Here is a 120,157-nt window from a genome sequence, read left to right as displayed (position 1 = left end):
GCTCCTGGCTCCCCGCCAGAGGCACAGCTGGGATGCATCTTGCATCTGGAAAGGCAGAGGGGGCTCGCCTCTCCTTCCCTGCTGGAGGCTCTGGAGTAGACAGCCCCTTTCTCCCTCCCTTCCGCCTCCTCAAATACCGGGAATTCCGGCGCCACTGGGAGCCCAGGCCAGGCTGAGAACTTTCCTTCAGCTGGGAATGTGCAGCTGGGGGCGGAGGAGGGGAGCGCCAGCCTCAGTCCTGACCTCAGGCAGGCTGCAATGGAGGGGGCCCAGGCCCTGCCGTGTGGCCTCGTAACCATCCAATAAATGACTGAATGGAAGCCAGCAGCTAAGGTTTATTGAGCCAGGCCTCGTTCTGGCTACCTGACTCCCTGAGGGTCGCCTAGGGCCCTTGGAGCACGAGGCTGTAAGCCTTATCTGGGAGGGAAGTGGTTCCCTAAGCATGCCTGACACAGGACAGACACTTAACAGTGTGGACTCCAGCTAGGCCGTGTGGATATGAGTTCCAGCTCTGCCCCTTCCTAGCTATGTGACTGGGCAAATCCCTTCCTCTATGCCTGTTTGCTCCTCTCTAAAGTGAGAACCAGAAACCACCCTCACGTGCCTTTTAGGGACACTGGGAGGATTCAAAGGGAATGAGTTCACATATAAGGTGACTAATGCCCGTGCTATGCAGTTAGTACTCAATATTCTCTCCACCTTTTTTTTTTCCCCGTTAGCTGATTCTTAAAATTTCAGATTCCTGGGCTCCCGCCCTGGAGATTCTAATTCCATAGGCTGGAACTAGATCCAGGATCCTGGGGGCATCTGTCAGTTCAACAATGCCCCAGAGTCAGAGACTCATATACATTTGGGAAGTGAGGCTGTGCTCACTGAATCTCTACAGTGATCTTAGAAGGCAGGTACTGTTGTACAGTTTCTCAACTGGCACAGTTGAGAAAACCCAGACTGAGGTCATACACCAACTAGAAAAGTCAGCATTTGAATTCGGCTGTGACAATGTGGTGCCTCAGAATTCCAGGAAAAATAAGACAATGTGCTAAGTACAAGAGGTTTAGCGTTCAATCAATGAAGCCAGTATTACCAAAGAAACTGCTTAAATTCTGCTGCTCACCCGGCATGCCACTGCTGGGAGGGGGGCAGAATGATTCAAACATAAAAGCCTTTGTCTCTGACCTGAATTTCTTTCTTGGGGGTGGGGGCACGCTGAGGCATTGGAGAGGTCCCAAACTAGAGCGAGGGGGTGTGTAGGTGGGCACAAGAACTGGAACATTCGTGTGTTGTGGAGTGAGAAATCAGATGTGGAACAGACTTCCTAGAATTCCGAACCCAATTCACTCTGGTGTTAGTGTGGAACAGTCTCTGAAATTTCGCAGCACCAAGAACCAGAAGAACCTGAGCAAGGAGGGATGGATGGATGGCAGAGAACGTTGGGTGGTTGTGCTGACGGATTAGATGGTTGAGTGAATGAGATGTACAAATGCGTAAACAAATAATGGAGGGACAGACGGATGGAGAGGGTTGGTTGGACTAAATGGACAGGTGGGGTAATGGAGGAATGGACTGATGGATGAATGGGTATGAGAATGGAGGCAGGATGATGTATGGATGACTAGGGTAGAGAGGACTAAACCAATAGCATATGGACTGGAAAATGGGACAGGTAGCCAGGGAGATGGACAGACAGCTGATGGACAGACAGAGATGCTGAACAGAGGAGACGCTAGGACATGGGAGCTGGATAAACTGCTAAGGGAATAGACTTCTGTGTCTACCTGGAACAGAGCTGCTTAACTTGGCCTTCCTGGGTGGCATCGAGCAGTTCATAAACTCTGAAAGCAGACACCAAATTATAATGGGTGGTTGTGGGTAATTCTCGAAGTTCGAGATTACTCCTGTTTTCAGAACCACCGATTCGTGCTGTGTCAGACCTTTGCATTCATTGTCTTGCATCCCCCCCACTGCCTCCACAACGGGAAGAGATAACATAACTTCATAATATTAACAAAATATTAATGATGTCCCCTTCCCCATCCCTGCTGAGTTAATCAAGGTAAGTAAAAAGGACCATTCGCTAAAGCAGCTCCCAGGAGTTGGAAAGCTGCAGCAATTTTCACACCCGTGTTCAGTGTCTGGACTTGTGGGTGAAGTTCTGAGGGTCTGTGGCATCTGGTTGAAGTCCTTGCTTTTCCTGGCTCACATGTGGAAAGGGGCATCAGGAGCTCCCTGGGCCCTGCGAAGGCCCATAGATTCCTGGGCGGGGGCCAAGAGAGCAGGGTGGTTCAACCGGACCTGGGCCTTGGCAGGCCGTAGCCGCCCGCCACCCCCAACCTGGATGTTGACCGTGGTGGCATAGCTGAGTCTCCGGGCTGGGGGAGGTGGGGGTTGGGGCTGGGGCGGGGGTGAAGGAGCCCGTGATGCAGGGGCAGAGGAGGACCAGGGACCCCGGGAGGCCGAGGGAGCCTCTCCCCCAGGCCCTTGCCGCCGAGCCAGGCTCTGGCTGATATACGAGGCTGCCAGGTATCTTGAGAGGGCAGCTGCGTTGGGGCCCAGGAGCTGCCGGGTTGGAGGAGGGGGACTCTGGGGTGGTGTCAACTCTGAAGACTCTGACCTGAAGACAGGAGAGGCCAAGCGGCGTCCCGGTTTGGACAAAACCACAGTGGTCTGACCCGGGGTGGGTAACAGGCCCTGAACATCCTGAGAGCCTCTTTGCCCAGGCAGAAGTGTTGCAGCCAGACCATGGACATCAGGGAGGCTCTTCTGCTCCAATAAAGGTGTACGTTTTTGGACCTGGAGGTCTGTGAAGCTTTGTTCCTGAAGCAGAGATGCAGCAGACGGACCCTGGATGTCTGGGAGGCCTCCCTGCTTGGGCAAAGGTGGGAGGGCCTGGACTGGGGTGTCCGGGAGGCCTGGTCGCTGGGGCAAAGGTGTGGCAGCTGGAACATTCGGGTTCTGGGGCAAAGACAGTGGGGTGCTGGCAGGGATCCGATGGTCTAGGCAGCTTCCGGGTGCAGGCAAGGGTGAGGTGCCCAGAAGCTGAATGTCTGAGGGGTCTTGGGGCAAAGGCAGTGGAGTGCTGGCTGGGATCTGATGGCTTGGGGGGCCTCCACAGGCAGGCACAGATGAAGCACCTGGAACCAGAACATCCGGGGGGTCATGTTGCAAGGGCAGTGGAGCATTGCCTGGGATCGGATGGTCCAGGCTGTTTCCGTGCGTAAGCGAAGCGCTGACAGCTTGGTCACAAACGCCGGCTGGGAAAGGAACATCCCTGGAACCTCCTTGCTTAGTTAATGGGGCACTGGTCGGGCTCCAGCTACGTGGGGAGCCGTCTTGCTTGGGCACAGCGGCGGTGGCTAAAACCATGACGTCAGAACAGCGTCCCTGCCTGGGCAGAACTGGGCTGGCCGGAACTTGGGTGTCCATATGGCCTCTATGCTCAGGCAAAGGCGTGGTGGCCGGAAGCTGGATTCCCAGGTGGCCTTCTCGATCAGGCAGAGCTGTAGCCGGCACCTGCGCATTTGGGGGGTCTTCCTGCTGGGGCAAGGCTGTGCTGGCTGCAGCCACATCCTGTATGTTCCAGAGGCCTCCTTGCTCCGGCAGAGGGGTAGCAGCTGGAACGTGGATGCCCAGATGGTCTCGCTCAGGCAAAGTTGAAGCATTTAGACCCGGGCCACCCAGGCAGCCTCCCTGCTTAGACAGAGGTGTGGCAGCTTGAACCCGGGTGGCAGGACCAAGAGAGACAGACTCCTGGGCACAGGTCAGTGGGAAGGCCAGCTCACATACCAGCACGTGTCCAAAGGCAGGCAGGGGCCCTGTGTGCACAGAAAGAACAAGAGTCAGGCCTGAGATCAGCGAGGGCCGTCCCTGCCGACCACACACCTGCTGACTACACACCCAGACCTCACCTGGCTCAGCCTGCTCTTGAGGCAGGCAGGGGGACAGCTGGGGCTGGGCCAGAGCGCGGGGGCGGCGGCGGGGGGCGTTGGCTGACGCCCGGGTCTCGGCCCGCTGCATCTGCTGGATCCGCTCGCTGTAGAGCCGGGCTAACTCTCGCACTCGGGAAACTGCCCTCTCTGAACTCGGGGCTCCTGCCTTCCCACTTGCGCTGCCTCCTCCCAGATCCGAATCTTCCAGGATCAGCAGCGGCTCTGGGAATCCTGGCCGGGCCAGCTGCCCCTGCTCCAGTGCCTGCCAGGCGCTCCGGATTTCTGAACAAGAGCGGAATTTCAGCTCATCTGGGAATCCCTGTTCTTGGGGGACATCCTGGGGCTGGAAGTCTGGGAACGATTCCCCTTCCTCAGCCTCTTCCTGCGCTGCCCTGCCGTCTGAGGAGGGCTCTCCCAGTTTTGCGGAGCTGCCTCCCGGGAACAGTTCTCTCCTGGTGGCTAGAGCCTCATCGGGCCCATGCAGAGGTCCCTGGAGCCATGAGTCACAGGGAAGGGCGGGAGCACTGGCGAGACTAGGAATGTCCGGGACACTAGGTATGGCTGGAAGGCAGGGCATTTCGAAAACACTGGAAATGTCAGAGAGGCTCGGAAAGTGGGGAATCTTGGGAATTTCAGGGAGGCTGGGTGCGTCTGGACTTCTGGCAAGGCCGGGAACGTCGGGAGTTTCAGCCACACTGGAACTTTCGAGCCCTTCCAGGACGTGGAGTGGGGATGGCCCCCGTTCGTCCATCTCCAGCTCTTCCTCCTCCTCCTCCTCCTCTTCTGAAGAGTCCCGGACGGGCAGGGCTTGGAATGTGAGGGTTTCACTGTCGCCTGGCACCTGGGAGTCTCCAGGGAACTTGGGAATGTCGTGGGGGGATGGCTGCAGTGGGCGCTGGGGAAGAGGCCAAAGACATCAGGGCGGGCCGGCACCCCTGACTTCCGGGCTGTGGCCGCCCCAGCCAAGAGCCCCAAGCACACCATGTGATGCCCAGCTCACCCCTGGATCCCGGAGGCCTCTTTGATTCAACAGTTCCAGGATCTCTTCAGTGATGGAGGTTCCAGAGGGTTCCAGCGTGGGGGGTCCCGTATCCTCCAGGTCCTCAGGGGTTCCGGAAGCTGGAACTGGTGGCTGAGGCTCTAAGGGGGGGTAGAGCTCCCCCTCACTGCCAGCATGCTGTGAGCAAGGAGAGAGGATGGAGGGCAGGGGTTGAGGGCCCCATCCCTTTCTCCCAGACCCAGGAGTCCAGGTCACCAGACCCTGTCCTAGAGTGTTTCTTACCTTGAGTCTAGGCTTAGCTGGGGATGGAGAGATGAGAAAGAGAAAGAGTGAGATGCAGGAACAAGGTCATTCTTGACAGTTGACGAACTGCCCCTGTCATCCTGCCCCCATGCACACAGGACATCCCCTGGGAAGACAGACAGACAGACGGAGCTGGGCCTGTCTGGGCCAGGGCAGTCACTTACCGTTCTGTGGAAACATAACGTACGGGTCCTTCACTGGCTCTGGGGAAAGGACACAGTGATGTCAAGGGCCCAGCTCCCACTGCATTCTCTAGTCAACTTTTAGGGGGAGGACACTCACCAGACTGTCTGCGGCCACGGCGGGTAGCAGAGGGTCCTGGAGACGGAGCTGTGGGAGAGGGAGATTAGAAGCCCATGAGCGGCCCAGCTCCAGGCTCCTGAAGGAGGAGAAGGCTGGGGGCACAGTACCTGGGGGAGATGCAGGGGGGAAGCTCAGGGTTCTATATTTACCTGTGTTCCTTCGTCCAGGGGTGAAACTTCTAGCATCTCGAGGTCGGGGAGACCCAAGTGGGGGTGTCAGGGGCTCTGGGATAGGCTTACTTTTAGGAGCACCTATGGGGAGAAATTTGGAACCCGATCATCTACTTTTCCTTGGGAGTAACGCCTCTACTTCCACATCCTCCCAACCCAAGGCCCCAACTTACAGTGCAGGCTGTTTTCAAGGAGAACTTGTTTGGCCTGAAAGAGACAAGGGTGAGGGTTGTGTGGCAGGAGACCTGTCTCTGAACACCCCGCTCACAGTCCCGATAACGGGTGCCGTAGCGTGAGACATGTCACGTGACTGATGAGTGTTAGTCATCCCCACAACTCCATGGGGTCAGTGCTGATTCCTCCAGGTGAGGAAACGGGAGACCAGAGAGGTTGCCCTCCTTGCCCAAAGTCACAGAGCAGGGACATGGTGGAGTGGGGATTCAAACCCAGGCAGCCTAACTCTGCCATTTATCGATCAAGGTCTAAGACAGTCCCCCTGCCCTCAGGGTCTTGCGGGGCTCATGGATATGGCCGGAGCTGTACCTTGGCAGGGATGGAGGCGGGGTGGTTTTCAAAGAAGAGGCGCTGAAGACAGTGAATCCACAGCCTCTTCTCCTCTTGGTTCTTGGCCTGGGGGAGGGACAGGGGTGGTCGGGAGCCTGGTGTAAGGTCTAGAGGCTGAGGGGAGCCCTGACCGCCCAGCCCCACCTTGCACCCACCTGGAGCAGGTGCCTGTGTTTGGGAATGGTCAGATCAGACACCTTGAACCCTAGAGGGTCTCGAGGACTCTCGCTCACGCTCAGATTGCAGCACTGGATGGGGGAGGGTGGGCAAAAGGGGCAGCAAGCTCAGAGCCCTTGGACTCAGCAGTGTGCCCCTTGTAGGTAACCGGTTCCTACTTCCTAGAAAGATGTGCCCCGTAAGGTTGCACACTTGGTGGGTCCCCTTCCCCTGTTGAGCCTCCCCATCAGGCCGGGCTCTGCTCTCTCTCCCTCATCAGCCCCTCGCCTTCATCTGGATCAGATGATGTCCTCCCCTCAAGAAGATGCCTGGCTGCTGGGCAAATCCAGCCCCCCCCCACGCCCTCACCTGCATCCTGCTGGCCTCACCCCTCATTAAACCTCACCCCCCATCCTTGGACTCAAGAAAACCTGGCCCTTCTGAGCTGGATGGCCCCACCTTTGCAGACCCCACCCCTGCCCCCCCCCAAGTATATAGGTATAGGTATACACAATGAACCCTGCCCCTGACATTCTGGCCTCGCCCCCAACCCTGAACTCACAAAGATGTGGCCCTTGTAGGTGTACTCTGGGCCCCGGCGCTTGGCCACAAGCAGCATCCGTGAGAACAGAAAGAGCAGCCGCTCGCCCCCTCGAAGTCGGGGTCCGCCCCCTCCGCCACCTCGGAACGCGCCCTCTAGCACCAGCTCCCCGAAAGCACTGAGCTCCGGGCCAGTCCAGCCGCCCAGCCGCCGCTGCACTTCCTGCCGGGACCCCGCCGGGTGCGAAAGGCACAGAAGGGCACACGCACCAAGACAGGAAGTGCACACACACCAAGACGGGGGCGTGAGCCACAGGGTTGTGCAGTCCAGCCCTCCCTCGGAGGCCGCCTCTGCAGTGCTGATCACGCCCACCAGAGGCCCTCCACCCGCTGCCCCCATCCAGCAGCCCCGGCCCCCCCACCCCACCCCGGGCTCACCTGGAGGCGCGCGGCATGCTCCTGCTTGCGTTTCATGTCGTTGATGTACCAGGCGACGGCGGTCATGGACACAATGGCCTCTTCCACCATCTCGCGGCCCCCGGCGCCCGGGCCCTCTGCCCAGTGCTTGCCTAGCTCCTACCAGGCAGCCACCAGGCACCCAGGGAGGGGACAGAAACAAGAGGAAGAATGATAATGACAAGAGACAGAAAGAGAGAAATGGGAAGGTGGGGGCAGAGGTGGCGACCCAAAGAAGGACAGAGACACACACGCAGAGACAGAGTGGGATCAGCCAGCGCCAGTCCCCACTGGCCCCACCTGCTGCCCCGGCTTCTAGGGACTTGTCCTGGGGCCACCCTCCAGACGTCCCACCAGGTGGCCAACGGACAGGACTATGCCCTCCGCGAGCAGCCCCCGGGGGCCACGGCGCACCTGCAGCAGCAGATGGTACTTGAGGATGCGCTGAACGGGTTTCAGCAGGAAGCTCTGCAGGGGCAGCGAGTGGCGGAGCTGGGCCTGGCGCTCCTGCAACCACAGGGCTGCAGGCGGGGACAGCGACAGCTCCCGGAGCAGGGCTAGGGAGCTGGGGGCACAGCACAGGTCAGCTGGGGTGGGGTGGGGTGGGGGTGGGGTTTCGGGGGCTGGCGGTGGGGGCGGGACAGTCAAGGGCAGCTTAGGGAGAGGTCAGTTACTGTCACGGTCTGGCAGGGGTTGGAGCTGGATGGGTCGAGGTGGAGGGAGGCTGGCCGGCACAGCAACTCAGTGGGCAAGGCCTGGGGCCCAGCAGGGGCTCCTCACTCCTCACCCCTCACCTCGGGTAGTTCATGCAGTACAATGTGTAGATGTCAAAATCCTCACTCTGCGGGTGACACGGGAGTCAGGGAGACCCGAGGTCCCAACTTCCCAAGCTCCCCCGCCCCCTGGCCTAGCCCAGGCTTGCTCCTCCCTGACCCAGGCCCCCTCCCAGACTGCGCGCCCTCACCCCGCCTCACCCTCTGCACGAAGCACTCGGCAATGCCCCCCGCGCTGCTGTTGCCCTCCAGGTCCTCCAGGAGCTCACTGTGAGGGAGAGAGGGTGCTGAGGGACTGCCCCATCCCCGCAACCCCCTGTCGGAGGACTCCAGAAGCCTGGGGCCTTGGTGGCGACCAGGATCTCTTGAGGGGCCACCATATCCAAAGGGAGTCTTCTGACTGTGACACGGGAGATTGCAACCTGCTCAGATTTTGTCTGTGGACAGTGTCCTACTCCTCAGCTCAAAATCTTGTCAGAGTCGGCATAAGCCTAGGTGGGGGGGGGGGTGTCTTGTGATACGACCCTGGGAGAGGGGTGTCATGACTCTCAGAGCTGCGATGATCTTAAGATCCTGTTGTGATCCTGAGACCTTGTCATGCCTTCTCAGATCTATAATAATCTGCAGACCTCATGAAGACACTTGGAGGGGTCATGAGCTTTGGACCCCAGCATCCTCCTCACTGGGTCCCGGCCACCCATCTGGTTTATCTAGGACTGACCCGGTTCCCAGGCCGAGCTGGTCACACAAATGCTCACACTGGCATGATCTTCAGGCCTCACAGGAGCCCTGGATTCATCGTGACCCCAGACCTGACATAGCGCTGAGACCCATCCCGGTATTTAGACCTCATCTGGGTTCTCAGGCTCCCAGCCACCTTACCCTCCACCACTCTGGTTCCTCACTCCCCATCACGATCCCTGCCCAATGTTACTACACCCCAGGTACCAGCCTGGACAGGGCACTACGGGGCTCCAAGGTTTGGATTAGGATATAGCCCACCGCCCCTGACCCTACCGGCTGGTGCCCCTACCCATCCCTCCCGCTTCTGACCTGCTGAACTCGTAGATGTCCTCGATGTTGGCAAATAGTATGCCCACCTGCTCCGCGCTCAGCCCTAGGACCCCACCATCCAGCAGAGGGCCCAGGTAGTCCTGTGGGGATGACCGGGGTTATGGGGGTAGAGGGCTGGCCTGGGGTCCCGCTGGGCTCAGGTGCCCGCCTGCCTCACCTCCACGATGCTGCGAAGGTCCCGGACATAGGCCCGCTCGGTCTCCACAATCTCTCGCGCCACTCGCTCCAGCCTCGAGGGTTTGGCTGAACCCGGGGTCCCCACGGGTGACAGATGCAGGCGGATGGGGGGCCCTGGAAGGGGCTCTGGCCTGGACGCTGAGCAGACTGGGGTGGGCCCTGGAGCGGGGTCCCCCTCAGAGCCCACCGTGCTCAGGGATGTGGAGCTCCCAGAACCTCGGGGGGAGGCCATGGCAGCGGTTGCAGGGGCTGCTGGGGGTGTGGAGCAGGAGATCAGGGGGGCTCCCCAACTGAGTGCTCTCGGCTCTACACTCACCCAGACCAGGTCAATATCTTTCCCCCGGGCTCCCGTCTCCTCTTCCCACTGCGCCGCCCTGGTCCTGTCCAGTCCTCTCCCATCAGGGTCTTTTCTGGGCTCTGGCCTCTACTCTTCTAATCCACCTCCAGGTATCAGCCTGGGGGATCTTTATTAACTTGCCCATTTGACCTTGTCACTCCAAGTATAACCCCTTCATGTCCTCAGGACAAAGTCCAAACTCCTCAGATCCACAGGGCACTATGACACGTGGCCATTTGAGACCTTTCCATTCTGCTTTCTTCCCATAGCCACACCACTTCTCACACTCCAGTCCTATTTGACTGCTTTCAGTTATTTAAGAAAAACCAGCCCCTCTCACCTCTGCAAACACTGTTCCCTCCATATGGAATACTATTTCTTGCTTTTCTCAACTCATTCCTCCTCATCTTTCAATTCTCTTTAGATGTCCCCTCCTCCACGAAGCTGTCCACTGCCCTCCCTGACTGGGTTCCCACAGTGAGTGGATGGGGCTTTCTTCACTCCCCCCCCAACCCTGTCCCAGCCCTGACCATTCATTCTACCATGGGTATCCCCCTCTGGACTGTCAGCATCCGGGGATGGTTCCATTTGCCCCATTACATCTGGAGCTCTGTGTAGGCAGGGCTGGAACTGTCTCGGTCACCCTGTGTTGCCAGCACTGCCCAGCGCCAGCCACAGAGGCCTGCACAGTGCCTGGACTGAAGGAACGAATGTCCAGTGGACCCCACCCTCCCCTGCACGCTCACCTGTCTGGGTCTCACACACAGCTGCACAGTCACACACTTCACCTGTGGGGCCACGGCCAAGGCTAGGGCTGGGTTTGGACAGGCTCGGTCCACGGGCTCCCTCGGGCATGGCTGAGCGGCTCAGCGGCTGCTGCAGAAAGATTCCCTTCTGGCATATCAGGACCCCATCGGCCTTCCCCTCCACCCACACTCACAGATTAGGCCAGAGAATTAGGAGCCGGGTCTAAACCCCAGGAGGGACTCCCTGAGAGTAACTAATGGGGCAGACGGAGGCACAGTGATAGAAACATGGGCACAGGGGGAGATTACACAGAGAAAAAGATGGAAAGGTTGAGACAAAGAAGAGTGAAGCTGGGAGTCTGGTCTGTCTGGGGCCGGAGTCTCAGGGATCCTGGGAACGTTTGGGTTCTGGCTGGAGCCGAGGGCGAGGGGCAGGGCTGGGAAAAGCCGTGGGCGGGAGGCCGCGGGGTCCCAGGGGAGGGCGGAGGAGGCTGGGGGACCGGATGCCAGGGTCCTGCAGACGGCTCCCTCCCCCGCCCAGGGCTGCGAGTTGGGGCGCTGGCCTTGAGCCCTCGACCCACCACCCCTCCTCCAGCCAGTCCCTCCGCGATCTGCTTACTGTCCCCACCGCCGCAGCCCGGGTCCCCAGAGCCTTCCCACACCCCTCCAGACCCAAACTCCCGCCGGCGCCTCCGCTCGCCCCCCGCCGGCACGCCCCCTCATTGTTCAGCTGCTGCGGCGCCGCCCCCTCCCCCAACCCTTCGGGGCCCCTCGCCTCCCCCCTCACCTCCCAGGGAGTCTCCAGCCCCGAACCGAGGCTGCTGGATTCTTATTCGACCCTAGCACGGTCCCTGGGGAGGCGCAAAGCCGGACTCCTGGGTCTCTGAAAGTCAGGGGCGTGAACTTCGGGTTCTCAGGCTCCGGGAACCAGAATCCGGCGTCTCTCGGAGAATGGGATGCAGCGGTCCGAATTTCTTGGTCCTCTAAATGAGGGATGCTGGGAGTCCCGACTCTTGGGTCTCAGATGGGGCGCTGGGGACCCAAATTCCCGAGTCTTCTAGATAGGGCCGTGGGGCGATTTCTGAGTTCCCCTAACTCTTGGAGCAGAGATTAAATCATTTCCAGGCGGGAGCGCAGGGGAGTCCCAAATTCCTGGGTCTCCTTGAAGTGGTGGGCGTTTCAGCTCCAAACACACTGGCTGGGGTGCTCGGAGTCCGTATGCCGAGTTCGGCTATCTGGGCTCGGATATCTGGGAACCTTGGAGGTAATCACCGGTCTGGGATCCCAAGTTCTTTAAACCGGGGTACAGGAAGCTCGGCCTCCAGGATCGCGCAGGGCTGCCGTCCTGGACTCCCGGCTCTTCCAGGAGGGGGCGCTGGGCACCTGGATATCTGGGCTCCTTTAGCTTGCTCTTTGGGGTCTCTCAGGGCGCGGTGCAGAGACTCGCGACTCCGGAGTCCACCACTTTGGACCCCTCAGGCTCTAGGATGAGTACCGCGGGGCTCTTGCGGCGGAGGCGCCACATCTGTAGCGGGAGAGTCCGGTCCCAGCTGTAAGGCGGGGGGCGGTCGCCTGGGGCTTCCCCTCCCCCCAGCCGCCCGGGCTCATATCCTGTTCCCGCCCGTGGGGGGGAGGGGCTGCCTTCCGGCCGGGCAGCCGGTAAAGGGTTAAGACCCCGCCCCCTTGTCTGAATATTCATGAGGAGGCGAGTCCCGGGCAGGCTACGCCCCCACATTCCAAACGCCTCTCAGATTTTTCCCTTTTACAGCAAGGGCCTTCGGGGCGTGAGAATCCGGAACTGGTAGCGCACTTTCTCCCATTGGTCAACCAAAAGATTCGTATTTGCATATGCAGGAAAGGCGGAGTTGTCCAGCCAGGTCACGTGGCCAAGAACGACTGAAGGACCTCGCGACGCGAGGGTGCGGCCGGAGCTCCAGTGGCGCAATCGGTTAGCGCGCGGTACTTATACGACAGTGCGAGCGGAGCGATGCCGAGGTTGTGAGTTCGATCCTCACCTGGAGCATCTTTTTCTTCCTCTTATCCTCTTTTTAGAAATTTATACATCTTACAAATCAGCTAGAACATCTACAATATCACTTAAAGGAATGAGCATTTCGATCTTCGGAGTTTTCAGGCTGCAACCCCTGGAACTCTGACGACCCCTGGGAGTGTTCTGTATTGTGGGGAGGTGCCGTTTCCATCCCGGCCGCCAGAGGGTGGTATCGCCTCTTAAATGCCTGAGTATTTAATTGGGTCGGCAAATCTCAGTTTAAGACTTGTGTAGATGTGTCGGGTTCTCTGCTGACTCTATGGCATTGCCTCTTTCTCCATCTTTTCTGTCTTGGATTTTTTCCCCTCAGATATAATTGCCATATAACACCGTATTAGTCCAAGGTATACAACGTGATTCGATATATGTATAAATTGTGAAATGATTTCTGTAAGTTTAGTTAACATCAATCACATCGCGTATTTACTGTTTTTTTCTCCTGTGACTTGAGATTTTGCTCTCTTTTCCTCCTTTTTTTCTGAATTGATTTGTTTCTTTCAACAAATGTTGAACATCCACTATGTGACTGACTCCTCTTTAGGGTTTAGCCATGAGTGATACAGCAATGAATAACACAAAGTCCCTGCCCCTGAGGATTTTACATTCTAGTGGGAGAGGCGGACTTCTATAAGCATGAAAACTACATTTTATATGTTAGGTGGTGATGAATGTCATGGAAAAAGTAGAGCAAAGTAGGGAGGAAGGATGAGGGTGTGGGTTGTAATAATAGTAGTCAAACATCATCTCACTGAGGAGACATCTGAGCAGAGACCTAAAGGAGGGAAGTAAGCCATGGGGGGATACTTGGGAGAATATTCCAGGCAGCGGTAGCAGCCGGTGAAAAGGCCCTGTGGCTGAAGCAGCAGGTCAGGTATATTGGTGAGCCGCTAGAAAGCCCATGTGATTAGAGCAAGAGTGCCTTAGATAAGAGCCGGGCTATGTAAGCTGGTGAGGACTTAGGACTTTGCCTTTTATGTGATCTGACTCTGACTCAGGTGTCAGGACAGGTTCCCTGTATTTGTCTTGTTGGGGAGTGGGGAGAGACTGAGGGTAGGTCCTGAGCCAGTGAAACCAGGAAGGGGCTGTTAGGAAGGTTCAGGTGGAAGATGATGCTGGATAGGACTAGGCTGGGAGCCACAGCAGGCAGGTAGATCTATGTAGATGAGTCAGACAGAATTGCTGTTGGATGGGGTGTGGGTTTGACAAAGAGGAGTCAAGGGGACTCCCAGGTGTTTGGCACTGGTAGCTGGTGGTGGGGGTCATTTTCTCAAATGCGGTTTTTGTTTTTAGAAGGGGCAGAAAATCTGTTTTTGCTAAGGGAAGGGCCAGAGATGTGTTTCTCGTTCTTTCAGACTCTGTAAATGTCTCTGCATGGCTCGTTCTTGCTCTCTGCCTCCCCGATGTCTTTGGATCTCCGTGTTTCTTTTATTCCAACCCTTTCTCCTAAGTCTGGGGATCTGAGCCCTTTCCCCAAAATGAAGGGAGGGCAGTTTCCGGGAAGCGGCGATCAATGGTCAGGGCCTGCCAGTGGGCAGGGAGAGAGAGCCAAAGAAGAGAGGGCAAGGAGGCTCAGGAGGAAGGGAGAGGAGAAGGCAGAGGAGGGGAAGGGGCTGGAGAGGGAGAGGGAGAATACCAGCGGGACGGAGCAGAGGGGCGGAGACGAGAGGTGGAACCCAGGAGACGATGAGTGAGTTAGAGGCCAGGAGGAAAAGGGTGCAGAGGACACGAAGGTGGGGGGGGGGGAGAGGGGAGAGAAGGAGAGGAACTGAAGGAAAGAGGAGAGGAGGTGGTAAGGGACGGGGGTGGAGGCTGGAAGGGGAACACATTAAAAAGGGGAAAGGGAGAGGACTCCTGAGGGAGAGGAAGAGTTGGAGAGGGTGAGGGGAAGGACGGCGCAGGAGGGTAGGGGAGAAGGAACTGACGGTGGGGAGGGCGGGGAGAGCGGGGAGAGGAGAGGGAAGTGGGGGAGGGGAGAGGAAAGAGAAGGGGGGAAAGGGGTAGAGGGGGGCGGAGGAGGTGGCGGAAGGGGGGCGGGGCGCCGGCGCTGACGCGGGGCGGCTTCCGGGCGCGGGGTGGCCGGCTCCCCCGCCCCAGGGTGGTTCCCGCCGCGTGTTGCCTTGTATGGTCCGAGGACGCCGCGGTCCCCGGGGCCCCGCCCGACGCTGCCGCGACCCACACTCGGGCCTGGCGAGCCGGACCCCCTCCCCGGCCCCGCCTGGAGCGCGATACCCTCGAGCTTCCAAGGCCCCCAAATGCCGAACTTCTCGAGTTCCGAAGGGCCAAGACTCTGCAATTCCGAGGAAGGCCAGATTACTGCGTTTTGCGGTCTCTGCAAGTTTTCGGAGACACCAAGGGGCTAGAATTCTAAATCGCCGAGACTGCCTCTGAGATTCTGGAATCCTGAGGCTCTCAAGCTGCCTCCCCCGCGGTTCTGAAAGCCTGAGATCCCCGCCAGGCTCTCACGTCCCGGAACACCGGGCGGTGGGACCCCGGGACGCCCCGACTGTCGGGAGGCCCCCTCCCCCACCCGCTTCGCCGCCCCCGTCCGTCCTGGGCTCGCGACCCGGCACATTCCGTCCTCTCCGCTCTGCCCCGCCCTCCTCCCTCGGCCCCGTGGGGACGGAAACATGCCGTCCCCGCCCGCGCCCGGCCGCCGGCTGGGTCAAGGAGCCCGGCTGGACGGGAGGGCCTGCGCCCCCACGCCCCAGGAACTGGCTCTCCGAGTTCCTAGGGTGACCTCACCTGGGCCCCGCCCTCTCAGGTGAATGGCCGGGCCAGGTGACGTCACTTCCTGCCAGGTAAGCGCCGCGGGCGGCTCCGTCTGCGAGGGTTTGGAGGAGCTCTCGGTCGACCGCACCTATCCCGCTTCTAAAAGCCCACGCCACCTTCCCCGCTCCTCTTTACTGCTTCTAGACGGCAGAAAATCCAGGATTCCAGTTTACACACAGATTCCTTTTATTTAAAAATTCCAAAAAACACAAAAATAAACTTTTAACAATATATTACTTAATATATTATTATAGTATACTTATAACAATAATTATTCCGTCGTTTCCAATATTACAAAAGGGAGGAAGAAAAATACAAGGGAAGCAGACGACCCAATATATATAAATACTATAAAATCTATTAGAATAAATAAAGTCGTCATAAATAAAGAGCCCAATGGCTGGGTGGGGTTTGGCAATGGCTTTGGCTACTTGCTTTTGGAGGGAAATTCGAGCACCAGGATTCCCCCTCAGGGGGAGGCTCCAGTCACCACCAGACACTGGAACCTCAGGGTCTAGGAGAAATTGGAAGGGGGCAGTGGGAGCCTATTATTCACAGCATTGGGAAAGGGAGGGGTGGGTAGAGGGCTCACTGCCTTCCTCAAATCTGCTACATTTTTTTTTTTTTTAACAAGGCCCCAGAAAACACTCCTTCCCCCGACACCATGAACACCGAGCTTGCACACTGGGGACCTGCCCCAGCGTGGGGTCAGGGGAGTGGGTTAATGCACTTTGGAAGGTTGGGGGGAGGCTACTTGATTGAGTCCTCCAGTTTCCCACAGCCCCTGGGGCCCCTGTGGAACCCAGGGCAAAAGAGAAATGGCCCCCTTGAGATCCAGCTGATCTGTACTGGGTGGGCACTTGTCACTCAGAAACAGAGATGCGGTTGAAGATGGGGAGTCGCCGAGGGGCTGCAGGTAGCTGGGGTGGCCCAAAAACCCCAGCCTCAAAGACAGGTGAGTCGGATCCCCCCAGGCTGCTGCCACTGCTAGCATATTCGTCAGGATCAGATCCCAGGGAGTGTGCAGAGGGGCTCCGAGCCAGGCCACCCAAGGGCCCCCAGACGCTACTGGGGGTAGCCCTTCGGCAGGAGGGGCAACAGGTTGGGGTGGGGTCCCTTCGGCCCACTGGGGTCCCAGGGGCAGCAGAGAAGGCAGAGGGAGAAAGTGGAAGGTCCCCCGGTGGTGGTGGTGGGGAGCTGGAGGGAGAGAAGGAGCAGGAGGACAGGGAAGGGCCTGCCAGGCCTGCTGGTGGTGGTGATGTTCGGCGGCCAGAGGGCAGGCCTGAGAAGCTGATGCTCTGCCGCAGCACGTGGGGGTGGCCCGGGGCAGCCAGGTCTTCGCTGGGGTTGTGGATGAAGTGGCAGCGTGAGCCGTAGGGGCAGCGGCCCTGGAGGTAGAACTTGTGGCAGAGTTCGGTCTTGTACTTGGGGTGGCGGCTAGCCTGGCGCAGCTCACCCAGACCATGGGCAAACTGGCACTTGGCCCCATAGCGGCAGCGCCCACTCTCTGAGAAGGTCCGACATAGCTCAGTCTTGTACCGGGATGAGGTGGTGGGGGTTGCAGTAGGTGAGGTGGGTGAAGGTGACAGTTCAGAGCCTGGGCGGGGAGCCAGGGGTGCGAAGCCTGGGGGTGGCGGCACCCAGCCACAGCTTCGACCCTCCACCAGGCTGGTGGAGCGGCCAGGCAAGCGGGCACCGACCCCAGCCGGGCTGTTGTCGGATGAGCTGAGGCTCCAGAGCCCGGAGGAAGCCCAGCTTGGGCTGGACTCGGTCTCTCCGTGGTCAGATGGCAGGTCAGGGCTCAGCGACAGGAGGCTCTGTGGAACAGGGATTGGTTAAGACACCGAAAATGCTGGGTGACGCCCCACCACAGCTGCAGGGCACCTAAGAGCTTGCCAGTCCGGTTTGTGGGCTCCTGGCCTGAGCCCCACCTGCCCCCATTAAAATATGAGTGCCGGATCGCAGGGATCCCGATTTGGACGTTCTGAGTTTATTCGCGAGAGAAGCCGATCCCAGGGACCCAGACACCCCGGCTAGAACAAGAGGAGACCCCAAAGTCAGACAACACCACCGTCCTCTCAATTTTGAGCCTCTGGACCCCTCGGGGTCTGACCCCGCACATCGGGTTCTCCAGTTTCACAACTGGAGAAGGAGGCAAAGGTAACCCAAGAGTCGGGATCTCTTCGGTTTTAGGGTTCCCAGAGTTCTTCGCTGGGTCAAGCGGTGGAGAAAGAGAAGTCGGCTTCCCCTCACCCCAAGACTCCAACCCCAGAAACGCCTCCGCGCAAAACCGCGCCCTAAGCAACTACTAGGGGATAAGCCAGGTGTGGGGCCATTTCCGCCTCCAGACAGCCGTAGTCTGAAAAGAGTCCTCCAGCTTTCCATCTCCAAGGGCCACCCCACCAATGCTGGGGCGGAGACCCGAAAGTCGTGAACTCCATTTGCACCTCCCGAGACTCGCACTGGTCTGAGAAGGGAGCTTGGGACCCCGGGCCGGAGTGTGCGACTCTCCCGAGCTGCAGTTTGAGAAGGGAGCCAGAGGTCCCGGGCCGGACTTTCCGGCGCTAGAGAGCCCTAGTTTAAGAAGGGTGTCAGGCAAGCAGACCCCGGGGGTGTCGGTCGGCGGGGGCTCACCTCGTAGATGGCGGCGAGATCCATGGCGGCGCGAACGGCCGATGGGCTGAGAAGTCGGCCAAAAGTGGGAGCGCTGAAGTCAGGCTGCGGTTGGTTGGCAGAGACGGTGCTTTTATAGAGTCGATGGGAGGAGGCGGGGCCAGAGGGGCGGGTCCTGGTGGGTGGGGCCAGGAGGGGCGCTTCCCGGACGCGCGCCCCCAGCAAGGCCCGCCCGGCCCCCGGCCAAGAAGAACCCGAGCCTGGCCCGCGGGCGGCCCCGACCCGGCGGGGAGTGCCCAGGGTGTGTGTGTGTGTTGGGCGGGGGGTAGTGGTGTCGGCCCAGTCTTCAAGGCTGGAGACGGAGGCGCGGAGAATCGAACTGCGCGGTGGTGGGGGCAGGGCTCCCGGGGGAATTGACATGGGCAGAGGCCAAGAGGGCGTGCGTGGGAGAGGCGGACGGGGGCGGGGAGAGACGCCGGGAGAGAAAGAGACAAGAAATGGAGAGACCCAAAGAGAAAAACAGACACCGACATGGAGGGAGAGACACACGCAGGGAGATTTAGAGAGGGTGAGACAGGGCAGGGAGAGGAGAAGTTGGAAGGATCGCCAATCCTCCTACGCCAATTCGCGCGGGGCGTGGGGTCCCGGAATACCTGGCGAGGCAGGAAAGGAGCCTCTCGTGCTCAAGCAGATAATGGCACTTCTGATCGTTTCCTCTGGGCCAGGCACTGTCCCATGGAAGTGCTTTACATACATTAACTCAAGGACTCATTATGCCCAGTTTACACACCGGGAAACCCAGGCTCGGAGAGGCCAAGTTACTGTCCTAGTCCCTGTTAAGAAGTTTGCCTTCTGAGAAAACTCAAGATTAGAAAGGGGGAGGTCTTTTATTGTGGTAGAGGGTTGCCTTGATGGAAAGTCGTCTGGAGGTGGAAGAAATGGGTCATTCTCCCAACTGATGGTCGCATGGGTGTCTTTCAAAGGGGTGTGCCTTGAGAGAACTCTTAATTGCGGGGATTATACCCCGCGTTGGCAAGTCTGTGATTGTCAAGGGGGTGCCTTGAGTGACACTCTGTAACAGACCTGGGAAGAAAGTTTACTTTTAAGGGGATCTTGGTGAGCTGCCGCCCTGAGCGAAAACATGGGGGTAGAAATCATTGCCACGGAGTGCAGTTACAAAGGTGGAAAGTTTACTTTTGCAGGCTGCGACCGCGGGCTCGTATTGAGGGTATTGAGGTGGGAAGAGCCTGCCAGGTACACCGACTTGCCTCGTCGGACAGAGCTCGGGGGAATCCCTGGTGCGGCGCTTTCTGGGGCTGAGGGGCCTTCCCGGCCAGTCCCGTGAGCTGGGCGGCTGCGGGTGGCTTTGGCACGGTTGCAGCCTCCCGCTCGCCCGTGACTCATACGCAAGGGGCGGGGGAGGGGGGCTTCCTGGAAGCCGTGACGAGGAGGCTCGACCCGGACGCCCGGGTTCCTCTCTTGTAACCAGGGCTTTTGTCGCCTGTAAACACAGCCTGGAGGACAACGGCAAAAAGGGGAAAGGGGAGGTGCCTGGTACCCGCCTCCCGGCTGGGCTCCAAATCCCTTCGCCGCTAGTAGGGCTGAGGCGGCGGGAAAACGGGGGGGGGGGGGGGGACAACCTGGGGTCTCTGGAGTCTGGCTCGGCTCCAGCCGCGATCCTGGAGGAGTTTCGATTCCCTGGAGACAGGGAGCATTTCCCATCCCTGAGTCAGGCTGACCCCCTCCCCTCTCCTATCTGCTTAGTCATCGCCCCGAGAGCCAGGACTCTTGGGATTGGGCGACGTTCGAAGAGGCTGGAGAGGGAGCTTTGCGCCGGGGAAGGGCCAACCGTCCACTGAAACGCAGACGGGTGGGACCCAGGGCCCCGGGCCGCGGCCTCTCCTTGCTCAGATCTAGGGGTCCGGGTCTGCCAAACCACCTCTCTGCTCAGATCCAGGAGATGGGGCCTCCAGCCCCTCCTATGTCAGACCCCCAAGTCCGGGAGCCCAGCCCCCTTCTCTCTCTCTAGCCCGAGTCCGAGACCCCAGCCTCTCCCCGCCCTCCCATCTGGGAGTCTGGCTCCCATCCCCCTTCCCACCCTGGTCCAGGCCCCAGACGCCCAGCCTGGGAGGAAGTTCAGGACTGGACTCCTCCCCGCTCCTCACGTAGCCAGCGGGAAAATCCGTGGCCCCAGCGGCGGCCGGGAATCCCCTCTGGAATGACGGTGGGGAAGGGGATGGCCGGGGTCCCCCGCGGGGTGCGGTGGGGGGGGGGTAGCTCCTGGGCGGGCAGAGCGAGGAGGAAAGGGGCGGAAACCAGAGCGGCTAAAAATACGGCGAGCACTTCCGGCCTAGGGGGAGGGGAACAGAGAGCAGAGTTTCCAGAAAAACAAGCGGGGACGGGAAACGCGGGGGTGTGAGAGTCGGGGCGAGTGCGCGGGCGAGCAGGGGAGCGTGTACTCGCGGCACGTGTGCGCGCCTGGCGTGCCTGGGCGCGAGCGGGCGCGGCCGAGTGTGCAACTGCGTGGGCCAGCCGGGGGGGCGGACCGTGGCCTGCGTCGTGTGGCAGTGTGTGTGTGTACTGTAGGTGCGAACGTGTGTGCCTCGGCGTGGCTGGGTGCAGAATTGGGGGAAGTAGGTGTGGGACATGAGGGTGCGCGCCCCGTTTCCTGTGTGAGGGCTGTGGCCTTCCAGTGCCGCCTGCCACGGCTGTGTGAATAAATGTGTGAAACCACCTGCGCCTGTGGTTGACTCCACTGTTTACTTTAGCCAGCCCTGGGGGTGGGAGTGTGTACCCAACTGCAACTGCTCGAGCTGGCGTTCACAAGAACGTGGGACTTACAGACCTACGTGCACATCTGCGGAACGCGCACCACTGTGGGATCCGGAGGGACGGAGCAACTCCTTGAGAGGGTCGCGTGGCTGCCCGTGCCTTCTGGCCGGAGCCCGTGTGCACCCCGGACTTGGAAGCTGTGTGTGAGCATGTGTGACTGGAAGTAGCTGTGGCCGTGTGCACAGTCCCTGTGGCTGCGTATGTAGCCAAAAGTGTTTTGAAGTGTCTGTGTCCTTATTTGGGGTGAGGCTGAGCACACGGGAGGCCAGAATCTGGGTGAGGTTCCTCTGAGGCCCAGTCACAAGGCAGTGAAACTAGTGAACTTCGGTTCCTGACGTCTACAACGCACATGATGGGAAGGGAGGCTGGTCACTGTTCGCCCTCCATGGGCCGAACCGAGCCACACACGCACACACTTGTACCTGAGAAGCATTCTCCATCCCCAGCTAAGGCTGCTTTCGATAATGTTGAGCTGAGGGTAGGGCTGAGTCAGCCTGTGATGGGCAAAGTCTGCGATGGGGTGAAAGATAGTGGGTTAAGTGGTGATTAGAGAGTTGTTTGTATGTTCATGTGGTTGGATTGTTCCTTTAGAGTCTGTTTGTGGGACTGTCTGTCACTGGGCCGCAGAACCTGGGGACACCATGATTGTAGGACGGAGGGTTATACTGTTCTGTGCTGGGGAAGAGGGGGGCCATGTGCGCCTGTGTCCCCATGGTCTTTTGTGCCCTATGAGGCTGTGCTTCTCATGTACACATTTGCCTGGAGTGTGTGGTTGTGCATACAACTGTATAATCTGTAGGCTGTAGAATCTCCATCTGGGTCTAATAACCTAGTGAAAATCTCCACTAAGGTCCTCATGACCTGCGTTAACTTCTACCCCTGCCCCTGTGCTATGGTCCAGGCCTCCACATTGTCCCTAAGCACATCAGCACATTCCTGCCTCAGGACCTTTGCACTTGCTGCTGGTCTCCCTGGGACACTTTCTCCAAATACCCACAAGCCTACTCCGTCTCCTTCAAGTCTGCTCCAGTACCACCTTCTCAGCAAGGCCTTTGTGACCTCTGTCAAGGACTCCCCCCGCCAAGATAAATCTTACCATCTATTTAACGAATAATACATGTAACATCTATTTACAGACCCTAATAATAATGAATACCCATGGACCACTACCCAACCTAAGCTCTCAAACTTTAATGTTTGTGTGTTGTTGTTGTTTTTTAACAAAGTAACATAATTCTCCAACTCCATATCTTGCATTTGTGTTAAATTTGTTCCCATGGACTGCATCTTCAATTAGTGCCCAAGAGGTCTGCTGCCTTTCCTGGGCGCCTGCCCTACATGCCTGGCACTTCAAGAAAGGAACTACCTGGGATGTGCGCACACACACACAACACACACACACACACACACACACAGAGGAGCTGGCCATTTCCCAGGACTCCAGTGTGGGGACCTGAGCTCTGGGTCAATCACAGGTCTCCACAGTCCCAGGCTTTCCTCACAGATGTGGGGTCCAGGACGGGACGCCTCTGGGCGGCAAGATGGGAACCAGGGCACAGAAGGTGCTGGGTGGGGCAGTACCACAACCAGGCTGACTCACTCGGGCCTTTCACACCCGAACAGCTGGGCCTGCGCTGGTAGCTCCGCCTTGCACTTGCCCAGGCCTGAAAGCCATGGCTGAGCTCCCGAGCTCACTCTCAGGGAAAAGGGGAGCCTGGTGGGCCACTCCTTCCCTGAAGCCCCCTCCCCAAGGCCTGCTTCCCGGAGCTGGGGCCCAGGCGCCTGGGTTCTTCCCCAGGACTGATGATTCACCCCTGCTGGGGCCTTTTCACTTCTCCTTTGGGGCTAAAAATACAGGGACCCAGGCATCCAGCTGGGCTAGGCTTCACCACGGATTGCACAATGCCCCTCGTTCGAGCCCTGCTGACGCAGGCTCCGGGTTCGGGTGGGGGAGTGAGTTGCTCTCAGACCAGGCACGCTGAGGTCAGGGCCTAAAACCCCTTCACTTCCCCTTTCCTGGGCTGAGGACCTGGGGGCTGGGCTGACATGGGAGGTCCTAGGGATCCCTAGACTTGGCTGTGGCCCCTAGATCTGCAACTCCTTCCCCTCGCCCCAGATAAGCTAGGGGTCTGGATCCCAGAATCTGGCCCCTTTCAGAATAGAGTCCCAGCTAGGAACGGGGGGCCGAAGAGAGCAAAAGGGGACTAAGATAGAAATGGTCAGACACAGGGAGATAGGACCACAGAGGCTGAGAGACAGGGACAAAAAGAGACCAAATGAGAGACAGACAACAGACCCATGCCTTAGAAACACACAGAGAGACAGCTAGAAAAAGGAGCAAACACGGAGAGACCACCCCCCAACAGACAAAATCAGGAAGGACTGAAGGAGAGAGGCAGGTCAGGGCTCTTTGCCCAGGCCGCGTTGGGGGAGAGCCCCTGGAAGAGGTCATCAACAGGCAGTCCAAAGTGCATCCTGGGCTAGGCAGGAGAGCAGGCTGCCAGGAGAGGCCAGGCCCCGCCCTGCACGCTCCCGGATGGCCTCTGCTGCCCCCTGCCGGCTCCGGCCACAGGGCTCAGGCGGGAAGAAAAGGCAGAGACAAGGCTGCTTTGAGGGTCACTCTTCATTCCCTCCCTGTCCGCTTCCCCCCTTCCCCCCCAGGCCGCTGCCTGCCCCACTCCCAGCCCTGCCAGCTCACAGGGTGCCCCCAGGGCCTGTAGGTGGTGCAGGCGTCTTGCCCGTGACCTTGTTGGCGCAGTCCAGCAGAGCGGTGTGAATGTCCTTGGCACAGGCAATCTGGGCTTTGATGACTGCCAGGTACTGCGGGTAGGGGAGGCTGTCAGGCTGCACTGCGTCTGGTTTGGTGGCCGTGGGCACCAGAGTTGGAGAGTGCTTGGCGCTGTCGCAACTCTGGGACAGGCACTCATGTGCCAGGCGCTGTGGACAGGCAGGCAAGGTGCGGCATCAGTGTCACTCCCGGTGCTCCCCGCCCTACCCCAAGGGCAAGCCCCGGGGTAGCCTGCTTGGCCTCTGGACTCCCTGGGGCTTCGAGTCAGAGCTTGGCCCTGCCAACCACTTGCTTGGGTGACCCTGAGGCATGCAGCTGCTTCTCTCTGTTTCCTCCTTTGAAAACAAATGGGTTTGATAACTGCCTTTGCTACCTCGTCAGGCAAGGATGGTGAGAACAGCCACAGGTCCTAGCATGTCACTGAATGAATGGCAGCTGCCATTACTGGCTGGGACTGTCCTAACTCTGGCCTTGACACTGACAGTGGCTTCTCTGAGAACACCTGCTCCTGGTTTTCCTCCTCTGGCTGCTCTGTCTAGTGACTGCTTACTCTGCCCAAGCCCTAAGTGGGGCAATTCCCAGGTCCCAGCTCCTCTCGTTCTCATGCCCTCTCACGGCTTTCCCACCCACATGCACCGCTCAGTTTCCACTTCTGCAGCGACACCACCACACCTGTGTTCCCCAGTCTACCCTGAAATTCCAGAGCTCTCCTACCCTCCCCACCCAACTGTTCCTCTTCCTAGATCCCTGTCTCAGGAAGGGCACTGCCATTCCAACTAGAGCCGGGGGCCTCATCCTGGAGACGGCTCCTCCCACAGTCCAGGGCAGCCCCATGGCCTGTGCTAGAGCCTTCTGAGTAGCTTTCCCATCTGCTCTTCCCCACTTCCTCAGGACCCTGTCCTGCTGCAGCCTAGCCCACCTGAATCCTGTCATGGTTGCCTCCTTGGGCTCCCAGCCTCCACTCTTAGCTCCTCTAACCCATCCTTCACTTGGCAGCCAGAGGTATTTTCCTAAAAAAGCCAGCAGGTCCATGTTCTTCCCTGCTTAAACCCCTTCATGGCTCGCCAGCACCCTCGGGGCTATATTCAAAATTCAACAAACCCCGGGGCGCCTGGGTGGCTCGGTCGGTTAAGCGTCTGCCTTTGGCTCGGGTCATGATCCTGGGGTCCTGGGATTGAGCCCCGAGTCAGACTCCTCGCTCAACGGGGAGCTTGTTCTCTCTCTCCCTCTGCCCCCCCCCCCGCCCCTGCATGTGCATGTGTGCTCTCTCTCTCAAGTAAATAAATAAGAAATCTTAAAAAAAAAAAATTCCAACAAGCCCTAATGCCTACTACACCTCAGCTAAACTGAATTTCATGACATTCCTAAGGGGAAATTAAAGTAGAAGCTGTTCCTTCTGGTTGGAACACCTCTTTCTTTTTTTTCTTTCCTTCTTTCTCTCTCTCATCTCTCTCTCTCTTTCTTTTTTAAGATTTTATTTATTTATTTGACAGAGAGAGAGAGACAGCAAGCTAGAGAGGGAACACAAGCAAGGCGAGTGGGAGAGGAAGAAGCAGGCTCCCAGCGGAGCATGGAGCCCGATGTGGGGCTCGATCCCAGGACCCTGGGATCATGCCCTGAGCCGAAGGCAGATGCTTAATGAATGATCCATCCAGGCGCCCCTAGTTGGAACACCTTTCTACCACCACACCAGGCTTCTCAAATTCTGACTTTTCCTTCAAACCCCAGTTTAAAATGATGATGTCACTACAGGAAACATTTGCCACGTGCTTAGTACCATGTTACGATTTTTACATATATGATCTTGCTGTCTTTCCCCAAAATCCATTTCTCAAAGGAGAAACCCGAAGCTCACGGGTAGAGACTGGTGGTCCATTCAGATTCCAGAGCTTGTGCTCTTAACCACCCGCCCTCCTCGAAACTCCTGCTCCTCTTCCATTTTTGCTCCAGCCTCAGCTCAGATGCGCTCTCTACCAGTACACCTCCCTGAACCACCCTCCCCTCTCCCTGCCCCAACCTAGGCAGAGTCAGGTGCCTTCTCTGGGCTTCCACAATCCCCTGAACTTCCCTCATTTTAATCCTGGCCCCTCCCCTGGTGCCTCCCCCTTCATAGCCCTGACTTCTGTGGCCTGGGCTTTTCTGATCACAGCCCTGACCACTCTGAGCTGTCACTGTTTGGGGATGTATGTGACCCCAGTGAACTGGAAGCTTAGTGAAGGCAAGGATCAGAGCAACACTATGTCCCCAGCATCAGCTGAGGCACAAGTGTGGCCCCTAGGAGGTGCCTAGTGTGGGTTGACTGACTGAGGGTTTCTAAAGACCTGGGGACTGAAGCAGGACTGTGGTCACCCAGTGTCTAGGAGGTCCCTTACCAGGCAGAGCTCCAGCTGGTCACAGAGTGCGTAGAATTCCTCCAGACACTTGTCAAAGCGCTGTATGGGTCCATCACTGCTCTTTCTATAGCCCAGAAGAAGAAGGTCACTGAAGAATAGATTTCCAATCTCTGGGACTTCAGTGTCTACCCAACCAAATATCCATCAGGAAACCAAGTTTAGGCCCAGAAGCCCCAAGGCAGGGCATAAGGGACTGTTTTAGAAGAGGCAAAAGAGCAAGGCAGGTTGCTAAGGAGTGGGGCTCGAAAACAGAAGGAAGGGGGATAGGTGGGTGGGGATCTGGGTATGAGTTTCTAAGACCAGGGAAAGGGGACTATACTCACTGTCCGTTGTCAATATTAGTGTTCTGAATCAAGTTCTGGGCTGCAACCTTCATCAGGGTCTAGTTTAAAAAAAAATGCAGGAAATAGAAAAACAGATGGGACACTTTTGGTAGATCTACACTCTTCCTTAAGATCTATTCAATTTCCAAGCGCCTGAGAGGCTCAGTCGGTTGACCCTCTGCCTTTGGCTTGGGTCATGATCTCAGGGTCCTGGGATGGGGCCCGCGCCGCGCTCCCTGCTCGGTGGGGAGTCTGCTTTTCCCTCTGCCCTTCCCCCGTCCCCCCATGCTTGCTCGCTCTCTCTGAAATAAAGAAAATCTTAAAAAAAAAAAAATCTATTCAATTTCAAGCCCCCTCTTCACTTGGAAATCCAGAGTAGCAGCCGTATTTTCCCAAAGGCCCGGTCTCACCTAGGGTTCTCCCAGTAATCTCTCCAACAGATCTTACAGTTCTCCCTCACCCACCAATCACAGACAGAATCTCTGTACAGGCCAGTCCTTTCCTCAGGCTTTAACAACCGGAGCTTTGTTTTCCTTTAAACTCCCTCCCACTCTAGCTCCGGCCAGTCCCAGGCCCAACATACGTGCTGATCCCGCTCACACTACCAATCTGCAGAGCTTCGCTTTGGCCTCATCAAGAGGACCAAATGTCATTCTGCTTTCCTGCCTAACGCTCCTTTGCTCTCTCCCAGATTAAAGAGCCCCTCTGCCCACCCCCTTGGAGTCAGAGAACCAAACCCCGCTAGCTTCTCGCAGCTCTCGGCCAATCACCTGTAGACTCTCCTTCAACTGTGGGATGAGCATCTTATAACGCTGCACCGGATCGAAATCCTGTTGCTGTTGCTGCAAAAGCCCGCTCTGGGCAGGCCCCACCAGCTGTGCCGGTGGTTGCGGCTGCTGTTGCGGACCCGGGCCACCAGACGAACCCGGACCCGACACACCCGCAGCAGATGAAGCCCCCGCAGCCTGCTGCTGGGACGAAGCCATCTTTCTGAGCTTAGCGCGCCGGAAGTGCGCCACAAGAGCGTCTCTCCTGGTTTCTTTCTAGCGTCTACGTCTCCAAGCCCCGCTTGCTAGTTAGCTCTGCCTCCCAAACAACACAGCCAATGGGAGGAAAGAATAACCGCCTCCCGCACTTGACTCTCAAAGAAGACGTCCCGACTGAGATACCGATTCGCCAATCACAAGAGGCTTTTCCTCCCTCGCTCCGCCCTTTACCCAGCCGTTTGCCAATCCGGGTGTGGGGCTAATCCGGACTCTATTTCCCAGAAGGCCTCGTGGCCTGAGGCGACCTGTCGGGTCCTCAGCGTCTTGGCGGCAGTTGGTGGAGCCGGAGCTGCGAGTCCGTCTTTGGCGCTGCCTGCGCGTTTAGCTGAGTCTCCACTGGAACTCTTCACCAGCCCACCTCATTCCGACCCCACCTCGGCAGAGAGCGGCGCCAACCCGAGCCCTCCCTCGGATTAGGCGTCCGCCGACGTCGGTACACCCCTCCGCGTCTCCCCGCGGCTCAGCAAGGACCCAGTCCGGGCTTCCTTCGCCTTGTCGCCATGGCGCCCACCATCCAGACTCAGGCCCAGCGGGAGGATGGCCACAGGTAGGCGCCACTCCACCTGGCTGTACCGCTTTCCTCTAGGTCTATCCAGGTTTCGGCGAGGCGGGGGGTTGGGTGCGGGTGTCTTCCTACGACGTCACCAGCACCCCAAATCCGCCAGTGATGTCAAACCCTCGCCGCGAACGCCGTGACGTCACGGAGCGCTCACTTTTGACAGGCAGGGGTGGGTTCCTTTAGGGATGGGGTGTTGCCCCCACCTCCCTGCCATGGAGTTCAGGGATTGAGCTCTTGGGAGACTATCTAGAAGGGATTGTGCGTTTATTACTCCAGTCAAGCGTTTGGAGAACCCCTTTGCTAAAAGCAATTGAGCATGTAGTTCTATTAAAGCACTTGAAGACGTCCCCTCCACAAGGGATTGAGCAGTTGGATTCATTCATGAGAGCGTTTGGAGACACTTTCTCTACAAGGAGTTGAATCCTTGACATCCTTCCGTTAAAGTACTTGGAGCACTGCTCCCAAAGAGATTACCATTTGTCACCCCCTCCTTACCTATTTTAAAAACTTGGAGAAACCCCCTTTATTCTTCTGTCAATCCTGTTTTCTCCATCTTTCTGTCAATGTCTCTCTTACCTACCAGGCCCAATTCTCACCGGACTCTGCCTGAGAGGTGAGCCCCATTGGGTTTTCCCAGCAGGGGTGGGCAAGTGGGGGCTGGAAGCAGAGGTGGGGCAGCAGGGGCCGGGTTTTGAGCCACTGTATTCCCAGGTCTGGAGTGGTCTGCCGAGTGAAGTACTGCAACAGTCTCCCTGACATCCCCTTCGACCCCAAGTTCATCACCTACCCCTTTGACCAGAACAGGTGAGACTGAGGGCAAAACATCTCGCTTAGATCATGAGTTCCTTGAGGGCAAGGATTGCTTCTCTTGTTGACTTATCTCTTCTTGGGGCCTAGAACAGTACTTAATAATACGGTAGTAGGTACTCCATAAATATTTGTTGATGAATGAAACAAGCAGCGTCTAAGTCTTTTCCCACTGAAGAGCCAGTCTTCTGACTCCAACATGGGGGACACTCCCATTTTGAGTTCCTCCCTGGAAAAGGTTAGCCTCTGGGAAGCAGGAATATGAGGTGTAAAGTTGGAATCAGGAAACCATAATGGGTATGTTTCCCCATCCAGGTTCGTCCAGTACAAAGCGACTTCTTTGGAAAAACAGCACAAACATGACCTCCTCACTGAGCCAGACCTGGGGGTCACCATTGACCTCATCAACCCGGATACCTACCGCATCGACCCCAACGGTATGTGGAAAGGGAGGTAGGGCTTGCTCTAGGCCAGCAAAGGCCAGGCCCTCCCTCACAGCCCTCATAGCCCTCCTGCCCCTTGTTCTCCTCTAGTACTCCTAGATCCAGCTGATGAGAAGCTTTTGGAAGAGGAGATTCAGGCCCCCACAAGCTCCAAGAGGTGAGAGTGTGCTGAGTGGGAACTGGAGATGGGGGGGGGGGTCTATGATGGGAGGAGGGTGGTGGGTCCCAGGTGCCTAATACTCTACCCCCAGATCCCAGCAGCACGCGAAGGTGGTGCCGTGGATGAGGAAGACTGAGTACATCTCCACTGAGTTCAATCGTTATGGCATCTCCAATGAGAAGCCTGAGGTCAAGTAAGTTGTGGTGGGTAGGGAGGGAAAGTGGAGATTTCAGGTGTGTCCAGTGACCCCTAAAGGCCTTTCTCTTTACTCCTAGGATTGGGGTTTCTGTGAAGCAGCAGTTCACGGAGGAAGAAATATACAAAGACAGGGATAGCCAGATCACAGCCATTGAGAAAACTTTTGAGGATGCCCAGAAATCGGTTAATTGAGGGATTGGGATGGGATGGGGTTTGGGGGCAGACCAAGGTGTAGTTCCAGAGCTCCACATCCTCCTCACCCACCCTGTTTTTGCCCCCATCAGATCTCCCAGCATTACAGCAAGCCTCGAGTGACACCGGTGGAGGTCATGCCTGTCTTCCCAGACTTTAAGGTCAGAGCCAGGGCAGGAAGTAACAAGGGATAGCTTGCCACCTCTGCTTGTCCCAGTCTAATCCAAGTGCTCTTGCCCCTAGATGTGGATCAACCCATGTGCTCAGGTAATTTTTGACTCAGACCCAGCCCCCAAGGACACGAGTGGTGCAGCTGCTTTGGAGATGATGTCTCAGGCCATGATCAGGTAAGTGAGTGGCCCCACTGCCCACCTTGGCCTGTTCCTCATTGCCCCTTTGTCCTCACTCTTCACTCTTCCTCCTCTTCTCCCATCCAGAGGCATGATGGATGAGGAAGGGAACCAGTTTGTGGCCTATTTCCTGCCTGTGGAGGAGACACTGAAGAAACGAAAGCGGGACCAGGAGGAGGAGATGGACTATGCACCAGATGATGTGTGCGTGGGTCGGCGTTAACGTTTTGGGAACGGAGAACTGGGTCTCCCTTTTCTCCCTAAGAGAGAAATGGGGCTGCTGACCTTGTTCCCCTCATCCTCATCAGGTATGACTACAAGATTGCTCGGGAGTACAACTGGAACGTGAAGAACAAAGCTAGCAAGGGCTACGAGGAGAACTACTTCTTCATCTTCCGGGAGGGTGATGGGGTTTACTACAATGAATTGGAGACCAGGTACTTGGTACACTACCACCTCAGATTAGCCTGGGCCTGTGCTTTAGAACCCTGATCCTGGTATGCAGGAACTACCTTGGAGGTCATTTGTACGTAAGGACTGGTCTCTTGCGTTTCAAACAAGAGTAGCAGAAGCTTGCTTGAGTATGTGAGCTGGACATGGTTCTAACATGTGAACGCAGGAAAAAAATCTCGAGATTGAGCTTTTTTGTAGGGTAGATAGCCAAGTTCCCTCTGATGTAGTAAGAGACTTCATGTGAAAGTCAACATGGGCAAAATACGGAGCAATACATCAAATTAGCATAAATGTTTTAAACGATATCTTGGATACCCGAGTTAAAAAAGGTGACCCCCACAAACTTTCCCCTGAGAGCTGGAAGTTTACTCCTAGAAGTTTACCTTGGTGTAATGTAAGGGATGGGAAAGAAAGTGTGACCCTGAGTTTGTTTAAAGCAGAGGTCACAAACTCTGATCCCATGTAAAAGGTAACGCAGTGGGCTGGTGGGCTCTGGGTGACCTGGAGCTCTTGACAACCTCCAAGGGGCACCATGACCTAGCCCAGCAAAGGACTCCAACCTGTTGTTGCTATGTTATGGGAAGAAAAAGTCTCAGTGGAGCCACAGATTAACATTTTCCAAAAGCCAATGATCTAGATTCTGTGCTTTTAAGTGTTGCTAACTAATTCACCTTAAAATCTCTTACGTATATAAGATGATTGTGTGTGTGTGTGTATACATACACTTATAAATACAGGAGACTCATGGAGCTATTATCCTTCCCTTTCCCTTATCCAACCTCTGAGTTTAGTCTCCTTCATTCAACCTGCATTTATTCTGGTCTGTTCTGGACTAAGCTTTGGTCAGGAAGTAAGAACCAAGTCAGGCTGGATCCCCCAGTACAGTCTTTAAATGCATCTTCTACACACCCCTCCCCACCAACTTGCCCACTGCAGGGTCCGCCTGAGTAAACGCCGGGCAAAGGCTGGGGTTCAGTCTGGTACCAATGCACTGCTTGTGGTCAAACACCGGGACATGAACGAGAAGGAATTAGAAGCCCAGGTAACAAACATCACTGGCCTAGGGCACCTGGGAGAGAGTGGGGGTGGGTGAGGAGAAAGACAGAAGCCTGACAGAACACCCTACTTCCCCTCAACCCTGCTGCTTCTAGGAGGCACGGAAGGCCCAGCTGGAGAACCACGAACCCGAGGAGGAAGAGGAAGAAGAGATGGAGACAGAAGAGAAAGAAGCTGGGGGCTCAGGTAAAGCTGGACAGGCCAAACCCCAGGAGCCCTGGAAGGGTGGGAAACTGGGTCTCACTTCTCCCGGCTCCCTTACAGATGAGGAGCGAGAGAAAGGCAGCAGCAGTGAGAAGGAAGGCAGCGAGGATGAGCGATCAGGCAGCGAGAGTGAACGTGAAGAGGGTGACAGGGATGAGGCGAGTGACAAGAGTGGTAGCGGCGAGGATGAGAGCAGCGAGGATGAGGCCCGGGCTGCTCGGGACAAAGAGGAGATCTTTGGCAGTGATGCGGATTCAGAAGACGACGCAGATTCTGATGATGAGGACAGAGGCCAGGCCCGTGGCAGTGACAATGATTCGGACAGTGGCAGTGATGCGGGTGGCCAGCGGAGCCGGAGCCGCAGTGCCAGTCCCTTCCCCAGTGGCAGTGAGCACTCTGCCCAGGAGGATGGCAGTGAAGCTGCAGCTTCTGATTCCAGTGAAGCTGACAGTGACAGTGACTGAGTCCCAGGTCCTTCAGGTTGGTGCAGACATGATTATAATGCAATTATTATGCGCAGGAAGGCACTTTGCGAGTGGTCTATTTGTGAGCCCTTCGCTTTGTTCGTTTCCCCCCTCTCCTCCAAGCCTTGCTGTTAATAAAGCTGACTTTTTTCCGTTTATGTCCCTTCCCAGCCCTATGGTCTCATTCTGCTTATACCTCTCCTTCCCCCCATCCCAGGAGCTCAATGGCCTCAGTTTGAGGCTGTTAGGTTTTCCATGAAGTGTAGCATAACAAAGTTCAGAATTCTTTTTTTGTTTTTGTTTCTTGTTTTTTTTTTTTTTTTCCAAAATAAGCCCAGACCATTAAACAAGTGAAACTCCAACAAGTAAGTCTTCTCCAACAGCGAGAAAAACTGTACAGTTACTCAAAGCTGATTCTGCCAGTGGGGCTGGGGATAGGAGGGAGGGTGAAATCATGGTGGGGGGAAAGGGGCTGGGGAGGGGCTGGGGCAGAAGAGGGTCAGGGTCCTGCCCATCAGAGTGGGGCCGCCTGCGTCCTGCACACTCTGCTGTCAGGTGGGGGGAGGGGGGCAGCTCTTGCCTCCCATTGTATATGTGTGTGGGGGGGTGTCCCTCACCACGTCCCAATGCCAGGCAGAGCCAGCTCACCCTGATGGGTAGTGAAGACAGGACTGGCTGAGAGGTGGTGAGGGTCCTGTAAGAGGGACACCCTGCTGAATCCAAACGAGGTGGCCCCTGTCCATCCCACTTCCCGGGGCTATTGGGAGAGGGGGACTGGAGAAGCCCTGGGAGTTTGAGGGGAATGAGCAAAGGCACAGAAACATGGAGGGGCCGGGGTGGGGGACTTGCATAGGTTGATGAGTGTGCAAGAGGTACATAAATAAACCTGACACCCCACCCAGCCCGGCACTGGGAGAGGAGGTGGGAACCTTAGCAGATCCCCAGGGCCACCCCACCCCCTGGCTTCCTCCCCCTCCCTGGGCTCAGAGCTGAGGGAGGTCCAGACCAGGAGGGCAGAGGCAAGAAGGTCTGGGGAATGGGCTGAGTGCAGGGAGGGCGGTGGTTTTAAAATTTTTTTTTTTTTTTGGTTTTTTGTTTTTTCCCAACATTTTGTATCTTTAATAACATACACAATGGTTACCAGCCATATTCATAACAAAAGTTATTCATAAAATGTATCTAAAAATAACATTTTTTTTTCCTTTTCGGTGTGAAAAGCTTGAGAATGTCCCAGTGGGGGGTGGGGGGGGTTGAGTGGGAAGAGGGGTTGAAATAGGGGACCCTGGCTTCCCCACAGCCTGAACCCCCAAGTCCCCTCCCTCCACCTGGGCCCCAGCACAACCCCTCAGCAGGAACAGAGACCAGAGGGTCTGTATGACTCCACAGCTGGGACAAATCTCTGGGTTATGATCTAGTGTTCCACTTAAGTGAGGTCATGACAGAATGGGGGGTGGGGAAGGATGAAAGAAAAGAGGGGAGGGGAAAGAAACCAAAAACCAAACAATCCCCGTTCCCTTATTCCTTAACCCCAAGTCTTTCAGCAACCAGACCTGGGAGTGGACAAGGGTGTGTGTTGGTTGTGGGAAGGGGATGTTAAGGCAACAGACTTCCTGACCTCACTGGCTGCCCTGGCTCCCGGCCTTCAACCTCTGCATCTGGGGAGCCAGGACTGGGGGGAAGTGGGGAAGGGCTAGGGGGTCTGGAGGAGCGGGCTCTGCCCTCTCCCCTCATAAAATTCAGGCTCCCCCTGCCACTTTCTTGGCTCAGAGAGAGGCCTGGGGATTCTAAAAATGAGAGGGAATGATCAGAGAGAAAAACCGTTAAGAACTATATAAATATGCATCTTAAATAGGCCTAAGAAATTAATTGTAGAGAACCTCTGGTAAACAGGGCAAAAAGGAGGTGAGTGAAAGGAGGGTGGCTCCTGTCCTTGGGGAATGATGGGAATGGGGAAGAAGAAGGTGGCAAGGAGAGAGAGAGAGGCTCCTCTCCTCATCCACCACCTTCTCCTTAGCTCCTCTCAAATAACATCCAGGAGAGCAGGTTATCAACCCCGCTTCTCTCTCCCCAAATGTCAGATGGTTCTGAGCCGGCCCCACAAGATAGGGGGAAGCTGCTCCCTTAGGAGGGGCAGGTGGCTGGCAGTCTGGAGGAGGCAGGGGTGGGACGGGGCCAGGTGGGGGATGAGGGAGGGAAGGGGGGGCAGTCAGGCTGGCCGGTCCCTGCCCCCTTTATCCTGGCTGCCCCCTCCCTCCCTGAGCCTCAGCAGAGATCCCTCGACGGGCCTGGGAGTGAGCAAGGCGTGTGCCAATGTTAAACAAAAGTTAAAAGGGTGAGAGAGTAGAAAAATACTAGAATGTATAGCTGAGCCAGCCCACCCTCTCGCTGTCGCGGAGAAGCCCGTTGGGGGTTGGCCCCCGCCCGCCGCCCAGGGAGCCTATGGGTGCGCTGGGCTGTGGGTCCCGTCAGATGGTGGAGGTTTTGTCTGTCCCATCTGTGGTAAGAAAGGGAGGAAGGGAGGAAGATCAGGAACTGGCGGGAGGCCCAAGAAAAGGCGCTTGGGTAGCCTGTCATCCCAGTCAGGCCCTCCCTGGAGGCTGGCCTCCCCTAGGGACCCCTCAGGATGCTCTGAGTTGCTCAGTTCAGAGGCGGAGACGCTGCTGGGTAGGTGGGAGCTGGGTCAGGGAAAGAGGAAATGCTCACCACCCAAGGCGTGTTCTGTCATGCTCAGACACAGAGACTCCAGAGTGGGATTGATCTCCAGGTCAGGCCCAGGGACCGGGCAGTCTGAGGGGGAGAAAGAACAGAAGCGAGGGCTGAACCAAGTGCAGAAGCAGAACCTGGGAGACAAAGGACTGGATGGGCTGGTGGGGGGGAGGGGCTGAAAGGGATAAGAGGAAAAGGAGGGAGGGAGGGAGGGAGAGGCAAGAGACAGAGAAACTGCATGTAAGACGTAAGATGTGGCACATACCCCGATGGGAAGTATGACTGGGCAGGGATGAAGGACACAGACAGGCCTGGGTGTGTCACAGAGCAGGCAGAGGCAACAATGGCAAGGGCAGAGGCTTAGCAATGAACAGAAAGCCTGACCAGCAGGCCGAGGGAGTGACGGGAAGCTGAGGGAGCTTCCTGGAGGCCACACACTGCATGCTGCCTTAGGCACAGTCGGGGGCATTAGCCCCAGGCACTGGGCAGCCTGTACTCCTTGACTGATGACCTGCTCTGTACTTGGTGCAGAAGCTTAATTAGAACCCTTCCCATCCCCACTTGGACTTGCTTCTCTGGGCAGGATGTTACCTGGGCAGGCCCAGCAGACAGGGCAAATCAGGACAGCCTCCATGGGGCTTGTCCTCAAACCATCTCTAAAGGGCCTCTTGTTCTGGTATCTGGGAAACAGCCCACTTCCCTGTGCAGACCTGACCCCACCGCACACTGCTTAAAACCCCTCCTTGGCTCTTCACGGCTACGGGAAGGAAGCCTCAGCTTTCTACCTGAGTTCAGAAGACCTTGCTCCCACCTCCAGCCTCACCTGTCATCACATCCCCAATGAACTCTGAGCTCAGGCCATGTCAGGACACCTAACTGCCTCTTCTTAGCAAATATTTTTTTGACCTTGGGCAAGTCACCTGAGTCTCAGATTCATGACTGATATGATGGGAATAACACCAGCGCCCTCATGTATGCAGCTGGGAGGATCTGATTTGACGGTGTGGAAAGCCGTTGGATACACAGTCCAGCACACAGCACACCAAAGAACTGTTCCATTTTCTAGCTCGTGCAGTTCATCCATCCAGTCACGTACATCAGTTACAGATGCTTACCACGTGCCAAGCTCTATGCTAGGATGAATACAATGGACAGGGTCCTCTGCCTCTGCCAGATGGCAGTTCCCATAAGCTCATTAAGTTAAGAAACCGACTGATTTGGTAGTTTATGTCATGAAGCGCTTAGGTCACCTGCAAATCTCATTTTTAAAAAAATGTTTTTTTAAGTAAAACTCTACCTCCAACATGGGGGTTGAACTCATAACCCTGAGACCAAGAGTTTCATGCTCTACTGATGAGCTAGCCAGGTGCCCCATCACCCGCAAATCGAAGATCTCTCCAGAGGCAGCCCTTCCCAGACCAGCTGTCTCTGCCTCTGTAGCCTCCGGGGCCCAGGGCAGGGGACACCCCCACTCGACGAGAAACGCAGGGCTAGAGTTTCTCTAACCTCACTTTTGCCCACTTCACCCTCATTCTAATCTCTCATCTCTAGACTGGTCTGTGAGCAGAGGGAAAACAGCAGTCTCACCTCACAGACCCTTTAGGGTCTCCTAACTTGAATTCAGAAGCTGATCTAAGAATTGAAGTCAGCTGGTTCCTGCCTGGAAGGATCCCAGGGGACTGACAGGCAGGACTCCCCTCCATTGAAACCTCGATGCTTCAACTGTCTCATCCCCTCCAGCCCTTCCAAACTGAGTATTTAATGACCCTCTAAGGAAATGGTAACAGAGACCAACAGGGACACTAGGACTGTGAACACAGGGAGGGAGAGGTGTGGAGAGGTAGGGCCGGGAGTAGGAGAGAGAGAAGACAGAAAGAAGGCAGGATCTGAGAAAGAAAACTGAAGTGGGGGAGTGGAGGGGTATAAGAAAACTCAGGATGTGGGAAGATGGGTGCAGAGTGGTGGGAGGTAGGAGAGGACAGGGGGAATGGGACTGAGAGAAGGACCACCTAATGGTGTTGCTGAGGCGGAGCCCAAGGGTGGAGGCAGCTTACCTGGAGGGAACATGAGAATGGCCTGGGGCGATGAATGGACCGGGAGGGAGTGGGTGCGCTGCACAGAGCTGCGGCTCTGGCTGGGCATGCTGTTGCTGCCTCCGGGGTTGGCAAACCACAGGTTCTGCATAGGGCACGGGAAAAGAGAAAAGTGGTGAGCTGAGCGGGAAGGGGAAGAGGCCGAGGCCCAAGCCCAGGCTCAGTGGAGCTGGCAAAGGAGCCTCTCCCCTCTGAGCCATGTGCAAACACATGGACATGCACAGCCCAGGCACCACCACCCCAATCCCAGAAACGCCAGGCCCTCTGCTTCCCGCTGGCTCACCTGTCGGCCCTGGCCCCCAAGGCTGGGGCTAGTGAGGGCATGTCGGGGGGAGATGCCCCCAATGCCTGAAGGGCTCAGAAGGCCCATCCTGCCGGGTGGGAGGGCCCGGGGAGGCATGGGGAACTGCCGCTGGGTCCGCCGGGCCACCCCCATCCCCACAGAGCCAGCTATGGGAAGTGAGTTGGAGCCAAACGCCCAGCTGTGAGAGAGTAAAGGCAGGGTGTCAGTTGAGGTGGTTGGGGCCCCTCTGTCTGCCCCTTCCTCACCAACCCCCGCCATAATCTCCATGGGAAGGACAGAACACAGACCTGCTCTAAACAAGGATTCCCAGCCCAAGTCCTTGCATCACACACTGTACTCCTGCTCCAAGGTACCCCCAGGACGGAGACAGGAGCAGACAAAGGTTTCCTCATATCCACTTACAGCAGTTCTCCTAACTTGAATTCTCAAGTGTGATATTTAGTGTTTGGGGAGTAAAGGAACTTCACAGCCCCCTGCACACAGGGAAGGAGAACAGGGGACAGGCAAAGGGACAGGTGTTGCTTCTGCCAGCTCGGTACTCTGTTCTAGTGGTAAGAACACCCTGATCTTCTTTTGGGCAAGTCTTCACTGGGTGACTTGTGGAAGGTCAGCCAGGGACTGAATGGGACAACTAATTTGCAGCCCAGAACGCGATCGGCCCACTGAGCACTACCTGTTCACCATCAGGGGCCTGGGAAGGAAGTGCCCACGGCCTGGCCACCCGCTTACCCTTTCTGCTGCCGGTAGTTCTGCATCTCTAGTGCAGCTTTGCGTGGGAAGGTCCGGAGGAGCTTTAGCACTTGCTGTTTCCAGGACAGCAGCCGTTTCTTCTGCGTCTCCGTGAACGCCTAGAATTGGGAGCATGAAGCAGGGAGGGTGTGCTTTCAGAACTGCCTTCTATTCATCCACTCAAATATGTACTGCCTGCCTGCTCTGTGCCAGGCAATGCTGGGATGCAGAGGTAAGCTGTGCACACAGAGCTCGCAGCTCAGCTGGGGAGAAGATCACATGCCACCTGAATTGTGATGAGCACTGCGAGGGAGAAGCCCAGGAGGCGTGAGAAGCCTGATCTGCTATGAGGAGCCAGTGAAGGCGTCCCTGAGTGTATTCATTTGAACTGAGCGCTGAGGGACCAGCAAGAGGGAGGGGAATCTGGCTCCCCAGAGAAGGAATATGTAGTAAGGCTCTGAGAAGGAGAGCTCACGGCAGCCGCTGGAGCCAACACTGGTGAGATGAGGGCTGGAGACGTTGGGTGGGTGCCTGCTGGGCAGGGCCCTGAGGGCCACACGAGGAATGTAGCTGCTGAGAGTGATGGGGGCAGCCTTTCCCTTCTTGGGACCCCAGGGAAAGCCTCACCTCATGAGTCAGGCACTTTTCAATGAGCTGGAGGTAACTGGTGATGTTCTCCTCGTCTGGTCGGGACACCAGCAGCTGGGTGCACACTGAGGGACGAGGGCAAGGGAGGGAAGTTAGCCCCAGCATGTCCACTACCATGCTCCTGCTCCCTCAGCCCCTGCTGGCCAGCACAAAAGTTGGAAGAGGACACTCAGGCTGGATGAGTTCTAGCTATGTGTGAAGCATGGGACCTGGCTATCCTGAGGATATATAAAGCCCACCATAGTGGTTCAGAGAGGTTGAATCACTTGCCCCAGGTCACACAGCTAAAAGAATATGGACCCAAGTGTAAAGTCGGCTATTCCGTGCTGCCTTAGGAAGGGCCAAGCCCACTGTGAGTTTCACCATACCCGTTCTGTAGACTTTAGTCCCCTGTGAAAGAACCAATGGATTTGCCTCATACTGTACACAATTTCCACTGACACATTGTTCCACCTTCTGCTCAGGCTGAGACACTGTGCGGGTAAGTCAGGGTTGTCTCCTACAATCAACCTGGACATACCTGAGGGCAGGGCTTTGCTACTCTCAGTCTCAGCCCTCTCTGAAGTGAGCTAGTCCCCAGGGTACTTTAAAAAGCTCTGCTCCCATCATTTAACTTGGATTTGATCCCTGATGACTGGGTTCACTTGGCTCCCTGTCCCAGAACTTCTTGCTGGGTCTCGCATGGTCTCACCTTTGCCCATCACCCGTGTAAACTGGCTGGGGATGTCTCCGTCGGCGACGGGAGCCGGGGCTGGCTCACTGCCATCAGTGGGAGCCGGAGCTGGTGGAGGAGGGTAGCTCTCTGCAGCTGGAGGGTCCTTGGCCTCAGTGCCCTTGTCTGTGCCGGGGTGAGCCAGGGGAGGCTCAGCACCTGGCAATGGTGGCTCCCCCCGGCTCCCATCCTTGGCAGTAGGGGTGGTGGCAGCAGCAGCAGCCACAGTGGCCTGGAGGACGCTGTAGGCCTTGATGGGCGTGATGATTATCTGCTGCAGCTCCTGCAGAGCGTTGCGCAGATTCCCGCCTTCCAGCACATCCTAAGTAGGGAGGATACATCCAGGGTCACATGCTGACCCCCACAGCTACACAGAATGACTACACAAGTGGAGTCAGACAGAGTTTAGAGAGGGCTGGTGGAACCCTGAGTCCTAGCACTTAGAGAAGGCACGTAAGGACAATATAAGCTCACATATACACACATAGACGCGCACATTTGTATACACGTATTCCCTCCTCCCCCCTTCAAAGTGGAGTTCCATGGGGCTCAGGAGAAGGTGATCTGATGCTGGAGCCTCAGGGTCCCACCAAGGGTGGAACCAGAAAGCAAGTGGCAGGGAAAGGGGAAAAGGAATGCAAATCAAGGCAGATATGGAAGGGGAGTTAGTGAATGACAAACAACCGAATGGAAAGAGATCATGCACACAGGGAGACATTCTGCTCCATCAGAAACACTAGTCAGAAATGGGAAAGTGAAAGGGGTCAGCAGGGACTGAGTTAACAGCGACAAAGCCTGGAGACACAGACCAGGACAGAAAGGGAGGGGAGCCTCTCAGCCATAGGCAGGTGAACCCTGTGATCCGACTTGCTCTTGGCCTCCCCAGGGCTGGGGCCTCTGGAGGTCAGACCTGAGAGCTGGGGAAGCCCCCAGGGGAGGCCACCCAGAGCCACTGGGCAGTCCGCTGGCCTTGGAGATGGGGATACCAGGTCCTTACCTTCTCCAGGGACTTGAGGACGCTCTGCCTCTCGCGCAGCTTCTGGATGCTCAGGGCTATCTTGTGGCGGGCACCTTTGGTGACATTCTGTGGTAGGGGCAGAAGGGGATAGGAAGCTGGCATGTGAGGCTGAGGTACTTGGGGTGCCCCAACAAGGCCTGAAGAGACACGAGAGGCTTGGGCCGCAAGGGTAATGTCAAAATGGTGCTGCCCCCAACACCTCCCTGATGGTCCCCTTGGCTTCACCTGAGACTCCAGATGCTGCTCAGTCAGTGTCATCATCTCCTCGTAGCTCATCTGTGAGAAGAGGGCCGCATACTTGTGCAAGCGGAGGCTTTTGAGCCATGAGGGCACATCTGTGGAAAAGGAGAGCACAAAGTCAAGACTCTGGCCCTTGTGACCAGGGCAGAGGAAGGGTTGTGGGGACGGAGCAGTTTTCTGCAGTTTTTAATGTTCCATCCTTGGTCGACCCTGAGGCCCCAAGCATCAGACCACCTTCTCCTGAGCCCCATGGAACTCCACCTTAAAGGGGGGAAGAGGGAATATGTGTACACAACATAGCCAGAAGTAACATTAAAACTGCAGAAAACTGAGACGAGTAGGGGAAAGGCAAAGGTCCATAAGCCACATTTTTTTTTTTTAAAGATTTTATTTATTTCTTTGACAGAAGAGCACAAGCAGGGGGAGCAGCAGGCAGAGGGAGAAGCTGGCTCCCTGCTCAGCCTGATGTGGGGCTCGACCCCATGACCCTGGGATAATGACCTGAGGCAAAGGCAGCCGCTTAACTGAGCCACCCAGGTGTCCCCATAAGCCACTTCTCCTGCCCAGTTACACCCTTCTAAGTGGCCTTCCCTGGTATCAGGACATCTGACCCTTCCAAGCTGTTTGATTGGATATGTACTAGGATGACCTCACTGGTGTCCCTAAAAGTCTTCCTGGAACTTCTGTTCCATCAGCTACCGCTGTGTCCTGGCTTCCTTGTCAGGCTGGGGTGTCTGAGGGCAGGGGTTTCTCCCCTATCAGACCGGGGCCTAGAGGGATGTCTCTGCTCAGTCTTGAGCCCTAAGGACAGGGATTCACTCCTCCCCTCAGACCTGTCCCTGCCTAGGGTAGGGTACAGGGTGATGAGACAGGAAGGTGGAAGCTACCACGGCTCCCTCCTGTCTTCTAAGCTATGCAGAAGCCTTCAGAGGGTCCTAGTGCTACCCTCCCGTCATACCTTTCATGCCACTGCCGTCCTCCTGGAAAGTGTTCCGGCTGGAGCCCTGCTCCTCCGTCTGCTCACTGCCAGAGGAGGCCACGCTGCTCTGGGGCGAGAGGGGTGCGTGGTCGGGCGTGGTGAAAGCAGCCCGGGCCCCAAGCTCCTCTGGACTCGGCCACTCACCAGGGGCCTGGGGGCTCGTGGGGATGAGCGACATGGAGCGTTTCAGCGGGCTGGGGTGAATTTGGCAGGGGAGACCTGGCCAGAGGGGGAGAGGCAAGAGGTCAGGTTTGGAGATCTGACCACAGGAGATCATGCCCCCTGGTTGGTGCCATGGATGGCGGCTCAGCCCCAGAATCCAACAACAGGAGGGGACCCTGATGTTTGAAGGGAAGTACCTACATGATATTGCTCGTTCCCTCATTCCCCACACCCAACCCATTAGCAAGCTCTCAGCCACAACTCTGAATCTCCCCACTTTCTCTTCCAGCACTCTGGTCTGTAACTGGCATCCCTTGTTGGAATTACTGCTACAGCCTCTTTACTGTTTTCTTGCCTTCATTCTTGCCTCCTACAGTCCATTCACCTCACAGAAGCCACGCTGATCCTTCTAAAAATGCAAATCTGACCAAGTTTGTCCCTGCTTTAAATCCCACCTATGACTTCCCTTTACACCGAGTATAAAATTCAAACTTTTCCACACGCCTACAAGGCCCTGTGGGACCTGGGCCCTGCTCATCTCTGACCTCTCGCCTCCCCCAACTCACCTTTCAGTTCAAGCCTTTTTAGCTTTTCTTCCCCACCCACCCTCATTTGTTCCTGAACACTCACGCTGTCCAACCTCAGGACTTCTGCACTTGCTCTTTCTTCTCGTCTTCCTGATCTTTGTAGCTGGCTCCCTCAAGTCTCATCTCCAGCAATCATCATCTCTTCCAAGGCCTTCCCTGAGTAGCTGCCTTCCACCCATCTTGGTTACTCTATCATATGACTCTTACTTAACTTCCTTACAGCACCTACCACAACCTGGAGTGATTTTACCTAGTTATTTGTTTACAGGCTTATTAACTGCACACCCCTGCTACCACACAAGATCTGTGACAGCAGGGACTTGTCCTGTTTTAAAGATCACTGTATCCTCAGTAATTATAGTGGGACCTGGCCCGGAGGAGCTGCTTCATTAGTATTTGTAAAGTAAATGAATGAATGAATTATATAAACTGCTTCCTCAACATCCCTGTCATCGGACCTCACCACCTCCCAAAGATTTTTCCCGCACAGAGCTAAAATCAGCTACCCATGAGGCCCAGTGACTTAGGGTGGATCCAGGTCGTCTTCTACAAGATGTTTCATACTCTCTATCCATCCCATTCCTGAGGTAGGAAAAGGGCTCCAACCTGATTTTAACCATCCTCAGGACAGGGCAGGTTCCCATGAGCTTCCAGACATGGAAACTTACTCCCTCTGCCTAGCTCATGGCTCTTCCACCCTTCCCTGCCAGCTATCTCAGCCTTCACTCCTCAATCTCAGCCTTCGCTCCTTAGCTCTTCTGTGACTCCTTCCTCTGCACTCCCTGGGGCCCTGTGTTACTGCCTCAAGCCTAGCATTTACTGCCTCCATCACCAGCCCGCCTCTTGCACTGGACTCTGGGCTCATGTATATGAGGGCCACATATCTTGAAGGACAGTGTGAAGCTTTTCAATTTCAAGCAGTTGCAGGAATAGCAACTCCGCTCAATCATTTCTGCATCGCCAGGATCAGGTGCAGGGCATGATACACAAGAGCCTTCGGTTTCATAAAAGCCAAAAGGAGGGCACCCACGGTCTGTCTGAAGGGTGCTAAGGGTGCCTCTGAGCTTGACACAGGGAATTCAAAAGTACCCAAAGCCAAATAAAAAGACAAGGACACAAGGCCAAAAAGCCTCACTCTGAGTAAGTGAGAACATCAAGGCTGAGGGAACAGAAGCACTTTGCCCCAGTTGCCAGAGGGAGTTGAGAGGCAGCAACGGAAGAACCCTCGCCTTGTTTCTGATGGAAAGGCTGGGATTCCTGCCAGTGCTCCACTGAAACTCAACTCAGGAAGGACAACCAGCCTGGTACAGGCCCCAAACCACCTTCCTTCATCTGTGACAGTATCTATGCTCCTAGTCAGGAAGTCACCTGAAGGACAGGGCAGTACACTGATCTACTGCCTCAGGCCAGCCTCCACCTCTCCTGGGACCTCTGGGGTCCTTGTCCCACGGCTTCTTCCAAGTGTCTGGATTCCCAGAAAATGACACCTTTTGGGCCCTATGGGACTCGGTATAGGCCTTTTTTTTTTTTTTTTTCTTTTGCCTGTCTTGGTGCCTATGGCCTCCTCCTCTTCCCTTCTCAGCCAAGGAGGAGGCAGGCAAGGCTGAGAGGGCAGGAAATTATCCTGATTGGAATGATCGTGCAGTTCCTGAGGAGCCCTGCTTGGCCAGGCACTGGGGTGGAGGCTGGCCACAGTATGAGAGCTATAAAAACAGGAATGCCGGCTGGAGATCCAGGGCCTCACACTCTCCAAGAAACCCTGGTCTGTCCTTGGCAGCACCCCAAACCCACCCTGCCTGCCCTTACAGGCCAATCCTTGCTCCCCACTCAAAAATATTTTAATGGTTTCCTGTTTCCTGCAACTGCCTGAAATTGAAAAGCCTCACCCTAACATTCAAGGCCCCCCAGAATGTGGCCCTAATATACTGAGATCTGAGAGTCAAGACAGACCTGCACTAAAATTCTGGCACTGCCACCTATTAACTTTATGATCCTGGGCAAGTCACTTTGCCCCCTCTGCCTCCATTTCCAAGTAATGTCCTTGGCACAGAGGCAGGCACACAGTAAACATGAATGTCTGCTACTGCTATTACTCATTTAAATCCTTGCATCTCTCCATCCCAGCCAGACCTGTCTGCATACTCCAATTTGCCACTCCCGTGCCTTCATTTCATGCTGTATCCTCTACCTGGAATGCCCAATTCCTTTCTCTCTTCTGGTTCAACCCCTCTATCTGACGTTGTTCCAGCTTAGTTAGTCCTTTAATAGCTGCTGTCCCCATTGCGGGGAGGAAGAAATGGATGGGCACCCTGCATGCGTAACCCCTCCCCTTGATGAGGTCTGAGCATCTATGGGAGGGTCACTTTTACGTAGAGGCAATGTAGCACAGTAGTTAAAAGTATGAGCTGTGGAGCCAGACTGCCTGGATTTAAATTCTGGCTACACCACCTGGGGCAGGTGACTTTTCTGTGACTCAGCCAAAGAATTCATATATGTGTTCTCAGAACACCTTTTGAAAAAGACTGAATGCTCAATAATCTTAGCTAGAATTATCTTTATTAATGTATTTTCCCAATTTGGACCCAGAAATTGTGATGCTCTGAGACTATAAAACAAGGTCTAACACACTTTGGGGGTTGCTAGAGGTGCCAGAAATGCTCTCCTATCCCTCTATTTTCCCTGATTCTTACCAGCACCTGGAAGGGAGGCAGGTGGCCAGGACATCCATATGAAACTGGGAGAAGAGCAAGCTCAGGGCATCAAGGATGTGTACCAGGTGCCACCAGGGGACCCAGGTTCGCCCCATCTGCTGGCATGGATAACATTTCACTGCCACTCTCTCTTGGCTTGCTTCAACCACTACCAGCCAGCCAAAGAGGACCAGCCATGCTGAGGTTAAATCTTGGAAACCTCTCACACCCGGAGTCAGGTAATAGTAACTCACCAAGTCTTGGAAATGCCATTTCCCCTTACCCTGTTCATTTCAACTAACATTTCAAAAACTCACTAGAATACCAGCTCCTCCTGCTCACCCCAGCCTCTTGGGGAGCTTACCAACACAGCCCTTTCCAGACCACTTAGCTGGACAACAGCATAATCACCAGAGGCAGATTCTGGTGTCAGACTGCCTAGGTCTGAACTTTGGACTGTTCTACTACTTGTTCTGTGTAAAACCTTGAATACATGACTTCACTTCTTTGAGTCTCATTGTCATCTCTAGAATGGGGCTCTAGAATGGGGCTCAGGATAAAGGATTAAATGAGATCATGTCAGAAAAGCGCTTAAAGCACAGTCAACACTCAACAACATTACCTACTATTACTAGTATCTTACAGTGTGAATTACATCTTACATAAACAAGCTTACAAACACAGATTTCTCAGAAACAATGCTGTTAGCTGAAGCCATACACACAAATCTACAATATCTAAGCTGGAAGGGACCTTAGATTACGGCCAGTAACTCAATGCTTTCAGAGGCCTGGCAGGTATCAGACATGCCCAAAGGAAGGTGGTGGGGGCACAGGCCAACTGTGGCACATGTGCAGGGGGGGAACACAGAATATTCAGCCCCATCTTATTGTTGCTAGAGGATTACAGGACTTGAGTTGTCAGATTTTTTTAAAACTTTTGAAGAGAAACTGAAATCTGGATTTTTAGGGGAAAATTCCCAATTTTTTATGTTCCCGAATTTATTTTAAAACATAGCAAGACAAAACCAAAGATTCACTGAGTTTGGGCTCAACAAACCATGTCCGTAGTTCAGCTAACAGCTCTCAGAATGCAGTTCACAACCTCTGCACTGCCTCCTAAAGCTGAGGTCCAGAGAGATAATGTGATTTGCCCAAGGCCAAAGAGCGAGTGAAGAGAGAGCCCAGTTTGGCCTTTTTCAAGTAGGCTTGGCCTCCTGGGACCCCCACTCCCTCACCTGCATTTGCGTTGCTCCCAATACTGTTGATGGCTGGCGGCACTGAGCTGGATGGGTGGAAGGGCACGTGTCCATTTTCCCGGGGTGGCTTGTCCTGCCAGCCTGGCCCTGCCTCCCCAGGGCCCAGCTCTGCAGGGCCCCCCCACTCATCTGAGCCTTGGCGTGAGTGGTAGGTGGGCTCAGGACGGGTGCGGAAGCCGCTAGCCAGCCGCTCTTCCAGGTGGCTCAGCCAGAGGGCCAGCGCATTGCGGTCCTCCAGTGTGGTGGCTGGGTGGATGAGGGCGTAAGAGAGCAGCTGGCGGCTCTCCTCGATGAAGGCATTGCTCTCTATCGAGTAGGCCAGCACTTTCTGCAGCAGCCTCATGTACTCCGACTTGGCCTCCGTGTTGCCTGGCTGAAGAAGGGGCAGGTGAGACAGCAGGAGAGATACCACCTTCTCTTTGGACTCCTGCTGCCACTGGCTGACGATGGCTGCAAAGGGGAGAAAAGGGAATGTCAGGGGAGCCAGGGTGCAGGACTCCCTATAAACCCAGGAGTGCTACCTACAGTCTGCTCCCTCAGCTCCAATCTCCTCTCCTTTTCCCCTGCATGACGTCTGAGCTTGTCCTTCATTATCAGTGAGACCCAATGCACTCACCCTACTGCCAGAGTAATTTTTCCTGGTTCCATCACTCCTACTCTCCAACACCTGCTGTGGCTCCCCATCAGCCAAACTTGCTACTCTGGAATCTGAGCTCCTCCTGCTGTCCCCAGGCCTCCCTTCTTGCTGTATCCTTGTTTATTATCTTCACGGCCTCTACCCACACCCCCTTTCCCCTTTCAAAAGAGCCTCCTTCCTGACAGGGAATGACAGTGGAATATGATGTTTAACAGTTTGGGCTCTGGAATCAGACATTCTGGACTTTCCAACTTACTAGCTAGACCCTGGGCAAGTCACCTTGAACCTCACTGAGCAGTGATTTCCTCACCTGAAAAGTTTTGGAGATAATTACAATACCCAATTAACAGTGTTGTTCTAAGATCCACTGAACTAATAAAGAATGGAAAGTGGCCACGCATATAGAAAGAATATATTTACTAACGCTTGCTGTTTATTATTTTAAAGATTTGTTTATTTGAAAGAGCGAACAAGAGAGAGAAGGAGCAGGGGGAGAGAGGGAGAAGCAGAGTCCCCGCTGAGCAGGGAGCCTGACAAGGGGCTCAATCCCAGGACTCTGGGATCATGACCTGAGTGGGAGGCTGTCTGAGCCACCCAGGGGCCCCTGCTTGCTGTTTTTTTTAACTGGTCTCTTTGCCTCCAGATTTCCCCCTCCAATAGGCCCCATTCACCAAGATGGATTTCTCTTCCTAAAAGCACACCAAGATGTCATGTTCCTGACAAAGAGCTCACAATGGCAACCAACAGACTCAAGTTCCACAACTCCTAGCCAACAGCACCTTCATTTTTAGAGCACTTCCCACCCCTAGTCCTCCAGATAAAGATGCGGGATATCCCCACCTTCTATGGGGCTCTTGCCATACCACATTCATTCAAGTTTCTACACTCACACTGAGATCTACGGCTGAAGCCTGCAACAATCTTCCTTCCTCTTTTTTTATTTATTTGGCAGAGAGAGAGTGAGTGAGCACAAGCAGGGGGAGTGGCAGGCAGAGGGAGAGGGAGAAGCAGGCTGTGGGACTCAATTCCAGGACCCTGGGATCATGACTTTAGCCGAAGACAGACACTTAACCAACTGAGCCACCTAGGCACCCAAATTCTGGACTGCCTAAACCTGCCCTCTTCTGGGAAGCACCCCTGCCTGCTCCATGCCATAGTGATTTGGTGACGTCTTCTTCCCATCCCACAGTGTGACAGCCTAAGTCTGTCTGTGGAGATGAGCCAGGTTTCCCCTCTTGACCCAGAAGGGCACTCCCCAGGAATAAGGCCACAGCCTGGCCACATAAAGGAGGCCTTGGGAAGGAACTGTTACAGGTCTAACTGTCCTCCTTGAAAACCTTGTTACCACTTCTGTAGGTAGCTCAATGGGTAGAGAATGGGAGGAAATGCTGACAGGGCAAAGGAAAGGGACAAAGAATACAAATACTTGAGAAAAGATATAATCATCAAGGACTAGAGGCAACTATGTCCTCTCTCTTGGGCAACTGAGCTCAGACCTGTAGCCAGGGTGACAATTTGCAAATACCTAACACGGGTGTTCTGAGAGATGAGCTACTGGGCTATTGGTAAGGTCCTAGGAAGGGGTAAAGGAGCTGGCTCTAACCTGACAGAGCTAAGAACCTTGAGGGGTGAGTGATGAAAAAGAACAGGCAGAGATGTGGCTTATGTCCCTCCTCTCCCACTTACTGACCATGTTACTCTGGGCAAATGTGGTAACTTCACTGAGCTTTACTTTCTCTGTCAAGTGGGGGTCCGAATCATTCCTACCTGGTACAGCTACTATGAATTAAATGAGACCACAGCACAAAGCAGAGCACAAAGTTAAGTCCTCAGCAAATCTTAGCCACCCTATCTAACATCACGGTTATTATATCTTACTGTGACTCCTTCTTTTCAAATACCTCCAGAGATTCTAAAGCCACATGCCCACTCCTGGTCCTGGAAATGGAGAGGCTGGGAATGGGCATATATTACATAAGGAGAGCCTCAGAATTCTAAGCATCTGGATTTCAAGTGAGCCCCGATCTAGATCCCTCTGTATCTGACAGTGTCTCAACCCAACTTCCTAAAGGCTTAGGATTCCAAGGACCATTGGTCTCCTCTGCACAGGGAGCCTTACATAAGAACGTGAGAAACACCCCCTCACGCCTCTCTTTCTCTTAATGACCTGTGTGGAAATCTATGGTCTAGGAATTCACATAAATTTCCAATTCTGCTTAAATCTGTAGCTCTAAGAAAATGAATCACACACAACTCCCAACTCCTGGCCATATAACTACACATTCTCTTGGCCTGGGACTCTCTGCTCTAAGCTTCCTAGAGAACCCCTGTTTGAGTACCCAGGGGTTCATCCATTTATGCAGTCATCAATTTCTGTTATGCCCATAGTACTGGCCAAAACAGAACATTAATACTACACAATAATAGTAATCACGGGTAGCATTTATTGAGCATTTACTATACGCCAGACACTATGCTAAGAACCTCACCTCAACCCTCTTTTAACATCCTCATCTATAAGATTTCAGGACGTGGAATCACTTCCCCAAAGTGACAGAGCCAAGATCTGAACCCAGGTCTGTCAGCCTCCAGAACTGGGAGGAACTTTTACCTGTAACACCGTACTAGTTCTCCAATGCCAAGTCTCTTGTTCTCCACCCGCTCGCCATCCCTAGCTTTCCAGATCTCATGCAGAACCTGCCACTCAAGGCTAGGAAACCTCATCTCCTCCAGTCTTCTCTTGAACCAGCTCCCCATGACTCCAAGGCTGATTCTTAGGTCATCTTCATACCTAAGGATGTTTCCAAGGTGGGACAGGCCTTTCTGATTTCAGGAAGCCTTCACCTTTCCCACCCTCCTACCTCCATCTGGCACTTGATCACATCGGAACGAATACCCTGGTACTCCATTTTCCTGACTTAATCCCTGAATTTTTTGCTCTTGATGAGAAGGAAGAAGAAATACAGTGATGAAGATTAAGGACAGAAAGTCAAAGACTTGCATCCTGGCTGTGTTATACAATTGCCTGGGCAATGTGCTTCCTCCTCTGGAAAAGGGGGATTACAGGGCTACTGAGAGGATTTAGGGCGACAATGCATGTAAAGCACCTGACAGAGTCTGCCCACAGTAAGCACTTAGTATGTGACTCAGTGATTGGTGTTTTTCCTCCTTTCTCCAGCAGTCAGCCTAACCCTTCCAGCCTTATCCTGATGTTCTCAATTGCTGTTGTTTAGGCCTTACAGGGTAGCCAGAGGCATCTGGGACAGAGAGAAGCCTTGTCTAGTCCCTCCCCCACCCCAGAATACTGCCAGGACCCCAGGGCTACGGGACACAGCCTCTCTTCTGGTACTGCCAGGGGACATGACAAAACAGCCCCAAGGGTTGGGCTCAATGAAGGACCTTGTTCTACTATGGAGAAAGGAGAGAGTGGCTTTGGACGACTGGAGGCTGACCCTGGGGAAATGTGTGTTCATGTGTCTGTGCAGCAGTGCGGTGGGGAGGGCGGGCCTCCCATGACTGGGAAGCATCAGTGAGCACTGGAACTGGTCCAAGGAATTTGCGCAGTCTCAGGCCCCTTGGGGTGAGCCCAGCTGGGGCTGCAGATGACGGGTGGGGATGAAACTTCGTTTCCTGCTCAGATCAGAAAAGTCTGGCCCAGAGTTGAGGCATAGCAGGGGCCTAATGAATACCTGCACAATTGAACCCAGATGGTCTCCTGGAAGGCAGTGGTGTCTCTGTGTGTATCATGTGCCCTCTCGAGGATACCCTGACCTCAGGTGACCCTGTCTCATGTCCTAGCAGAGTATACTGGGTAAGAACACAGGTTCAACAGGCAGACTTGCCTGGATTAAAAATCTACCTCTGCTTCTAAGACCTAGGTCAACATAATTGTGGGCCAGTCCTTTAACTTCTCTGAGCCTGGTCTCCTCTTCTGTACAGCAGGGGTAGTAAAAACCCTACATCACAGATTCAATGAGAAAATTGTGTGAAACACCTGACATGTGTTAAGTACTCCATGCATTTTAACTATTATTGTCATTGCTCCTGGTTGAAGATTTAGAGCCCACGCTGTTTTGGGGCTGTGGGGAGCAATTAACATAGGAGGGCACATTTGGGATGCTCCCTTAAGATTCCCGACAAGGGTGGGGAATTTCATGCAGTTATTTACCAAAAACAGACATGTTGCTGGTTCCTTTGAGCTAGAGACACAATAAGCAATGATGAAATTCTGGAGGTGGGAGGATGGGGGAGGGGGCTGGGGAATGCCATGATGCCAATGGCTGCTTCTCACCAAGCTGCAAACCTGGATTCTGCAGGCATGGAGAGGACCAGAGAGACTGTGCATGAGTACCCTCCTTGGCCAGGTGACCAGAGCTAAGTAGGTCATGACCCTGGGTCCTGGCAAATCATAGGAGCCAAATATATCTTGGAGACTACCATAAGAGCAAATCCATTTTTATGTGCTGGGCTGTTGCAACAATCGTGGCAGCCTCAGGCACTCGTCACAGGGGCTGGGGTTTGGCTGCAAGCACGCCCTTCTCTACCTCACCCCAGCTCGCACAAACATGGGGGAGGGCCAGGGGGCTCACATTTTTGTTTGATGAACTGTGTCAGTAGAGCCTGAAAGGGGAGGGTGGAGGCATGAGAGCTGAGCTCTGGTGACTCATTCAGCCTCGGCCCCCTCCTGACCTCAGTTTCCCCACCCAGATTCAGTGAGCCAGAGAGGGAGGAGTTTAAATCTGCTGGATACAGGGACTCTGACTCAGAAGACAGGAGGAGGAAAGAAATGCAGGAAATGTGGCCCAGGAAGCTGAAGGACCAGGGAGGGAAGGGGATTTCAGCTTCCCTGGATCTACCCTTTTGGTCCAAGTCAGCATCAGGGGGAAAGAGAGGGCCAGGATTACTGTTATGGCTCCAAACAGGCAGGGAAAACAGCACTGGGAAAAGGAACAGGGATGACAGCAAGAGGAAAGCTGGGACCTGTCCTTCCCTGTTCCAGAGACCCTTAGGGTACTACTGCTTTTCTCTTCCTGGGTATTGTTTCAGATTCTGCTTCCATGAAACGAACACTGGCTGCCTGGGCTGGGGGACTTCCCTAAACCCTCCCAGCTGCTTGAGAGGAAGGAAAAACCCAGACCAGATCCCCCTTCCACAGCCCTAACTCCCCACTCCCAGTAGGCTGCATACCCTCACCACCTTCCTGGGCCCACCCAGAATCATCGCCAGTATCAAGACAAGTGGTTCTCCACTGGATGCATACAAGAGCCAACTAGAGAGCTTAAAAAATATCAGACTTGCTGGGCATAGGACCCAGCCTCAAATTATTATTATTACTTTTTTAAGATTTTATTTATTTGACAGAGAGAGATAGAGCACAGCAGGAAGAATAGCAGGAAGAGGGAGAGGGAGAAGCAAGCTCCCCGATGAGCAGGGAGCCCGATGCGGGGCTCGATCCACCTGAGCCGAAGGCGGACACTTAACGACTGAGCCACCCAGGAGCCCCCTCGGATTATTTTTATAAAGTCCTTGAGTGATTCTGATATGAGGCCAGGGTTGGGACGCACTTGCCTAGATTAAGCCCTCTGCATTCCCTGCCCGTTTTGAGGAGACGGGCAGGTGGGTAGCTCTGACCCAAACCCAAACGTAAACCCAGGTCTCCTTGGGAGAACTTAAAGGAGGAGCAGGGTTGGGTGGCTGAGACACAGAGTACAAACCCAAAAAATGGCAGAGGATCTACCCCACTGTTCAGCCACCCTGGTCTGAAGGGATCTAAAAAGCTGAAGAGTTTCAGACCCTGTAAGAGGCAGCTCTTCCCTGGGGACTGGTGCACCAACTAAATTCATGATTTGATCTGTGGGGTAAGTGTGCATCTTGGTGGTGGTGGGTGGGGGCAGGGAACAGATTCGCTGAACAGTCTATCTCCTAAAATATTAAGAACTATTCTTTTAGAAAAACATGCTGGGCTCCCAAACAAAGGAAGTAATATGGTTGGCTGTGGCTCTACCTTCTTTGGTGCGTTATTTCAGAGCCCAAGAGGCACTTTATCTACAACAACCCTCTGTGTTCAGATACAGATCCTCAGGCTCAAGAGGGGTGGAGCTAGGCCAACACACGAGAGGTGTTAGTGGCAGAGATGGATCTAGAACTCCTGGATGTCCCGATTCCTATTCTCAAGTCCCATGACAAATGATTCACCCAGCAGGGCATCATCTCTCAAACTGCCTGGTCAGCAGAAGCTGGGTATGTGCTCCCTGGCCGATCCCCTCAGGATTCTGATTTGGTGGGCCTGGCTTGGGGGGAGGGGCTGGATTTTAACAGTCATTACCCCCCACCAGGTGAGGTGGATGATGATGCAAGTTTGGGAAACACAAGGGAATGGGAAGGCCATAATGAACACGGGAAGAGAAAAAGGCAGAGGGCGCATAGTTCCTCCCATAAGGCAGGCCTCTAGGCCCAGGAAGTAGTTCCTTCCTTCACAAATAAGGCAAGGGGGCTGTTCTAATTGAGGGTGGGACAAAGACAGGAGACACAGGCCTCCTTAGTCTTGGAGCCCCCATGTCTATTAAGAAAGAGGCACTCAAGGTTCTATAGAACTTACCTCTGTGATCACTTCTCTCCAGTCATGCTCTGCTCTAATCCTGGCAGGATTCCTACCAACTCTAATACACACCATAGCCCTCCTTCTCTTCTCTCATTCTAAGTTTTCCCTACCTCTCCATCCAAGTACCAGCTTGTTATATTCTCACCATCTGACATAGGACTGTGGCTGAAGACCTTGATTTATATTTTCATTCACCAGTAAATTCATTCCTCATCAATTCTCAACCCTGGCTAGGCATTACCCCCCAAATCCCAATGCAAACCATCTGGGATGGGCCTTGGTTCTTGGTATAAAGTGTACCATGTCTTTCAAGGCAACCTGGTAAAAGGGAATATTTTATTTATTTATATATTTAAATTTTTTTTAAGATTTATTTATTTGAGAGCAAGCGAGCACATGTGAGTGAGCACACAAGCGGGGGGGGGGGTAGGGGGGTGAAGCAGAGGGGACAAGCAGACTCCGCACTGAGCATGGAGCCTGAGGTGGAGCTAGATCCCATGACCCTGAGATCATGACCTGAGTTGAAATCAAGAGTCGGAAGAGTCAGAGGCTTAACCAACTGAGCCACCCGGGTGCCCCTAGGGACTATTTTAAATGCACATCACTTCGAATTAGCAGTTCCACAGAATTCTAGGAATTTATCCTTGAGATGCTTAAAGGTTACTCATTGCTACACTGTTTGTAAGAGCAAGACCAAATATACCATATGGTAGAGACTACCGGTCAAGAGCAAGAGCTCTGAAGTCAAATTCCAGTTCCACCTCTGACCAGTCAGTTGTATGACCCAGGGCAAGTCCCTAAACCTCTCCAGACCTTAGCCTCCTCATCTATAAAATGAAGGAACAGTAAGACCTACAGAGCTATTGAGAGGCTTAAATGAGTAATAAAGTATTGCTTGATACCCAGGTAGGGCTCCACAAATGTTACCTGTTCTACCTATTCTTGCTATTATGTAGCCATTAACAATGAAGGATATATATTTATCTCCTGAATATGAAATCTTCAAGTTATACCGTTAAATAAAATCAGTTAATATGCACAGTATTCTGCTCTATGTATTAAAATGATCAAACAATGAAGAAGCTGAAGGGAGAGAATGTGTGTACTCACACATGCACAGAATATCTCACAAAACATATACCAACTGGGAACGTGGAAGTATGGAAGGGAGGAGACCTCACTTTTTACCTTCATACGGTTTGATTTTACAAGTTTTGAAAACAAACACAAACATTAAACATGCTCTAAGAAAAATAGAATAAATACCACTGATGGTTCTGATAAACAGCCAAGATTGGCACCCAGTGCTCCTGCAACTGCCCGCTCAGGACGGGGTGGGAGGGATGTGTGCCAAAGCTGCGTAAGACAACGGCCTGCCCCAAAGGAGCCCGACTCTGGGTGCAGAGCCATATCATATCGTAACCAAGAGCTCCTGCCCCCGATGCTAAAGAGGAGACTTCCATGGTGGGTAGGGAGGGTGGGGTGTGAAGCTGCTGAGCTCTGAGCCGGCTGCAGCCTTGCTAGGTTCTTGCTCTTACTGTCCTCCAGTGAGGGATCTAAGCCAGTGTGACTCCTGGCCTGAGAAGCCACCTCACCCCATAACCGTGGTGCTTCTGTGACTTGTACATAAAAATTCAGAAAAATAAAGGTGACTGTGACAAAGGCGGATGGGCTTGGGGAGATGAGGGAAGCCAGGCAACTCTGTGGCTCCCCAGTCCCAAATCTTAGCAGCCCATGTGGATTTCCTCACCAATAAAATGGAGATAGTAACAGTACCTATTTCATGGGATTGTTGAGGACTAAATGAGTTACTGACAATAAAAACAATGTACATTTGAGTGTTTACTACATGCCAGGTATTGTTCTCAGAGCTCACAACAACCCCAGAAGGTAAGCATAGTTACTGTCTTGATTTTAAAGAAGAAGAAACCAAGGCACAGAAAGATTAAGTTACTTCGTTATATAGCAAATGACAAACTGGGATTTAAACCCAGACAGTCTGGGGACGCCTGGGTGGCTCAGGCAGCTAAGCATCTGCCTTTGGCTCAGGTCATGATCCCAGGGTCCTGGGATCAAGTCCTGCATCAGGCTCCTTGCTCAGTGGGCAGCCTGCTTCTCCTTCTGCCTGTAGCTCCCCCTGCTTGTGCTCTCGCTCTCTGACAAATAAATAAAATCTTAAAAATAAAATAAAATAAACCCAGACAGTCTGACTCTAGAGCCACCAAAGAAGACTGCTTTTGAAGTTAGTATACAAGTAAAGCCAGTACTTGGTTTGTTGTAAGGGCTCAACGTGAACTATTATCATGGGGAAGAAGGTGGGAAGGGTTTGGATGCGCCGACTCAGAGCCCCTAGCACGACTTGCCCTCTTCTCTAACCGCCATCTCTCTCTCACCCGTCGCTGAGGTCAACAGCTCCCTAGCCCTGTGGAGGCCTAGAGGCCAGAATAGCTTCAGCAGTGTCCCGAGAGGGTTCTCTGTCCTGACTCTTGTCTACAACCAGGACTCTTGGGACAGAAAGTTCTAGAGAAGCCTGGCTCAGCCATCCCAATGCCAATCTCATGGGACACAGAGTACCTCTCTACTGAGTGCTTCGGGAACAGATAGGACTATATCTAAACTCAAAACTCTCTTAAAGCTGTTTATGCCTTAAGTCCAACTTACCTTTGGGAGTAAAGAATCGTTTCAGATGACTCGTAAATTTTAGAAGAATTCTAAAATTCCTTCTTAGCTCTGGTGTCCCGGAGCTTGAGAAATGAATTATTTGCTCAGCTTCCAACCCCCTTTCACAGGTAATGACTTTAGTCTCTTCCTCTGTCGCCTAGACAGGCCACCCTATGTAACTTTTCCTGTTATGGGTTGTTTCCAGTTTGCACTGCCCTTCCTAGTAATCCCTCATTCCACATCTGAGGACATCTGGCAACAAAGCCCCAGGAGATCTATGATGATAACTTGGGAGGTCAGGGACTCCCCACCCACCAACAAGCTCAGAACCCACATTTCTCAGCATCATTGTGGGGGTGGGGCCCATCAGCCCTGACACCTGCTCTTGTTCCAGGTCTCCCTTTCACTGTGCTTGTCTCTAGGGGTGGAGACTCACCAGCACTGTTGGCCTCCGACTCCAGCAGGTGGATATCATTGCAGTCCGCCAGTGAGTGCTCCAGACAGAGCTGCAGGAAGCGGGCCTGGGTGCGAGTGACCCGCTTCAGAAGTGACAGCAGGGCCACCGTCTGCTCACACTCATTCCAGCCCTTGAACCAGCCAGCGAGGATGCCCACCTGGTCTCGGAACATCATGGTGCCGGGCCTAGGGCCAGGGTGGGGGGGACGGCGGTGGCAAGGGCCAGCGCCGTCACATGGTCTCGGCTCGGGGCTCCTGTTACTTCTCCCCTGAGGGCCAGGGCTTGAGGACGTTCCCTGGCGTGGTGGCAACGGGCAGTGGGGGGAGGAGGAAACCTGCTCACATCGGGGGAGGTCTTGGTCCAGCCACACCTCTCCAGGCTCCTAGAAAAGGAAGCAAGGGGGTCAGACAGAATGAAAGGGCTGGAACTGGCGTGGTTAGTGGGGGTTGAGAGGGTAAGGAGGCTTCATGCCTTCCTCTCTCAGGGTATCTGCTCTGCTGAGTCCCGGCGCAGAAAGATGAAGCCAATTACCAGATACTAAACCAATTTTCCCTCCAAACTCCAAATTCAGAGAAAAGGCTTGATTGATTTCAGAGAGACTAAGGAGATGATGTTGCCCAGCAGGCCTGGCTGTCATAGGACCAAAGGAAGCAGAGTAAGTTGGTAGGATTTTCCAGAAATGGGAAATAGAGAGGCTGCACACTATAGGGAAAGATCTGAATTTTCCTGTTATGGGTTGTTTCCAGTTTGCACTGCCCTTCCTAGTAATCCCTCATTCCATGACTCCCAGCACATGCCTTGACCTTGCTGGTCTCTGGCCACCTCTTCTGAGAGTGGGAAAGAGTGACTGCTCACCTGCTAAGAGGACTCCATGGTGTTTATATTATTTTAATCTAAGACTCACAAAGCTAAGATGTGAGTGGATAATGGGGTGGTGATCCCAGTGGAGATCTTGAGTATGCAGACAGCTAACTGATCAGTAACTGCCTCAGTGCCCACAGGTAGGGGCATGGACAAAGGCTTTTTCAAAGATTTCCAACAGGCTGAGGGATCTCACCTCCTTCAACCCAGCTCTGCCCCTCTGGAAAAGGTGCAGTTCCGATCTCTAAGATCCCACTCATCTCCGCTCTGGTGAGTCTCCCCCAGACCTCTTCTTTATTCCCCTGAAGGCTACTCCTGACCCAAGCCCCCTGGGTTGGGAAGTCCCCTTGGGTCCCGAAAATGCCAGACTGTCATCCAACTCCTAAGAACACAAAGGATGCCAACCTGAGAAGGGTCATATCCAAAGTAAAAAAAAACTCCCAAGCAAGAAAGTGTCCAAATTCCTCTCTTAGACAGGAACTACACAGGAGCTGTGTTAACTGGGCAGACAACAGGCCTATTCTTCAGTTGACTGATTTCTGAACACTACTCTGAAGCCTTTTTCTAAGTGTCTCAAGCTCCAGGTCTTCACTCACATTTCCCTGTCTCTCTCGCAACCAGAGCCTTGGCTCTATCCCCAAACCACATTTGGCTCCATCTCCTTCTGGCTGCCAAAGGATTGAGAACTACACACAAAGACCCACTGAACCTGTTGGGCTCAGGTCTTAGGGAGCTACTACCATCTCCCTGAACTTCCATGCTCCTGCTGAAGAGGGCTATAAGGTACATCTGAGGATGGCTGTGACTCACCTGGCAGATCCTCTGTGGGACACCTGAAGAGAGCAAACTGGCCCAGATGTCAATCCCTTTGGATATAAGGAAAAGTGTAGGTGAAAATAAACCCTTGTTCCACGTTAAACAGACCTCCTAGATATCTTTTTTTTTTTTAATTAATCTCTACATTCAATGTGGGGCTTGAACTCATGACCTTGAGATCGAGATATATACACTCTTCTTCTTCTTTTTTTTTTTTTAAAGATTTTATTTATTTATGTGACAGAGAGACAGCCAGTGAGAGAGGGAACACAGCAGGGGGAGTGGGAGAGGAAGAAGCAGGCTCCCAGCGGAGGAGCCCGATGTGGGGCTCGATCCCATAACGCCGGGATCACGCCCTGAGCCGAAGGCAGACGCTTAACGACTGCGCTACCCAGGCGCCCCTATACACTCTTCTGACTGAGCCAGCCAAGCGTCCCCGGAAATCTTTTTAAAAAGGAAATCAAATGTTGCCTCCTGGCTTAAATCCTCCAATGACTTCCCACTGCACTTACAGGAAACCTAAACTAAACCTGAACATATCTTGGCCTACAGGGCCCTGCAAGACTCCTGTGACCTCTCCAACCTCATCTTGTACCAAGTTTTCTTATTCACTGGAATTATCTTCTCCCAGACTTACTTATGGCTGGCCCCTTCTTGTCACTCAGGTCTCAGCTCAATGTCACTTCCTCAGAGAGAGCTTCCCTGACCATACTAAGGAGTCTGTCACACTAACCCTATTTCTTCTATATAATTTGACATCCTCAGGTATCATCTTATTTTTGTTGTTTCTCTTTCCACCACATAGTTACCCAGTGCCCAGAACAGTGACTGGCACATAGATGGTGCTCAATATGTATTTGTTGAAAGAATGAATAAGAAGGTAAGCATGGAAACCACACTTGAGATTTCTACAGCCTCGGGGCGAGAAGACGATAGAAGGAATGGTCCACAGAATGGCAAACAGATTTAGAAACCTCATTCTAAGAGAAAAATTTGAAGGCACTGAGGAAATTCCCCCAGGGGAAGAGAAGACTCAGAAGGAATGACATAACTGACTTCGGATATCTGAAGGGATAGCACACAGAAGAGCAATTAGATTTGTTCTTTTACTCCAGAGGAGAACCAGGGAAAATGGCTGGAAGTGAGAGGTGACACCGAAAATGTTGAGAGTCAAGAAAATTCAGTTCTAGTCTTGCCCCAGACACTGACTCACTCTGATCTTTAAGCTAGTCTGCTCGCCTTCTCTGCAATGTGTAAGATAAGGAGCCAGACTGGATCAGACACGACAAATGGGTTTTACCTCACAGGCTAACTCCAAACGACTGGTAGTGGCTGCGTGGAGCACTGTGGTGAGAAGGATTCTGAAGAAACGAAGCAATACGAATACCCATCGAAGGGCAATGATTAATAAACTGGGGACACACCTCACATGATGCGATATTGTGTAGCTATTAAAAAGATGCTTGATCCTGATAGCAGAATACAAAAAAACCCCAGAACTATATATAGTGTTTGATCTTTAACCACCAACCTGCAGGGATGATCATGAGCTCCACAGTAATACATACAATACGATGTCATTTTTATAAAAAGAAAATAAAAAGCCATACAAAAACCCTTATATATCTTATAACATCTACATAGGCATGTGTATAAAGAAATGTGTATAAGGACACACCCTGGGCTGTTCACATTGGTTATCTTGGAGAGAAGAAGGAATTATTAACTCTTTTCATGTAACTTTGTGCATTTCACTAGCTGTAAGTAAACACATACTACTTTTGTAATTTTTAAAGAATTTTATTTGAAGAAGTTTTAAGGTTGCATTCTACTTTCTGGCTCAGTGAGAAAGAACACTGTGATGGATTATCAATGGTTGCTCTGCATGCAGGATGGATGAGTGGTAGTTCACATGCCTGAAAAAATCAGTTTCCCTTTCCAGCTCCAGCATTTTGTGGCTTTCAGCCCCAAGGAGACAGCAGCTGCCTCAACATAAGGAAGAATTTTAAAATAATATATCTGTCCAAGAAAGAAACTGGCTGCCATGTGAGGAGGTAATAAGCTCCCTGGCTGCTGGAAGTGGTCAAGTGGAGGCTAGATGAACATCCCTTGGGAGTGGGAGGGATTCCTTCACTGGGTGGCAACTCATAAGATAGAAGGACATGTTACTATTTCAGAGGGAACATTTGTGACGAGAGGTTTGATATGCCAACAGCATTTACGGCAAAAAGATGACCAAATCCACAAACAGACCAAAGTTGTGCACTCTCTTTCCCATAAACTTTTACTGGGTTGTTACTTTTCCTAAGCAACAGCACTGTGCCCCCCAAATAAGCTGCTGACCAGCTTCTTCCCCCAAATAAGCAAAGCTGTGGGACAGAGCAGGGTACAGTGTCTCAAACATGACACTTAATAATAAGGCCAGGTTTTGAATGAAGCAGGCTGGTGAGGACTATGGTGAGCTAGAAAGCACATACCCTGTCTAAAGGGAGAAGTCACTTATTTTAGCTCTAACCAACTGCTGCCATAGGGGAATGTGGGTCCGGTATTGTTAGATTTGAGGTTTTTTGTTTTTGTTTTTTAAAGAGGAACCAGAAATTGGGATTTTTAAATAAAATTCCCCTATTTTTAAATATTGGAAACAAATTCACATTAGAACAGCAACAATGAGCCACTATAAGGAACAAACAAAGCCTGTGGCCTGCAGTCCTTGGAATAGATGGACACAAACTGGGAAAAGACCAGAAGTCCGCTAACTATCCTTCCCTCAGGCCTCTCTGGTTTATACCTTCAAGCCACCCAGCTACTCGGGAACATGATTGGCAGAGAGAATCTAATGCCCAACAACGGCTCTGACAATCCTCAGTAAACACTGGGGGCCCTAGAGAAATAGTCACTTTAGTGCAGAAGAAGGATGCTGGTCTGGACAGAGTGACTGGAGAGGAGGACTGTATGGCCTTACACCGAAGGGCCAGAGGTCCCCAGCTACCTCCTGTCCTGGGTGCTTGGCAGCAATGAGAAGGGAAGGGCTGGGTTGGTATGATGGGCCAGGAAAGAGGCATCAGCACTGACTATTACAAGGCACTTCACTGTGATGGATTCTGGTGAATCTGCCTGCCAAACATCTATTCCCATCTTCTGGTACCTTTGGAGAATTAACTGTCTGCCTTGGCTCCAGGAGTAGACATAGAAAATCTACTAGCCAAGGAAAGTCCTCACTGCATTCCTCCTGAAACTACTGGGGAAAATAAGTTCTCCATTAGAGTTGCTCAGATTATACAACATCTCCTGATGTTACTGGCTGCCACTTCTGCTACCTCACACTGAGAGCCTATCTCAAAATGAAGCTAACACAGATGAAAGCAGAATCAAGAGATAAGGGGACAAAGAGGGAGACCTGTTCACATTTGAAGACCTGGATCAAATCCAGGTAGCCTGAAGCCGCCTTACACCAGACTTTTCAGTTATATAACCAATACATTCCTTTTGGGATAAGGACAGTTTAAGTTGTGTTTCTTTTTTTTTTTTTTTTTTTAAGATTTTATTTATTTATTTGACAGAGATAGAGACAGCCAGCGAGAGAGGGAACACAAGCAGGGGGAGTGGGAGAGGAAGAAGCAGGCTCATAGTGGAAGAGCCTGATGTGGGGCTCGATCCCGTAACGCCGGGATCACGCCCTGAGCCGAAGGCAGACGCTTAACCGCTGTGCCACCCAGGCGCCCCTTAAGTTGTGTTTCTATCACTTAAAGTTGGAAGAGCCTTGACTGCTCCCATACAAAAACAGAATTCATCACTGATCTGGTCCTGTCTTTGTGTGACCAAAAACTACTCCCTCATTTGAGGGAAGACACTAGAGGGGAACCCCTATGGCAAAAGCCTTTCAAACAGTCCAATATTACCGCTGCCATATTTGGTCTCTAAGGGACCAAGTAACCTTCTCTGGAAGCATCTACCAACCCTGGAGGGTGGGAAATGAAGCCAAAATTGGCTAAGAGGTTCTAGGAAAACTGTTCACTAGGCTCCCTTCCTTGGCTCCAGATAGCAAGAAGTGGCCCACAGATAGGAGATGCCTCTGCAGGTCAGCTCTCCTCATTCAGAAGCCAGGCTGTGGAGTCAGATGTGGCTGAAACCTGGACTCTCCTGCTGATACTTACTTGCTGTGTTGACCTTAGGCAAGTAACTCAGTTTCTACCTCAGTGAAGCTTGTTATAAGAATGAAATGAAACAATGTATATAAAAATACCTACCATGATGCTTAGCATATCTTCCTATACCACCTATCGTGTCATATGCTAGACCCTATGCTAACAGCTTTCTGTGGATGAGTTCATTTGATTCTAAAAATAACATATATGCTATATTTCACACATATACGTGGGATACACATGTATTACACACACATCTACAGATACACACACACGCAATATTATCCTCATTTTACAAATGGAGAAACTGAGACACAGAAAAGGTTAAGTCACTTGTCTAAGATTACACACAGCTAGGCTGAGATTTTCAAGGCCAGACAGTCTGGCTTTAGAGCTCTTGCTTGTTCCTAAGAATGTTGCAGCCTCCTGTAAATTCCCTTCCACTGCCTAGAAAAGTTGGGCAAAAGGTACACCCTTTAATGCCAACATCTCTGGATAAGTAAGGGCGTCGTATTAGCCTTCTTACCCATTCCTAGCCCTTCTACAGCACCCACCTAGGCCTTTGAGGAACTCATATTTCGTGAACAAGGTAACAGGCTAGTTACCTAAGGTTAACTCACTATCCTGACCTGAGAAGAACAGGGGAATGTCAGATGCCAAGGGAGCTCAACTTCTCTTTTGTAAAGACCAACCATTATTTTCAGAAACTCCTGAAATATGTACACGAAATATGCATACTATTGCCTCGGCCAAGAATGAGGCTTTGTATGAATAGTTCTGGGGAACAGAGGGAGAGGAGGGGAGAAACCAGGCAGAGCCTCCTGGAAGATAAGCCCAGCCTGAGAACCTGTGGGAAACCCTGGAGTAGAGAGGAAGCTCGTATCCCTTCCCCCTTGCCCCCACGTATTGCTTTCACTCATTCTACGCTTAAATGTTTGACCCTTCCCTGATAAAACTATCTTTAGCCCTTTCCTTCCCCTATACTTGTATCCTATCACCTGATAATCACCTCCCACAGATTCAACTATCACCTTTCTGTGGACAACTCAGAACTTCTTAAAGTCATCTTGGACTCCTTTCTCTTCCATAAGATCTATTCATCTGGTCTTGATAATTCTTTTTTTCTTAACATCAGCTAAACATGCCCTCCTTTTTCCTTCCCAAAACTCAAGTGGCTCTGGGACCACACTGTCTGGGCTGGAAACAGAATCCTACCACTTACTACCTATGCAACTTTGGGCAAGAGATTTCACCTTGCTGTGCCTGTTTTCTCATCTGTAAAATGGGTTTAATAATAGTACCTACTGTCATAGAGTTGTTAGCTATTGTCATCCTGGATTCCTCTTTCTCCAATCCCATCACTAAGTCCTGTTTTCTCTATACCCAAAATACATCTATTTCTCTCATTTTTTACTGCCACCACCATATTCAAGTTACCATCTTTTCTCATCTGGACCAATGTAATGCCTCCTAATCCACCTCCTGCTTACACTCTTATCCGTTTTCCTTGCAGAAACCAGTGAACGTTCTTTCAAAAAACAAAAAACAAAAAAATAGATCATGCCGCTGTCTTGCTTTAAAAACCCTCTAATAACTTCCCAAATCTCTTAAATGAAAACATAAACTCCTTACCATGGCCCACAAGGCCCTACGTGATCTAGCCTCTATCAACCTCTCCAATCCTCTGCCCCCTCTCCCTCACACTGGTTTCCTTGTTGTTCCTTGAACACATCTCAGGGCTTTTGTTGCCGTCGACCCCTCTACTTGAAATGTTCTTCCCCAGATCACCACATGGCTGGTTCCCTCTCATCAATCAGATCTGGCTTCATGTGTGCCCCAGTCTTCCTCATTTCCCCAGGAAGGAGTTTTTTGCCTGATAGCATCAAAAGCTATTTCTTTGAAGGCTGCAGCTCTTCCAGAAATGCCTAGACTGTAAGATCCATGAGGGAAGGAAAGACTGTGGTTGTATTATTCACTGCTACATTTTTAGTTCCTAGTATAGCACCTGGCACACAGCAAGCACACCCTCAATATATTTGTGAAAAATCCCCCCCGCCATCCCGCAGCAGTCCTTTCTCCACAGAGAACAATGCTTAGATTGGAATGCCCCACTCCAAGATCATCCCACAACTGGTGCCTTTTCATCTTTTAGGTTGTCAGGCTCAATTGTCACCTCCTCAGAGGCCAAATCTGACCACCCTGAATATAGTGGCCACAGCCACCCTCTTTTTCACTCTACTGTGTTAATTCCTTCATAGTACATATCACCTATTTCTTTTATGTGTCCTCTCCAATCCCCTATCAGAATATAAGTGCCACAAGTTCCAAGACCTTGACTGTTTCATTCACTGCTGTATGCCCAGTACCCAGAAAAGTGCCTCCATGAATTATTTAACTGTTGGAGTTGAGACTTATATACTGCATACACTGTTGTTCTGTAACTTGCCCTCAATCAGACTCTATATTCAACAAATTTACACTAAAACAAACAAAACTAAACTACTCGAAGTAATTTACCTAACCCTCTAACAAAGTTCAGAGTCCAGAAAACCCAAAGCTGAGGTATAGGATTGAACACTACTACTCCTTGATTCCACTACCCTACCCTGAGGCTACCACCAAACCCAGGCAGTCATCTCTTCCCTGTCTCTATGAGTGAGATCCCAAAGGAAAGTCTGGTTGGGTCAGACTAGCCATAAAGTCTCTCCGGATCCAAACAATCACAGAGTGGAGAATGACTGGGGCTGGATAACAAGGGAGGAAGGGGACTGCCACCAGCACTCAGAAAGGTCATGGGATGGAATCACAGCAACCTCAGCAAGCAAGAGAGAATACCAGGGTATAGAACCCCAAACATGTCCTTAAGGATCTTCTGTTATTTCACACTTACTCAGGGAAGAAATTGTTTTCAAACTGGGGCTCTCGGAAAGAGTTCTCTTTCCACTAAGGCTGTTAAGGAGGTAGGATGTAAGCCTGGGGTTGCTGAAGGCCATCTTAGTCACCACAAAGTAGAAATCTGTTGAGGATGAAGCTAACTCCTTGGAGAAATGGGCAGAGATTACTGAGAAGATTGTTTGAACTCCTGGATGAAGCTAGGTCTGAAGATAACCCATTTAGTAACACAGCCAATTAATTCTCTTTTTTGATTAAACCAGTTTGAACTGAAGGTTCTGCCATTCATGTCTTTGGAGTGCTGGCTGACATGAGCCATTTATCTTTGATAACACTGAGCACTTATACACAGGGCATTGTTCTAGGAACTTTATATGTGTTAACTAATTCAATCCTTATAGTATTTCATAACAGAATATCATTATTACTTTCATTTTTTAAATGTGGATACTAAGAACCAGAGAATTTACATAATTGTCCTAGGTCACAAAACTAGTAAGTGACAATGTGGGATGCAAATCCTGTCTGGCCCCAGAGTCTGCAAACTTAACCACTACGCTACAATGCCTCACTGCACCCAACCCTATCTGAACAGAAAATCCAACTCTGTGACTCATGGCTCTATCATCTTGGGATAGACAGGGTCCACAGACCATCTATCTGTGCCACCTGTCTTCAATTTCATCATTTGTAAAATGAGATTAATTGTAGCTTACCTACCTCATAGGGTTCCTATGAGGAACATGAGGGGAGAATACATGCGAAGCATTTAAACAGTGACTGGCAAATCATAATTACCCAATAAACAGTAGTCATTAATATTATCATTCTATAGGTAACAAAAGTGCAGTTGGCAAATACAATACAGATGGAAGAGATCTATTTTCTTTCATCTCTGTCCTTTATGTGAAGAGAAGAGATGCTATGGGTGGGAGATGAGGAGGCGTTCTTGTCTTTGACCCATCAAAAAGCTGTTAATTCTGCCTGGAGGCTACTCACCACCGTCCCAACTCCTGTAGAACATCACCGAGCCCAAATGCCACCTTTTCCATGAAGTCTTTCCAGATAAAACGTTCCTTCTTTCACTGCCAAATTTCCACAGTGTATAATTTGTACCTCATGTTCTGCCCCATGTACCTGCTCAACCCCTCTAATGTACTGTGAGCTCACTGAAGGCAGGCCCCAGTGTTTATCCTGTGATCTGTTTCCTCTTCTCAACCCTAGAGAGAAACAGAATCCCTCAGAGAAAGCTGAGAGCCCTGTGGAGGCTTCAGACTTATAAAGGTGAGAAGCCAACCAGGATGGGGTGAGGCAGGTCACCAAGAATAGGACCTAAGGCAGCTCAGAATCAGGAGTAAGCACACACAAAAAAGTCCCTCAAATAGCAGTAGGAGGGGCAAGACAGCCTCTTCTAGGAGGAGAGGCAATGGGGGCTGGGTAGAGAGAGAAGACAGGAGGGGGTGGGAAAGGTATATAGAACCTGAATGGGGAGTGAGATCTGAAAAACAGAGATTTCTGGCCAAATGCAGAAGGAAGAGCTGCCCATTCTCTAATAATTCCCAATAACTTACAGAGGGCAGATCCCACTGTGGGATTCAGAGACAAATAAGACACATCCCAGAACTTTCCAAACTTGCTAGTGCAGTGAGGGTGAGTGAACAAGTACATGAAAAACTACAAGGGAGAAGGCGAGTGGTGCCCTAAGAAGTAAAAGGGAGGACTCTGGACAGTAAGACACAGAGAATGAAAAGACCTGAAGGTGCCTTAAAGGGAGGGTGCCTACGTGGAGAGGAATAGATGAAGATTAGATATGGACATACGAGTTCAAGGAGATAGCAATTTGAAGCAGAAGCACCAAAGGCTGGGGTATGGTGTAGAGGGGAAGCCAGAAGGTAAAAGTGCTGAGGAAGACCTGAAAAGAAACCATCCAAAGGTAGAATATGAAGTAACTGCTCAGAGGGTGGGATAACCTCTGAGACAAGCCAGAACCCTTTTAAGGAGGGGAAGGAGACTTTCTGGAGGGTGGATATTTCACAAAGGGGACTCTCAGGAAAATGGGGGTGGGCAGTTCAGAGGCATATCCTAAAGCATCTTTTGGGAGGCTTTCTATGGCAAAAGGGAAATCCTCTCAGGGGGCAATGGTTCTCAAATTCGAACATGCATCAGAATCACCAGAAGGGTCCCTAAAAACAGACTGCAGGGTCCTACTCTCAGGTATTCTGGTTCAGTAGGTCTGGGCTTGACCCAAGAATTTGCATTTCTAACCAGTTCCCAGGTGATGTTGATGCTCCTGGTCCAAGGACCATGCTTTGAGAACCACTGCTACAGGGAAGGGATTCTTTAGTGAGGAGGCCCTCAAAGGGGAAAAGGAAGGAGAAGGCTGCTGAAAAGAAAATGGGGGGAGTCCTCAAGAAGTCTCTAAGAAGGGTGTTAAGGATCTCTCAATCTCCGAAGGGAGGAGGAGTCTATGAGGATGAAACCTAAGAAAAATGGCCTGAGAAGTCTCTGAGGGTTGAGATTTCAAGAGACGAGGTTGTCTCTTGAGGATCTTTTTATTAAAAGGAGACAGTGGAGGCTCTTGGGGTGAGGGGAGCCTGGAAGATGCTGGGGGCCTCTAAAGGGACAATGGGGGGAAAGGAGGCTCAGATCTGAGAAGGATCTCTAAGTTGATTTCAAAGGAAAGAGAATGGAGGTGATGAGAGGGTATAAATAGGATCCTAAAAATCCTAAAAGGGGTAAATCTGATAGGATCCTGAATGGATGCAGATGTCACAGGTGGAAATGAGAGAATGTTCTGAAGAAGTCTCAGAAACTGCTGGGGGTTAGGTTGTTGATGGAGGGCAATTTTGAAGAAAATTCTCTAAAGGGTGTCTGGGGGATGTGTGGTCTCCTGAGAGAGATCCTGGATGTACTGGAGCAGGATTGGAGAGGTCTTTTCAGGAACTACTAAGAGAGCTCGGATGAGGAGAAACCTCTGAGTAAAGTCTTCAAAAGGGCATAGTATGGGAAAAGTGGGTCTTCTGAGAGGGATGTGGGAATGTCAGAGTAGAAGGTTTTTTTCAGAAAGAATTCTGGGACTTTCTAAGAGCAGGAGCTCAGTTATTTTGAGGGAAGACTGAATGGGGAGGAGGTTCTAGAGGACCTGAGGGAACCTGGGAGGAAGAGTTTAGGGATGGAAGTCTCTAGGAAAAGTGTCTCAGTAAGTCAAGAAGTCTCTGAGCAGTGATTCAATGGGTTCTGGGGGGTGTTGGAAGGGTCTCTGGGAGGGATTTCGAGGGCTTATCCCAGGAGGGCTTGAGGGGTTGAGGTCTCTGAGAAGATGTAAGGAGGTCTTGGAAAACCTGCATCTCACAAAGGTCATGAAGAGAGTCTTAAGATTTAACGGGTTTTGAAACTTCAACTAAAAGTCAGTCTACAAAGGTGGATTTTCAAGGGTCATCTAAAGAGGATTCTATAGAATATCAGAGATTGCAAGGGACCTTTTTGGAATCCTGAAGAAATCTGTGGAACATATGGTTTAAGTTACCAGGAAAGAGTTGGGATAGGTAACAGGGGCTGTGGAAAAGGCTTCTGGATTATGGGATAAGAGCTCTCCAGAGATTTCAGCATATCTTTGGAGGAGATATTTGGGATAAGAGAGGGCGGTCTTGGGGGGAGATTTTTGGGGTATGTGAGGGTGATCTTTAGGGCGTTTTGGGCTGGTGAGACTTGGGAAATCTTTGGGAGAAATCTTTGGGATCTGTGGAAGGGTCCTAAGGGATGACTTTGTGAAGGGGAAGTGTGTATGAGAGACACCTGGTGTGTGTGTGTGGGGGGGGGGGGTCCTCTAGGTGAATTTCGGGATGTGAGGACATTTCATGGTCTCTGAGGAAGACTTTCAGGGTATACAGGGACATTCCAAAGGACATGGGGGCAGGGAGGGGGCTCCGAGATTTGGGGGCCATGCGTGGAACGTCTCCCAGGTGATTTCTGGTATGGGGGTAGGTAGGAGGGAAAATTCCTGGGGCCTGTGAGAGGGAAGACCTGGGGAGATTGTGCGAAATAGGTCTCTGGGGGAGATTTCTGGAATGTGCGGGGTCTGGAGGGGATCTCACGGAGACTGCAGGAGATTTTTAGGGCTTATGAGGGAGGCTCCGGGAGGAGATATGACACACATTGTTGGAATAGATGAGGAGTGGCCTCCGGGGAATATTTCTGGACGGAGGAGGATGGGGGATCTGGGGCCAGAGGAGGGGTTCGCTGAGGAAGATTTCCGAGACCTAAGCCGGCGTCTGGACAAGACTGTGGGGACGTAAGGGGGGGGTCTCTCGGAAAGATTTCGGGCCGGAGGAGGGGTGGGGGTTTTCAGGGGGCTCTGGGGAGGGTTTCGCGGGGCTGTGGGAACGCCCTCCAGGGAGGTGTCTGAAGCAGACCTGCGGGGGGGTCACAGGGAAGGTCCCCCGGCCCGGCCCCTCGCGGTCCCCAGGGTGTGAGAAGGGTTTCGGAGGAAAGCTTCCCAGGCGGCCTGGGCGGGCGACTTGAGGGTCGGGGGTGGGGGATTCTCTCGAGAGCCAGGACCCCCGAGGCCCGCGCTTGCCGCCGCCCGGGGCTCGGGGTCCCTGAGGGGGCGGGGCCGCCCGCGCGGCCTGGGGCGCCCTGAGGTGAGCCCCGCGCGCCCCGACCCGCCGCCGCCCCGCCGCCGCCCGGCCCTGCCCGCGACTCACCGCCTCGGCCTCCGCCGCCGCTGCCGCCGCTGGGCCTCCTCAGGCCCCCGCCGCCGCCGTCGCCCCCTCTCCGGCCCGCGAGCTCCCCTCCCTCCTCCCTCACCGACCACCGCCGCCGCCGCCGCCGCCGCCGCCGCCGCCGTCGCGCTGCGTCACCGCGCCGTGCGTCACCGCCCCTGGCCCCGCCCCGCCGGGGCCGCCGCGCGCCGGCATTAGCTCACGCCGCGGTGACGAACGGCGCGCCCGCCAACGGGCGGCGAGGGCAGACCGAAGGGCGGGAGGTGTGCGCGGAGAAAGGCGGGGTCCTGGCGAAGAGGGGAGCGCTGGGGGTTGAGCGAGGCCCAAGAGGCCCGCCCCCTGCGCGGTGGGATTGGTTGGCCGCGGGGCTGACGGGCAGTCGGCCCCGCCGGGGCCTTGGGGCTGGCGGGCGGGGCGGGGGCGGGGCGCGCGCGGCGTTGCCATGGGCAACGGGCGCGGCGGAGCCGGGGATTGGGCCTCCCGGCCCGCAGGGGGCAGTCTCGCGCGCGTCTACCTCAGCGGCCGTGAGCTAGGTCACAATTCCTGAATCTGGTGTTCAAGGCCGGCCTTCCCGCCCCTCCTGCACCGCCCGCCTAAGGCCTGGGCCCAGGTGGGACGAGCGGCCAGGATGCAGGTTGGAGCTCAGGCTTCTGGAGTCTCCGCTCTACCACAGCAGCCCTCTCTGAGCCTGCTGCTTCGTCTCCCAAGTGGGAATAGGATTGAAAGAGACGATGCATACATAGAAAGCGCTTGGCACAATGGAGGCCGTCAACAAATGGGAGTTGACTATTGTAATCTGTTCGTTCCGCAAACTTCCCTGGACCTGGTGACTAAGCGGAGCGGGGGCCCTCACCCAGAAGGTGACAGAGACATGGCGTGTTAGAGGAACTCAAAGAAAATGTGGCCGGGGTGGACGGAGTGTAGCGTTCCGGGCAAGGAGTGGTGGGAAATGAGCTGTGGCCAGATGTTTGGCCACTTGGGGGAGTTTGGGCTTGTCTTGAGGACACTAGGGAGTCATGGAAGGGCTTCAAGCCAGGGAGAGTCATGATGAGTTGGGGGTTTGGAAAGAGGGCTTTGGCTTTCATATGGAGCGTGCATTGGAGGGAATAAAATTGGGGGCCTTCAGTACAGGGAGGCAGTTGGGGTGGGACTGTGGGAAAGGGAGGAGGTGTGGGCGGGAGAGACGCCCAGGACGCCGAGTGAAACTTCCTTGGGACTGGCTGGCTCCAGAGTGGGGAGAGAGGGTGAAATCCTGGACAAGGCCCCTGGTTGGGGGGGTTAGGGGTTGGTGGTGCCTCCCTGAGAAGGAGACCCAGAGGAAAGGCAGGTTTGGAAGATGCTGCGTTTGGAAGATGCTGTGGACCACCCAGCAGTGGGGGCCAGGAGGCTGCACAGGCTGGGTCTGGAGCTTAAGAAATTGGGGCTGGAAACCAAGATTTGAGGATCATCAAAGATGGTAATTGAAACTGTGGGTGTTAATGATCTAGCCTGGGAGGATACAAAGGATGAATGGAAACAAGGACATGACAGAACCCTGAGAAAGGGGGACACCTAAGGTTTGAGCAAAGGAATCAACATCTCTCCACGATTGAGAAGGGGCAGCCAGACAAATAGGAAGATGCAGTGAGGAAAGGTCATTTCAAGCCAGGGTGGGGCATATCACAAACCCCATCCACTACCCCCTACATTTAAGCAACAGACTTCACAGCGTATAGAGTAGTTGTGCTCGATAGATACCAGTTCATTTATTCACTAAACGATACTCAAGTACCTAATGTGTGTCAGGCGCTGTTCAAGGTTCTAGAAATTCAACAATGGAACAAAGCTTATATTCATGCTTGAAGCTTACATTATGGTTGAGGGGACACAAATAAATAAATACATTGTGACTTGGTGATAGGTACTATGGAGAAAAATAAAGCAAGCTGAGGGGATGGAGTGATGAGGTTAGCACTATTTTAGGTGGGGCAAAGGTGTCTTGGATCAGGTGAGATTTGAGCAGAAATCTGAAGAAATGAAGAAGTAAACCATAAGGGAAAGAGGGCTCCAGAAAGAGGGACCAGCAAGTGCAAAGGCCCAGTGGCAGGATTATTCACAGAACCACAAAGAGAATAATGTGACTGGAATGGAGTGAGGAAAGAGGAGGGCAGGAGAAGACAAGGTCCAAGTGATAATGGAGGAAGGGTGGTGGCAGATAAAGGCCACCGTAAAGACTCTAGCTTTTACCCAAATAACACGGAAGCTGTAGGAGGGCTTGAGGGAGGAAGAGGAAGTATGTCTATGTCGTCTGCCTTGGGTTTTATTAGGATCCCTCTGGCAGTCCTGTGAAGCATACAGTGTGGGAGGGAGAGCAGGGGAACAGTGAGGAGGTTGCTGCGAGTTCAGGCAGGTGATAAAGGTGGACGGGACCAGGGTATGGGCTGTGGAGAGGGAAGGTAGACAGGTTCTGGTTACGTTTTGAAATTCAGAACTGACAAGTTCTTCTTTTTTTTTTTTTAAGATTTTATTTATTTATTTGACAGAGCACAAGCAGGGGGAGCAGCAGGCAGAGGGAGAGGGAGAAGCAGGCTCCCTGCGGAGTAGGGAGCCCGATGTGGGGCTCAATGCCAGGACACCGGGATCATGACCCGTGCTGAAGGCAGACGCTTAACCAGCTGAGCCACCCAGGCGCCCCCAGAACTGACAAGTTCTGAGGTACGTTGAGATGAATGAGACAGGTTAAGGATGACTGAGACATACAGGTGGAGATGTCAGCTTGACAGCTGGGTGTAGGAGTCTAGAGTTTGCGGAGAGGCCCAGGCTGGAGAAGTAATTAGGGTATCCCCTTTGAAAGCCAAGAAACTGGATGAGATCAGGAGAGACAGTAAGTGAAAAAGAGAAGGAGAGAAAGGACTGAGCCCCGGGACACCCCACCGTTAAAAGGAAGAAGTTAACAAGAGAGGCCAAGAAGGAGCAGCTAGAACGCTTGGAGGAAAAGCAGGCCAGGGTGTTGTCCTGAAATCCAAGTGAGGAAAGTGTTTCTTCAGGGCACAGAGAGGGATGGACATGCAGCTGACAGGGCACAACAGATGAAGACAGAATTGACCATTAGGTCCAACACCATAGAGGTCATTGGTGACCCTGACAAGGGTACATCAGGGGATGGGGACAGGAGTGACAATCTGCTGGGAGAGAGTTGAAGAGAAAATCAGGAGGAGATATTGGAGGCAGCAAGTATAGATGATTCTTTCGAGAAGTTTTGCTGAAAAGGGAAGGAAATGAATGGGCAGTGCTGGATGGAAGATAGGGTTCTTAGTTTTTAAGAAGGAAGACAACCCCGCGTGTAGGCCGAGAAGAAAGATCTAGTAGGGATGGGAACACTGAGGATACAGGGAGAGGGAGAATAGCTCCAGTGACGCCTGTCAGTAAGGGGGAGCTGGGTGGGATACAGTGCCTCTGGAGGGCCTTCTGGAAGGGTATGGGTGGAGCCAGCACTGCAGGCCAGCCAATGGGGAGCTGGGACCTGTGAAGAGTCTCTTGTTGGCTTATATTTTCTCACTGAAATACATGGAGTTTTCCCATAAATTACTTCCCTTTTATTTCTCCTTTATATGACAGGACATTGTATTGATTTGGGGGGGAGGATCTGTGTATAAGTAGGTTACATTATCTAGGAATTTCATTTCACAGTGGGAAAGGGGGCAACACAAAGTGCACTTAATAAAAAAGGGGGTACCGGTCTGATAGAATTGGACACCATTGTTGTAGGGCCCATTATTAGGCCCCTAAGGTTGAATAACTGCAGGAAAAAATTCAGCATTACCTGGGCACTATGGAGTCTCTGTTTCCCTGTCAACACAGTGGGTGGCAGTTTGGCTAGCAAACATCCCTAAGCTCCCATTTTCTACTTTGGAATTAAAATATTCCGGGGGGGGGGGGCAATCTAGGAGAGCTTCCCAGAAGAGAGAAGGAACTAAAGAGCTCATTGTTACCTACTGTATATTGAGCATGCCCACCATACCAGGAGGTATGTGAAGCTATGATATCCTCACAAGAATCCTGAATCAGAGGGTGAAGTTACTTAGCTAGGGTCACACAGCAGGGCAGCATTTGAACCCTAGTCTGGGTGATTGCAAAGCCTGGGAGGTCCTGGCAGATGAGGGGAAGGAAGGAAGGGGAGGAGCCCTCTGAGACAGTTGTCCCAGAATGGGCATAAACAGGATGTGGTGTTGGATGAAACCTTTCCCCTGCCCCACACCCCGCCCCCTGCAGCCCTGGTCCCCACCTCTAGAAGACAGCGGAACTGAGAAAAGAAGAGGCCTGTGGACCTAAAAGTCATGGTCAGGGGGCCAAGGGGTGTATGGGAAGGGCCGGGGGCTGGGGTGGGGCTGGGGTTGGGAGAGTGCTTGGGTGAAGGTCGGCTTGTGGGCTACTCGGGCTGGGAGGGTGACCCCACTGCAGCAAAGGGCCTGGCTGGGGGGAAGAGAGATGCTGGTTCCAGGTTTAGCCCCAGGCAAGCGGATCCCTGGGTCTCCTCAAGTGTTCCCCAACGGCACCTGGCTAAAGGGCTGGAGCCCAGCCTCTGCCCTGCACTGCAAGTGTGTGCATTGGTAAGGGGCAGCACCTGCCTAAGAAAGCACACTTTTCCCTAATGTACCCAGAGGTGTCCTATGAGCCGTCAGGCCCACCTCGTCATCAGTAGATGGAAAAACTGAGGTTTGGGGAAGGGGGCAGGGGGCTGAAGCCAGGACAGCTCAGCTCTTCCTGGGCTTCTCTGGCAGTCTGATTCCCTGGTGGTATGCGAGGTGGACCCTGAGCTAAAGGAAAAGCTGAGAAAATTTCGCTTCAGAAAAGAGACGGACAATGCAGCCATAATAAGTGAGTGTCATCTCCTCCCCTGGAAGGGTGGCAGAGGGGGTGGGGACAAACAAGGAAGGCTGGGCTAGTGTCGTCGCTGGATGGAACGGGCAGCTAACCCCTGTGTACCATCCCTCCCCAGTGAAGGTGGACAAAGACCGGCAGATGGTGGTGCTCGAGGAAGAATTTCAGGTGAGGATCTGGGATAGATGGGTCCCCCCCAAGACGTGCACAGTGGGACTGGGAGAACCAGGGGGCTGAAACTGATGCTAAGAGCTGACTTTGGGGGCCAGAAAGGCCTGGAGGTCAAATCCCAGCTCAGTTGTGACTGGAGGCAAGAGACTTCACCTGTATGGGTCTCTGTTTCCTCATCTGTGAAATGGGGGTAAGTGTACCTACCTCTTAGGGTCTGTGGATTCAGTGCTTTAATCCTTGTCATGGGCTTAGAAGTGGGCCTGCCACATAGAATATGCTAAATAAAATGATGGTGACGACGACCATGATGATATTTTATTGGCACTTAAATGAAAGTTTCCAGATAAGTCCACAAAAAGCTAGCAGAAATCCTGCATAAAAGGGTAGACCTCCCCCTTTCTTGCCTCGCTGTCTTTATCAGTCACATGGGAACGATAATAAGGCTTACTTCATAGTGTTGTGGTAAGGATTTGGAGGGAGGTGGCCCATGGAGGCTGAGGCTGAGGCTGGGGCTGTTTGTCAGGGGAGGGGGATTGACTAGGAGCAGGGCCCTCTCAGGTCCTCTGAAAGGCAGTGTAGCAAAATGGTTACGATTTGAATCCAGATGCAAATCTGAATCGTGCTGCTCCCTATCTGCAATCTATCCAGACCAGCATCTTAACAACCCTGGGCCTCGGTTTGCTCACCTGTAAAGTGGGGATAAGAAGAGAAGCTACCACACAGAATTGTGGCAGAAGTCAGTGAGTTATCTATGTGTATTTCTTAGACCAGTGCCTTGGCACGTAGTTTGTACTTGCTTAATGACAGTCTTTTCTTTTTCTTACCGCCCCCCCGCCCCGCCCCAGAACATTTCTCCAGAGGAACTAAAAACAGAATTGCCAGAGAGACAGCCCAGGTATCCTGGGGGAAGGGAGGGGAGGGTCAAGCCTGGGAGAGTGGGGTGATGATGAAGGAACAGATTGAGGGACTCCTTGGATTCCAGTCTTAATCATGGGCTCTGATCTGGGTTTGAGGCCACAAATTCACACCCTAGGACTTTTTGTTTGTATACTAATATTTTATTGCAGAATTTTACACTGCGAGTCTCATGTGATATTAGAGCTCCTTTTTTTTTCTGTACAAACTTTGTCAGGTTTTGTCTCGTGATTGCACTTACTTCATTAAACAAAAAATGAAATTTTCCTTTTTCAATGCCTGAGAATACTTTGGGAAGCAGAGGAGTCAATTGACCTTTCGTGACTGGGGAGAATCCTGTGTGAAGCCTCCGAAGTCTTTTTGTGCAGAGGAGCTCTTTGACACTCTTATGAAATCTAGTCTGTTTAGATTTTTCATCTCCGCTGGGGTGAATTGGGGTACCCCAGGATTTTGACCCTCCATCTCAGGCTCTCGATCTCAGCGAGGACCAGCTCGCCAGGTGTCTGACCATGTGCGGTCACACTGGGCCCCATGCACAGAAGGGAGTCTCGAACACAGACGGGGCTTAATGCTCTGCGACTGCCTGCCATGTGGAAATTTTTTATAGTTTTAATCTTTGAATTTGTGTTTTGTGTAAAGTCTGATGGGACAGCGGCACATGTGCTGGGGGCTTGGAGCCTTCTTCGGCTCACATGTGGTCCCTCCTTCAGCCCTGGACAGGTTCTCCCCTGGTCACTGCCCCGCCCAGCGAGTGCTGCTGCCCTCTGTCCCCCTGGCAGGAGGCCTGAGTGCAGATGGAGGGAGGGTCAGAGTCAGGGTCAGGGCTGGCACCCCCTCCACCCCCGCATGACAAGTTCCAGGGCCTGTCTGCGAGCATCTGTACTTCCCCTGCGAGTGTCCCCATGCCCAAGAGAGCCTGACTTGAAGTAGCAAATTTAAAAAGACCATGACCAGTTGGGAGAGAGACTGTAGAGGAAAGGGAACAGCTTTTCTCCTATCTTTTGAACAGCAGGCCCCACCTTTTCATTTTGCACTGGGCTTGGCAGATAATGGAACCGGCCCTGGTCTCAGGCCAGAGGTCTAGAGCTCTGGACGGTACCTCATAGTGCCTGAGGCCTTACACTCTGGCACTGAATTCCCTGGGCTCAAATCCTTCCTCTATCCACAGAACCTATGCTAAGTGACTCTGGGCCTCGGTTTTTCCACCTGTAGTATGAGGATAATAAGAGCACTTATGTCAGAGGGTTATTGTGAACCAAACAAGCCCCTGTGATGATTCTTTTTCATTCTTTTGTGTTTGAGGCCAGTATCCTGGGTCTCATTTCTTAACCCTAGCTTCTCAGACTCAGGCATGATTTCAAGATTGTGGACTTGGGTAATGGGCTTTGGGCCTGGGCTCCAAGCGGAAGTACTGAATTTGAATTCCCTTTCACTGGTGTAGGTTCGTGGTTTACAGCTACAAGTACGTGCACGAGGACGGCCGAGTTTCCTACCCTCTGTGCTTCATCTTCTCCAGTCCCGTGGGTGAGGCACGGCTCTCCCTATCCCCACAAGAGGGTCTTAGATTCTGTGCGTGGGGTGTGCGAGAGTGTGTCCATGGGTGCAGGTGTGTGTGACTAGTGACTGTGTGTGTGGCACGTGTGGTGTGTGGGTGCTGGGAGGGCAATGGGGTGGAGGTGGGGGCTCAGATTCCTTAAGAGTCCACCTGTCCTCCTCAGTCCCAAGGTGTATAAGCCAGTTAACCTCTCCCTTTTACTTAGAAACTCCTGTGTGGCCTCTAAACCATCTCCAGGGACCCTCAGAATAACAGCCCCCCCCCAACCCGAGACAAGCCCCAAACTCTGGGTATAGCTCCAAGAGACTACCTTAAAACAGCTCCCAGGATCCTTTGAAAACTTCAGGGCCTGCATGATATGACCAGGGCCTTAGTGATAACCAGGGTCCCCCAGGTATGCTCCTTTCTCCTCTTTTCCACGCAGGCTGCAAGCCTGAACAGCAGATGATGTATGCAGGGAGTAAAAACAGACTGGTGCAGACTGCCGAGCTCACAAAGGTCTGGGCCTGGGCCTGAGGCTCCCCAGGGCTAGGGAGGATGGGCTGAGGGTCTGGGCTCCTGTTGTGGGGTGGGATTGGGCAGAGTGCTCACTCCCTCAGTTCCCCGGTGGGTCTTAATGGGGAGAACTCTCCCTGCCCAGGTGTTTGAAATCCGCACCACTGATGACCTCACCGAGGCCTGGCTCCAAGAGAAGTTGTCTTTCTTTCGTTGACCTCTGGGCTGGGGAGCTGAATTCCTGATGTCGGAGTCCCCGAAGAAACTGGGGACTGGACCCCTAGGACCTGAACGTCTGAGACCCGAAGGAGATTAAAATGCAAGAACTCAGAGATCCTCAGTTTTGTTTCTGTTTCTCCTTGTGAGCGCTAGCCGACAGTCCCTGCAGTACCGACCTTGGGCCAGCAGAGGGCAGGCAGACCAAGTGGATGTCCGCTGAGTCCCAGGAGGAAAGGGGGATACCTGTTTCTCGGAAAGAAAGGGAGGGGCCTGTAGGGTTTCCTGGGGAGGAGTTGGCGGGGTGAGGGGCGGGGTGTGTGGGTGGGGGAGAGGTTTCCAGGAGGAATTGGAAAATATCTGAATCCACGAGGGGCCCACCCTTAGGGGAATAAGGACACCTGGGTTCCTGAGTGTGAAGAAGCAGAATGCCTGTTTCCCCTCCTCCCCACTTCCCACCCCAGCTCTAGGAGCTAGCAAGCATTAGCTGGCACTGAATGCTAGTTTTCTCAGGGAGGCCCCAGGCTGGAAGAATATAAAGGCAGAAAAGTTGTTGAAGGATCAAACATAATTGCTTCAGGGAGTTGCTGGGGTGGGTGGTTTGTGGGGTTAGGGAGGCCTGAAGGCCCAAGGCTGGGGAAGGTGCGAGGATCCAGGGCTCTCAGTGCACCCCTGAAGGGTATGAGGTTGAAGGGCAGGAAAGGGACACGCTTACCCGCCCCATTCCGGAGATTCTTCTTTCTTTCTTCGGGCATCTCTGGGCTTTTGAGTCTCTTGGGCTCCATCTTTGTCTCTGAGGGACATTTATTGAGCACCCACAGTGTACCAGGCTCTGAGAATTCTGAGATGGGCAGGTCTTCACAAAGATAAATCACTCTTTCTTTCTCTGTGCTTCTTCCGGTCTCTGTTCCTCTCTCTGTCCCCAGATCCAGGGACCTGGGAGCTCCTTCCCCCCAACCCTTTTTCAGGTTCCCTGTAGTGAGGTGTTCGTTGCCATGGTAACAATGACACAATGACCTTGGGCCTGGGCTGCCCCTCCCTCCTGGGGGAGGGTCTACAAGCCCAGCTCCAACCCCTCCCCAACCTTCCCCGCCAGAACACACCATTCCCTCACCACTCGGCTCTGCCCATCCCTTACCCTCTTGTCCCCTGTCCGGACAAGCCCTTTGCGTAGAGAAATCGCACACACCCATGCCCCACCCTCGCCAGTATTTGTAGGGGCGGGATTTGAGCTTCCCTCTGACACCTGTCCTGGTGCCCTCCCCACCCCATCTCTGCCAGGCACACCTCTACTTCTCCCTGTGATCACAGCCTCAGTCTCTGAAGGCTAGAGATAGAAGAAGAGGAGGACTGGGGATAGGAGAGGTCGTTCAATTAAGAGGTCAAGCAACCTCCCGCCCGCAGAGGTAAGAGAGGCAAAAGGACTTGTCCAAGGTCATGCACTTACATGATCAAATTAATGATAATAGTTAACTCTCTGACTGAGGGCTTCCTATGTGCCAAGTACTTCTATAAGACACTTTACAGGTGTTAAATCATTAATCCTTACAATACCGCATTAGAATGGTATCATTATTATCTATCCCCAATTTACAGATGAATAAACTGAGGCATAGAAGCCAAAGAGAGTTGCCTGAAGCCCCACTGCTAGTGGTTTGCACAGTTAGAACTTTAACTCAAGGCTATCTGGTGGTCAAGGGCCACTCCCTCTCTCCGGCAGGGGATTTAGGGATTAATCCCCTCCCCTTTCTCCTCCTCCCCTCTCCCTCTCGTCCTTCCCACGTAGTTGAACTTCTGTCAGCCTCCAGGCTCATGATTGCAAACAATCCAATCAGAAAGAGGCATGTACGAGGAGTTGCCCAATTAGGAGCAGGGCGTTTGGAAAGCAGGGACCAATCAGAGAGGGTGGCTCTGCGGACTGCCCAATGCAGAGGAGGTTTGGCTAGAAGGATTACGGAGGGACCAATCAGAGAGGCCAGAGCAGAATACACTATCCAATGGAGAGTCAGCACAATGGGGCGTGGCTCCAGGTTTGGGGGCCACTCCTTCAAGGGGCCCCCGAGCAAACTAGGGACTACCTCTTCTCTTTTCCCCAGCCTTCCCCTGATCTTCACGGATCCAGGCTCCTTAATTTTTGAATCCAGGCTTTAGGGTTTCCCTGGGGCGCTTCTCCCTGCTAACCTTCAAGGAAAGTAGGGCTTATGTTGTAGAGGAAGAAACGGGATTTAGGGCGGAACTGAGAATGGAGGATCTAAACTAGGCAAGAGGGGCCGGTGCCTGGACTGAAAGCTAGATTCTTCTGGGGAGGAGTTAGATGCTTTGGTGGCAGTGCTGGGGCTGAGAAGGTAGGTTCTAGGCCGGAAAAGGTCAGAAAGGGCTGGGGATTTTGTTTTGGGCAGAGCCTTGGAGAAAGGGTGGGGGTGGGGGTGGAGGGGGATGGGGGCGGGGCCTAATTGTGGAAGTGTGAGAATGGTTGCCGGTCTCTATTAGAAAGTCTGGGGTAGGAATTAAGGCCGGAGGAAACTTCCACTTGTTGCCCTCCTTTCAGGCCACCTCACATTTCCTGACCTTACGGGGCATCCTCCAACGGCTGGGGTTTTCCCCCTACCCTTCTAGTGACCCCAGGCAGGGACATTATATTTATTGACGAGTGCGGCTCCTGCAGTGAATCTGGAGGGGGCCTAGCTCTAAGGCCCTCTCCTGAGAGGCATTCAAGAACACTTGTTTGCTGAGCACCCATTGGGTGCCGTTCACCCTTCTGGACACTGGAGAAAATTGGTGCCCATGCCTCTCCCGTCAGGAGGCTGATATTTCAATGACTAGACAATAAGCAATAAACAAACAAATAAGTAAACAATAAAGAGAAGATTATTAACAAGCATGGTTAGTGCTAGGTAGGAAATAAAATGAGATGATGTGATAGAAATAGTGGGACATTTTGTCGCCTCTTTAGTCGCTGCTCACCTCCCAAAATGCATTATGAAAAATCTCAAACATGCAGTGAAGTTGAAATAATTTTACAGTGAACACCCATGCACCCACCACCTAGATTCTACCATTAACATTTTATTGTACTTGCTTTATCACATCCCCATCCATCAACCCATCCATCAACCCAACTTATTTTTTATGGATTTTAGAGTAAGTGGCAGACATTAGGACAATTGGTGGGGGTGGAGGTATAAACTGGGGAGGGGAAAGGAGGGCCACTCTGAAGAGATTACGTTTGAATTAAGACTTAAATGAAAATTAAGACTAAATGAAAAGGAGGAATAGGGGAAGAGTGCAAAGATCCCAGGAGCTGGACTGTAGCTGGTGTGTTGGAGGAGTAGGAAGGCCATGGTGGGAGGCTGGGACATAAGAGTAGTAAGGAATGAGGACAAGAGGTGGGCCAGGCCAGAGACACCCTCTGTTGGTGGGGCCCTCTCTGCTTGGGCTCAAGCTCTTTGTTTCCCCCCATCTCTGTGGATCTCCCTCTTCCACTCCTGTCCATCCCAGGCCTGCCCTCGCCTTCTTTTCCCTTCACCTCCACTGAGTTCTGCCGCTTGTTACCTGTGTGAGCTGAGGCAAATTACCTAACCTCTCTATGGTTTTATTTTCCTCATCTGTAAAGTAGGGATGTGATGGGACCTCCTCATCTGGCTGCTGGGAGGAGTAAATGGAGTCATGTAGGTGAAGCCCTTAGAACCATTCCTGGCACACAATAGCCCTGGACACATGTCCACTTTTGCTGTTGTTACTATTCTCTCTCTCCATCTTTCCAGCCCAGGACCTCCACACCTCATCAGGAAGTGTCAGGAACCAGGGTGGGAGGGGGTGATGGTGCCTGGGTAGAGGTGGTGATAGTGGTGGTGATGTTGGATTCTGGAGATTGAGGTGGGGAGGATTGTGAGTGTCCCCAGGAGGCATCTGATGGTGGTGAGTGGGATCAAGGTTTACTAAAGGGGAGGCTCTGCAGAGGTGCCCTTGATCTGGGGGACAAGGCAGGCTTTGACGGATGATGTGACTAGGAAAAATTTAGGGAAGGGGTTTGGCAGAGTACCTTGGTACAGTGGGATCCAAAATAGGAAGGGTTTGAGCTGTCAGGGAGCTGGGGGGACTGCAATAAGACAGATTTGGAGGGGAGGCCTTGTTGGGTTTGGGGGCCTGGTGAGTATCTCAGAAAGGGTGGAGGGTGGCCTGAGATACTCAGTGGGATTTGGGGGAGGGGCTGGGAGTCAGCTATTGGGTAGGAATTGGGCAAGAAAGGAGGGGGGAGGGGTGGGAATCCTGGGCTCCATGGAAGTCACAGGGAAGGGGAAGTGTCTTCAGGGTCCAAAAGAAGGGTAGGAAAAGGAAGGAGGCAGGGAAAGAATCTGGGGCAAATCAGGGGTTCTGGAAACTAAGGGGGGCCTTAGAGGGGAGGATGGTCTGGGTCTAATGGGAGGTAATGAGGAAAGTTAGGGGGAATAAAAGACATTTTGGGGTCCCCCTAGAAATTAGACATGGTCTGGAGTTCCTATTGGGAGTCAGGGAATGGTTTGTGGTCCTAGAGGGTGGAAGGACATGGCTGGGAGTCCCCAAGAAGCAGTAGGATATGGTTGGGTCCCCGAAGGGAGTAACACATGATCTGGTATCTCTCTGGATGTTGACGTATAGTTTGGGTCCTCTCCGGAGGCTGGGGCATGGTCCTGGGTCTGTCTGAATGTTATGGGATGATTTAGGGTCCCTGCGGGTGGTGCTCTAGATCGATCCCCTTGGGTGCTGGGATATGGTCTGGGGTCCCCACTGGAGTATGGGGCAGTGTGTGAGGTCACCAAGGAGAGTAGAACATGGTTTGGGTCCTCAGAGGAGGTAAGGCATGGTCTGAGTTTCCCCTGGGTATTGGGACATGATCCCAGGTCTCCGCTGCGAGATCCAAGTCCCCACGCCCTTTGGGGCGTGGTCTGGGGGGTCTCCGGGGAAGCCGGCAGGGCTGGAGGTGGGGCTGGGGAGGGGTCGGGGGCGGGCCAGCGGCTCCACTGTGGAGAGGGGTCTGCGGAACGCCCGGGGGCGGGGGTCTGGGCGGTGCGGCCGCCCTGCCCGCCCCCTCTGGTCGGCGCCCCCTCCCCCCTTGCGGCGGTGGTGGCGGCGGGGCTCTGGCGGCGGGCGGCGCGGAGGGCGGAGCTCGGCGGCGGCTCGGGAGGGAGGGCAGGAGGCGGGAGGGAGGCGGCCCCGCGGCACCGCGCCCCCTCCCCCGGCCCTCCCCCCACCATGGCGCGGAGCGAGGCGGCGGCGGCGGGGCCGGGCCCGGGGCCCCCCCGGGCTGGGTGAGCGCGGACCGCAGCGGCCGGGGAGGCGGCGGGCGGGGGCGCCGGTGGGAGCGCGGGTGTGAGCGTGCGAGCGTGTGAGTGTGTGTCCGCGGCGCTGCGGCGGGCCCGGCGTGCGCTCGCGCGGCCCTGTGTGTGCCCGGCGCCGGCGTGTGCGGCGCCCTGCTTGTGTGGCCATCCGGGTGTGTGCTGGGTGTCGAGCCGAGGTGCTGTGTCCGGCCGCGCGCGTGTGTCCCCCCGAGTGGCTGCCCCTCCGGCTGTGTGTCTGGGGGGCTGTCGCGCACCCATCAGAGGGGCTGCGTGCAGGTGTGTGTGCGTGGGTTGTGTGCCCAGGTGTGGGTACCCCCCGCCCCCCCCCCCCAGCGAGTGTGCGCGGGGCTGGCTGCGTTGGGTGTTTGTGTCCAGGTTAGATGTCCATCCTAGGGGTTGTGTAGCCGGGTGTGCCCGTTCGGGTGTCCATTTGTGGTGTGTGTGTGTGTGTGTGTGTGTGTGTGTGTGTGTGTGTCTGCGGGTTGTATGTCTCCGAGGGTGTGTGTCTGTGCGTCCACGTCAGGTTCCCGGCCGGGGGCTGGGGCTCGTTGCTTGTGGGTCCAGGCCTCTGTGAGGGTTTGGGGGAGGGGAGTTTGCCGCTCCCTCGGTCAACTGGGGGGTCCTCAGCGGTCCTTGGGGGAGACGGCCATGTCTTCCCCTTCCCGGTGCCTGGGAGGGGGGGGATGGGCTGCCGGTAGGTGGACAGATGGAGGGATGAGAGGCCGAGGGATGGACAGATGGGCCCGAGGGGAGGGGCACAGACCCGGCCCTTTCCCACCCACCCCACCCTAATCCCCCCACCCGCCAGATCTCCGCAGATGGGGCCGGAGTTGCCGGCATACAGATGGCCAGGCCAGGGGGGACCTTTGGGCTGCTAGTGGGGGGATTGCCTTGTAGACGGGCTCTAGGACTCAGCCCCCCAACCCTTTGAGACTCCACCTGCTGAACTCTGACCTCAGGCCCTGGCTGGTGCCTTGGTTGGGGGTGGGCGGGGGGTGCTGGGAGGGAAGGATGTTAAGATTTCTTTGGCCTGGGAAGTAGGTGGGGTGGGGGTACCTCAGAGCTAGGAGGGATGTGTGTTCATGACTGTGTGTGAGTGTGAATCTATGCCTATCTGTTGACTATGCTACTGTGGTTCAATATTTTGTGTGCATTTTGGAAGTGTGTAAAATCCCTCACAGGCTGTTGTGTGAGCATGTGTCTGTAATGAGTGAACATCTCAGAATGTCTGTGCAAGGTGGATCTTTTTGTGCCTGTGTGCTTGTTTGAGTGTGTATCAGTTTTGTGTGTCTGTGTATGCTTAGTTCTGTGTATGTGTGTGAGATGTGTATCTGCTAGTGTGTGCATTTGTGCATCTGGTGGTGTGGGGATGGATCGGTTTTGTGACCATGCATCCTGGGGGATATGTGAAGTTGTATGAGTGTGTAGGGATGTGTTTGGGCATTTAAGAGCATGCACCTGTGTACCACCTGTGTGTGCAAGTGAGTATATGTTATATGTGTGTGCCCCTATGTGTTGGCTAGTGTGCAAGTGTGTATCTGTTGTAGGAGCATGTATCTGGTTGTCTGCAAGGGGGCACATGGGTTTCTCTGTTGTGTGTGTCCACGAGTATGTATGAATGTGCAAAGGAAGGTCAGTGTTGTACACGTGTGGTTGTGTGCAGGTGTGTCCACCTTGAGGGTGTGTGTCTGTATTGTGAGTCCATTTATGTGTCAGTGTTGGTCTCTGGGGATTGGGCTTGTATCCGTTCAAACATATGCGTGCAGGGCAATATGCACGCATGTGTCTGTCTCCCTGGCACGAGGCTGACCTCACTTCTTGGCCCAGTGAGATTGGGGCCTATGTGGTGCGACCTGTGGTATGCTGGGGTCCATCCACGGGATCCAAGGACACAAGTGTGTCTGCATGCTGAGCCAAGAGCCCATGGAGGGTGGGAGGCACACATTATGCTGGTGTGTCCCTGGAAACCCACATGCAGAGACTTGGGTTGTGGGTCCATGTGGGTTTTGGCAGGTCCACACATGTTGGTGTGACAATGGTGTAACGGCGAGGATGGGAACCTCTGGTTCTTTCCTACCTTCGGTACCACTCAGCTCTTCAAAGCTGGGGGACTGGGAATGTGAACTCTGGAAGGAAGAGGCTGGGAGCCTGGAATTCTGGATCTGAAAGAGAAGGCGTCTGGGAGGCCAGATTCCTGGGTCTTGAGAAAAGAAGAAACAGAGGCCTGGACTCTGGAGTTTGAAGAAGGAAGAGTCTGGGGTTGCAGACACCAGGGTCTTGAGGGAGGAGGGGGCTGGGGTCTCTGGCCTAGTGAGCCTGCAGAGGACAAAGGGTTAAGTCCTGGACTCCTGGGTTTGGAGGGTGAATAGTCCTGAGGCCCAGACTCCCTGGATTCCAGAAACGACTCGCTGGGTCTGTCTGAGACCGTCCAGAGCCTGCAGCAGGAGGGCAGGGAGAATGATCACACCAGGGACTTCCTTGGCGGAGATGGTCTCTGAGGCAGGTCTTCAGAGAGGAGCCCAAAGGATGCTAATAGGGTCATTTTGTTCCTTTGCAGGTACCGGCCCAGGCCCTGACTCCCTGCAGAGAGGTGAGTGGGGTCCTTCAGGCTGGGGAGAGAGATGTGGAGTGATTGGGCCTGTTCTGAGCCAGCTGGAGGCCTGAAGCCCTGCCTGGTATGGATTATAGGGCAGGGTATGGCAGTGTCCAAGGGGCGGGGGGGGGGGGGGCAACAAGGTCAGGAGCATCGTGTTGGGGTCAGGGCTCGTAGTAGAGCCAGGGCATGGGTGGTAGGTGGGGGTTTCAGGCCTGGAGGCATCCCCTCTCTGGATGGGTAAGGTGGTTGCGACAGAGAAGTCTCCTGATGATATCGGAAAAGGGCACAGAGAGTTTCACGACATGAAGTGACCCCCTGCATTTGGAGAGTGATATGGACATGGTTTACCATTTTGTGTGTGTGTGTGTGTGTGTGTGTGTGTGTGTGTGTGCATGTGTGTGGGAAGATCTCCTGGTCACCTGACCTGCTGGTGACTGAGAGAGAGCCAGAGAAAATGATAAGTTAATAATAATAGTAATAACAATAATAACAATAATGATGATGATGGTGATGGCTGCTAATATTTATGCAGGGTTTACTCTGTCAGGAACTATTCTAAACGTGTTATACTCTATTATCTCGGAATACTTAAAACAACGCCATGAGGCAGGTGCTATCATCATCCCCATTTTACAGATGAGCACACTGAGGCACAAAGAGAGGATGTCACCCGATTAAAGTCACGCAGCCAGGAACTGGAGTACGAGCCCCAGCCATCAGGTCCCGGTTCTTCCCTGCGACATTGCACTGTCTCTCAATAAACGTCAGCTATTTCCATTGCTGTTATTATTCCTTCAACTTGAGTCCCACCCCAGCTGTGGGAGACCAAGCAGGTGCAAGCTGGGCCTCCGAACTCAGGAGCTCCGCCTCTCAGGCCAGGGTTTTCCATCTGAGACAGAGCAATCTGCCAGGCGGAGCGCAAGACCAATGAATGGGGGGCGCTTAGAGACACGGTGGGACTCCCTGACTCTGCCTCTTGTCCTCTCTCCAGCCCAGGCACTGGCTCTCCATCTCTATCTCTTTCTGTCTCCATCTTGGTCTCTCTCTATAGTGTCTTAGGATCTCCTCCTGCCTCTTCTGGCTCACTCTTCCTCTCTTCATCTCTTGATCTCAGTGCCCTTCTCTGTGTCTCCTCCTCTGTTCTTTGGTCTCTCTTGGCTTCAGGCTGGCTCCTTGCCTCTGCACTTTTCTTTCAGATTCTTTCTCCTTTCCTTTTATGTCTTTACTTACTTGTTTACTTATTTATCTTTGTAAGCGCTTGGCACAATGTGGGGCTCGAACTCAGTGCGATGAGATCAAGAGTCACCTGCTCTGCTGACATAAACCCACCTGGCGCCCCTCAGATTCTTTCTTTTTTTGTCCCTTTCTCTCTCTCTTTCTGCCAGTCCATCCCCCCCCACCCCCACTTGTCTTTCCCTGTCTCTTCACCTCTCTCTCTCTCTGACTCTCTTGTTCCCCCTCCCCACAGGCTGAAGGATCTAGGGCCACAGCAGGCCACAGCCCCAAACTGCAGATTCCTAGGAGGTGGGCCAGCAGAGACTGGGTGCGGGGTGGGGTGAAAACAGTTTCAGGGACGCCCCCTTCCCATCCTTTCCTCTTCACCCCCCACCCACCCTGTGTTGTGATGGGAGCTGACATGACGTGGGCTGCAGGCGCCGCAGGGGAATCCCCGCCGGAAGGTTTTGCCTGGAGCAGAGGCATAGCGTGAGTGTGTGAGAGTGCATGTGAGTGTGGGCACGTATGGGGCCTTGTATGTGCCCACTGATGTGAGCGTGAAAGGCTGCCCGCTGCTTGGGAGCTCATCAGGGCTCAGGATGAAACCTGGTTCAGAGAAGGACTTCCCAAGGCTGAGCAGGAAGATGTGTGTTTTTCTTAGCCCCTCCTACTTTCAGATTCTCTCGGCCACTCCCACAGGTGTGTGTGTGGGGGGGGGAGGTTACCCTTAACATTTATTGAATATTTACTGTGTGGCAGGCCCTGTGCTCTGCAGAGGCAGAGTGTGGCCCCCCTGAATGAGCCCACGGAACCCTTGCAACAACCCACTGAAGATGGTACGATGATCAGCCCATTTTACAAATCAGGAAAATATGGCCTAGGTTAGGGGAAATCATTAGTTTGGGGTTACAGAGCTAGTAAGTGGGGGGGCCAGGACTTGAACCTGAGTCTGTTTGATTTCAGAGCACTTACTCTTAATAACAGTGCACGCTGCTATGCCTGGCACATACCGGGCACTCGAGCATGATGATAACAATCACCTACATGTTGTTGAACACATTTGATGTGACAGGCATGGTTCTCAGTGCATTATGCTCGTTAATCCATTTAATCCTCACAGAGGTAAGGCCTGTTTTTATCTCCATTTTACAGATGAAGAAACCGAGATTCAGAGAGGTTCAGACACTTGCCCAAGGTCACACAGCTAGTAAGTGTCAGAGCTGGAATTTGAACCCAGGGACTATGGCTTTGAAATCCATGACCTTAAATCCTAGTCAGCTGTGATTTTTCAAAAATATTTAGTGGGTACTGGAAGGCCCAGGGTGGGCCAGGTGTCACCCCTACGGTTGGGAAATCATGAGAGGTCTGGGCCTCCTAGAGGAGGGTCAGAGTCAGGATTAGGACACTCAGGGGGTGGGGCAATGTAATTTACCAACCAGCATGAAAATATTGTCTGTTAAAAATAAAATGCGTGCCAGCTGATGGTCACTCCTGCCACTGTTCTGCCCGGATGTCGGGAAGGGAGGGACCCAGGTCAGACTCCTAGCAGGACATGGTGGGCGGCCAGGCTGGTGGTCAAGCCCGGCTCCTGGGTAACCCGGCTCCTTCCTTCCCTTGCAGGTCTCACGACCCACTCCTCCCGCCTTCCCCCTGCACCATGGCTCCGGGCCCCTTCTCCTCGGCGCTCCTCTCGCCGTCGCCCGCTGCCCTGCCTTTTCTGCTGCTGCTCTGGGCTGGGGCATCTCGCGGTCAGCCCTGCCCCGGCCGCTGCATCTGCCAGAACGTGGCGCCCACGCTGACCATGCTGTGCGCCAAGACTGGCCTGCTCTTCGTGCCGCCGGCCATCGACCGGCGCGTGGTGGAGCTGCGGCTCACTGACAACTTCATCGCGGCCGTCCGCCGCAGAGACTTCGCCAACATGACCAGCCTGGTGCACCTCACCCTGTCCCGGAACACCATCGGCCAGGTGGCCGCCGGCGCCTTCGCCGACCTCCGCGCCCTCCGCGCCCTGCACCTCGACAGCAACCGCCTGGCCGAGGTGCGTGGCGACCAGCTCCGCGGCTTGGGCAACCTCCGCCACCTGATCCTTGGCAACAACCAGATCCGCCGGGTGGAGTCCGCCGCCTTCGATGCCTTCCTGTCCACGGTGGAGGACCTGGATCTGTCCTACAACAACCTCGAGGCCCTGCCGTGGGAGGCGGTGGGCCAGATGGTGAACCTGAACACCCTCACGCTGGACCACAATCTCATCGACCACATCGCCGAAGGTACCTTCGTGCAGCTGCACAAACTGGTTCGCCTGGACATGACCTCCAACCGCCTCCATAAACTGCCTCCTGATGGGCTCTTCCTGCGGTCCCAGGGCTCGGGGCCGAAGCCGCCCACGCCGCTCACGGTCAGCTTCGGCGGCAACCCCCTGCACTGCAACTGCGAGCTGCTCTGGCTGCGGCGGCTGACCCGGGAGGACGACCTGGAGACGTGTGCCACCCCCGAGCACCTCACTGACCGCTACTTCTGGTCCATCCCAGAGGAGGAGTTCCTGTGTGAACCCCCGCTGATCACGCGGCAGGCGGGGGGCCGGGCCCTGGTGGTGGAGGGCCAGGCGGTCAGTCTGCGGTGCCGCGCCGTGGGGGACCCCGAGCCCGTGGTGCACTGGGTAGCGCCCGATGGCCGGTTGCTGGGGAACTCGACCCGGACCCGGGTGCGGGGGGATGGGACGCTGGATGTAACCATCACCACCTTACGGGACAGCGGCACCTTCACCTGCATCGCCTCCAACGCCGCCGGGGAAGCCACGGCACCCGTGGAGGTGTGCGTGGTGCCCCTGCCTCTGATGGCGCCGCCGCCGGCCGCCCCGCCGCCCCTCACCGAGCCCGGCTCCTCTGACATCGCCACGCCCGGCCGCCCTGGTGCCAACGAATCGGCCGCTGAGCGCCGGCTCGTGGCGGCTGAGCTCACCTCGAACTCGGTGCTCATCCGCTGGCCCGCCCAGAGGCCTGTGCCCGGCATCCGCATGTACCAGGTCCAGTACAACAGCTCCGCGGATGACTCCCTTGTCTACAGGTGGGTGCTGCAGTCCCAGGACCCCCCACCTACTCCGGCGGCCCTCCCCTCATCTGTCCACTCCCTTGGCCTTCTTGCTCAGCTGGGGTTCTCTAGATGGCCGTGCGGAGTTGTCTTGGGCTCTCATTTGCCCTGTCTCCTTCTCTCTCTACTTCTGTCTCACTTCTCTTTCTGGTTTTCATGCATTTAGTAAATCTTCGTTGAGACCCCACACAAGCCAGACGTGAATGTGCCCAGCATGACCTCTGCTCTCTGGGGTTCATGGTCTGTATCACTGCTGGCCAAACGTGTCTGGTTGTGCACCTTGTCAGTGAAACATTTTGGAACATGAAATATATTCACACACTTACATATTTATGGTTACCTTTATATTTACAGATTATATACTAGTGTTACTGTATCAACCCACTGGGTACCTTACAGAACAGAAAAGGAAAAGTATGAGAAAAACATATAAATGATCATTTGATCTCCACTTTGCTGCAAGGCAGTGATGATACCCCCTCCCATTTTATAGACACCCATAAGTTATGTCCACCATCCACTGGGTTAGAAGCCCTTGCCCTGGTGTGGGCAGATCTCTACAGTATAGGCAGACATGAAAAGGTTACTTTCTCCCATCATCTCTGTTATTCTCTTGCTTTTGGCTCTTTCTGTCCGAACCTTCTTTCCCTCCTGCCCTTATTGGGCACTGAGCTCCTGCTCTGTGCTAGGCCCTATGCTACGTCATTCCATCTTCCCAACTCGGCTGTGAAGCAGTGATGATCCCCCCTCCCATTTTATAGACAGGGAAACTGAGACTCAGTGGGAGGAAATCACTTGCTCAAGGTCACAGAGAAAAGTGGCAGAGCCAGGATTCCAGGCCTTAGCCTTCTAACTCCTAATCTTGCCCTTTTGACATTGAACACACATTTATTGAGCACCTACTGTTTGCCAGGCAGGGATTAGGGGAGAAAGGTAATACATTTCTGTAAATGACTCTTGGTTTCTGGGACTCTCCACCTCTCTGTTTCTCTCTTTCATTCTTTGTCTAACCCTTGGCCACTATGTGGTGGGGTGGGGGGATCCTCAGACCCTGCAGATGTTGGTGGCCCTCTGTCCCCAGCAGGGTGGCAAACCCCTGGTCTCTTCCTGTCCCCATAAGGCCACAGTTCCAGTCCTCTGTACCCCATCGCAGATGCCTGTGCTATGGTGCTGTAGGGGTTAACCTCCTCACTGCTGCCACGGGTGGAGGTGACATCCAACCAGAAGCCTGCTCTGCTGCTTTCTTAGGTCTTGCAGCCAATTAGAGACACAGGGGCTGAAGCTTTCTTAAGGAGCCAGCCTCTGTCCTTGAAAAGTGGGGAGCCCTTAGCAACTGGTTACTTTGGGGGAAGGAGCAAAAGGAATCCAAGCCTCTTGGGAAGGGGAGAGGAGGGGAAGAGGAAGACTTACAGCTAGGGGCCTGAGGTTGGATGGGGTGGGGGGTGGTGTGTGAAATGGCAGGCAGGGGGTCAGTTGGAAATGTGGGTAGGCCTTTATGAGGGGGTGGGGCCCTTACTTGAAATCTGCTGGTTGAAGGGTGGCTCTTGGTGCTAAGGGAGCTGAGGTGGGCTTCAGGACCAGAGGAGGCAGAGGTGGTCTGGTTGCAGGGAATGTGAAGTTTCTGAGAGAGGAGGCCTGTGGAGATGGGGGCGTGGCCTCTTTCAGGAGATGGAGCTCCTGCTGCCTGGTCCCGGGCAGATGAGGCGGCAGTCCTTGCCTCTGGTGATCCACTAAGAGTTTTGTAGGTGAGGACGGCTTGTGAGGTTGAGTGCTGGACATGCGAATTCCTGTGGACGTGGCAGTCCTGGCTTAGCCAACAGCACAGAAGGGATGTGCCCAGCAGAAGAGGGTCAAGGCCTAGGGAATAGTCTTACAGATGGGGAGAGTGCAATTGGCAGTAAAGTGTAAGCCACAGCAAGAGTTAGTGGCCAACACTGGGAGGGATGCAAGCTAATCATGATGAAATTGTTCAGTGCCAGGCTTTAGGTGTGCTAACTCATTCACATGTCACATTATCTCTATGATGAAGGAGTTCTTAATATCTCCATTTTGGGGAAGCAAGGCACAGAGAGGTTAAGAAACTTGTCACAGAGCTAGCAAGTGGAAGAGAGACTCAAACAAAGGCTCTGAGACTGTCAGCCTAACCGCTTCTTTACACTGCCCCTCACTGGTGGGCAGGGGCCTATAGTAAGAAAGGGGCAGGCTTGCTTGTTTACATTTGACCCAATTACAGACGAAATTTACCTGGGGGGGCATGATTTCATGACCTCTGGTGCTATGGGGCAGAGCATAAACACAGGGTGATTGATTGCAGGACATGCAAAGAGTGGACATGATCCTAGGTACAGTAGGGAAACCATCCCTAGTAGGCCTTGGGAGTGTGGCCTGGAAGCCACTGGTCAATCAAAAGGGGAGTGGCCTATAGCCATAGCCCCTTAGTGGGTTGGAATATGTAGTTGAGGGGTTTGGTAACTGTCCCAGAAGATAGGCACAGCTTGATGTATTTACCCAGAGGTGGGACATGCAGATGAGGGGCGTGGCCTAAATCAGTTTCCCCGGAAAGGATGGGAATACATAGAAAAGAGGAACTAGAAGAGCATTCATTGTGCCAGAAGTAAGACAGAGGGTGTGAGTTGACCTCATTGTCCACTTGAGTGAGGAGGGGACATACAGGAAATGGGAGGTGGCCTGTTGTATCGGGCCCCTTAAAAGGTGGAAATATGTAGATAAGAGACCTTGAATGGCATTTGTCACAATAAAAGTGAGACATTGCCAGGAGGTGTTTTCCTTGAGGTCAGGACTTAAAAGCTATAGCACTCCTCCTTTGCAGGGGCCAGGATATGTAGATGAAGGAACAGGAATGGCAGGTAGTACCTAATAGGTGACAAGACACCACAAGGAGTGGCTCTGAGGGCAGGGCCTGTAGCAGGGGTCCTGATAGGATGGGAATTTGTCGTTTGAATGGCTGCTACTGTCCCATAGAGGGTGAAATACCGGTAGCGAGGCATGGTTTGGTCCCCAGTGGTCACCACGGGTGGGACATGCAAACGAAGCGATGCACTTCATAGGGGAGCTAACCCAGCGCTGATGCCGTCCCCTCCTGCAGGATGATCCCATCCACCAGCCAGACCTTCCTGGTGAATGATCTGGCAGCAGGCCGCGCCTACGATCTGTGCGTGCTGGCTGTCTACGACGACGGGGCCACGGCACTGCCGGCCACTCGAGTGGTGGGCTGCGTGCAGTTCACCACAGCTGGGGATCCCGCGCCCTGCCGCCCACTGAGGGCCCATTTCTTGGGTGGCACGATGATCATCGCCATCGGGGGCGTCATCGTCGCATCGGTCCTCGTCTTCATCGTTCTGCTCATGATCCGTTATAAGGTCTATGGCGACGGGGACGGCCGCCGCGTCAAGGGTACTTCCAGGTCGCCGCCGCGAGTCAGCCACGTGTGCTCGCAGACCAACGGCGCAGGCGCACCGCAGGCCCCGCCCCCGCCGGCGCAAGACCGTTATGAGGCGCTGCGTGAGGTGGCGTCCCCCGCTGCTGCTGCTGCCGCCGTGGCGGTCGAGGCCAAGGCCACCGCGGCCGAGACGGCTTCCGCGGAGCCGGAGACCGTCCTTGGACGCTCCCTGGGCGGCTCGGCCACCTCGCTGTGCCTGCTGCCGTCTGAGGAGACCTCTGGGGAGGAGTCTCGGGCCGCGGCGGGCCCTCGGAGGAGCCGTTCCGGGGCCCTGGGGCCACCAGCTTCGGCGCCTCCCACTCTAGCTCTGGTTCCTGGGGCGGCCCCGGCCCGGCCGAGGCCGCAGCAGCGCTATTCGTTCGACGGGGACTACGGGGCGCTCTTCCAGAGCCACAGTTACCCGCGCCGCGCCCGGCGGACAAAGCGCCACCGGTCCACGCCGCACCTGGACGGGGCCGGAGGGGGCGCGGCCGGGGAGGACGGAGACCTGGGGCTGGGCTCCGCCAGGGCACGCCTGGCCTTTACCAGCACCGAGTGGATGCTGGAGAGTACCGTGTGAGAGGCGGGCGGGCGCCGGGACGCCTGGGTGCCGCGGACAAACGCCCAGCCGCCCGGACGCTGGGGCAGGACTCGGGGTCTCGAGAAAGCGCGGCGCCTAGTCTTTGGACTAGAGGCGGAGACACGCCCATCTCTTCCCCGGAGAGGGCGGGGCTGCCTCGTCTGCGGCTCTTGGCCACGCCCCCGGGCCAGGGGGAGTTAGGGGGCGGGCAGCCGGGCCCCCCTCCTCCACGGACTTCTCGCCCCCCTCCTGACCCTCCCCCCGCGCGCTCGCGGACCTCGCTGGAGCCGGTGCCTTACACAGCGAAGCGCGGGGAGGGGCAGGGCCCACCCGACACTGCAGCACTGAGACACGAGCCCCCTCCCCCCGCCCGGGACCCGGGGCAGGGGCGAGGGGCCTATTTCTTGTATCTGGCTGGACTAGATCCTATTCTGTCCCGCGGCGGCCTCCAAAGCCCCCCCTCATTCACTTCCCCGGTCCCATCGGGTCTGGCTTGGGGTCCCCCTTTCTCTGTTCCCTTTGTCTCTGTCCCGCCCTCTGTCGTCTTTGTCTTACGTGTCTGTCCTTCACTATTTGTCTCTCCTTTCTCTGTCCTGTCGTCTCTTCTCCCTCTGCTCTCCCATTTCTTGTCCAGTCTCCCCATCTCTCCCGATTACCTCTTCCCTACACATTCTCCCGGGCAGGTCCCACTGGAAGGACCAGACTCTCCCCTATTCCCAAATAAATCCCCACATGAACAAAATCCAAAACCAAATCCCCCCTCCCTGCCGGAGCCGGGACCCTCCGCCGCAGCAGAATTAAACTTTTTTCTGTGTCTGAGGCCGCTCTGCTGACCTCTGTGTGTGTCTGTCTTGGGGTGTATGTGTGTGCGTGACCTGGATTACAGCATAAGGACTCAAGTGAGACTGCCTGAAGGATGGCTAGTTGGGACCAGGGAGACTTTTGAAATAGTTTCCGGTCCCCTGAGAGAGAGGTGGGGAATAATAAAAATAATACTAGCTAACATTTAGCGAGTGCTTACTATATGCCAAGCACTCATTTAATCTGCTAAACAGCCCTGGATGTCCAGTGCTGTTATCCCGTTTTGCAGATGAGGAAATTGAGGCCCAGAAAAATTAACTTGCCCATGGTCACAGAACCAGCGCAGGAAATAGCAAAATTGGGATTTAAAAAGGCAGGCAGCCTGACTTGTGAGGCTGTATTCTTAACCACAGAATTCTGCTGAGCATTTGCTGGATGTCCATTCCACACACTGGCATTGTGCTAAGCCCAGCTCCTCTCTCTCAGGTCCAACAGCTAACTGGAGTAGGTATGTTTGGTCCCATTTTACAGTCAGGAATCTGAACCAGGGAGAAGTGAAAGTCACTTGCCCAAGGCCCCCAAGTGAAGAAATAAGGGAGCTGGCAGTTTGACCTCTGTCTACCCTCACTGCTACACTGTATTGCCTCTGGTGTCTGTCTGGTGGCTAAGGAATGGCCCCCCAGACCCTGGCCGAGCATGGGTATCCAGTCAGCCTTGGGGAGGGGATGAGGGAAAAAGCTCATTGGTTGCTGTGTGGAATCTGGGGGATCCTAGGTGCAGAGGGAGTCTGCTGGGAGCACAGAGGACGGTGTGGGGGAGAGGAGTTTCTCAGGTGAGGCTGAGGGCTGTGGCTGGGGAAGGGAAGTTGGTGGGGTGGGGTGCCCCAGCCCTTGGGGAGGGGAAGGCCTGCAGTGAAAAATGCTTCCTGATCCTGGAGAAGGAGGAAGAAGGCTTCTTGCCAGCCAGGGGCCCCCTGAGGCCTGGGGAGGAGGAGAGAAAGACAGAAATAGAAACAGAGCAGGAGGGAGGGGGATGGATCTGGGCAGACAGGGTGGGAGGCAGCAAGGACAGAAGCACCAGAGACTCACAGGCCATGAGGCTCCCTCACCCAGGGGCCCAGCCACACATCCATCTCCATCATCACGACTCCTGGATACTGAGGGCTTCCCACACGCCAGGCACTGTGCTCACGAACCCTCCCCAATGCAAGTAGAGAGTTTGCAACCCAGAGCCCAGCAAAATGGAGTTACCCAGTGTGATTGCATTTATCCTCTGCAACAGATCTGTGTAGTATGTGCAGCCAGTTTTCTAGAGGAGGAATCTGAAGTTCAGAGAGGTTAAGGAGTTTGCCCAAGATCACACAGCCACGAAATGGCAGCACAATGATTGGAAAGTTTACTGCCTCCAAATCCTGCACACCCAACCATCTGACTATATTGTCTCTGATTCACCCAATAAAGCTTTATTGAGCATGTACCGTGTACCTGGCCCTGTGCAGGGGATACAACAGTGAACAAAATAGTTGCATAAAACAAAACAAGAAACCCCTGCCCCGTGGAGCTAGAAGGGGGTTGACAGTAAACAAGCATGTAAATAATGTGTCGGGGTAAACAAGTGCCAAGGAACGAATGAGAACAGGATGAGACGGGATGACTGGGAGGCCTACTTTAGGTTGCGGGCTCAAGAAGTGTGGTGCTGGAGCTGAAGAAATCCCTTATAGGAAGAGCCAGGGAAAAACATTCCAGGCAAAGTGAATAGCATGTGCAAAGGCCCTGAGGAAAGGGTGCTTGCTGTTTTGGAGGTAGTATGCCTGGACCGGAGCAAGTGGGAGGGGAGGCGGGGGGAGAGACAAGCAGGGAACAGATTCTGCAGAACCTTGTGGGCTGGGGTCAAGAGTCAAGATTTTATTCTCAGAGCTATGTGAAGCCAATGGAGGGTTGTCCGTAGAAGTGGTATACAGTCTGATTTCCATGGAGACCCAAGCTTTGGGGTGGGGTGTACGTGCCTTCAAAACGAAATTAGGAACTGCCATCTCAGAATTTGGTATCCACCCATTGACATATCTGGGACCAACATGGTCCCCAGTTCAGCTCTTTGGATAACACTCCAACCGCCTTCCTTCACCTGTAACACCATTTGGTAGAGAAATATTTATCAGTGCCAATGCCATGCTTGTTTTTCAAAATTGAGAGCTCTAAACCCAAGGAACAGGTACACGAGGTGAGAGAGGGCATAGTATCATCCGAGGGGAATGTCTGAGTGTCTCTTCTGTGCCTGGCCCTGTACTGGGCACTGGAGACCCAGGAGTGACCAAGACAGACTCAGTCCCTGCCCTCCTGGAGCTGAGGGCAATCGCAGCCCTATTGCTGTAAGAAGTGCAGGAGATTGGGAACCCAGCAGAGCTGCCTGCTCCTGCCCCGAGGTTCAGGGACACGTATTAGTTCAGAGTCTTTAGGTAGCAAGTGACAAGAACTCAGCTTCCCTGCATTAGACATAAAAAGTGGGCATCGTTGGCTCATATACCTTGGAAGTAGACAATTAGGGGGAAAGCCACAAGGAACTTGGCCTTAGAGATTGGAACCCAGACTCAATTCCACCCAGGCACTTTACTCACTCATTTCTCTTCTCTGTTTCTCCCAGCTCAGATTCATCCTCTTCAACAACACGTGGTGAGGAAAATGGCCATTTATTTACAGACACAGAGTTGATGCTTCTAGCACCATAGCCCCAAAGGTAAAATGGCAAAATCTCCTCCAATACTAAATGAGAAAAAAATCAGGGAAGGGCTCTGATTGGTCTGACTGGAGTCACATGACATTCCTGCTCCAACTGTAGTATCCAAGGCAATGCAATGCTTTGATTGGCCAGGTAGGGGGGTCACGTGTCTGGGTTGTGTGGCCTGGGGGAGGGGTTTACTAAAATAATATTAGATCGAACCACATGAAATCGCCGGTTTTGTAGGTTAGAAATGGCAGAACATTGGCAATTTCATACGATTGAACCTAAACAGTCACCAGAAAAGTAGGATGGGAAAGCTTTTAGGCATATAAAAGCAATAGGAACCCCAGTGCACCATGCAGAAGGGTTTTTGAAGGAGAAGGTGGTATTAGCTGAGACATATGGATGAGTGGGAACTGGCCAGGTGAAGACTTCTCGTTGGCAGGAGAGTAGTAGGACATGTCCCAGGCACAGGGAACAGCGGACACAGAGGCTGTCGTGAGCAGGGACAAGGGAGGGCTTGCCACTGTGCTCTGGAGATGGAGTGCTCCGACTGAGCCAACCTGAGTCATACGTTCAGCCAAATGAAGGAGTAGGAAAACGGAGTTATTCCCCAAAGGAAAATTGAGGAGCTTTATCAGGAGAAATGGATGCGGAACAGGCCAAACCAAAATATATCCAGTTCAAAAATTTTTATTAGGCCTTGGCATCTCCGAGAAGGGATTTGCAACTGTAATTCCAGCATGCCTATCGAAGAGAGTCATATGCCAGAATTCAGATATCTCCTATATGATTCAAATGTTAACTGGCAAATATATATGTTTGATAATGTAAGCTCTATGCCCAACATGGGGCTTGAACTCACGACCCTGAGATCAAGAGTTGCATGCATGCTCTACCAACTGAGCCAGCCAGGCACCCCATATTATCAAATATTAATTCACTACCTTCTCTAGGTTCCATGCTGGGCATACAGAGGTGGGTTTATGAGGATACATCTGGCTGCAAAAGACAGAAAACCCAATTAACATGACTTAAGACATTTGGTTATCTCATTTAATAAGAAGTCCGGAGTTAGGAGGGTTGGAGGTTTGGTGCAACAGCTCATTGATATCACCAAGGACCCAATTTCCTACTCTTTAGGTCCACCTTCCTTAGAAGAATATCTTCATATTCTAGGCTCCTTGCCTCTTGGTCACAAAATGGCCAACACAACTCCAGAACTTACATCCTCCTACTAGTGAACTAAGCAGGAAGGAAGAGAACACATGGAAGAGTTTTGTTTGCATCAGGGAAGAAAAAGAATTCTAAAATAATAAGAGTAACAGCAATAAACACATATGTGGGGCTTAACCTGTGTCAAGAACTGTTTTAAATTCCTTACATAAATTAATTAATTTATGGCAGTTGGATGGCTATTTCAAACTCCAAGGGAATCCTAAGAAGCAGGTGTCAGGCAAAGGGGAAAGAAATTCATGCCATGGGCTGGGCAACTTACATCTTCCTTGCCACTGATTGCTTTAGGCTTAGGCATGTGACTAAATTCTAGCCAATGAGACAAGCATGCACATCCAATAGGGAGTTTCTCTGGAAGGTTTTCTTTGCTTTTATTTTATTTATTTTTTAAAAAATATTTTATTTATTGGGGCCCCTGGGTGTCTCAGTTGGTTAAGCGTCTGCCTCCTGCTCAGGTCATGATCTCAGGGTCCTGGGATTGAGCGCCACGTTGGGCTGCCTGCTCAGAGGGGAGTCTGCTTCTCTCTTTCTCCCTCTGCCCCTCCCCCCCATGCACGTGCATGCACTCTCTCTCTCTCTCAAAATAAATAAATAAATCTTAAAAAACAACAACAACAACAACAGGGAAAAAAAAAAAAAAGAAAAACTATGGAAGGAGAGTCAGGGCCCCAGACACTGTGGAGCAGAGGTAAGCTATCCACATTGAGCCTTGTCCGAATTTGTGACCCACAGAATCTGTGAGCAGGATAAAATGGTTGTTGTTTTACTCCATTAAGTTTGAGGTGGTTGGTTGTGACAGCTGGAGCTGTGGCTGCCATCTTGAGACCATGAGGTAGCCAGCGTAAGAATCAGCCAACAGAAATGGAAAGAATTTAGTTCCTAATGGTGTTATTGAATAATGAATTAATCAGTCCTAGAACAGCCCTGCCAGCTGACTTTTTGTTATGTGTGATAATAAACTCATTTTTGCTTTCCCCATTTGAGTTGGGCTTTTGATACTCATAACAGGATAAAGCATCTTGATTAGACCTCTATTTGTCCTAGGTACCCATGCAACAGAGAGATACCCAGTTCATACAGACAGGGATGGACAGAGACACTTATAAACATGTGTGTACATGCACACAGAACGGCACACATGTGGGCATGAACTTGCCGTCATGCATCCGCGGTCAGACCCAGGTTCAGGCAGACCCTCGCTTAAATCCATACACGCACACAGTTGCAGAAATCAGACACACACAAATATACACAGCCAGTTACACATTTTACCTACACCACCCAGACACCCACACTCAGTCACAGACTCACAATCATACACGCACTCAAGGATTCACGTATCATAAAGGTTCCAATTCCTTTCTGTTTATTTGTGCATGTTGTATAAAAGTAGAAAAACAAGCATTTCTTTTGGGTATAGGTCAGTGCTTTGGCTTCATAAATAAGGGGCGAGAGGAAATAACTTAAGGCAGGGCTGGGGCTTAGTGCATAAATAAGGTCTGGGGTTCTAGATGGGCTGGGGGTGGGTCCAGGTCCTCAGACACACAGGTCTCCACTGGCGACACATTCCAAGTCCTTTTTAAGGAGGCGGAAGAGGTTGAAGAGGACAGAGGCCTCGAGGCAGCCTTGAGACTCCTGTGAAAGGGGAACATGCTGTCATTGCCTGGGCATCCTCCTCTTCCCTTACCCAGGGCCCAGGCATCCATCCCCCTCGAGTCACTCACTTTCTTTGAGGCCTCTGAGAGCCGGTGCAGCCAGTGGTGGAGGCGGCCTTGGGGCTGGGGACCTGCTGTGGGCTGAGTCTCAACCTGTGGACAGAGGAGGGTGGTGTGTGAGGCAGGGCCTGGGGCAGAGAGGTGAGGTCCCCTATGCCCAGAACCCACAGATAGGACCCCGCTGCCCCGAGCACTCACACAGGCCTGGAGCTCAGAGTGGATGTGGCGCAGTGTGTGAAGGGGCTGGTCCAGGATGCCCCCCTGGGACCTGTCAGCCATGGTCTCCAGGACCTTCAGCGTCAAGATCAGCTCAGCCTCCAAGGCCACGGGGCGTTCCCACACCTGAGGAGAGGTGAGAAAGAATAGGCAAGGTGGAAAGATGAGGAAACGTAGGCAAGAAGGCCCATTAAGTGGGGACAGGTCGGGAGTGCAGGGAAGGAGGGCAGGTGATATGTGACGCAGGATGGGGACCGGTGATGGACCAGGTGAAAGGGAGGCAGGAGAAAGGAACACATGAGGAAGGATGCAGATGAAGGATACAGAAGAGGCAGAAACCTAAGGGAAGATACTGGTGAAAGAGTGAAATGGGAGAGTGAAACGTGGCTCATGGGGGTCACAGAAATTTGGAGAGACGGGATGGGGATGGGTGAACAGACAGGTTAGGGAACCAGGTGGAAGGGGGCGGTTGGGTGCACAGGTGACCAAGATGAGGGATGGAGGCGCGGACTCTGGGAAAGAGCAGTGGAAGAAAGATGATGGGGGACACAGGTGAGAGTCAGCGGTGAGGACAGCTGAGAGGGGAGGAGGGAATTGAAATTGAGAGTGAACAGTGACAGCGGGCCAGGGCAAGGGTCTTGGGTGGGAGATAGACCCAGGAGAGAGAAAAGAGAAATGAGAAGGAATTAGGTAAGAGTGACGGGGACAGGTGAAAGAGATAGGGACATGGGTACAGGCAGAGAGACGATAGAAAGGGACCTAAGGGAGGGATGGGGTCAAGGGAGCAGTTGAGGAAGGACAGGGGCACAGGACAGGTGAGGAGACACCAGACAGAGGGGATGACAGGTGAGATAAAGGAGGTAAGGGGCCACTTAAGGAGTGAGGGAGAGGGGCCAGGTGAGGGTAAGGGTGGCTTCGCTTCCAACTCACCTGCAGCTGTCTCAGGTCTCGGTTTCTAGGGAAGAGGCGGGAGCTGCAACTCCAGTTTTTTAGTGAATTTTCCTACAGAGTAAAAGCAGAGGTTAGCCCACAGTAGGAGGGCTGGAGGCTAGCCCATAGCAGCAAGGATGAAGGTTGACCTCGCAGGAGGGCTTGAGTTTAACCCATAGCAGCAAGGACAGAGTTTAGCCATGGCTGAAAAGCTAGAGGCTAGCGCATAGCAGGAGAATGGAGGGTAGCCCACAGTAGCCAGGCAGCACCTGGGCCAACGCAGAAGGAGTAGGGTTAACCACAACAACGGGGACTCACCAAAGCATCTTTGGCCTTCCTGAAGGCCTCCAGCTCCCTTGGTGACAGAGATTTGAACCTGCCAATGTCACAGCCCTTCCAGGTTGTGGTGGGCTTGGAAGTGGGGACAGGGGCAGCTCTGGCCAAGCTCAGCCCCGCAATCACCAGCACCAGGACCCACGCCATGGCCATGGTCAAATCGCAACTGCTTCCCTGGCTGCATGGCTCCGCTTTTTAGCCAGGCTAAATGAGCAACCCTGGCTGATGTGTGTAAAGCGAAAAGGCAAATGGAAATCGCGCTTTTCACAATGACTCTAAAGGCATGAGGGGGTGGGGCCAGGTGCGGAGTCAGGTGAGCTCACAGGTGGGGGTGGGGCCAGATAAGCCCAGAGCTCTTCAGAGAACGAAAGAGAAACTGAAATTCGATTCCAGGAGCCTAAGGAGTCCCTGACTCAGTTTAGGAATTTCTGGAATTTTGGGAATATGCTGATTGAGGCCAAGACAGGTGGAGGGAGAGGAAGTGGTCACCGCAGGGCAGGGACTGAGGCAAGGTGTGTGCGGTGAGCCTGCTCGGATACAAGAGAGGGAGCTTCCCTCCATCGGTTTAAGCTTGTTCTGGGAACTCATTTTATGCTCTGAACATTCTTGTGAGTTGTTCCTTTTATGCTTGTCCCCATTTTACCGGCGAGAAAATTGAGGCACAGGAAGGAAAAATGACTTGCCTAAGGTCCCACAGCTGGCTAATGGCAGAGCTGGGGTTTGGACGGAGTCTCATGTGCTTACCCCCTATTCTATACACAGCCAGAGAAGAAGATGAGAACCTTCGGGAGTCATAGCCAGCCAGTTCTCCTGTCTCTCCCTCTGGGTAGCATGAAAGGGTAGGGAGCTCCTCCTTCGCTGGGGGCAAGAGAACTTGCTGGGGACTGGAGGGGCTGCCTGGGAAGAAGGCGATGAGGAGGGCTTCCAGAAGGCAGACGGATTCTGGTTGTTTTGTTATCATCACCCCCCGCGGTAATAATAATTGTGTAGCAGGTAGGGAATTGCTTTGATGTGAGGCACTTCATATTTTTCATTCCTTTATTTTTTTTCTTGGCCCTTAGGTGCAGAGAGTTATTAATCATATTCTTCAGATCATAACATAGAATCACAGTTTCCCCCTCCCTGTTCCCGATCCCCACTCCCACCCCACCCGCTCACAGGTACCCACTTTAACACACTCGATATATAGCTGCAAAGATGTATCTTTACAGTTTGTGATTTTGTGTATGTATATGTATTTCCAATCTGCATAAATGGGACTGTGCTATAAATTTCGTTCTATCTCTTTCCCCCCCCTTTTTTTTAAACTTATGGAGATCTCTCCATATAGTGGTATACACCGAGTTCTCTGTAACTGCTGCATTGTATTCCACGGTGTGCCCACAGCACTTTTACTTATCTACTCCCCCAGTGATGGGCACTTAGGTTGTCTTTATCTCCCCATCACCATAAGGCTCATACATATCCCCTCCGTGGGAGGTTTTCTGGGATATACCATAGCACCCCAGCTGGTGCCCCGCCACCATATCCCCTCAGCTCATTTTTTCGCTCACTTGTAGATCTGGTGGGCAGTTTGTGAACACCCTGACAGCTTCCCACCTCATATGCCTGTATCTTTCTTCTCCATCTGAGGTCTTTCTCCTGTCTGCCTGCAGAACAGGCTGGAAGTGCCAGGATTAATTCCCCAGGGGCAATCTTCCACCAGAGAGGGTTGAGAGCCAGTGAATAAATACTTTTGCTTCTCTTTTTCTCAGTGGGTTGATTCTAAGGTGTATTCTGCATGACTCCTCAAGTCTTTAGAGGGTCCCTGCTCTGTAGGCATGAGCTCTAGCTGCTCACAGCAGTCCCCCTTTCAGGGCTGGGACTAAGGTGGACAAGCAAGGTGGGTGGGGTGTTAACTTTAGGGAGGTACTCATTCTCAGGTGCAGGCAAGTGCCCTGGCGCCTCACTTGCCTCACTGTAGTCCAGACTCTGCACCATTCTTGGCTTTTTTCTCCTCTGGTCCCAATTTCCCTGCTCACCTGTGTTTCCTGGGAATACCTCCCAAATCAACCACCTGTCCCCTTGGCTCAGGGCATGCTTTTGGGAGACTCCAGATTAAGACATATATTCAGTGTAGGATTTCTGGGGCACAGAGTATACCTGAGCTTGTATTGTTTAGTCAGCACTGTTCTATAGAACTTTCTGCAAGGTTGGAAGTGTTCTATGTCTGTGCTGTCCAATATGTAATCACTAGCCACATGGAGCTATTGAGTGCTTAAAATTTAGCTAGTGCAATGAAGGAATTGAATTTTCAGGTTTTAAAATTTTTAATTAATTGATTAATTAAAGATTTTATTTATTTATTTGAGAGAGAGCACGTGTGTGAGCAGGGGGAGGGGCAGATGGAGAGGGAGAAAGAATCTCAAGCAGACTGGAAGGAGGAGCCCAAGGCGGGGCTCCATCCCACAACCTGGAGATCAGTTCCCAAGTCCAAATCAATAGTCTGACGCCCAACTGATTGAGCCACCCAGGTGCTCCTCATTTTTCTTTAATTTAAATTTAATTGGTGCATGTGACTGATAGCTACCATAATAGGCAGCACAGTCCTAAATACTCATCTATTGCTTTCCCAAATAGTTGCAACTGCTTCCCTGGCCCTGGAAGTGCTCCAGAGTTCCAGTATTCCAGCAATAATGGGATCTCCTCAACACCTGGCTCTGATCTAGACGATGAGGCTGTGGACCTTGACTATGAGCCTGATGCAAAATAGATGAGAGTTCTGAGGTTGTAGGAAGAGTGAATTTTGCATGTAAATACTTTGCAGCCAGAAGGAAGACTGTAGTAGTTTTAAAACATGCCTTCTAAGCCTTTGAAGTGATACTGCCCCTTCTCTTGAATCTGGGTTGGCCTTAGTAGCTCATGTGTAAGCATAGGTGCTGCATGACCTCTGAGGTTAAGTCAGAAAAGGCCAGCTTGGTTGGTCCTCTTGAGATTTTCACTCAGGGGGAAGGCTAGCTGCCACGTGAGAAGGATGACCACCTTGTGACTACCATGCTCCCACCCTCATTAGGCATCAACTGCCAGCCATGTGGATGAGCCATCTCAGATGTCCGGCCCAGCTCTCAGTTCCCCCAAACTGTGGTTGGGGCACTATCACTATCAATCCAACCCCACCAAGAGCCCTAAAGCCATTTTACTCTATTGCTCCCATATCCCTAGGGCCCAGAGCATAAAATAATTATATATGCACACATATATTCATACATATAGGATCTCCCCTTTGATATACAAATGGATCTCTCTGTCTCTCTCTTTCTCTCTCTCATTACAATAACTATACAACAAATTATCCAAAACTCCAAAAATTGTGATTCAGCCAATGTGCAAGGTGACTGGTACTGGGAATGTGTAAACAGAGCTCTGATTGTTGCCCTGGCAGTAACACTTTTAAGAAGGCATTATGGTCTCTTAATACCCTAAACGTCCAGGGTACAAGAGAAAATAATTCATTATACTCCATATTTCAAGAATAGGGAAATCTCAACTAGAACGGGAAAAGCCAATAAGTAGATACCAACATCAAGATGACACAGATATTGGAATTATCTGACAAGAATTTTAAAGTAACTTGTAAAAATGCTTCAAGGAGCACTCATGAACCCTCTTGAAACAAATTAAAAAATATAGAGTCTCAGGGGCACCTGGGTGGCTCAGTCAGTTAAACATCCAACTCTTGATTTTGGCTCAGGTCATGATCTCAGGGTTGTGAGATCAAGCCCCTTGTTAGTCTCCACACTGAACATGGAGTCAGCTTAAGATTCTCTCTTTCCCTCTGCCCCTCTCCCCTCCAAAAATACATATAGTCTCAGAAAAAATTAGAAAACATAAAGAACCAGATGAAAAATTTAGAACTGAAAATATAATAACTGAAATAAAATTCACTGGAAGAAACTCATTCTTCTCCATGGAAGAATGGAGATGAGAGAGGAAAGAGTTGGTGGTCTTGATAATAGGGCAATAGAAATTATCCACTCTGGGGAGTCTGGGCGGCTCAGTTGGTTAAGCGTCTGCCTTCGGCTCAGGTCATGATCTCAGGGTTGTGAGATCTAGCCCAGCGTAGGGCTCCCCGCTTAGTGGGGAGTCTGCTTGAGATTCTCTCTCCCTCTGCCCCTCCCCCTGCTTTTGCTCTTTTTCTCTTTCTCAAATAAATAAATAAAAGTCTTAAAAAAGAAAAGAAATTATCCACTCTGAACAACAGAGAGTAAATAGATTGAAGTCTATACTAAAAGTAGATTTTTTTTTAAATTAAAAGTTACCTATTGAGACAAAAGGAGCTTCAGGGACTCTTGGGACAATAACAAAAGATCTAATATTCACGTCATTGAAGTTCCAGGAGAAAAAGAGAAAGAAACTCTGGTCTGAAAAAAATATTTGATGAAATAATGGCTGAAATATTGCCTATTTGGTAAACTACCTAAGTCTACAGATTCAAGAAGCTGAGTAATCCCAAATAGGATAAAGTAAAGAAAGCTGTGTTCAGGCACAACGTAATCAGACTTCTCCTTCTTTTTTTTTTTTTTTAAGATTTTATTTATTTATTTGACAGAGAGAGAGATAGCCAGCAAGAGAGGGAACACAGGCAGGGGGAGTGGGAGAGGAAGAAGCAGGCTCCCAGTGGAGCAGGGAGCCCTATGCGGGACAGAACACGGGGATCACGCCCTAAGCCGAAGGCAGATGCTTAACAACTGAGCCACCCAGGCGCCCCCATAATCAGACTTCTGAAAACTAAGGACAAAGAATCTTGACAGTAACCAGTGTTCCAGCCACTGAGGAACAGCAGCCACAGCTCTGCGCTACCCTCCCACAGGGGCCTCAACAGGGACGCAAGATGACTAAGAAAGTGAGCAAGCCGAGGCGCGGCCACCGCTGCGGGCACACCACGAAGCACACCATGTTCGTGCAGGATGTGATCTGAGAGGTGTGCAGCTTCACCCTATGTGACGTGCCATGGAGCTGTGCAAGGTCTCCAAGGACAAGCCTGTCTTAATTTCATCAAGAAAAGGGTGGAGATACACATCTATGCCAAGAGAGAGAGGAGCTAAGCAATGTCCAGGCAGCCATGAGGAAAGCAGCAGTCAAGAAGGACTGAACCCCTCCTCTCTGGATATAATAAAACCTTTTTGGAATTTGTGAAAGAGGAAGGAAGGAAGGAAGGAAGGAAGGAAGGAAGGAAGGAAGGAGAAGAAAGAAAGAGAAGAAAGAAAGGAAGAAAAGAAAGAAAGGAAGAAAAGAAAGAAAAAGAAAGAAAGAAACCAAAGAGAAATGATACATTACATTTTATAGGGGAACAATAATTTGACTGACAGCAGATTTCTCTTCAGAATCCATGGAGGCCAGGAGACAGTGGCACGTTTTTCAAATGCTGAAAGAAAAGAACTGTCAACTCAGACTTCTTTATCCAGTGAAAATATTCTTTAGGAAAGAAGGTCAAATAAAGGCATTTTTAAGTGAAGAAAACTAAGAAAACTTGTTACCAGCAGACCTGTATTAAAAGAATTCCTGACATTCTTCAAACAGAAAGAAAATGAAAACCAAAGGAAACTTAGAATATCAGAAATGAAGAAAGGCGTATAGAATGGGTAAGTATGTAAGTGAATATAATAGACTGCCCTCCTTAGAAGTTTTAAAAATAATGTTGGATGTTTGAAAGCAAAGTATACTACTATCTGATGTTATTCTCAATGTATTTAAAAAGATATTTAAGATACGTATTTATAAAGCAGAGAGGGTAAAGGGACCTAAATAGTAATATTTTTGCATTTCATTTGAAGTGGTAAAATGTCAATAGTAAAACACCGTGATAAGCTATATTTATATGTATATTGAAATCCTAGAGCAACCACTAAAAAAACCTACACAAAGAAATATATGCAAAATCACCATTGATAGGCAAAATGAAACACTAAAAAATGCTCAGGTAATTCACAGGAAGGCAGGAGAAAGGAAAGCAAATATTGAAAAATAAAAAGAACAGAAAAAAAGATGGCAGACTTCAGTGCTACCATATTAATAATTATATTAAGTGTAGGGGATGCCTCGGTGGCTCAGTTTGTTAGGTGTCTGACTCTTGATTTCAGCTCAGGTCATGATCTCAAGGTCATGAGATCAAGCCCCTGTCAGGCTCTGCACTGAGCATGGAGCCTCCTTGAGGTTCTCTCTTTCCCTCTCCCTCTGCCCCTCTCCCCTGCTCGTGCATACTCTCTCTCAAAAATAAAATAAATAAAATAAAATAAAATAAAATCTTTAAAAAATTCCATTAAATGTAAATGGTCTATTTGTAGACAGAATGGTCTATTTGTAGACAGGTTAGGCAGAATTCTTAGACTTGATAACCAAAGCATAATCCTTAAAAAAAAAAAAAAAGGATCAATTGGACTTTACAAAAATTAAAAACTTACTCTGTGAAAGACTCTGTTAACAGGACAAGAAAATAAGTAACTGATTAGAAGAAAATATTAGCAAACCATATATCTGACAAGGACTGGTATCTAGAACATTTTTTAAAACTCTCAAGGGGGCACCTGGGTGGCCCAGTTGGTTAAGCATCTGACTCTTGGTTTCGGCTCAGGTGGTGATCTCAGGGTTGTGGGATTATGCTCCATGTAGGGCTCCACACTCAGTGCAGAATCTGCTTGAGATTCTCTCCCTCCTGCTCATGCTCATTCTCTCTCTCTCTCTCTAAAAATAAATAAATCAATCTTTAAAAAGAAACTCTCAAAACTCATCAATTAAAAAAAGTCAAAAAATCCAATTAGAAAATTGGCAGAAGGCATCGACATTTCACTAAAAAGAATATTCAGACGGCATATGAACACAAGAAAAGATGTCAGCATTTCTTACCATTAGGGAAATGCAGATTAAATGATGCACAACCACTACACACCTATTAGTGTGACTAATTTTAATAATACTGATTAGACCAAATGCTGGTGAGGATTTGAAGAAGCTGGGACTCTCATACGTTGCTGGTGGGAATGTAAAATTGTAAAGCCACTCTAGAAAACGGTTGTCAGTTTCTTAAAAAGTTAAACATACACTTAAACTTCATGTCTCCATAATCACACTCAGGGGCATTTTATCCTGGAGGAATAAAAATGTGTTGACACAAAAATCTGATACGAATATTCATGGCACTTTTTTTTTTAAAGTAGACTCCATACCCAATACGAGGCTTTAACCCATGACCCTGAGATCAAGAGTCACATACTCTTCCAACTAAGCCAACCAGGTGCTCCTTATGGCACTTTTAATAGCCCATTAAACTATTAGTATTAGCTATACTATTTAATATTAGTAATTTGTAGTAACTTCAAGCTAGAAACTATCTACATGTCCTTCAATAGGTATCCCATTATTGGCGCGTCTGTACGATGGAATAGTACTCAGCAATAAAAAGGAAGGAACTAGTGAGGCACACAAGTTGGATGGCTTTTAAGGACATTGTGCCGAGTGAAGAAAGCCAATCTCAAATTTTACATGATATATGATTCCATTTATGTCACGTTCTTGCAATGACAAAATTATAGAGATAAAGAACAGATCAGGAAGGTAACCACAGAGGTTACCTGGGTTACCAGGGTTAATATAAAGGGGTGGCCCTTGGGCATTTCTTTGGGGGGAGGAGACAATTCTGTATTTTGATTGTGGTGTTTATTTAGACCTGTGATGAAATGTCACTGAATCATACACAAAGACAGACAAAAAGAAATGAACGCATTCGAAAGCTCAAGTCCCAGTAAGTCTATAATCTAGTTAATTGTATTGTGACAATGTCAGTTTCCTAGTTTTGAGAATGTGCTATAGTTACATAATGATGGATACGGGAAACTTCTCTGCAGTATTTCTACAACATCTTGTAAGTTTTTAGTATTTTAAAATAAAAAAATTTAAAGTTGATAAAAATGTACTAAAAAGAAAAAAATTGATCCCATGATTATTTTTTTCATTCAGCTTATATTATTCCCCTGTCTTTCTTACCTCCCTCTCCACTCCTCCCTTTCCCACTCGAACCCCCAAAGATAACCATTGTTAACTCACAGCTTTCCCTATACTTATAGCAAATGCAGGTTCATGGCACAGATTCTTGTTGCGATTTTTACAAAGGTGGTGTCAATCATACGGAATACATTTTTCTGCAATTTGCCTTTCTTGCTTTGCAGTGGTTCTGAACATGGCCAACGTTGTCCTGGGTAGTCTGGGTAGGTCTGGGTGAAGGAATAAAGGGCATGGGTTCCAGATGGGGGTGGGAAGAGCTGCATCAGGGGACCCTGAGTGGGGTTTCAGCCCTACTTCCGCTGCCCACCCCTCACATGGTGCCCCCTTGGATTCTTAGGACCCCCACTGCAGTGTTGGGGTTAGAGGGGACCCTGGGAGAAAACACAGGTGTGTCTTCAAGGGCAGAGGGTGGGACATGGGCAGAAAGGGACACTTTGGGTCACCTAAGGGTAGAGGAGGTGGACTGGCTCCACCAGCTTTTAGCTTTTGCTGCAGAACCTCAGGTTCCACCCCCAGATCCCAATCCCAGGGGACCTCCATCTCGTATGCAGCCTTTTCTATATCCTCCTCCCCACCTCTTGCCCATCTCTTCCATGCAGGTCTGAGACATCCCGCTGCCTCCCATGTCCCTTCCCCACTCTGAGGTCCACAGCCCCAACCTCACCCCAGGGCTCTCAGAAGCCCTGAGGACCACGGAGGGGTCCTGGGTGGGAAACAGGCAGCCCCTGTCAGCAAAAAGGATATGAGAGAAAAGACAAATGGAGAATAAGTGAAGGTGGACAGATTAGAAAAACAGAGGTGAAGGATTAAAGATGAAGGGGGAGATCTGTGAGGAGTGACTGAGGAGGGGAGAGGGCAGCAAAGCAGGTGAAGGGAGGGACGGTTGGATAAGAACAGGTGAGAAGGTTAAGTGCAAGGGTGTGTGTGGAGAGCTGGGTGTTGGGACAGGTGAGTGAGAGAATTGAAGGGAAGTTAAGGGGGAGAGAGGTGAGGGCAGACAGGTTAGAGAGGCTGGTGAGGAGAACCAGATGACAGGGCCAGGTGAGGCAGGAGAGCTAAGACTCCCATTGGACTCTGCTCCTTCTCTCCGACTTGCTCCTTGCCTGTGTCTGCCACCTGGACCACTCAAGTATGTCTCCTCAGGTCTCTCTTCAACCTGACCTTGTGGGTCTCCTTCTCACTGATCACCTGTCTCCCTTCACCTGACCCCGCTGTCTAGCTCAGCTTTGCCCCGCACATGTACTTATGTACCCTCACATGTATCCTTTAAGCTCCCCCAGCTCCTCAATTGCTATAGCAGTACCCAGTTTCAGGTCCCATAGAGGGGCCGGAACCATGGTCCACTAAGTACCTAAGAATTCTCTCATCCATTCTCTCATCAAATATTATTGAGTCCCTACTCTGTGCCAAGGATGACCAAGTATTTACTGTTTTGGTCCCTCAGCATGGAGTGGTCTTGAGGACAGTGGCAGGGCAGGGGTCTCAGCCCACAGCATGAGCGATGGAGGGTGGACCCCAATAATAAGAGCTACCACTATTATATCTCAATGAGGGGGAGAGAGTCCACAGAGGACCAGAGAGAGGCGTGTCTGGAGTGGGAGTGTTGGAGGTGAGCCTTTAGCAGGACAGATGGGAAATCATAAGCCCTCATGGCTACATTTGAATGCTTACCCTCTACTAGCCACTGTTCTAAATATGTCCCACTTTCGGGGCACCTGGGTGGCTTAGTCAGTTAAGCATCCAACTCTTGGTTTCGGCTCAGGTCATGATCTTGCAGTCCATGGGGTCAAGTCCCACGTTGGGCTCTGTGCTCAGTGCAGAGTCTGCTTTAGATTCTCTCTCCCTCTCCTTCCCACTCACTCACTGTCTCAAATAAATAAATAAATAAATAAATAAATAAATAAATAAATAAAATCTTTTAAAAAATATGTCCCACTTTCCAGATGAGGAAACTGAGACACAGAGAAGTAAAGTCATCTGTTTCAGGCCGCCAAGCTGGTAGGTGGCAGAGTCAGATTCAAAGACTGGTCTGCTTGATTCCAGAGCTTGCCTTCTTAACCCCCGTGGAGGAATTTGCAAAGGTGGTGGCACATTCTCTTGGATGCCTCGTGATGAGATTCTCACAATACACCAGCCTCTCCCAGGGTTTGTGGACTCTTGAGGGTGTCATCAGGACCAGGACTGGACCTGTGGTCCTACCTGTTGGATGGATGGACTGAAGAGATAGGACATGGCAGGGAGAGGGGAGGCAGGACTGGGCCATGGATTGGGGCAGATGATGGATGGATGGATGGATGGATGGATGGATGGGTGGGTAGATGGATGGATAGATGGATGGACAGATGATCAGGGGAAGAAGGTCAACCTCATCCAGCTTTACCTCTAATTTACCTCTAACTCCGTGGAAACGGTTGCTACTTCTTTACTGTGTGTGTGGTTCTCTTGGAGTCTCAGTCTCCCTCATTAAGCTCAGCTTTTGATTTCTCGGGTTGCAGTCTGTGGTGCTTTGCTGCTGTTTTTGGGCTCTGGTCCCTAGCTTGGCATCTGCATCTCCATTTCAGTCTGTTTCCACATTTTGGCTACATTTCCATGGCTCCTGGGGCCCCAAGGGCAGGTTTTAGCCTTGCTCAGTGTTTCTCATTTTTGGCTGCATATTAGAAACACTTGGGGAGCTGACAAGAGCTGACAATAATAATAACAAAAACAGCAAACATTTATTTGGTGCATATCCTATGCCAAGCACTGTTGTACTTACGTTAACCCATTAATGCTTACTATGATCTTATGAGGTAGTGGTTACTATTACCCCCATTTTATAGATGAGGAAACAGAGACTTCAAGAAGACACTTCCAAATCTCACAGTTGGTAATAGGCAGAACTGGGGTTGAACTCAATACTCCTTAAACTTTTAACACGTATACAAATCACCTGAGGATTTTGGTAAAATGCAGATTTCTGATTCATGGGTCAGGGGCAGGGCCCGGGAGTCTGCATTTCTAACACGCTGTCTAAGGTGATGCCAGTGGTCTGTGGATCACGCTCTCAGGAGCAAGAGTTTTAACTGCCTCTTGGTGTAGAGCAACGGTTCTCAAAGTGTGGTCCTTGGACCAGCAGCATCAGCCTCACCTAGGAACTTGTCAGAAATGCCCATGGTCTGGGGGCACCTGAGTGGCACAGCGGTTGAGCGTCTGCCTTCGGCTCAGGGCGTGATCCCGGCGTTATGGGATCGAGCCCCACATCAGGCTCTTCCACTATGAGCCTGCTTCTTCCTCTCCCACTCCCCCTGCTTGTGTTCCCTCTCTCGCTGGCTGTCTCTATCTCTGTCGAATAAATAAATAAAATCTTTAAAAAAAAAAAAAAGAAATGCCCATGGTCTGAACTACAGAATCAGCAATTCTGGGCATGGGGTCCAGCCATCTATGTGTTAGCAAGACTTCCAGCTGATTCCAGTGGCCATTAAAGTTTGAGAACCACTGGTAGAGTGTGATCATTAAGACCAGGGGACTCTCTGGGACTGCGGCTCAGACACTGTATCTTTAGGTTCCCCAGGTGATTGTAAAGCAAGCAAAACCCACGAACCACTGGATTGGCTGGAGGGACAATCCTAGTTTATGTAAGTGAAGCAACTGCACCGTCTGAATTTAGAATTTGCAGGCAGTTTGGGCAGGACTGGGGAGGCCAGGTGGGCAGTGGTCAGGAGGTGACAGATAGGAGATTGACTTTGAAAGAGAAACAGAAAGGAGGCTAGGGAGCCAGCAGGGAGCCTGGAAGTCTTTTGGAAAGAGGCTCCTGGCCTGGTAAATCCTTAGAACCCATGGAGTTGGTGGTGTGGGAGGGGGGGCAGTTTCCCTGAGTCCATGCCCTATTTTCCTTGTAAGGGGCACAAAGTAAGGGGGCAGATGTTTTTGAAGAAATTGGGGCATGGAGGAAGTCTTTCTTGGAATCTTAGGGGACACATGGAGGGTTTGGGGGGGTTCCAGGACAAAGATGATGGGTTTGCATGAATTGTCCCAAACACACCCCGTAGTAAATAAGGGTGATAGTGGTACAGGAAATGTGCAAAATGGTTTATACCCGCAATTATACTCCTCATGATGACCTTCTCCAGTATTGTTCTCCTTTTTCTGCTGGTGAATTGAGGCTTCATTGCAACCATCAAGTCACCTTTGACCTCTTTCTCTTTCCCTCTTTTTCTCCCTTTCTCTGTCTCTGTTGCTCCATCTGTCTGTCTATCTCTCTCCCACACATTCATCAGCAAATCCCGCTGGCTGTACTTCCAATGTATCTCCAAATTTACCGACTTCTGATCGTCTTCTCACCCCCATCCTGCCCTGTCTATGGTCACTTCCTGCCCAGGCAATCACAGCAGCCCCCCTCCCTGATCACCCCCATCCCCATTCTGTGACTGTCTACATACAGCCAGAGATGATGTCCCCACTCTGTTCAAATCACCTGTCATGCCTAACAAAGCCCTTTGAGAGCTGGCCCCTCCAGGCCTTCTAACCTCATCTCCCTGTTCACCTACCTTCTCTACCAGATGGTCTCATTGCTGTCTCTTCAAGAACTCCTTTCTCCCTGTACATGTCAGGGCTCTTGGCTGCAAACAACAGGATCCACACTGGTTAGCTTGAGCAAAGACATGTGATAAGGACATAGAGAGGCTCACAGATTATCGGAGAGGGCAGAGAGGCAGATTATGAAGAGAATAACCTAAAATAATCACTAACTGCATCACGAGGCCCTCTCTGGGGGGAAAACCGCCCAAACTGCTGCTTAGAACTGCTGATAATCAGGACCAGACTCTAGGATCATCCTTCACAATCTCCCCCAAAGAACTAGAGGCTTCTGTTGCAGAGGCCACCAGGTGACTGCTCTCCATTTTTGTGGCCATCTCCTCTTGTAGCTCACTTTTTTTTTTTTAAAGAACAAAACCCAACATTTACTGAGCGCTCATTATCTCCCAGCCACTGTCAGTGACTTCATTTAATTCCTACAATCAGTACATGAAGTAGGTACTATTATCATTCCAATTTTATAGATGAGAAAACCGAGGATTGGCAAGGTGAGGCAACTCAGTCAAGGTCAAACCATTTCTTTTTGCTTTTTTTTTTTTTTTTAAGATTTTGTTTATTTACTTAGAGAGAGAGAGAGCACAAGCTGGGGTGTGGGGGAAGGGCAGAGGGAAAGGGAGAGAGAGAATCTCAAGTAGACTCCACACTGAGCATGGAGCCCCAGGCGGGGCTTGGCCTATGAACCCTGAGATCATGACTTGGGCTGAAATCAAGAGTCAGATACTTAACTGACTGAGCCACCCAGGCACCCCAAGGTCAAATGATTTGTAAGTGGCAAAGCCAGGCTTCAGACTTTAGTTGGTCTCATGCATTTCATACTCCCTAGCCCTACCTGACACCATAGCACAGGTTTTTTGGTAACCACTTTATCAAGATATAATGCACATACCATATAATTCACCCGTTTCAGTGTACAATTCCATGGATTTTAATATATTCACAGAGTTGCAAAGCCATCAATTTTAGAACATTTCAGAACATTTCATCAACCCCCGAAGAAATCCCATATGCTTTTAGCCTTCACTCCTCATTTCCTCCCAACCCCCTCTCCCTACACAGCCTTAGGCAACCACTAATCTACTTTCATCTCTATGGATTTGCCTATTCTAGACATTTCATACAAATAGAATCATATAGTATGTCTGTCTGGCTTCTTCGACTTAGTATACTGTTTTCAAGGTTCATCCATGTTGTAACATATCAGTACTTCATTATGGCTGATGCCATATTTGATCCTAAGGATGTACCCTGGTTTGTTTATCCAATATGTCATTTGGTGGACTTTTGGGTTGTTTCTACTCATTGGCTATACTGCCAGGAACATTTGTTCACGTTTTTGTGTGGACATATGTTTTCATCTCTCTTGGGTATTGTGGCTCACTTTTGAACCCAAGCTTACGTTGATGCATCTGATTGGTGGAGCCCAGGTCATATGTCTACAGAAATACTTCTTAGGAGAAAGGGAATCTGGGAGTGTGAGTTTTTTTGGCTTCTACCTGAGGAAGGGTGGGTTTCATAATGTGGCAAATTACCAAAATGTGGGAGAGCATTTGTGGAGGTTTTAAGTTTATTTTTTCTTGGTTCCAAATTTACTCTTTTTGCCTGATTTTTGCTAATGGAGCTGGGCCTTGGTATTTCTCCTTGGCCAGCCAGGAAGTTGTTCAGCCTGGCCTGTATAGGGCTCTGGAGGGACACTGGAGGAGAAAGGGGCTCTCTTTCCTGGTTCTAGTTGCCAGGGTTTTTTCTCTCCACTGCTTGGTCCCGTGTGGTTTCTCCTAGCCACCTTACTGCAGGGGACAGCTTTCTCCAGCTTCCATGTACTTTCTCTCTTGACTTGGGTGGCAGTATCCTGGAGCCTCAGGCAGCACAGGCTGTGGCCTGCTAGGTTACTGCTTTCACGCCCTCCCCCCAGCCACAAGCATATGTGTGGTGAGGGGTGGGATGGGATGGGGTGAGGGATGTGGGGCTGGCTGTCTAGTGACTTGATGACCCAATCCTCATCCTGTACACCTGGCCTGGAGCTGCCTTGGCCACGCCACACACAGAAGTATGCCAGACCCTGCTGATGGCGTCCTCTTCAGCTCCCAGCTCCATCAGCACCTTCACAGACACCCAACTTCCTCTGTGCAGCCCCTCGCCAGCCTTGGCTTATGTGTCCCCTGAGTGCTGTTTCTGCCCACATGATGACTGTTGACCAGCTCTGACCCTGGTGGCCCAGAGAACTTCCCCACCATTCAGTGGTGGAGGTCTGAATGAACCCCCCTTCAAGTTTGTCCTTCCTTGTGTACTCCTCAGACCTAGGGTACCCTTCAGAATTCTCTTTCCATCTTTATAGTCACTCTCTTACCATCGAGCCCTGAATTGGGCTCCATCTCACAACCCTGAGACCATGACCTGAGCCAAAATCAAGAGTCCGATGCCCAACCGACTGAGCCATCCAGGTGCCCCAACGCCTGCCATTTTTAATCACGATTTCTCATTGTATTTCAACAGAGACTGGTAGCTATTTTTTTCTACCTTTATGTAGATTTCTTAAACTTTCCCCCACACTTTTATTAAGTGTATCAGGCAAAGTTCTACCAGAGCAGAATCACTAGAATCTCCCTCTCTCTCTCTCTCTCTCTCTTTCTCTCTCACCTATCTCTCATGTAGATCATTGTATTCCAAATAATTGGCTCATGCAGGAGATGATGCTGCAGTCCACAGACAGAATTTCTTTTTCCTGCAGGGAAGAATCCCATCCCCCACCACTTAGTTTTGCTCTTAAAGCCTTTCAACTGATCAGATGAGGCCCACTCAGATCATTGAGCATAATCTCCTAGGTTAACTGTTTGCAGACTTTAACCACATCTACAAAATAGCTTCACAGAAACATCTACATTAGCGCTTAATTGAATAACTGGAAGTATAGTCTAGCCAAGTTGACACATAGAAGTAAACATCATATCCAGGTATAATTTACATACAGTGAACTGTACACATTTAAAATGTATTGATGCATCTTGGCATCCGTATACACCCGTCCACTCCCTTCCCCGGGCATCAAGAGATCTGCTTTCTGTCATTATAGGTTAGCTTGCGTTTTCCAGGATTTAATAACAGGTATTTGTGGATGAATGGATGATGTCCAGTGAAGTGAAATAACTTGCCAAGCTCATGCAACTAGGAAGAGGTGATGGCAAGATCCACACCCACACCGGCAGGCTCCTGAGCTCACTAACCAGTTTACACTGCCTCCCTTGTGCAGGAATCTTCTAGGGCCAGCAAAGGTCAGCTCCTTGAGGGCAGGGACTGTCTGATCCTCTCTGATTTCTTTTTTTAAGATTTTATTTATTTATTTGAGAGAGAGAGCGAGTGTGCACACAAGCAGGGGGAGAGAGAGAGGGAGCAGCAAGCTCCCCACTGAGCAGGAGCCTGAAGCGGGGCTCAATCCCAGAACCCCGAGATCATGACCTGAGCCAAAGGCAGACACTTAACCAGTTAAGCCACCCAGGCACCCCTGACCCTCTGATTTCATTCTTCCCTCTCCTTAGCTTCCCTTGGGACCTACAGGACCTAGCGCTTTAATAAATAGTTGCTGAGTTTAATTGCCTCTTCCCTGTACATTTCCTCAGGTCCCTTCCTATGTCTCTGTCTGCCTGTTTCGGTAATCTAGTGATACATGACAAATGACCCCAACACTTGGTGGATAAAAACAACAGTGACTTACTATTTCTCAAGATTCTAAGAGTCGGCTGAGCAGTTTTTCTCCTGTACTCACAAGGCTGTCGTCAGCTGGTGGGCTGGGTGCTGGGGTCAGCTGGGATGCTCACCTGGGTGGGTGGGTCTTCCTTTCACAGGGGTCTTTCACCATTCAGTAGTCCAGACTGGGCTTCCTGGCAAGGTGGCAGGAGTATTTCCAATACACAAACACTTAGCAAGCTTTTGTGTTAATGCGCCATGGCCAAAGCCCGTCATGTGGCCAAGTCACTGTCAGTGTGGGAGGAGACCTTATAGGCTCTTCGGAGTGGTGCGGTTTGCTGCTTGGGTCAGTCCACTGCCCTGCCCCGGGGCTCCCCCTTGTCTATGGGGCAGAACAGTTTGCTCTAAGAGAAAGAGCTGAGGCTCCAAATGGCCTCGTTCATAGCCTGGCTCCACTACCTGTTAGCCATGTGACCTTGGCCAAGTGTTTCAACTGCTCTGTGCCTCAGTGTCCTCACCTGTAAAATGGGTTAATGTTCATCCATTTCACAGGGTTGTTGTGGGGAATAGATAAGCTAATGCATGCAAATTACTTCAGTCAATGCCTGGCTGGTAGACAGCACTTAATAAACAACGCCACCACCATGCCGGCCCCATCCCCTCTGGCTGGCGTGTCAGCGTCCGTGAGTGCTCTTGGGTCAACTGCGAATTGTATCTGACTATTAGAATGGAGACCACCTGCAAGACAGAGGTCTGTTGCTCCCCCACGTGAGACAAATCCAGAGGCGGGGCTAGTAATTCAGCTCCACCAGGTCATTAGGGATGCAGTGCCTTCAGCCTCCTGCTCGGCCAGGCTCAGCACATGGATTCCATTTACAGGTCATCCCTTGGTTCACTGCGGCTACTGGAGCCCAGGGCATATTCAAAGCAACAATGACACGGGAGGAGTAAAGGGCATGAAGAGCACCTGCCAGCTGCCTAGGCCCCTCAAGAAACTTTCATGGAAGTCCCACCCAATGAGTGGAGGTTTTTTTTTGTCTTAGCTATGCTAGCTGCAAGGAAGGCTGGTAAGTATCTTTTAGCTGCGCACACTGCCACCTGCAATTAAATCAGTGTTGTTACTAAATAAGTGGAGAATGGATACAGCCTGGGCCACCAGCATTCTTTGCCACACACCACTGGCCGGATGGTTGAGGGTGCCAGTGTGAGTAGCCAAAATGGCAGGTTGAGATGCACTTCCCACTAGAATGTCAGTTCTAGGAAAGCAAGGATTTCTGTGTTTTGTTCACTACTGCTTACCCAGTGCCTAAAGTAATGCCTGGTACA

At 52.4% G+C, this 120,157-nt stretch overlaps 8 protein-coding genes and 1 non-coding gene across 23 annotated transcripts; 4 read left to right on the top strand and 5 right to left on the bottom strand.

Moving 5' to 3' along the window:
* Window positions 1-1,042: 1,042 nt before the first annotated feature.
* On the bottom strand, window positions 1,043-12,184 carry PLEKHG2 (pleckstrin homology and RhoGEF domain containing G2). Of its 8 annotated transcripts, none has more exons than XM_026482332.4 (19): window positions 11,313-12,183; window positions 10,526-10,655; window positions 9,423-9,694; window positions 9,245-9,345; window positions 8,393-8,459; window positions 8,213-8,259; window positions 7,833-7,983; window positions 7,401-7,538; window positions 6,985-7,185; window positions 6,422-6,514; window positions 6,246-6,332; window positions 5,876-5,909; window positions 5,682-5,783; window positions 5,512-5,559; window positions 5,394-5,432; window positions 5,209-5,225; window positions 4,927-5,103; window positions 3,906-4,821; window positions 1,043-3,812 (listed from the first exon to the last, which is right to left on the bottom strand). In XM_026482332.4, the coding sequence occupies exons 2-19, from the start codon at window positions 10,632-10,634 to the stop codon at window positions 2,197-2,199; spliced, it is 4,215 nt and encodes a 1,404-aa protein (XP_026338117.3). In that variant the 5' UTR covers window positions 10,635-10,655; window positions 11,313-12,183; the 3' UTR covers window positions 1,043-2,196. The 8 variants fall into 8 exon arrangements, with proteins under 8 accessions (XP_026338117.3, XP_057170364.1, XP_057170358.1 ...); XM_057314381.1 differs by having other exon boundaries at window positions 9,423-9,691; XM_057314375.1 differs by having other exon boundaries at window positions 4,927-5,225; window positions 11,313-12,184.
* Window positions 12,185-12,455: 271 nt separating this feature from the next.
* TRNAI-UAU (transfer RNA isoleucine (anticodon UAU)) lies at window positions 12,456-12,548 on the top strand. The gene is given in 2 exon segments: window positions 12,456-12,493; window positions 12,513-12,548. It is a non-coding gene; the product is annotated as a tRNA-Ile (tRNA).
* Window positions 12,549-15,512: 2,964 nt separating this feature from the next.
* On the bottom strand, window positions 15,513-20,230 carry ZFP36 (ZFP36 ring finger protein). Its single transcript, XM_026482340.4, has 2 exons — window positions 17,979-20,230; window positions 15,513-17,161 (listed from the first exon to the last, which is right to left on the bottom strand). The coding sequence occupies exons 1-2, from the start codon at window positions 18,375-18,377 to the stop codon at window positions 16,208-16,210; spliced, it is 1,353 nt and encodes a 450-aa protein (XP_026338125.2). The 5' UTR covers window positions 18,378-20,230; the 3' UTR covers window positions 15,513-16,207.
* Window positions 20,231-23,394: 3,164 nt separating this feature from the next.
* MED29 (mediator complex subunit 29) lies at window positions 23,395-27,279 on the bottom strand. Its single transcript, XM_026482341.4, has 4 exons — window positions 27,064-27,279; window positions 26,294-26,352; window positions 25,950-26,034; window positions 23,395-23,726 (listed from the first exon to the last, which is right to left on the bottom strand). Exons 1-4 carry the CDS (start codon window positions 27,277-27,279, stop codon window positions 23,484-23,486), a joined length of 603 nt encoding a protein of 200 aa, XP_026338126.1. The 3' UTR covers window positions 23,395-23,483.
* Window positions 27,280-27,373: 94 nt separating this feature from the next.
* Window positions 27,374-32,383, top strand: PAF1 (PAF1 homolog, Paf1/RNA polymerase II complex component). Of its 2 annotated transcripts, XM_026482339.4 has the most exons (14): window positions 27,558-27,886; window positions 28,482-28,511; window positions 28,610-28,702; window positions 29,021-29,142; window positions 29,239-29,305; window positions 29,400-29,501; window positions 29,584-29,689; window positions 29,791-29,859; window positions 29,942-30,045; window positions 30,136-30,252; window positions 30,357-30,485; window positions 31,438-31,543; window positions 31,653-31,743; window positions 31,822-32,383. In XM_026482339.4, exons 1-14 carry the CDS (start codon window positions 27,840-27,842, stop codon window positions 32,223-32,225), a joined length of 1,587 nt encoding a protein of 528 aa, XP_026338124.1. In that variant the 5' UTR covers window positions 27,558-27,839; the 3' UTR covers window positions 32,226-32,383. The 2 variants fall into 2 exon arrangements, with proteins under 2 accessions (XP_057170355.1, XP_026338124.1); XM_057314372.1 differs by having other exon boundaries at window positions 27,374-27,886; window positions 31,653-32,383.
* A 91-nt stretch (window positions 32,384-32,474) lies between these two features.
* Window positions 32,475-70,223, bottom strand: SAMD4B (sterile alpha motif domain containing 4B). 2 transcript variants are annotated; one of them, XM_026482336.4, is made up of 14 exons: window positions 70,125-70,179; window positions 58,379-58,434; window positions 56,687-57,089; window positions 46,331-46,801; window positions 41,634-41,873; window positions 40,661-40,770; window positions 40,415-40,501; window positions 39,397-39,739; window positions 38,685-38,770; window positions 38,058-38,176; window positions 37,308-37,506; window positions 36,986-37,109; window positions 34,929-35,012; window positions 32,475-34,719 (listed from the first exon to the last, which is right to left on the bottom strand). In XM_026482336.4, exons 3-14 carry the CDS (start codon window positions 56,880-56,882, stop codon window positions 34,691-34,693), a joined length of 2,088 nt encoding a protein of 695 aa, XP_026338121.1. In that variant the 5' UTR covers window positions 56,883-57,089; window positions 58,379-58,434; window positions 70,125-70,179; the 3' UTR covers window positions 32,475-34,690. The 2 variants fall into 2 exon arrangements, with proteins under 2 accessions (XP_026338121.1, XP_026338122.1); XM_026482337.4 differs by lacking the exon at window positions 58,379-58,434 and having other exon boundaries at window positions 70,125-70,223.
* On the top strand, window positions 69,657-78,470 carry GMFG (glia maturation factor gamma). Of its 4 annotated transcripts, none has more exons than XM_057314374.1 (7): window positions 69,657-69,712; window positions 74,903-74,999; window positions 75,121-75,170; window positions 76,019-76,068; window positions 77,530-77,612; window positions 78,068-78,141; window positions 78,284-78,470. In XM_057314374.1, coding segments are annotated over exons 2-7 (330 nt in total). In that variant the 5' UTR covers window positions 69,657-69,712; window positions 74,903-74,998; the 3' UTR covers window positions 78,356-78,470. The 4 variants fall into 4 exon arrangements, with proteins under 4 accessions (XP_057170357.1, XP_057170356.1, XP_044234151.1 ...); XM_044378216.3 differs by lacking the exon at window positions 69,657-69,712 and adding an exon at window positions 70,913-71,002; XM_026482343.3 differs by lacking the exon at window positions 69,657-69,712 and adding an exon at window positions 74,388-74,461.
* A 5,106-nt stretch (window positions 78,471-83,576) lies between these two features.
* Window positions 83,577-95,375, top strand: LRFN1 (leucine rich repeat and fibronectin type III domain containing 1). 3 transcript variants are annotated; one of them, XM_057314158.1, is made up of 5 exons: window positions 83,577-83,642; window positions 86,230-86,262; window positions 88,636-88,690; window positions 89,104-90,546; window positions 93,677-95,375. In XM_057314158.1, exons 4-5 carry the CDS (start codon window positions 89,141-89,143, stop codon window positions 94,587-94,589), a joined length of 2,319 nt encoding a protein of 772 aa, XP_057170141.1. In that variant the 5' UTR covers window positions 83,577-83,642; window positions 86,230-86,262; window positions 88,636-88,690; window positions 89,104-89,140; the 3' UTR covers window positions 94,590-95,375. The 3 variants fall into 3 exon arrangements, 2 of the variants coding, with proteins under 2 accessions (XP_057170141.1, XP_057170140.1); XM_057314157.1 differs by having other exon boundaries at window positions 86,230-86,347; XR_003312173.4 differs by lacking the exons at window positions 88,636-88,690; window positions 89,104-90,546; window positions 93,677-95,375 and adding an exon at window positions 86,905-87,038 and having other exon boundaries at window positions 86,230-86,347.
* Window positions 95,376-100,880: 5,505 nt separating this feature from the next.
* On the bottom strand, window positions 100,881-102,694 carry LOC113243223 (interferon lambda-1-like). The gene is made up of 5 exons (XM_026481729.2): window positions 102,524-102,694; window positions 102,206-102,277; window positions 101,258-101,401; window positions 101,069-101,152; window positions 100,881-100,979 (listed from the first exon to the last, which is right to left on the bottom strand). Exons 1-5 carry the CDS (start codon window positions 102,692-102,694, stop codon window positions 100,881-100,883), a joined length of 570 nt encoding a protein of 189 aa, XP_026337514.1.
* Between the last annotated feature and the right edge of the window lie 17,463 nt (window positions 102,695-120,157).

This window comes from Ursus arctos, unplaced genomic scaffold (assembly GCF_023065955.2).
Source record: "Ursus arctos isolate Adak ecotype North America unplaced genomic scaffold, UrsArc2.0 scaffold_19, whole genome shotgun sequence".
Taxonomy (NCBI): domain Eukaryota; kingdom Metazoa; phylum Chordata; class Mammalia; order Carnivora; family Ursidae; genus Ursus; species Ursus arctos.
This window is presented reverse-complemented; position numbering and strand designations above follow the sequence as displayed.

Coding starts and splice junctions, on each gene's coding strand:
- MED29 (XM_026482341.4), bottom strand. CDS start 27,279: ATGGCTTCGTCCCAGCAGCAGGCTGCGGGGGCTTCATCTGCTGCGGGT. Junction 26,035..26,293: donor ACTAATATTGACAACGGACA/GTGAGTATAGTC, acceptor TCTGGGCTATAG/AAAGAGCAGTGATGGACCCA. Junction 23,727..25,949: donor ACCAGCTGGAGCTCTGCCTG/GTAAGGGACCTC, acceptor GCCTGTCCACAG/CGCCTGGCACATGAGTGCCT.
- SAMD4B (XM_026482337.4), bottom strand. CDS start 56,882: ATGATGTTCCGAGACCAGGTGGGCATCCTCGCTGGCTGGTTCAAGGGC. Junction 46,802..56,686: donor GTCGGAGGCCAACAGTGCTG/GTGAGTCTCCAC, acceptor TCCCCTTTGCAG/CCATCGTCAGCCAGTGGCAG. Junction 38,771..39,396: donor TACACGGGTGATGGGCAAAG/GTGAGACCATGC, acceptor CTCGTCCCTCAG/TGTGCACCCAGCTGCTGGTG.
- LRFN1 (XM_057314158.1), top strand. CDS start 89,141: ATGGCTCCGGGCCCCTTCTCCTCGGCGCTCCTCTCGCCGTCGCCCGCT. Junction 90,547..93,676: donor GATGACTCCCTTGTCTACAG/GTGGGTGCTGCA, acceptor CCCCTCCTGCAG/GATGATCCCATCCACCAGCC.
- ZFP36 (XM_026482340.4), bottom strand. CDS start 18,377: ATGTCAATTCCCCCGGGAGCCCTGCCCCCACCACCGCGCAGTTCGATT. Junction 17,162..17,978: donor ATCTCGCCGCCATCTACGAG/GTGAGCCCCCGC, acceptor CCTGTTCCACAG/AGCCTCCTGTCGCTGAGCCC.
- LOC113243223 (XM_026481729.2), bottom strand. CDS start 102,694: ATGGCCATGGCGTGGGTCCTGGTGCTGGTGATTGCGGGGCTGAGCTTG. Junction 101,153..101,257: donor ACTCTGAGCTCCAGGCCTGT/GTGAGTGCTCGG, acceptor CTCTGTCCACAG/GTTGAGACTCAGCCCACAGC. Junction 100,980..101,068: donor TCTCAGAGGCCTCAAAGAAA/GTGAGTGACTCG, acceptor CCCCTTTCACAG/GAGTCTCAAGGCTGCCTCGA.
- PAF1 (XM_057314372.1), top strand. CDS start 27,840: ATGGCGCCCACCATCCAGACTCAGGCCCAGCGGGAGGATGGCCACAG. Junction 29,306..29,399: donor GCCCCCACAAGCTCCAAGAG/GTGAGAGTGTGC, acceptor CTCTACCCCCAG/ATCCCAGCAGCACGCGAAGG. Junction 30,253..30,356: donor GACTATGCACCAGATGATGT/GTGCGTGGGTCG, acceptor CATCCTCATCAG/GTATGACTACAAGATTGCTC.
- GMFG (XM_057314373.1), top strand. CDS start 70,771: ATGCAGGTTGGAGCTCAGGCTTCTGGAGTCTCCGCTCTACCACAGCAG. Junction 75,171..76,018: donor TGCTCGAGGAAGAATTTCAG/GTGAGGATCTGG, acceptor GCCCCGCCCCAG/AACATTTCTCCAGAGGAACT. Junction 78,142..78,283: donor AGACTGCCGAGCTCACAAAG/GTCTGGGCCTGG, acceptor CTCCCTGCCCAG/GTGTTTGAAATCCGCACCAC.
- PLEKHG2 (XM_057314375.1), bottom strand. CDS start 10,634: ATGCCCGAGGGAGCCCGTGGACCGAGCCTGTCCAAACCCAGCCCTAGC. Junction 7,186..7,400: donor AGCATGCCGCGCGCCTCCAG/GTGAGCCCGGGG, acceptor GGGTCCCGGCAG/GAAGTGCAGCGGCGGCTGGG. Junction 5,560..5,681: donor CCCTGGACGAAGGAACACAG/GTAAATATAGAA, acceptor CCTCTCCCACAG/CTCCGTCTCCAGGACCCTCT.